Here is a 142,516-nt window from a genome sequence, read left to right as displayed (position 1 = left end):
GCTGGGAACTGTAAGTATGCCACAGAAATTCAATCTATTACTACTTGTAACCTGTTAAACGAGGCCGTAACACATAACTCACGCAACAGCTGGTTTCTAATGAAATAAGTATGCCCAGAGAGGTGCAGAGCATACAAGTGGTAATGAATTTTAACAACATAGGCAGCGTATGAAAAAGGAGTTACCAGAAGTTTGAGAGAAGTTTAATATCTGTGCAGTCCTTTGAAGATCAGCAGTGTGAAGTATGAAGCGTCTCAAGGAGTGGCAGAGACGCGGTGGGCACTTGGCACATGGGAGGTGGGAGTCTCTTAAGCAGGGGCAGCCTCCACCCAGAGTCGCAAAGCTGAGTATAAGGAGAGAAGACTGAGGGAACTGTTGGGGGGGAGGATGTGGAAGGCAAGTGTGAGGATCAAGAAATGAGTGTCGTCTCAAATGAACAGAAAGCAGGGAGAAAAATGCTGAAGTTGGCAACAAGAAGTGCTCGCCACCATGCTCACGCTTCCTTCGCTTTCCTCTTGAAAATCAGGGCAGAGCGTAACAAACAGTGACACGTGTTTGGGGGTTTCTTTAGAAGTTCAAATCGAGGACGCCCACACAGTGAACGTACCCAAAGGCCTCAGGCCCCAACACTACCAACGTCCACACCAGCCTCCACCTCCCTTGTCTCCTCCACCACCCCATGCACTTCCTCTTCCTCCAGGGGTACCAGCACCACAGTTCCCTCCTCAGTTTGCACCAGGTCAGCCTCCTGGTCAGCTTGGCTACCAACAGCAGTACCCACGGCTCATTCAAATACCGTCCCAGCAACACACGCACCTCCTTCATAGATTCAGAGAAACATAGAATCATTAGGTTGGAAAAGACCTTTAAGATAGTTGAGTCGAATCGTAAACCTAACACTGCCAAGTCCGCTACTAAACCATGTCCCTAAGCAGCACGTCTATGTGTCTTTTAAATACCTCCAGGGATGGTGACTCAACCGCTTCCCTGGCAGCCTGTTCCAGGGCTTGATCACCCTTTTGGTGAAGAAACTTTTCCTAATACCCAATCTAAATCTCCGCTGGCGCAACCTGAGGCCATTGCCTCTTGTTGTATCACTTGTTACTTAGGAGAGGAGCCCGACACCCACATCACTACAACCTCCGTTCAGGGTGTTGTAGAGAGCAATGAGGTCTCCCCTCAGCCGCCTTTTCTCCAGGCTAAACAACCCCAGGTCCCTCAGCTGCTCCTCACAGGACTTGTGCTCTAGACCCTTCAACAGCTTCGTTGCTCTTCTTTGGATGCGCTCCAGCACCTCAATGTCTTTCTTGAAGTGAGGGGCCCAACACTGAACACAGGATTCGAGGTGCGGCCTCACCAGTGCCGAGTACAGGGGGACAATCACTTCCCTAGTCCTGCTGCCCACCCTATTTCTGACACAAGCCAGGATGCTATCGGCCTTCCTTATGTAGGGAGGAGTTTTACAGAGAACAACGGAGACTTGAAGAGGAGTAAGTATTTGGCTCAATGAAGTTGCGTTGTTTTTCATTTTTGTCTTTCGATAGTGTATCAGAGTGCAGTTACACGGAAGTGCAGAAAGAAAGAATGAGAAAGAAAGAAAAGAGGAAGTCCAAACCTGATGAGTTTACACCTGATTTTGCTAAGGAAATGACGGAGTATAAAAGGATTAAACAGGAGCGCAGGCGTTCGTTTTCCAGGTAACTGCTTTACATGTCTGTAACGGAGAAGGAGATTGTCCAGAAGAATCAGGAGGAGTTCCTCCGCTCCACCTCTCTAACCAAGAGTCGTAACCTTCGTTCTAGGTCCAGGTCACCCCCAGAGAGAAGATACCATGCCCGGTCGAGGTCTCCAGTATTTAGAGAGCAGTCTCCCAGTAAACGGACTCTACCTCAAGGGGAAGGAGGAAAGGATTATTTTAATTAGATAGTATAGTTAGAACTAATTAAAGTAAATGAAAGACCAAGCAAAATCATTCCCTTCTTGCTTGCTCTGACTGTCCCTGACTGGGGCTGTGGGTAGCCATAGGGAGGGTGGAAGCCTTGCGTCTCTCTTTACAAGTCCTCTCTCTCTCTCACTGTAGAAGCACTGCAGCTTCGGGTGCTCCTAGTGTTGGAGACACAATTAGCTTTATTCTTACAGCTACCTCAGCTCTTGGTCTAAAGTGTCACTGTTTTGTTTTGGTTGGTTTGGTTTTTTAATACACATCTTTCTGTATGTATTTCAAAGCAGAACCTGGATCTTAGTGCGGTAGGAATAAAGCACTGGGAAGCTTGCCAGTTCTTGCTGAACAGTACAGCAGCAAAATTAAAATTAGTGAAGGTTTGTTTCAAAAGGATGCATGAAAGCTTTTGTTCTGCATATTTCTTTATTGTCTTGCTCTTCTGTTAGCTGTCGTTCTACACTTCCAAAGTTGTGCTGCAGTCCTCCTGTTACTACAGCCAAAGCAAGACAGGGGACCCTTTTTGCTTTAGTATTGGTGTTTCAGTAACTGCAAGGATCTCTAGTTGGTATTTGTCCTTCAAGGCTGCAGAAGTGCAGAGAGTCATGCCCATTGTTTTAGCGCCGTCAAGCACAACTGTGATCCTTCCTGGCTGAATTTTTAGTGTAGCCAAGCTGTGGGGTTTTAGGAAATCACTGTAATGTACACGTAGCACTCCGACAGTGAGATTAGCCTTTTCCTCCTCTTTTCTGTCCCCTTTCCCACTTGCTTTGTGTTGATTTCTGTTTAGTCTTCTGTTTGCAATGGGAGTTTATACATTGACGGTCGATGATGGGGTTTGGGGTTTGGTTTTTGTTTCTTTGCGGTTTTTTTCCGGTTCTTCTGCAGTATTATCTCTAGGGTTGTACACAAGTTTCATGGAGCTGTAGTTTCTACTTGACTGATTGGAGGGACTGGCAGGAAATACAAAAATACAAGAACTAATTAGCAGTTTATGTCCTGTTCTGTTTCAGTTACTGGTCAATACTGGACTGTTTAATGCTAGACACCAACAGAGAGCTTTCCCCATTTCTTGTTTGCTTCTGAAAAACCACCAAACGGTCGTGGTTGTTCCTGCCATGAGAGAACATAGGCCTGTTTTTCCACGTGTAGAAAAGAGTGGCATATGGAGCATGAAGCTTCAAAATCCTTGATGAGACTTCCTTTTTACCAGAACTAGGTACAAAATGTCCTGAAAAGAAGGAAAGGTGAATCTTCTGGTAAGACTTGCCATGGAAAGAAGCTCTCTTTGTCCAGGTCTGGGTGTTCCTCTCCAAAGGCACATTTTCAAGAACTTTTTAGTTAGTGATACAGTAATGCTCTATGTGCTTTCCTAAACACAGAGAGAAGGAATGACTAACTGGAGTGAGACATCACCTTCTGCACGTAGATATTTTTCCCCAGAGCCTGCTAACGCTGCTCCCCTGAATTCTTCCACTACGTTAGGCAATAAAGGACAAGAGCTTTTTCCAAGGAAGGGTTTGAATCTCTCTTCTGGTCAATTTAGTGACCTCTTGAGGGGAGCTGTTTGGATAGTATGGCCTGTGGTCTAATACAATACAGGAAAGGAGTTTTCTCAGCTTTTGGAGGCTCCTCTGTCACGGTAAACACCTTTATTTCAACAATGGGAACAGTTCATTTTTTTCTACACAAAGTGGTGGGTTACTTTTGTGGCTGGAGTTTTGGATTGGTGTTTTTCTTTGGGTTTTGTGGGGTATGGCGAGTTTGGCATTTTTAAGCTTATTGAGAGGAGGGGCAGAGTTCCTGTTTCAGGGCTGATATGCCTGCGCTTTGTTTTGACAGGCAACTACTGTGTTCATAAAAGCACAGCCATGTGCATTTATAAATGATGAGGCATTAACTGATTAATTTACAAATGACATGGAAAATATGTTTCCTGTAGTGATGCTTCCTTCTGAAATCAACTGAAATACTTTTTTGAATACTTTCTAGCTGAAAATTGATAGCTTCCTTAGCCCTTGGACTTTTAAGCAGTTGTGAGCATTTGACAAGGGTCCCTCTCGGAGATATTCTGCAGCACTAAGTTGATCTCAGGCGGGTCTGGCATCTTAGTTCAGGAAAGCCAACTATGCTAAAGGACAGCACTGAAAAATACGCTGAAGCCCTATGGAAACTGATGCGGCGTGATGATGGCTAAGCACTAGAATAAGGCTGGCGGGCTGTCCTGCTCTAATAGAAAAAGGCTCCAGCTGATCTCAGTGCTGTTTCCATGATCCTTTAAGTGCCTTTTATATCACCTGGAAACCCACTGCGAGATTGATTTTTGGAACACCCTTAATGCAACGGAATAATACAGTATCTCTCACTATCGCCATGGTCAAGTTACTTGCAATCTCACATCCACACCCCCTCAACTCCCAAATGTCCCCATATACAATTCCTTCCTCCATTTTCCAAATGGCCCTGAAGGAGGGGGAAAAGAAAAAAGTTAACTGAATCTCAGTAACCCAGATTATTTTCTTCTACTGCAATGTGCAAAATCATTTGGAAGGTAGTCAAAAAGCCTTCCAAATCTTTCTTCTCATGTCGCAGACTTATTTTGCTTCTAAAACACCAGAGGAAAAAGACAACACAGAGAATACCACATATTCGATACAAGACCTTCAATACATACGAGACAATAAAGACCACACCGTACACTACGTACCATACATACAATACAATACACACAATACAATATAAATACAATATAAACAATTGATAACGCATTCACTGAGAACAAATGGTGCCCTTCTTACTGTAGCGACGTAGTCAATTTTGGAATACTTTGTGAGCAGATGGTTTCAAAATTTGCTCTTTGTGATTAGATAGAAGGGGGTCTTGAGACACTATATCCTTGGGTAGAATAGATAGAAGCCAGTCCTGAGACAGGGTATGCTTGAGTAGAATAGATAAAGGAAAAGGGTGTTAGAATAAGTTGGGTTTGTATATGCAAGAACGGTGTAACCGAGCCAAAACCGACCTGAGCGTGCACGGAAACGGAGTTCAACCAGCGGACACGGTGAGGAAGGCTATCGACGACCACCAGAGGACCCTGGAAGACCACCAGAGGACAGGAATGCGCAGGCATCAGGGACATTGACATATACGAATGAGTTCTAGGAAATAGTAGGAATGTGATAATCATTTCCCAGAAACCTAAGGAAGATGTATATTTTGATTGTCTATCATTTCTGTCGTTGCGCAATTCGGCGTGCGCATTAGGTGGAGCGATCCCCTGTGCACCCGGCGCCGCAATAAAGAACGCCTGCATTCTAAAACTCCAAACTGAGTTTTAGAGGGTTCTTCTTTTGCCGACTTAGGGTATCACAATGCACATGATACATACAATACAATACATTCAATACGATCCATACAGTACCTACCAGACCATACAATAAAATACATACAAGAAATAATTTACCATACGATAAAAGACAACACATACAATCCATATAACACAATGGAATACAAAATGCAATTAAAAAATACAGTACCTACAATACAATACATACAATACCATACATACAATACCATGGATTAAAACATACAATGCAAAACATACAAAACAGGTACAAAACAAGCAACACATACAACACGTGCCATACAACACCTGCCACAGCATACACACCAGGCACACAATACACACGAAAATACAATACAAAGTGCAACACAATTCACAGTGCAACACACGCTGCACCACCAGATACACTGCACTGCCCTTTACAGCACATGCAATAGGTACCATACCATAGCATACCATACAAATACAATAAATACCAAACCATACACAACAACACAACACACGCAAAACATACAATATAGACAATGCAACCCATCCCATACCATAGATACCATACCATACAACACAAACCACAAAATGATAACTACAATACAATAAAGAGATTTCAATAAAGACAATACAATAAACAGAAACCAGGTGGATGATTTGCTCTGCATGGTGGCAGAGCTGCGGGAGGAGGTAGAAAGGTTACGGAGCATCAGGGAGGCTGAGACAGAGACAGACTGGTGGTGCCCTGCTCTGCCCCCCGAGACAGGAACAGGAGCAGCAGCAGCCACCAGTAAGAACCCACGATCAAGGGGATCCTGTATCCCCCCCACCGGGCTGAGGGCAGCAGCTCTATTACCCTCTACTGCTCTTCCATGTGGGGGGCGATGAAGCTGCAACACGAAGTCCTAGGGCAATCAAAAGAGACCTCAGGGCCTTGGGACGGCTGGTAAGAGACTCCGGAGCACAGGTTATTTTCTCCTCTCTCCTTCCAGTTGTGGGCAGTGACACTAGAAGGAACAGAGGTACCCAATCTATTCACTCATGGCTCCGTGGCTGGTGTCATCGCCTCGGATTTGGTTTTTTTGATAACGGGATGGCCTACACAGCACTGGGTTTGCTGGCGTCTGATGGGATTCATCCTTCTCAAAGGGGAAAGAGAATCTTTGCTCAGGAGCTTGCAGGGCTCATCGACAGAGCTTTAAACTAGACTCGAAGGGGGAGGGGAGTAATATCAGGCTTGGTCATGAGAAGCTGAGGGACGACGTGCCACAGTTAGAGGGAGCGGGTGCCAGCGAGGGCACTCAGCCTGTGTCTCTGAGATGTGCTGGGTACACTGGGGCACGGCTGAAGTTGAACAGAGTTGAGCTAGGGGATACGGAGGCAATAGGAGCCAAGAGGGAAACGCCAGTGAAACCCCTCAAAGCCCATAAGGGCTGTTCCTCTGTGAAGGAGACACGGACGACAGCCCAGCTGAAGTGCCTCTACACCATTGCACGCAGCATGGGCAACAAGCAGGAGGAGCTGGAAGCCATTGTACATCAGGAAAACGATGATATGGTTGCCATCACGGATGGGATGGCATGGTGGGATGACTCGCACAACTGGAGTGCGGCAACGGATGGCTATACACTCTTCAGGAGGGATAGGCGAGGCAGGAGAGGCGGTGGGGTAGCCCTATACGTTAGGGAGTGTCTGGATAGTTTAGAGCTTAATGATGGTGACTGTAGGGTGGAGTGTCTATGGGTAAGAATCAGGGGGAAGGCCAACAAGGCAGATATTGTGGTGGGAGTCTGTTACAGACCACCCAAGCAGGATGAGGAGACAGATGAACTATTCTATAAGCAGCTGGGAGAAGCCTCACGATCGCTAGCCCTTGTTCTTGTGGGGGACTTCAACCTACCGGCTGTCCGCTGGAAATACAATACAGCAGAGAGGAAACAGTCTAGGAGGTTCCTGGAGTGTGTGGCAGAGAACTTCCTGACACAGCTGGTGAGGGAGCCAACTGGGGAAGGGGCCCCGCTGGACCTCTTGTTCACGAACAGAGAAGGACTTGTGAGCCATGTGATGGCTGGAGGCCGTCTTGGGCAGATGATCACGAAATGATAGAGTTTTTGATACTTGGAGAAGCGGCAAGGGGAGGTCAGCAAAACTGCCACCTTAGACTTCCGGAGGGCAGACTTTGGCCTGTTTAGGAGACGGGTCGAGAGAGTCTCCTGGGAGGCAGCCCTAAAGGGCCAAGGGGTCCAGGAAGGCTGGACATTCCTTAAGGAGGAAGTCCTAAAGGCACAAGAGCAGGCTGTCCCCAGGTGCCGAAAGATGAGCCGGCGGGGAGAAGACCGGCCTGGCTGAATAGAGAGCTTTGGCTAGAACTCAGGAAAAAGAGGAGAGTCTACGACCTCTGGAAGAAGGGGCAGGCAACTCAGGAGGACTACAAAGGTGTAGCGAGGTTGTGCAGGGAGAAAATTAGAAGGGCCAAAGCTGAGCCAAAGCTCAATCTGGCTACTGCTGTAAAAGACAACAAAAAGTACTTCTTCAGATACATTAGCAGCAAAAGGAGAGCTAAGGAGAATCTCCAGCCCCTAGCAGACGGGGGAGGGATCACAGTGACCAAGGCTGAGGAAAAGGCTGAGGTACTTAATGCCTTCTTTGCCTCAGTCTTTAATAGCAGGGCCAATTGTTCTCCGGGTACCCAGCCCCCGGAGTCAGAAGAGAGGGACGGGGACCAGAATGGAGCCCCCATAATCCAGGGGGAAATGGTTAGTGACCTGCTGCACCACTTAGACACTCACAAGTCTATGGGGCCTGATGAGATCCATGCGAGAGTACGGAAGGAACTGGCAGATGTGCTCACCAAGCCCCTTTCCGTCATTTACCAGCAGTCCTGGCTAACTGGGGAGGTCCCAGTTGACTGGAGATTAGCAAATGTGACACCCGTCTACAAGAAGGGCCGGAAGGAGGACCCGGGGAACTACAGGCCTGTCAGCCTGACCTCGGTACCGGGGAAGCTGATGGAGCAGATCATCCTGAGTGCCATCACACGGCATGTAGAGGATAACCAAGGGATCAAGCCCAGCCAGCATGGGTTCAGGAAAGGCAGGTCCTGCTTGACCAACCTGATCTCCTTCTACAACCAGGTGACCCGCCTAGTGGATGAGGGAAAGGCTGTGGATGTTGTCTATCTAGACTTCAGTAAAGCCTTTGACACGGTTTCCCACAGCTTTCTCCTGGAGAAACTGGCTGCTCATGGCTTGGACGGGTGTCCTCTTCGCTGGGTAAAGAACTGGCTGGATGGCCGGGCCCAAAGAGTGGTGGTGAATGGAGTTTACTGCAGTTGGCGGCCGGTCACAAGCGGTGTTCCCCAGGGCTCTGTGTTGAGGCCAGTTCTGTTTACTGTCTTTATCAGTGATCTGGACGAAGGGATCGAGTGCACCCTCAGTAAGTTTGCAGATGACACCAAGTTGTGCGGGAGTGTTGATCTGCTGGAGGGGAGGAAGGCTCTGCAGAGGGACCTGGACAGGCTGGATCGATGGGCAGGAGCCAATTGTGTGAGGTTCAACAAGGCTCAGTGCCAGGTCCTGCACTTGGGCCACAGCAACCCCATGCAACGCTACAGGCGTGGGGAAGAGTGGCTGGAAAGCTGCCTGGCAGAGAAGGACCTGGGGGTGCTGGTCGACAGCCGCCTGAATATGAGCCAGCAGTGTGCCCAGGTGGCCAAGAAAGCCAATGGCATCCTGGCTTGTATCAAAAATAGTGTGGCCAGCAGGACTAGGGAAGTGATCGTGCCCCTGTACTTGGCACTGGTGAGGCCACACCTCGAATGCCGTGTTCAGTTCTGGGCCCCTCACTACAAGAGAGACATTGAGGGGCTGGCGTGTGTCCAGAGAAGGGCAACGAAGCTGGTGAAGGGTCTGGAGCACAAGTCTGATGGGGAGCGGCTGTGAGAACTGGGGTTGTTTAGCCTGGAGAAAAGGAGGCTGAGGGGAGACCTCATCGCTCTCTACAACGCCCTGAAAGGAGGTTGTAGAGAGATGGGGGTCGGGCTCTTCTCCCAGGTAACAAGTGATAGGACAAGAGGAAATGGCCTCAAGTTGCACCAGGGGAGGTTTACACTGGATATTAGGAAATTTTACTTCACTGAAAGGGTTATCAAGCATTGGAACAGGCTGCCCAGGGCAGTGGTTGAGTCGCCATCCCTGGAGATATTTAAAAGACGTTTGGATGAGGTGCTTAGGGACATGGTGTAGACCCTCTGCAGCAGACACAAAGTAAAAGGGCAAACGGAACTGCGGGCAAAGCTGAAGCTTTTCTGGGTCACCCTCATATCGGCTGGGGGCAAAGAAAGGAGAAGCGGTCAGTAAGACATCGCCGTCGGCCGAATGCCAACACCTGCAGGAGCGGTGGAGCAGATGGAGACCAGAGCCCGGCTCCGCTGTCAAGGCCTCCTCGCTGCAGGACAAGGCTGGGAGAGTCCTCCCCAAAGCTACGGGGTTTTAAACGCAACAGCACCAGCAAACCGCTGACAAGAAGACACAACAAGAAAAGAGTTCTTGCTGCTCCATCCGCGGTGCTTGACTAAATTACAGGTGGATTCTAGAATACAAATAACAAATAAATAAAAAAAGAATTGAAAGAAAATTACTCCAGGGAGTGTGCCATTTTCTACTGCTGCACCAGATTTGTTATTTTTATATTTTTTCTTACAGCACATATATACACAGGGATTACGACCATAAATGGAAGTAATCCCTGATGAGACTAATCATCACCACACATTATTGCAACCAGTCATTACTCCCAGGTAGAATACTCACTGACTTCTCCTTATGCAAATCAATCAATTATGCAAATTACATGCAAAAATCCTCCTCAACACACACCCCTCCCCAAACACCCTCAGACATCAGCAGCCCCACCCACCCCATCCAAACCAATCACAAACAGAAACGGACACAACCAAGAAAACAAATATGACAGAAACCAAACACACGCTGCCACAAACCCAACCCATCCCACAACTGAAACAGCCACCACACAGAACAGCGAATACAAACACCCTACAGCCCAAAACCCCACAAACGAAACAAAAAGACAGACAGGACACAAGGGGTTCAGACTGAAATCCACCACTTAAAAAAAAAAAAAATCACAGCCGGAGCCTCCAGCACTGTTGGAGGACTCCAGAACCACAGAGACTGACTTCCGGGTAACAGATGGCACAAGGGAACTCAGCCCTCTAGGATCCTAAAATTAGTCTCTGTGGAGGCCGGAGGTCGGCCACCATTGTTGGAGGACTTCCGGACCATAGAGACTAACTTCTGGATCATAGAGTACAGCACAAAACTCAGTGTCTCCTTTCAGCACAAACCCAAAACCCAGCCCCATCCCAGCTACTGTGAGGAAATTTATCCCAGCAAAAACCAGTACACAGGTGCAGGAGTTGCACGTTGGGAGCTGTGAGTTAGAGAACTTGTGAGTTAGAAACCCCATGGGTTAAGTGGTGAACGAGTAAATTCCCGTGTGAGACGAGTCCCTGCAAAGGGGATGGAGCCCGTGTTTGCCGTGTTTGTTTGTTTTCTTCCCTAACGAGCTCATGAACTAGAGCCGCATCTAGAGAGTCTGTTGTCCTGTAGATGCGAGAGGCCTGGCTGGGATGGGCAGAGAAGAGAGGCTCTCTCATGGGATGTGGTGCAGCAAACACGGGATGCCCCTGAGCCGTGCAGGGAGCACAAAACACTGAGCCGGCACTGAAAAGCCGGAGTTAATGAAAAAAGATAAAGCTGGAGTTCTGGGGAAGCTGCGTCTCTGGGCTCTGTCCCCAGGGTCCATCCTCTCTCCCTGTCCCCTAACAAGAGGTAGCCGTGCCATGTTGGAAAGAGGAAAGATGCCCTTGTCATCCTCATGGCAGTGGCCCAGGAGACCTGCGGACAGAGGGTGGGACTGACCGTGGATGTCCCCGGCACATCTGGCACATCCACCAGCACCGGTGCCACTGCTGCTTCTCCCACCCCCACCGAGCCCGCCGGTAAAGCCGTGGCCGTTGATGTCATGGCTGCAGCGGAGGAAGAGGCAATGGTGGGAGGCACTGAGGCCACTGACCCGGGGGGGGACCTGTGGAAGGGGGGGCAGAGGGGTGAGGGGCTGCCCAAGGGGTCCCCTCTGGTGCCGATGGGTTCCCCGGTGGGGTGCCCAGGGGGATCTCCGATGTCCCCTGGTCTCACCGCGACGTGGAGGTGGACCAAGCTGACGCTGCCACGGGGCCACCCCGGCACGTGGCTGCTGGCCCTGCAGCTGCAGCCCAGCAGGGTCCCGTCCCGCGTCGGCACCAGCGAGTGGTTGAGGCTGCACCAGATGAAGTGAGGGCAGAGCGGGCAGGGGAGCTGCGGAGTGGGGACACTGAGGACAGTGATGGGGACAGGGATTGGGACAGGGGTGAGGACAGGGCCCCCTTGGGGAGAGGGCACCTGTGGGGACAAGGCAGCTGTGGGGGAAGGGATGGGGACGGGGCACCTGTAGGGGTGACACTGGGGACAGGGATAGGGACAAGGCACCTGTGGGGACAGGGACAGGGACAGGGACAGGGACAGGACACCTTTAGAGACAGTCACAGGGACAAGGGTGGGGACAAGGCACCTGCAGGGGCAGGGACAAGGATGGGGACAGTGACGGGAACCTCACAGACTAGCTTCTGGATAATAGACTACACAAGGGAACTCAGGCCTCTAGGATCCTAAAATTAGTCTCTGTGGTCCAGAAGTCCTCCAGTAGTGTTGGAGGACTTCAGACCATAGGGACTAACTTCTGGATCACAGAGTACAAGCCAGAAGTTAGTTGGGATGACACACAGGTTGCTTGTATTAAGCCCCTGACAATAAATTACAGGGCCACAAGTCTATAGTACTATCTTTATTACTGTATACACATCATACAACGGTATCGGACACAATGAATAATAACATAGGAAGTGACCTGAGCAAGCATCATTCAATAATAAGATTTACACGCCGAGCCAGAGGTCTCCTTGCTTGGCTGCAACCCAGTGCCAATGGGCTGGAGATCCTGCTGGCTTGGCACTCGATCTGACTGTTCGACACCTTCACCTTTTACGTGGGTAGCATAATACCAGAACCTGTTCATGTACCGAGTAATGTTCCAACAGAGCAAGCATACGGGAATCTGCCTTTCTGTGTGGTTTAGCAACCTCGTGCTGTTCAGCAATCTGCCTCCATCGTGGGAGGCTTTGTGGTTTGGCGACCTATCTCTGCTTATTCTTCGTTGTGGGAGGGTTTGACGGCGATCAGAATGCCCCTTATCCACCGAGGGTTACTCTGAGCCCTGCAACAGAGGAGTTTGGGACCATCCCTTGACCCAGAGTCCTTTCCAGCGGGCAGCAGGGCTGAGTTCCGGTGCTTTAGGAGTCAAACCACAGCACAGAGTCACACCGGAGGGTGGAGGTTGCACAGGACCTCTGGAGTGCGACCGTTCGCTCAATTCCCCCTCGGATTGTGGCTAACACGCAGCTCATGCTAAGGCCTGACGTCTGCTGGCAGCACGCCATGAGCTCAGAGCGAGGGCGACGCGCAGGCGGGGCACGGTGGCCAGGAAGGGCTAAAGGTCCTTATGCAGCCACCGTCACCTGCCGCTTGCTGTCCCCTGCAGCCATCGTCCTTGCACAATGACCGTCGAGCAGGTTCTTCAGAAGCCCCTCGCTCCTGGTGGTGGGATAGATGAACTGCCACACCAGACTGGTGGGATAGATGAACTGCCACACTGGACGGCATGAATACCTCAGCTCACCCAAAAAGCTTTCCAAGTGGCTCCAACAGCAGCCGGACAGCTGAGGCCTTTGTGCGTCCCGGTGTGATACAGGGGATGCCCGCAGCGTGACGGAGGAGGAAGGATGAGCACTCTGCCCGTCGGCTGGGTAACTGTTTTGCTCACAGGTTGTCGTGGTTTAAGCCTGGCCGGCAGCTCAGCATCACACAGCCGCTCACTCACTGCCCCACAGTGGGATGGGGGGAGAATCGGAAGGGTGAAAGGGAGGGAACTCATGGGTTCAGATAAAGACAGGTCAAGAATTTAAAAAAAAAATTGTAAGGAAAAACCCCCACCAACAAAGAGAGAGGAAAATAAACCCAAGAAAAACAAGTGCTGCAAAAGAAAGCAATTGCTCACCACCAACTCACCGCTGCCCAGCCGGTCCCCAAGCAAGGGCAGCCCCTGCCAGCCTCCACCCCTAGATTTATTGCTGAGCAGGATGTCCTGTGTCGTGAGATATGCCTTTGGTCAGCTGGGATCAGCTGTCGCGGCTGTGTCCCCTCCCAGCTCCTTGTGCAGCCCCAGCCTGCTGCTGGCAGGGCAGTGTGAGGAGCAGAACAGCCCTTGACGCTGTGCAAGCGCTGCTCAGCAATAACGAACACGTCCCCGTGTTCCCTCAGGAGACCTCCTGAGTCCATATCTGTGACCAGCCCAGTCATTCTGTCCTCTCTTCCCTCTAGCCCTGCCTCTCGTCGTTCCCTGGCCCTCCGATGACATGTTTACTCGCTTCAGATCCCCTCTGGATTTAATTGTCATGTCCCCAGTCCTTTTTCTGTCTCTCTGGCTCCCTCGGGACATTTTTTCTCCCAGTCACGATGCCTCCCAAGACCTTCCTTGTGCTCCAGATCCATCTTGTAGCAATTTGAGCTGTAGAGCACTCAGTTGTTCCTCTACGCTATCTAGGATTCCTGTGTTCAGTCCCTGGCTTCCCGAGACCATCTGCTCAGATGATTCCCCGAGTTCCTCCTTCTTGTCCCACGTCTTCTTTTGTCCGTCAGCCCCCTCAACACCCCTCTCCTCACAGTCACGATGCCTCCTGAGACCTTCCTCCTTCTCCACAGCACCTTGTAGCACGTTATCTCCCTTTCTGTCTGTCTTGTTAGTCACAGCCTCCCGTCTTTGCTATGCAGTGCTCCTTTTTCTTTCTCTCTGCCATCGAGGGTGTCTCTGTTCGGTTCCTCTCTCACTCAGTCATCTCTAGTTGGCGTAGATGCCCTCCTCAGTCTCCAAGGCCCTCACTGTGTCTCCAAGCCGCCTTCTCTTACCCTGTCCCCTCTGTCTAATCCTGGCTAATGGGGAGCTTGCAACTCCTGCATCCAGATCATGGATCAGAACGTTGAACATCTCCGTCCCTATCAGTCAGATGACCATCTTCAACAAGGAGGGCTCCAATGTTTTCTTTAGATCTCCTCTTGCTATGAACGTACTTCAAAAAGCCCTTCTTGTCCTCTGACACAGCACTGGCCACTTCCAACTCTAACTGAGCTTTGGCCTTTCGCGTCTTCTCCCTGCACGTATGAACCACGGCTCTGTCATCCTCCTGCAAAGCCTGAGCTTGCTTCCAGAGATCATACAATTCCTTTTTCTTCTGGAGCTCCATGAGGAGTTCCCTGTTCAGCCAAGCCGGCCTTCTGCCCCACTTGCTTGGCTTGTGACATGGGGGAATTGCCTGCTCCGGAGCTTCTCAAAGGTGCTTCTTAAAGACTCACCAGCACTCGTCGACCCCAGAGCCCTCAACGGCAGATTCCCAGGGGACTCTGCTAAGGACCTCCCTGAAGAGCGTCACGTTTGCTCTCTCAAAATCCAGGGGAGCAACTCTGCTGTCCTTTTTTCTCATCACACTGACAATTTGAAACTCAACCATTTCAGGAGCACTGTGGCCAAGACCATCCCATCTCCCACGAGTCCTTCTCCATTCACAACGAGCAAGTCTAGGAGGGCATCCTTCCTGGGTGGCTCCCTCAGTACTTGTGACAAGAAGTTCTCTCCTGCAAACTTGAGGAATTCCCCAGACCTGCTCATCACAGCAGCATGGCATTCCCAGCTGCTGATGCCTGGGAAGTTGAAATTACGAGCCATAAGGACAAGGGCTCATGATGCAGAGATTTCTCCTAATTGCCTCTAGAATAACTCCTCAGTGCTGGCATCCCGGCTGGGCGATGGGGAGCAGACACCCACTACAGCATCTGCTTTGTTGTCCATCCCCCTCATCCTCCCCCAGAGGCTCTCAAGCACATCACCGCTGACTGGAAGGGCCGTACCATCAAACCTCTCCCTTACATCCAGTGCCACAGCTCCACCTCGCCTGCCCTGCCCACGCCTCCTGAACAGCCTGCACCCTCCGTCCCAGCACTCCAGGTGTGGCACTCCTTCCACCAAGTCCCACTAATCCCAAGCACAGCCCAGCTCTGGGAATGGACCAAGGCTTCCAGCCAAAGGCACTTGCACCCACAGCCCCCAAGAGCTGCCTCTAGGGGTCGGGGGCACCCCAGCCCCCCTTAACCCTTTCCCTCCCCAGCAGGAGCTGGGCAGGCTGCTGGGGTGGGGCGGAACACGGGCAGCCCCCACATTCCCTCCTGGGACACGCCAGAGAGTCCTTAGCAGCCAACAGCCAGAACGGACCATGGCGCTGCCACCGCTGCGGCTCCCAGCACGTGGCCCCCGGGCCCCTCCGGCACCCCGGCTCCTTCAGCCTTTTGTGCTCCCCAAAACCTTCTACCCCCCAGGTGGGGACCGACCCGACCCCTGCAGCCCGAGGATGCTCTTGGGGGCAAGAGCGGAGGTGACCGCCGGCCATCGCTCCTGTCTCTCTCTCAGGCTCAGCCAAGCTGTGCCGACTGCCCGGGCAGGAGCAGCCCTTCCCCGCAGCCTGGGCACCCTTCGTGGGGGTGGCACCCCAGGCCCCCCAGGCCCCACCAGCAGGTATGGCACCCCTGTCTGCTCTGGCACCCCAGCACTTTGGCACCTTCAGCATCCCCAGCCCCCGGCACTCCCAGCATCCTCGCCAGCCCTGTACCCCTGGCAGTTTTTGCGCAGGGGTTCAGCAAGCCCGGGTGAGCGTCCCTGACCTTGCCTGGGTGACGGGTGCCCAGTAAATCAAATTTCCAGATAATTTTGCAAATACCTGGGGCCATCTCTCCCGTTTCACCTCCTAGAAACAAGTCTCCTCCCTGATTTGCAACCCCGTCCTGCCAGCACAGCAGCTCACCCCGTGGGGAGCGCCCGGCCACAAGCTCCCAACGTGCCTGGCACAGAGCCGGGGGATGTTGGCCATCGGGCCCGGCTCAGTGGGTGCCCCTGGAGGGTGCCCCCGGCCCAGCACGGCTCCCACTCACCCACACAGGTCTGCAGAGGGCTCCATGTGGCTGCTTCTTCGACCCCGGCTCTTCCACATCGAGTGGACAAGCACCAACCTGCCTCCACTGGCCACCGCCATGCTTGGCCACAGTGCTGCTTCTCTGCCGGGTGCTGCCCTGTGGGGCCCCGGGGCTGCGGGACCCCCCTGGCCTGGGCAGTCCCAGGGACCCGCCAGGGACAACCACAACACCTCCCGCCCTACAACCATCAGGGCCGGGGGGTGGCCCCAGCCCCTCTGGTGCTGCTGACATCCCTCTCCGGCTACCAGCGCATCGAGGGGCAGCCTGCATGGGTCAACATCTCCGGCACAGCCACCCCTGCGGGGGCAGCCCCTGGCAGCAACATCCCCCTGGGCGGCGACGTCCCCCCCAGCCCCTCTGCTGACCCCCACAACCAAGCCCTTGGGGACCCGGCAGATGACCTTGCAGCGTCCGAGGAGATGCTTCTCCAAGAGGCCCTAAGGCTCTTTGAGTGCTCCCTGGATGCGGCGGGGGTCAGCCAGGATGGTCCCGGCAGCGGCCCCGTGCCTGGGGACCCTGGTGACAGCGGCAGAGACATCCCCCACTGCGACATCAGCTCGCTCTGGCTGCCCAAGGAGCTGCTCACCCCCGACTACAGCGTCCCTGAGACCACCGACGCCATCCTGAGCCTCGAAGAATTCATCATGGGGATGGAGCCCCAGGAGCCGTGGGGGGATGCGGGGAGGGACCTGCCGTCGTCCCAGCCTGCCACGTCCGAGAAGCGGGGGAAGAAGCGGAGGAAGAGCACCTTGTCAATGGCACCCAGCAAGCACAGGGCTCTCGCAGGCAGCACAGGGGTGGCAGGGAGGGATTAGCCCCACCGCAGGGATGAGATAGAGATGAGGAGTGGGGGTGGGGAGGAGGTGGGGTGTATTTTTGGGGGGAGGGGCTTATAGTAGCTTTGATGGGACCTTTTCTGTTGGTTTTTTTCCATTAAACGCTGTTTGTCCAGACCCGCTCCGTGTCTGTGTGGGAGGGGGAGGGAGCGCAGGGGGCACCGGGAAACAGCACCCAGGAGGTGCAAAAGCCCCGCCGAGCCCCACATCAGAGCCGGCGAGCCCCGAAGGGCACCCAGCCGCCCCCAGGGCCGAGTCACCGCCAGCGGGGCAGGCAATGGCAGGGGGGACTCCCCTGTCCCCTTCCGCAGGGGAAGCAGCCCTTTGGTGGGGGAGCCAGGACAGACAGGTCCCTGCAGGGCTCACGGACGCGGCCCCACGCAGAAAGCAGCACGGAGCCCCTGGGACAAGGACAGACCTCAGCCGCCAGCGGGGGGGACGGACACCCATGACAACAAAGGCTGCAAGGCCTGCAAGTCTTGAGCACCACCAGCGTCCCCTCCAGCGGGGACAGGGCTCGCTGCAAAGCCCTTCAAAGCCTCAGGACAATCACGCCCTTCCTCGGCTCCCACCGCGCTCAGCTCTGGAGCCCGGCTTTGCCTCACTGCTGCAGCAAAATAACCCAAAATAATGCAAATAATGCTGAGGGAGGGAGCTGCAGGCCAGGCAGGGACCCTCCTCGCCGTGTCTGGCTGCACCTTGGGCAGCCGCAACACCAGGAAGGGGGGAAAAATAGTAAAAAATCCCTGCAGTCACAGCTGCAGCAAATGTCGGAGCAGGCCATCTGCACAGATTCAGTATAGCTGTATTGTTCAGCCATTTTGTGACGTTATTGTTGCATGTGCACACTCCCAGTTCAAAATGCTTGGGGTAGAATTTGCCAAAGTGTCGTGGCTTGTTCAGTTCTGCTCCCACTGAAGAAAGACTCCCATTAATTTCAGTGGGAGCAGAATTTGGACAATTTGGAAAGCTTTGGGGAAAAAATTGCCTCTCATTTAAGAAAGTTCAAAGTTTCCCTTATTATACATGGGGATTTCAAACAGCTTTCACGTGACAGGGTTCTGCACGTGTTTTTAAATGACAAGAACTGGCTGAAGAGAGGACTGCACATGACAAGCACAATGGAGGGAGTCAGTGGGCACTGACCCACTCATTTTCCGCTTAGGGGTAGGAAAACACCCTGGCCGTCCTGGCTGTTTGGGTTAGGTAGCAGATCAGGCCTCTTGTAGGTACAGGTTAATGACATTTGACACAAAATCCATCTGGCAACATTCACTCCAAACTACAACACATTAAGGCATACAGCCCTAGTTATGGGGGGGGGGAAACCCCAAAACCAATAAACGTTTCTCAATTTATATTAACCTAACACCCTGGGGAAGTTTTAGTGTGCAGCACTCCAACCTATTTTCCAAATTTTAAATGCAATTTAGTAGGCAGGGATCTGTGGACTGCAAAAAATAAGTACTCACCTGAGACCTGAGAATGCCTGGGAAGTTTATGATCCTGCACGTGCTCACTCAGGAAAAGCAGGGAATGATTTTAAAGAGTGTTTACGAAACCTACCCCTAGTGATTGTTATCTGTTGTTTGCAAACATCCAGAGGCCCCCAGCACTAGTAGGCACCACTTGTGCTGGACACCTCTTGCTGGACACCTTACAGATACAACCCCAAGGACAGCAAAGCAGCAGAAACACCTCCACACAACACGGTAATGCAGAGCACAGAGGAGCAAGGTTAAGGTCTCCTACATCCCAACACAGTCACACCCAAAGACTATATGGACCCTTCATGGTTCATGCTCATCACACTGCAAGAATAACATGTTACTTTTGTTTAATTCTGATGGTGTAAAAACACATGGTAATTCACAAAACCCAGAACCATTCCAAACCAAGCTCCATCCCTTTGCACAATATGCCATTTTCATTTCCTGCAACACTCGCAGGCCCCTAGTTTGCAGACCTGTATGCTTAACACCTTTGGAGGTCAGTATTCGCTAACCGTCTTTGGACTCGTCACACTTCGCAGGCAAGCCAGCAGCATGGCGAGGCTGAATGGCCGGTCACTACACCACAAATGACATTGAGGATTCAGCTTCATGAATGCTTGGCTCAGCTGGAACAGTTTCCCTGCTAAGCCAGTAAGCTTGCTGGTGTGCCATTTGGTTCAGGTTGTTTCACTTCCACAACTTGCATCCTAATTTTAAGCATCCTAACAAAAGAAAACTAATTACAATTGACCCATTGCCGTGGAATATTTACTTTTCAGCAATCTTTCTTTTCTAGAAGAAGAATGTTTGTCGGAAAATTTTCCAGATACCTCTCGAGAGCTGAACCTCACTCTCCAGGGAGCTGGAATGAGTGGCACAAGCTGACAGCTTGCCCAGCTAATTTGAGTGAATTCCACATTTCTTGAAATCAGGAGCAGGTATCACCAGCTCCGTCTGCATTCAGTTCGGGGCTGCAGTGAGATGTTCACTACAGAAACAGCAGTGTCACTATCAGATATCCCTGCCCTGGGGCTGCTTGCTGCAACCCCACAGCTCAGCAGCCAGAAAAGTTCATGGCACTGTTTCCCATCTGCTTCAGGGCAGTCAGCTGGCTTAGTCTGAAGAGCCCTTCTTGTCAGCCAGAGGCAAATGGTCCAGGGCCTCCCCTGCAGGGCTGTGCCAGAACTGCTTACATCAGGCTTGTAACCTGCCTGCAGTTATGTTTCTGACCTTCCCTTGAGACACGGACGAAGATGATCCAAAGCTTTTTAAGTGATGCAAACAAGGACAGAAATCAAGCTCTCGCGTATGAACCTAGCCCTCAGCAGAAGGCAGTTCTGAGCTACCTGACCTGAGGTAGCATTCTAGCGTGCCATTCCCAAACAACACAGGGCCTGCAACATTTTTAGGCATACGGACACCTGAACAGGTCAATCCTGTAGCGAGAAATCCAAGGAGCTGCTATTACAACTTCAACTGCCAGTCACGGTAGAGGAGGAGATCTCGTTCCCAACGGATGTTGCTTAACTGACCATCGTATTGTCCTACTGTAAAGCAATTCATTCATGCTCATTGAAGAAGTCCTGTCAAATATAAAGCATAAAACCATGACAGGCGTTTGAAGTCGGGACTCCCTTGGTATTAGCACAAGTCTAATTTTGCAGAAGTGACTGTTCCACACCTAATTATGTAAAGACAAAAATCAATACCAAAACTGGCACGCACTGGAAAAGAACAGCTGCTCAGTCCTGTAACGTGGTTTTTCGTGAAGCATTCAAAAGGCATAGATCTAATCCCGGGTCACCTGGCTAAAACAGCCATGTTAGCTCTGAAAACCTGTCAGTCAGTGGAACTACCATAGCAGCAGCAAAGGAAACCAGCTTCACATTGAGAACTGTGCATAACGAGGATCCTGTTGAGCATCCTTTTGTCTTGTAGAATTACTGGTGTGTCATTCCCTCGTTTTGTGATGCTTCTGTATTGTATGTGTGCATCAGTATTTCTGCCACAGTCTCAGAACAGTTTTCCCCAGCATATTGTCACTTCTCTACCACCCCTGTGTCACAGGTTGTCTGTATATAGAACAGCCAAATGTGTCATGAGTTTCTGCCTCCAAGAGCCTCAGCAACGGAGCTGGGTATGGAACTGGTTTTCCTGTCCTCTAACCCTTTTTTATCATGTGTTGTGGTTCAGCCCCAGCCGGCAACTCAGCACCACACAGCCGCTCGCTCACTCCCCTCTGGTGGGATGGGGGAGAGAATCAGAAGAGTGAAAGTCAGAAAACTCGTGGGTTGAGATAAAGACAGTTTAATAGGGAAAGCAAAAGCCGCGCACGCAAGCAAAGCAAAACAAGGAATTCATTCAATACTTCCCGTGGGCAGGCAGGTGTTCAGCCATCTCCAGGAAAGCAGGGCTACATCACGCGTAGTGGTTACTTGGGAAGACAAACACCATCACTCCGAATGCTCCCCCCTTCCTCCTTCTTCCCCAGCTTTATATACTGAGCATGACGCCATATGGTATGGAATAGCCCTTTGGTCAGTTTGGATCAACTATCCTGGCTGTGTCCCCTCCCAGCTTCTTCTGCACCTGGCAGAGCATGGGCAGCTGAAAAGTCCTTGACCAGTGCAAACACCACTTAGCAACAACTAAAACATCCCTGTGTTATCAACACTGTTTTCAGCACAAATCCAAAACATAGCCCCATACTGGCTACTATAAAGAAAATTAACTCTGTCCCAGCCAAAACCAGCACATTCTGTCAGGACAATTTTGCTCCAAACTTAGGGCAGAGAGTTTAAATCTTGATGAAACAAAGCCATCCACGTGTTTCATTCAGACATATCTGGTATCTTATGCCTTAATTGATGGAGCCTAAAATTACAGTGAAATGCCAACTGGCATAAAACTACGTTTTGAAAAATGTCAAAACGTAACCTTTTGATCATCTGCCAGTATTTCCCCATTTTTCTCCTGGGAGTACTTGTCAAATTCACTTACCTCACACATATTCATGCTTTTGATAAATTTGCTTGCTATTTCATGCACAAGCTCTAACCAGTTCTACTCAGCATGAAAATCAGGAGTCAAGAGTACAGCCTGAAAACCAGCTCAGGTGAGAACCAACTCACTTCAGTGCTAGAAAAACGTTCTCTTTGACTTCACACTTGTCACATGTAACAGTCAAGTAAGAAAGTGTCCATTCCTGAGCTTCTCGTAGCATTGTTGTTGCTGAAGAATGTATTGCACATGGTCATCCACCATTTTTGGATTTTGGTTGTTCCGATGAGCCGCTTCCAACCTTTCTCTTTTTCCTTGGAACAGCTAGATTTTTCCTGTCAAAGGTAATAGGACTGTATTGAGGGAGGCTGTTGAATTTCTTTTCAAATTCTTCTTCCAACTTTGCTAAGCTAAAGGGGAAACAAACCCAATCAAATTAAATGTAACTCCGTTCCTGTAGAAAACACTCTATTGTTTAGGAGCATGTGTGTGTATGTACACACCTATCTACATAGAGAGAGGGGGAAAGAGATGAGCGCACACGCATTGTAAATATCAAACTAGTATATATTAATCCAACTTTGGGACGAAAATGTGTGCTCTAGCTTCTGCATTTTTAACTCAGTACAAATTGATTAGCTTAGTTACATATACTAAAATTAGGGGAAAAAGAAAAAAATCCATGTCACATTGGTGACATTTTGCTCTGTTTGCTGCACAGATTCGTACAGGAGATGTGTCTGTTCTGTGAGGGGAATGAAAACAAGACAATAAACCCAATAAATGAACAAACCAATAAAATAACTTCATGTAAAAGTCCTTACGCCGGAATGAAAACAACAACAATTCCTACCAGAAGAAAAATGTCAATCTCTTCATTCTTCTGGGGATATTCTAAAACCTGATGCTTTGGGGTGGGAATTAGCTTTGTACTCGTTCTGGGGGATTGTATTTCCTCCCCTCATCTTTTATTTGCTGCGAGAGGAAAAATGCAACTAGATCATGCTTTCCTGAAACCCATCCCCCCTACTTCAGCCCCGCCTGAAGGACTGTAATTAGCTTTACCTACCGCTCAGGAAATCCACAGCCATGGGATTGTTGCTCCTCATAGCCAGATGAAAAGAAACCACTGGAATCGGATGGTATAGCATGGCATTTCTGGCTGTAATGACTATGCTGTCCTGTACCAGCACTCTGTTCCAGCAAATGTTGGCAGCCAGGCAGGGGCATAGGAAGGAATTGGATTTTAAGAAAACGCAATGCGCCCAGCTAGGCAGAATATAAATAGCACAGTCAAGGACAGGGGAACAATGATGTTTTCTACTCGTCTTTAATTCTGTTTGCTATGGAAAACCTGTACTTGACAAAAGCTGGCATGACTGTTGGAGGGATGGCCCTTACACACTGTACCCTTGGAAGTATCACAGGAAACATGACGTTTCTGTCTGCTCTCTGAAGCAGCACTTCAAACAAATTCCACTCCTAAAGCTCTGCTACAAACAATGCTACTTCATTTTATCTCTGTAAACAATGTTAACATTACTTACCTACATTAACAGGAGCATTACACAGGGAATCTCTCTGGCACCTTAGTTCAGGAAAGCCAACTATGCTAAAGGACAGCACTGAAAAATACGCTGAAGCCCTATGGAAACGGATGCGGCGTGATGATGGCTAAGTGCTAGAATAAGGCTGGCGGGCTGTACTGCTCTAATAGAAAAAGGCTCGAGCTGATCTCAGTGCTGTTTCCATGATCCTTTAAGTGCCTTTTATATCACCTGGAAACCCACTGCAAGATTGATTTTCAGAATACTCTAAATGCAACAGAATAATAATGGTATCTCTCACTATTGCCATGGACAAGTTACTTGAAATCTGGCATCCACACCCCTCAACCCCCAAATGTCCCCATATACATTTCCTTCCTCCATTTTCAAATGACCCTGAAGGAGTGGTTGTTGTGGTTTAGCTCCAGTCAGCAACTAAGCACCACAAAGCTGCTTGCTCACCCTCCCTCCCTGGTGGGATGGGGGAGAGAATCGGAAGAGCAAAAGGAAGAAAACTCATGGGCTGAGACAAGAACAGTTTAATAATTGGACCACCACCAACAAAAATTAATAATAATAAATTGTTACACTGGCTACCAAAACTACACCGCTGCTTGGGCCAGGTGAGTTTGAACCCCAGTTAAAAGTTCCAGCTCCCCAGCACCATCCAGCAGCGCAGCATGCACTGGAGCAAGCCAGCGGCACAGAGAGAAGCTCCGTGAAGCAGCAGCGTTCGCTGAACAGTGGCCAGGGAAGGCCGTCATGAAACCACAGAGTCGGCTGCTCCCAGAGAAGTACCAGCAAAGGGATCTACCTCGACGTGCAGGAAAAGCAGCACCCAAATCGGTCAGAAATGTCCTTGTTCTAATGAAAGAAACACACTTCTCTCAAAGATAAGTCCTCATCTTGGATAATCTCCTTAGTCAAAAAGGTTTTTAAACTCTGGCCTGAGTGAACAAAATACATTAAAGCTGACATCTACATCTTCTTACCAGTCTTTCTACATTCCCACCCCAGACATTACCCAGTCTCTCTAAAACACTCAGGACGACATCAATACTCGTCCTCCCCCAAGAATCCACATGCTGTCCAAAACCACGGTGGTGCTAAGCAGCAGGTAAGCCGAGCCTGGGACACAACCCGAGGACACCAGTGAGACACAACTGGCCTCTTTTCCAGCAGTACACAGCCCATGACTCTCAGCAAGGCTCCTCTTAGCAAATATTCACCTTCTGGCTAGAAGCTGCATAAGACCAAACTGCTTTGCTGAACACCAGGAACATCCATGACTTTCTCAAACTCTTCTTTGCCCCAGCTGAGAGTCAAGGGACAGGATCTCCTAAAGGCTCTTTCACAGGCACAGTCCTGAAAAAATAACGCACTGCTTCTCTACTAGTGCACAAAGAGATTAGGAAGAGTTTCCTTTTCAAGTGCATGTAGACGGTTTCTGAAATTAGACAAGTAATTTCTCATGAGGAGAAGCCCTTTGCCTTGCATCTGGCAATAGACAAGGAGGTGGACCCAGCGGCACAGACCAGACACTGGAAATGAACGCAGGAATGTCCCACCTCCTCGCCGAGTTACCTCCTGTCTTTTTGGAAGCCGTTAGCTGACATATGAAGAGCAATAAGTTGCATGTCAAGCAAAACATTACTAAAAAAAGCTGTGAAAGAGTAGCTTGTTCAGTTCAGAAAGAAGACTGGACAATGCCAAGTACAAACCACCACCCTATGCACAGGGAAAGTTCCAGAAGGCAGACGTGGTACCCAATAACGACAAACAATGCCTCTTCACATCAGTTTCCTGTGTGTTCAGGTTAGTTCTTTTAGTCAGACACAGAAATCTGAAGTGATTTCTTCTTCTTTTGAAAAAGCAGACTTCTAAGTAGGTATTGCTAAAGATGGCAAAAACAACAACAAAAACTAAGGCAGGTACTTTCCTCCTCACAAGATGCATATCATTCCAGGGTTTCTCATATTAAATCCTCTTCTCAGCTCTAAAGGGTCCCCATTTTCTCTGCTCCAAAACTAGGTATGGCTTTTCAGAGAAAGGAACACGTAGTTCAGTGCTCAGAGCTATGGAGAATGGAGAACATTTTTAAAATGCCAAATAAAGGCAAATAAAACAAATAAAGGGAAATAAAACAAAGAGCAAACATCAATGGGAAATCCTGGGAGCAGAATGAGAAACACCACACCAGTCAAACTCTCCCAAGCCCTTACGCCTCCATCAAGGACCACAAGCCCTGAGGCTGACCATGGCTGTTGGATGAGTTTCCCTCCCCCAGACGGAAGCGCCTCTCGCTACGCTGTGCTCAGACCAAGGAAGGAAAAGGCAATACACCCCAACATCTAAAGGCATGCCACTCCATTCAAAGGTAATTTTTCATTTCTTTAGGTCAGCTGCCTGGCCAGTTACAACACCCGCTTATACTGACTCCATCTACCCTTACCCATGTGACAGGCTGTGACAGGCTGAGTCAGTGTGGAGAGTCAGGTGGACTTTGACACACACACACACCGCTACCACGGGACTGGATTTTTAACCTGTTTACATTTATCTGTCACTTTGAAGCTGCCCAAGGGTCAGCATGCCCTTGCTACTGGAGCTTCTTGCTCTGTGTAGGCACTAAGGACGACATTTCTGGTGAGGTATTATTTCAAATGGGTAAAGCACAGCAGAACATACTGTGGATGAGCTGCTGAGCATCATCCCCAGGCACATCAGGAACAAGGGCAAAGCTTGTATATATCCGATGCAGTTGAGTTACATGGCCTTTAAACATTCACCACTACCAGCCATTTCACTAGACTCAAGGCTGACAGCAGTGTACAAGGACACTCTTTTCTGGACACTCCTGGGTACAAATCCTAGAGACTTCCTTTAAGGACACAAATCCAAAGACCTACAATAAGCTTTTTTAATTAAGCAGAGCAAACATAAAGCAAGCAAACAAAAAAATGACAGGTAAAACCCTGAGGCACTAACGAGGCACAGAAAGTCTCCTGTTAAGTCCACTACCCCTCACAAAACAGACAAGTGGATTAAAGAGATTCCTGCAAAGAAACCGTGGATGGAAGATAACCCTGATAAGTCCAGCACAAGGGACCAACACGGAAATGGAAGCACTGACCCTTCTCATGCTCCTCCTATGAGCCCTTTGCCAGCTACATGAAGAGGCCAAACCCAGGATGAACGAATCAGATCTGAGAAGAAGTTGGCCACCCAAAATTCAAAATGATCAAGAAGTCTATTTCAAATATGGATTCACATCCACTGTCACAGATGCTGAACCTTGCTCTAAGCACACGTCATGCTTGGAGACAGGAGCTAAGGACCGTACGAAGTCACCACCACGAGATGTTTAAAACTGAAGCATTCAGAACATGCAGACAAACCTCTACCATTTTTTCAGGAATGTTTCAAGTCCCACAAGACTTGGTCCAGGACTTTCCCAAACATCACTAAGCTTAATGATAGCAGCCTCTTTGCAGGTTTCTTACTCAAAAGCAAAAACCAAAAAGCCATGTACCCTTGGGGAAACCCTGGTCCTTCTGTGTGGCTGGGGTCTTCCTATGGCTCTTCCTCAAGGCAGCAGAAATGACCATGACTTTGGGGAGTCCACACAAATTCAGAAGTACACTTAGTCCTCTGACCGTCATTATCTGTGGGCCACAAGTCCTCCCACATCCCAGAAGTGCCCGTTAGTCATCTGGCAGTCATCCTCCACGAACTGCAAGTGGTCCATACCTACCTACCTACCTACTGACCCAGTGGAAATGAGTTGGACCGCAACAGAAGTGACACTGCCTGGCCCGGTCACACATATTACACCACAAATGGTGGTTACAAGACAGAAAATGCAACACAAACCACCAGAACAGCAAAAAAAAACCAACAAGCAGAAGACACATCATACAAAACCCAAATGCACCTATCCAAACCCTAAAAAGGGAAACAAGATAAAAACTTCAAAAAACAAGACCACCCAGAAAACAAGAGAAGGCAACTAACCTCAGGAACCCAGGGCCAACCATCCCAGATACTGTCCATAACAATAACATGCTTTAATCCTACCTCACTTGAACTCTGACATCCCATAACTCTAGCACGTTGTAGCCCTAAGGTATCAAAACATTGAACACAAACTCCTTGGAGAGCTCTGCCAGGGCCTTCAGGTGGCCCCTGATCTCAGACATCACAGCTCTGAAGTGGGAATGGGACAGAGCCACCAGGACATCACCAGCAGCCACCTTCACATCATCTGTCACACCCTGAAAAAGTGCCTGCGTTAAACACTCCCAGGGAGAAGCCTGAAGCACTCAGAGCCTTGCAACCAGCCAGCCATGACCATGGGGCTTCAGCTCATCATTTCTGTGTCAGAGCCACCAGGCAGATGACCCCGTCCTCCCTGTGAGACCTCTTGGGGCAGCCAAGCCCAGCGCTGGGTGGCTGGATACGGCCTTTGCTCTATGGGGAGCTGCTTCCTGGGAGCAGGATCTCTCACGGGGGCACTGGGAAACCCTCCTCAGGCCTGGATGCCTGAGAAACACCTCTGCACTGCTCCATCTCTCTCCAAAACCAGGGGTGGAGGAAGGCTGCTCTGGTGGCCTCCAAGAGAACCAGCTCACCTGGGCTGCTCTGTGGCCACTGGGTGCCTCAGCTGTCAGTGGGTCTCAGTGCTGCTCTGCCAACGGCTGTCACCTCCCTGCAGGACGCTCTCCAGCACACGGTACGTCTCCACTGGGTCACCCTGTGGACAAAGATCGGAATGGAGGGATGGAGCTTGCTTTGCCCCCATTCCCAGGGTGCCACAAAAGAGACCTGCCACCCCCAAATCAGCTGTGTGACGTGGACACCATGTACGAGCTGCAGACACGGCTCAGGACAGCTGTGGGGAGCGGGCAAGACATTCTGCGGTGCCCCAGGCGCTGGCAGAAAGCAGAGCTGGACAGAAAAGGGGGGGAAGCCCAGGACAGCCGGCAGCGGGGCCCGGCAGGGTGCAGCGCCCACAGAAATGCCCAGCTCCTAGAGCCTCGGCCCCAGGGCTGCAGCACGGCGTCGGCACCAGCTGAGGCACCAGGCCTGACACCTCGCACGTGTACCTGGCCCCGGGATCTGACAACCTGTCCCTCTGCCCATCGCCACCACGGGATCCAGAAAGCAGTGCCACCAGCCCTGGCGTGGTCCTGAGCCATCTCTGGATGCACGAGTCTTTAACCAGCAGCCCTACAAAGATGAAAAACTCTCCAGAGTTAAGCTGTTCTTAAGGTCTGGCAGGCAGTACGGTTCTTTGAGCTGCCTGGTGGTGCCGCTCCTGGGGAGTGCTGAAGAAACAGGGCGGCTGCCTGTACCTGCAGGCAGGCGGTGGAGTGTCCGCAGTGGGAGGGAGCGGTGGTTTGTGCGGCTGTGGAATGGGTTCAAGCTTTAAATGTGTCCAGCGTGGTACGCCAGGTTCCTTTTTCCTTGCAGGTTGTATTTAGAGCTTAAACCGTATTATTTTAAAGAAAGAACATCAAGCAAACAAACAAAAAACCATCTAGGCGACTTCTGCCCCCAGCTGGGTTGTTTTTCCCCACTCCTGGCCACTCTGCAAGGCGATGCTCGTCACCAATATTAGCCTGCAGGTCTGGGCCCAGGGCAGGGCTTTTGCAGGCAGCACATTTCTGGAGGCTCCTGGTAATGCCTGTCCTGGGGACTGCTCAAGAAATGGGGCAGTTGCCCATCATTGCTAGTTCTGGTCTCTCCCCATCACTCTCTGTCTGGCTCCCTACCCCCATCTTTTAATTCCTCCCTCTCTGTCTTTAGACCATCACTATTTTTTTCATTCTCTTTCTTTCTCTGACTCCCTGTCTCTATTTTATCATTCCTCCCTGCCTGTCCTATAGCCTGCTGCTATTTTTTCTTTCTCTACATCTCTCTCTCCCGCTCCCTGTCCTTCTCTTTTTTCTATCACCATCTCCTGCTTCCTGGCATTATTTTTTCCTCTCTGCCCTGCAGCCTGTCCCCTCTTTCCTGCCTGCATCCCCTGCTCAGCTGGCTGTGCCTTCTCTCTTCTCTCTGGGCCTCCCTCCTGCTCCCCATCCCCTTTTGCTCTTCCTCCGTCCCCATCCTGGACGCCATCGCTGTTCTGTCCTTCTCCGCCTCCTTGTCCCGATCCACATCCCTCTGTTTCTCAGTCTCTCTGCATTGCTTCCCGCCCTTCTCTTGCTCTCCCACTCTCTGTCCCTGCCTCTCCCTGTCTCTCTCCCCTCCCTTTTCCCTCTCACCCTTTCCCCTCTCTCCCTCTGTCCTGCTCCCTGTCCCATTGCTCTGTCACTCCGCTCTCCCGATGCCTTTTCTGTCTCTCTGCCCCTGCCCCGCTCCCTCACCCCGCCTGTGTTGCTCCGTCCCTCTGGCCTCCTTCCTGCCCTTCTTCTCCTCCCTCTGTCCCTCTGTCCTGCTGCTTAGCACGAGTTTTCTTCCTGCCCCCCGCTGTCCCCTTCCCCTCCATCCCTTTCCCGCTCTATCCCTCTGCCCGCTCCTCACCAGTACTTTTCCTTCCTCCACTCCCTGACCAGCTCTGCCCCATTCTCCCTGTCCCTCTGTCCATCTGCCGCCCCTCTGCGGCCACCTCCCCGCCCTGTCCCACCCCTCTCTGATGCTCTGCCCCTCTCCCCTCCTCCTCCCTGCTCCTCTGGAGCTCCGGGCCGGGGCCGGGGCAGCCCCGGGGAGGCGGCCATGGGCCTGTGGGGGCGGGGCCGGGCTGGGGACGGTGTCCCCGCAGGGTCAGACAGCAGGAAGGTGTGCCCCAGGGCATGGCGGGAGCTGTAGTCCTGGGGCAGGGGGCTGCCAGGCGGCCATGTTGGTTCCCAGGGCATGGCGGGAGCTGTAGTCCTGGGGCAGGGGGCTGCCAGGCGGCCATGTTGGTGTTGCGAGGTGGAGTCTCTGCTCATGCAGCCGCCCAGCTGAGGTGAGGGCTGGGGCTTCCCATGAGGTGAGCAAGGCCCTTGGGCGAGCGTGGGAGAGGCCTCCTGCCTGCTGGCAGCCCGGGCGTGGTGGTGGTGGTGAGATCTAAGCTGGAGCCGGGCCCAGCTGGGGCAGCCCCAGGAGTGACCTAAGAGCTGGGGAGGGGAAGGAGATGGGGACAGACCCCCCGAGCACAGGCACCCGGCACCCCGACTCCCAGAGCCCCCCTGAGCCGATCCAGCCCCGCTCAGCCGCTGCAGCCCCGGCCCCAGCCCCTCCCCTGAGGTCTGTCCCGCAGCCCCAGGCCGCCCCACGGCCTGTCCTGGCAGCAGCGAGCTGGGCCTCGGGCACGCTGGATCCTGCGTTAACACGGGTGCTGTCAGCCTCATCATGGGGAAGGAGCGGTGTCTGCAGGAGCTCCTGCAGCAGGAGGGGCTCCAGCCTGGGGCCGGCTGTGGTGGTCACAGTTCTTTCCATCTCCCAGAGGCTGTGCTGAGGGCTCGCTTGTCATTTCATCCCCTGGCGATGTCGTTGGCTGCATCTGGCTGTCCTGGTTTCAGCTGGGATAGCATTCATTTTTATCCTAGTAGCTGGTATAGTGCTGTGTTTTGGATTTAGGATGAGAAGAATGCTGATACCACACTGATGTTTTAGTTGTTGCTGAGCAGTGCTTACACTAAGCCGAGGACTTTTCAGCTTTTCATACTGCCCTGTCACCGAGGAGGGTGGAGGTGCACAAGAAGCTGGGAGGGGGCACAGCCAGGACAGCTGACCCAAACTGGCCACAGGGATATTCCATACCATGCGATGTCATGCTGAACAAAACCTGGGGTGATTGGTCGGGGGGCGTAGACATGGGGCGTAGGCCAGGTTGACGTAGACACGTCCTTTACGTACAAAGCTGGACGTGTCTCAAAAGGGTTGGTGATCCGCAAGTAATTATATGCGGTTGGTCACAGGTTTCTGTGTGTGAGTGGGTCGGTGCAGCTGTGTGAGCAGTGCAAGCATGCTCTGTAAGCGCTTTCCACTGTCCCACGCCATACCCAAGGTCAGGAGCATCTCGCCAGGCTCCAGCCCTTATGGCATGGGTAATGGCGTGATGCAGTGGTTGGGGTAAGAGCCCTGCAGAGTGAGGGTGCGAGCCCCTCTTGCCTCTTCACGTGTGAAATGGCTGGGCGTGACTGGAGAGATGGTGGAGGAGGAGGAGGACTTTCCCAAGCAGGGGGGCAATGCGAGATTAATTGCTATGGGTGTGTTTGATCATTTGGTTCTATGGCAAAGCAAAGCTGAATCACAATCCAAACAAAACTTGTTAATAGGATAAATAATATGACAATAATAAGAGTTTTCATTAATATGTTTTGCAAATTTAAGGATGGTATCCCACTAAACCAGTCAGCAAGTGAAAATCCCCCAGGATATATTGCGATTTGATGCAACATTTGTAAATGTTTGGAAATGGCACAGACGTCATGTAGGATTTGTCGAGATTTGTTAACATCGGTGCAGCAGGTGGTATGAATCAGTGCACAGGCGCCTCCTTGTTGAAGGGTAAGCATATCAAGTACTAGACGATTTTGTCCTACTATCAAAGCTAAAGAAGAATTTTCCTTTTGCAAGGCTAAAGTGCATCTACTGTGCGATTGTCTGTGGCATCCATGGCAGCAGGTAGATTTTTAAGAGCTCTTTCTAGTTCATTTACCCCGAATGCAGGAATTAAGGTTCTGATGAAATGTCTCCATCCAGAATCATGGGGGGTTCCTCATATACTGGGGTGAAGAGGTGGAGGGTCAGACCTACACATGCGGCAGGGGCTGCATTAACCCCCCTGCCTCCCGCTGCACGAATGACTGCAGGCAGAGGCACTGTGAAACGAACATCAAACCTTTAATGAATTACGAAAGAACCAGAGATAAGGGTGAGGATTGGGGCTGGCATGGGCAGGTGCAGGTCGCATGTCGCAGGGATCCGTGCTCCACACCTTCTCTATCAACCTATCACCATCGGCTGTGGGGGCGTGGGGCACTTTGTCCCCTGGCATCCCTCAGGGTTCCTGCTTGCTTGGTGGGCTGTTGTTGCCATTAGATGCTCTCCACTTGCTGCTGCCAGCCTGCTGCCTGTTGCGGCCAGCCGCCGTACTGTCCCCATACGGCTTCCCCTCGTACAGGGTTTTTGAGTGTTTTACCACCTTGCACACCACCATCTTCTTCCTCTTCTTAGGTGGGATGCTGTCCCACGGGGAGAGCTCTTGCGTATTGGGCATGCCAGCCGGCGCGGGGCGCTTGGCCTTCTTGCCACCCGCCTTGCCCGATCTGGGCAACACCCGGCAGGAGACGACACCCGGCAGTAGTGGCAAGTGGGTCAAAACCACGTGGGGCTGCCTCCGCAGGGCCTCCTCCAGCAGTTGGGCCATGCAGGGTCGATGACGCTGGGGGGCATCTGCGGGGCTCAGCAGAGGACCCTTCAGGGGATTCTCTGGAGGACCCTCTGGGCGACCCTTCGAGGGACTCTCCATGGGACTCTCCACAAAGTCTGTACGGGACTGTCTGGCAGGCAAATGGGGAGGACCACTGCCACCCTGCCCTGCTTCTCCTTGGGATCCAGCAAGGGGGACGTCGCCACCTCCAAGAAGGGGTCGGCGTTCCCCAGCATGGCTGCTGCCACTCGGTCCTCGGGGCAGTTGCCCTCTGCCCTGTACTCTGAGAAGTTGAGGGGCTGGTTGAGGAAGGTGGTGCTGTTGGGGACATTGGGGATGTTGGGGACTTCGGGTACAGTGTCCTTGTCCCCCAGCATCGCTGCCATTGCTCGCTCCTTGGTGCAGACGCCCTCTGCCCAGTACTCGGAAGAGGTCAGGGAGCTTGTTGAGGAGGGGGGTCGAGCAGGGGCTGTTGGGAACTTCGGGGACATCGGGGACAGTGTCCTTTGCCATCCATGGTGTCGAGCCAGGCGAGGATGTCGGTGATGTCGATGGTGAATGACTGGTCATCCTGAAACTGCAGGTTGTCCCCTGCCAGCTCAGGAAATGCCTCGGCGAAGGCATCTGGCCCCAGCTCGGGCAGGTTCAGGGTCTTCTCTGGGGCCTCCGTGATGGACACCCCTGCTGAAAAAGCAATCAAAACCATCCCAATCGGGGGGTGATGCAAGCTTTCCTGGCACGGGATGCCAGCCCATGGGGTCTGCCAACTCCCAAAACTCACCTTTGGGTTTTGTCTTCATTCCGCTGCGTGGCGGATTCAGAGCAGGTTGGTGGGGGCTGGCATCGGGGATGCTGTCCGTGATGACCATGTCATTGTCAGGCGCCTCCAAGATCTTCTTGGTGCTGCCAGGCAGGGTGTGGAGCACAGGGAGGCCCTGCACCAAATCCTGAGCCATGGGGTACAGAGGCTCCCCGTGGACCATGGACCATGGCCCCAGCCCCATCAGCTGGTGGGGCACCAGCATCCCCGTCACCCCGTGCTGTCTCCAGCCGTAGGCAGGGGGACAGGGAGCAGCCACAGGGGTCAGCGGCAGCACATGGGGGATCTGCAGCAGCTGCCCCGGGGTCCCCAGGGGCCCTGGCACCCCCTGCCAGACGCTGGCCTGCCCCAGCTGGTAGGCGATGGGGTGGAGCTGGGCAGGAGAGGGCAGCATGCAGGCAGTGACTTGTGGAGGCATGGCCGGAACGGTGAAGCTCGCAGTGGGCACCTGCAATGCCATCAGCATACGGAGAGGGAAGCTCTCTGTTGGGGGAAGCGAAGAGGGGTGATGGGGTGAGATATTGGCAGGCACAGTGGCTGGGGGGTTACCTGGAGGGCAGGAGCTCCAGGAGGAGAGGGAGCCTGCTGCTGTACCTGCCGTGGCACTTGGTCAGTGTGGGGTTTGTTTGGGGCAAACAGCCTCGGTCCCCATGGTGATCATTCTGCCAGCACCTGGGTGCAGTATGCCATTGTGAGTGCGCCGTGACACGCTCGACGCAGGACATTTGGTTGTTGGCCAGGAAACCCCTGGGTGGAACGCTGAGGCTGGGGCTCCTGAGTCGCCATAGCGAGCAGTCAGACCTGGGAGCACTGCGTGCGAGAGAGGGAGCGGAGGCTGAGTGCTGTGGCCTTTGAGTGCCTTCGGCCCACTCCACCTCAGCCTGTGCTGATTGCCCTGGCCCCGTCGGTGGACCCTTCCCCGTGCCGCCGCGAGCCGTAATCGGGCGCGGAGGCCGCGGCGTCTTCTGCCACAGTAGACGCCGTTGTGGAGCAGGCACCGCCTGGCCCCAACCATGTCGTGCGTTCACTACAAGTTCTCCTCGAAGGTGAACTATGATACGGTCACCTTCAACGGCCTCCACATCTCCCTGTGCGACCTCAAGCGCCAGATCATGAGCCGCGAGAAGCTGAAGGCGACCCACTGCGACCTGCAGATCACCAATGCCCAGACCAAAGAAGGTGCGTGGGGGCAGCGGGTGCGGAGCCTTGGGGTCCGACTGGCTGGCGGCATCACAGACCGCACTGCAGCAGCCCTGGCCTGTGGGAGCTGCACTCTGCTCTTTGTGGCTTGTCCCCACGTAGCGTGAGTCAGTCTGGGGCCCATCCTGCCAGCAGGCGAGGGGACTGGGAGGGCAAGCGGTGCCGGGGATTAAGTGGTGTGGGAAGTGATAATGTGATTCGGCCACGATGGGTAGCTGTGACTTGTGTTGGGGGCCTCACAGAGCTGTTCTTCTGTAGTTGATGTTCTGACAGCTGCATTCAGGTTCGTGTTTTAGATGCGAGCTAGGCGTAGAAGAATACGTGGTTGATGTTCGATGTGTAGGGCTTACAAAAGTTTTGGTTTCCTGGAATTCTTCTAGGTAAAATGATAAGGAAATGTGGGAGGATATCTTATACTACCAAAGTTGTCAGATTTCTTTGAGATCTGGTGGAGAAAGCTGAAAGTGATGGAAATAGAACAGATGGCTAATTAGAAGAAAAAAATGGGTTTGGTGACTTAATTTTGTCTTCAACTTGTTTGACTCCACTGCACTGGAAAACCGGTTTAGTGGCTGTTGCAGAAACTGCTCACTAGCAACATTTTGGATGAAGAGTGTATCTGGGAGTTATAATCTATGCAGACCCTTTAAAGCCATCTTGCACATGAGTATTCTCTGTATCTAAACTACACTTTGGAATTTCTTGTTAATATAACTCCTTTTCTACACCAAAGACATTGTCATTCAGACGCTATTGAGCATCATTTCATCATTCGTTTCTAACCGTGGTGGTTTTTTTTACTGCTACTATGTGTTAACCATATCAGGGCAGTACTGCAGTTTTATGGCAGAACATTTATGGTGACTATATGTAAGAAACGTTCTTAAAGAAGTCACAAATTCTTTTAAATCGAATAAATGGTGCTTGATTCTCAGAGATGATAATGGTTTCGTATTACTTAGTATGATGTTTCAGTTTGGTAACCTGCCATCGTGATAAGTTTGAAAGTGATGAAAGACGTTGGGATGTGACTTTTCAGAAAGAAAGACTTGTAAAGTGTTTCCATTCCTTAAACATTAGATTTCTTTTTTTTTTTTTCTTTTTTTCCCCCCTGTGGTTCTGTGACACTGTAACAACAGTCTTTTCTTTCCAATGTGTACTAGTGGTTTTTTTTCTCTTCCTGTTTGATGTATTGAAACTTAAACAGAATAATATGTATGCTGTGATAACTGCAACTTCAGCCCTCGCATTTAAAGTGGTTGGACCTAAAGCTCACTGTTTCTCTGCAGATATTGAAACTATTTTCAGGAGAATGTCCGTGAAGAGGCTTAAGAGCACAATGTTAGGGGTCTTAGGGATGCCCTTGGATTGCATGACATGTGCAGGTAGAGATAGATTTCATCAGTCTTGAATTCTTCATGTAGTATTGAATACAGTTGTCAAGAGGTTTTGAAAAATGTCTAATTGGCTTTAAGGGCTTTGCTGCAGAAGGGTCTGTGAATTTTGTCTGCAGTTGCCAATGTACTTTCAGCTTCACAAATGCTAGCAGGCTGAATGGCCACCTGGCTGCCGTCACTCCTGTAACAGTTGGGTCTGTGTAAAACAGAGCCTTAAAAGCAGAATGCTGGATGGTAATAAACTGTGATGGAGCCCGATTATTATCACCCGAAGAAAAAATGTTTTGAAATAGGCCAAACACCTGAATTCTGTTATAGCAGGTGAGGAACAGAAAGCAAAGTTGTAGAGGAACAATTTATGCTCCTAAATATGTTACCCCATAAAGTGTTACTCTAATATACATACTACCAGTTTTGCACAGTGTGTGGCTTTGTTTACATACGTGATCAGAATGCAGTGAAGAAAAAGCATCTGCTTGGCTCGGTTCTGTTAAATGTGGTGTTGCCTACAGGTGAAGTCAAAGGAGGAGTATCTTTCATACCTGAAAGAGCATCACTCTTGTTTAACAGTGACAAGATCCTCCTCTAGGTAGGTTGTGTTGCACCTTGACCTTTGTAAAATGAGGATAAAATTTTAAACTTGGTATATGAGTGACACAGATGCTTATTGAAGCTTTTGTAAGGCTGTTTTCCATGTGAAAATGCAAAAATCCCCCAGTGGTTTTCAGAGCAAAGCTAGAGAATACATTTCAGTGTCAGATATATGTATGCCAAATTTTTGGTTGCTATGCATAGCCGTGAATTTCAGTTTTTATTAATCAGATGTAGATGCTTCAACTCACCTTCATAAGAGAAAGGGAAAAACTCAACCCGGATATTCTGCCTAAATGGGATGTTTGGAATTTTTACATGCGGACATAAAGTATTGGGTTTTTATAACTTTGTCTGTGCAGGAGTCCTGACTGAATGTTGCAATAATCTTGGAAAGAACAAAGTGAACCTTGAGTGAAGATGGCCTACTTGTTCAGATTTTTCTGAGGACTCTAACCTTTTGCAGTTCAGGAACTGTTACTTTTCATACTGGAAATCTAGTAGTAGCAGCAATGCTAATATAAGCAAAAAGTAAACAGGACTGTAAATATCAGTGGAAAATAAATGATATGATGGACTCCTTTGAAGATGCTGGCAAGGCAAAATGGATGGTTAGGACCTATTTTAAAGGGCAGGGGTGTGTGCATCCTCTTCCGTGCTTGCTATAGAGGCACGTTCTATAAAGGCAGAATTCCCTCCAAAGGCCTATGCTCAAGAATGATGCCTTTCAACTTGCCTCCTTTGAATTTGACCTGAATGTCTTGACCTGTCTTTTAGAAGAGATGTTCTCACAATATTGTGGAAGAACTGCGAACTCCAGAACTCAGGGTTTTGAGTACTCTTTCCTGCCCTGTAACATTCTGACACAAAACACTTGGAGAATGTGCTCTTCTGCTTCTCAGGCAAAATACAAAAAAAAAAGAAACAACCCAAAACCGCAATGGGACTCTGATCTTAATCCAGTGGTTTGTGATCTGGACCACAGAGAATAGCCTGCATGACTCTGTTCAGCAGGTAGAAACAGCTGCTTTGGGCTTCTAGAACTGCAGCTGGCATGATCTCCCAGTTGTTTGTCTGGGCCTCAGTACTGTTTGAGCTCCTCCTCCATCACCAAGTCCCAGTGCAGGCCTTTCTTGACAGGTGGCTATGTAATGGTCAGATTTTCCTTTTGAGAAGAGCTCTAGGGGTTGGTTTTAGGATACGACTTCTGTAAAAGCTTCTGTTTTCATCATTAAGAGTCCTTTCTCCGACAGTTTGAAACTGCTCTGAATTCCAGAGGAAGCTTGCTGTTCGGTTTCTTAGGGGCCAAGATCAGGAATTAGTTTCAGCGAAATGATTTCTCGGTTTTCTGAAGAAGCATTCTGTCATTTGGAAATAGAAGTAAAATGTTCATTGTGTGGTTGAAATAATGTCTTCTGGTAGGTATGTTTTGGTCTAAGAGAGGTTCCTGCCCATAGGAATAATATACTGAAAAAGGGAGCATAAATTGTGACATATTCCTATTTTGCCTGTGATCACTGAGCAAAACTGCCCTGACAGAGCTTGACTGGAGATAATACAGCACCTTTGGTTTTCAGACCATCATTCTGATTCGGTTTGCAAGTTAAGGGCTTTTAGTATGTACAGCTGTAGGCAGATTACAGGGAATGGCTGCTGATAGTGCTTTAAAATATTTAGTCACAGCCAGCTCGTGTAAGTACAACATACAAACCATTCTCATGGAGAGATCTTTGCGTTTTAAGCTGACTCAGACCAAGTGTCTCAGGGAGTTGTGTTTTTTTTTTTTGTTTGGGCCTTACAGAAAAGGTCAGAAGGCTTTCCTCCTCTTCAGTAGACTAACATGGTGTAAGCCAAGGCAAAGCATGGATAGCTTCAGGCACACGCTGTTTTCGAAAGGCTCTTCAGGGCTGTCTTCCTAAGTAATTTTGTTTGAGTCTCTCTGCTCTGCAGAAAGTGCATCAAAAGAATCCACGTCCCTTGGGCTGATTCAAACTAGATGATGAGCTTAAGAGGGGAGATACCAGCTTAGTTGGAGCCAATTTTGCCCTACTTGTGAAAGCAAGCTCAAAAAATCTCCAGAATCTCTGTGATCCAACGTCTAGCAGTGCCAGTTGTGTTTCCATGTCAATGTAAAGCACTGAGCAGCTGAGAAGTGTGGCTGTTGATGGATGTCCACTATCAAGGAAATAGAGATGGCAGGCTGTCTTCTGTGTTCTGTCAGTCTTCATGGGTGAATCGTTTTTAGTGAACAGCTATGAAAGCAACGGCGCAGCAAAAGCAACTTAAGCTAAGTCAAGAAAGAACCTCATGCAGTAGCAGACTCTCCTTTAGTGACCTTTGAGGCCATTTTGCTGTTGGCGTTCAAACTATTTTAACAACATGGAAAAGATGTTGCTGCTTGTGTTTGATTCTCAGACCTGAGGATTTCTTGAAATGTCCTGTTAGTGTGTTGAGACGATAAAGGCGTGATGTTACCTAGACCATTTTGCTTTTTAATCTGAAAGGGATTCTGTGAAGTGCTATGTAATGACATATTAATATACATTCTTACGAACTGACTCATGTTTTTTCCTGTGTTTGTGTTGTTTTCAGAATACACAGATGATAATGCCCTGATTCCTAGGAACTCATCGGTAATTGTTAGAAGAATCCCTGCAGGAAGTGTTAAAGCTACCAGCAAAACATATGTTATGTGAGTATCCATAAAGCATGGTATTCTTTGTTAGGGGTTCCAGTGTGTGAACTTTTTGGATGGGTATTAGTTTACAGAGGCATTCAGACTGTATCTTTCTCGTTAAAGCTGCTGTTAGTTTTTGTTGTCATGGGGTAGATTTTACTGTACCTGTCCCAAAGGAGAGTTACATTTTTAGGCCTGCTGGGACATGGGGTTCAAATTCCAACAATGGTAACTTTGAAGAGGAGTCTGTTGGGTTTGTTCTTGGGGCTGATTTTTCTGAGACCCAAGCTGTAGATCCTGTTCCCTCTCCGTGGAGAGATTCCTCATCATATGTGTTTGCTTTTAGTGCTTTTATAGTACAGATAGATAGGCATTGTAGCGTAAACTGAGAATTTGTTTCCATCTCAGAAGAGTCTGATTCTCAGGGCTTGACTATTTTTTGCATTTGGGGGAGGGATATAGCAGGTATTCTTACTCCCCAAATCTGGGTTTTGTGCATACTAGCTATAGAGGAAAGAGCAAAGGTTGCCAGCTGGGGAACCATGCAAACAAGAAGTTGCATTCCTAAGTGATTCCTATTAGTTTCCTAAAGACAATGCCTGTTTCCAGCAAGAGAAGAAGAACACTATCCTAAAGCGTGTTGCCTTTTGTGCGAGTACGATGAAGGAGTAGTTAATCCTTTCCAAACTTGATCCTCAGGAAGCAGTTTAGCACGTTACCAAATGTTACGAGTTCTCTTTCCAGGTCGGTTTTTACCCTAAGCTGATATGCGTGCTCCAGGATTTAATTCTGTATTCCTAAGCTGTTTGGAGGACAGAGAATCGGGTGTATTGATTAAAATTACAGCTATTCAAATGCCATCCTGACTCGAGGATTATTGCTGTCATTTCTGTATTCCTACAGTCCAGTTCTCTATCAGCTGCATTAGCATTGTTTGAATGGTCATGTTTTCCAGCCTTCTTCAAGATATGCCTCTCCACCACAATGAGTAGATATTATTAGCTTGTGGTTTTGCCATGTCTTTCTGCTGTTGCTTCTCAGTAAAGAAAGTAGACTGATGAGTTACAGTGTGCCTTGAACAAACAGTACAGCAGCGTCCTGGTACCCATGAAGCATTTGCAAGCAAAAAGCCCTGAATTTCTGTGGCTCTGCATGTAAACTTTGGGCATCTTACTGCAGTAGTCGTTGCAGTGCTTTCAGGCACTCCCTAGTAATGCTGGACGCCACAGCCTTGAGCTTATAAACATGGCCTTGTTTTGGGGGTTAATTTAGATACGTCTGCTTAGTGCTGTCCTGTCAATGCATCCTCCGTTTCCGGTTGGGTGGCCCCCTCTCCTAGTATGGTACTGCTGCCCTGAAAGGAGAGGAGAGATGCTGCTAGCATCAAAGACCAAATAAATCCCTGTCTGTGGGGATAAGGAAAGAATGGCACTGCTGTTCCAGCGTTGCAAATGAAGCAGGCAGATTAGCTTTCTATTCCTTCAGCTGGAAACATTGCAGAACCAGCTGGAGGAGTGGTGAATGTTTGGGCATGATGGATGTATGCTGTAATGGTGGAGAGGCCTTCAAAAACGCGTTTTTCGCCTTGTAGTATGTCCTTCAAGGTACATGGATGAAGAAGGCATTGTGTGGTGATCTAAGGTATTTCCTTGTACTTGCTCACCTTCAGGAGGCAGGTGGCTGTAGTTGTGAGCCTGGTGGTGTTCTCGCAGTGGCAGGAAGCATGAGCCTTTCTGTTTGCACATCAATTCCACAGCAGCCTTTGAATTGCCTCTGCTCATGGGACACTTTGGATGATGTAACTTTGTAACATCAAATGTTACAAAAGTGATGTAACCCTTTGGATGATAGTTTGTTAACACTATCAATGGTTGCATGTCTGATTGGTGATGAGTAGCATGGAGACACAGATCAATGAGTATGTGGACTCTCAGCAAGTTTTCAAATGTAATAACTATTTCCTACGATATTGTAGCATTTTCAAGATTATCTTAAAGCAGATTTGGGCAATTAAGACCTTTTTTTTCCCCCCAAATCCTAGGAACTGCTTTCAGGTCATTTCTGTGCCTATTTTTAGTCAATATAGCATATGTAACACATTTAGCACATTTTGGCACTTTCATGGCTAAATATGGTAGATATCTGAACAGAGTGCTTGGGCTTCCACAGAGAAACACTGTTATAAAGACGATGCTGCTGACATTTTTGTTATTTCTTTGTCAGATGGCTGATTTTTTGCATTTCAGTAAACTTGCACTTCAAAGTGTCTAGAGCCTCCCTATTCTTTCTTAGAAACTGAAGTACTCTGTCTGGTACCTACTTGTAATGCTAGGGATATACGGATTGGCTAAAGTTACCTTCGTACTTTCATGGTTGATTATTTAAGACCACAAAACTGTAGTAGAGACTTCATACTTTTGATACTTAGTCGCAGAGACAAAATATCTGAGGACTTCCTCTTGCACTGTTGTGTTCTGTATCTGTCAGTCTTGGAGTAATTTGTGACAAAGTAGAAATGTGATTGTGGGGTTTTTCTTTAGTTGCACTGCATGTACCAAGAGGGAACAGTTTATGTATACGTATAAATTTCCACATTCACTAGAGTATCAGAACAGAAAGTTTTGATGTTCAGGTTTTAGAATCTGTTTTCACTGCTTTATGTTGGGTACAAGTGCCTTATTTTAAGTTCTGATCACCTTTCTTTCTTCTTCTAGAAGTCGAAGTGAGCCAGTGAGTGCAACATCAAAAGCAGTACGTAAAAACACAATCTCAGCCTTTTTTTCTACACACTGTTCTTAATTCTAAACAATGTAGCCTTGTATTAATTTTCCACACATTACCTTAGTAGATATTTTCCAGTAAAAGATAGTCTATGTTGTAAGTACAGTGCATTTGATTCAGCGTAGTAAAAAGTGAGTAATGCCCTCATTTGCACAGTTCTCCTGTGAATATTGGTATTTGTGCCTAGTAATGCATTGTATTTCATACGGAATACACTAGAATATTTCCTGAATGACTTTGTGTGGTACAGATAATGTATGATGGGTTTTGGATCACGTAGGTTGAAGGTTTGCACAACTGAACATGGTGCCATGTTCTACATCTGCCTGTCCATAGCTAGTACTATGTCTGTCTGTATAGCTTGTTGTGTGCTTCTTGTTTCTTGCCATAAAAATGGTTTGGAGTGTATTTTTTGCATTTTCACATTGTATCACTTAGCTTTTGTGTTTGAATATGAATATGTGTTTAATATGAATATGTGTTTAACGTGAACGTGTGTTTAATTTATTGCGAACAGACTGATGACTCTTCTGCCCCTATTTCTCTGGCCCAGCTTATTAAAGTATATCTATATTCTCATCAAGTGCCTAAAGAAAAAAAGTGTTTGCTTTGTATTTTTAAATCTTATATTGTGATCCATAGATGGATAACTCCTGTAATGTGAACACAACATTAATGTGATTTTTAAGAATTTAAAGTATTTCTTTTCAGTTTGAAATGTCTGTATATTTTGATCCTGTCCTGTAATGAGGAGTTGCCAGTTTGGGAAGATAGAAGGGGAGCACCTTATCAGCCTCAACGTCATGTTGTGGTATTACTCATCTTCCAGACACAAAGAAGCAGCACTTCAGAAGCTCTTTACTGTTTTTCATACGTTTTGTTAATGTTGCATTGGAAACTAACACATTTTTCAGAGAACAATTTAATTGGCTGTAAGTGATGGACATTTCAGGCAGGGTTTGCAACAGCCGAATTAGAGGTGTTTCTGGAACGTGGACACTAGCATGGTCATTTCTGCATTTCTAGTTATTACAGTTATAGATCCAATCTTTGGATGCTGCACAGTTTCATAAATTGTAGTATATCTTCTCCTTCAAACAGTCTGGAGCTTAAAAATCTGGATAATGTATTTTTTACTACGCATAGCTTCAGTCCACTTGGACGAAAATGGGGTTGGTGACACAAGCCTTTATGTGAGGTACAAACAGAGCCGAAGGTTCTGAGTGCCCCAGAATGCTCTTTTTAAGGAGGTGAACAGGCACATAAACACCACGTAATGGCGTAAGGACTCCCCAGAACATCTCCAGGACAGCTGTATTTTATAGAAGCAGCTGTTTTCATGCAACCTCAGCTAGCGCTGTGCTCTTTACAGGACTGGGTGAGTGGGGTTGTCTTTGGCTGTGTGGGCTTAAACGCATTTCTAATGTGTGTGGCAAACAATTCCCTGTTAAACAGACTGCCAATCTGGCTGAAGCCAATGCTCCTGAAGAAGACAAAGTAAAAGCTGTGATGATACAGTCTTGCCACCAGTATGATCCCATCAAGTAAGTGTGGATAATGTCAAATCTGTTCTTTGAAGATTCTGGAAAAACTTGTAGAGGTGTTGGTTTTAACAAGAGAGACACATGCATGCCTTTCTCTTTTTTTCCAAAAAAAACGTTTAGTTACGTGAAGAAACCCTTGGGTCCACCTCCACCATCATATACTTGCTTCCGTTGTGGAAAACCTGGCCACTATATAAAGAACTGCCCAACACATGGGGTAAGATTGTGGGGGACTTCTGGTGTTGATTTGTTTTTAAGAGTTTCCCTTGGCAGTTAGGTAACAAATGCGTGAACACTGCTATTAAGACTCGTTTCTCTTGGGGTGAAATAGAGAGGCTAGATGGCAATGTTGCAAAGCCCTTCAAAATTCAAGGGAAACCTGGAATTAGAAATGAAACATTTTCTTTTTTCTAGGTCATTGACGTTGAATATGTCCATAGATCTTTCTCTGTCAACTTTGATGCTTATTTTTATATATTTCACTATTACTGGAAAGTTTTCTGGTTTTTGACTCTTTCTGATGACAGTTCACAGTTTTTAGTACTCCGTATAAACCCATGGTGTTTCTGTTGATGCCATCTCTTGAATATTTGCCTGTTTTAACTACACCAGTCTCTGGCTGAGCATTCATGCCATTTGACCTAAGTCACTGAATGTATATGCATGAGGTAGGAATTCAGCCTTCATATGGAGAGGGTGAATATAAGTTTCCCCAGTGACTGCTTCAGAGCACCGAATGAAGCTCTCGCTCGGAATTGCGCTTTGGAGGAGGAGCGGGTTTGTGTCTCTTGTCTGAGTGGGTGGTGAGCTAAGGGATATTTCACCCTTAGGGAACCTGAAGTGAAGCCAAAGCATGTCGAGTGAGTTCAAAACACTGCTCAAGCCTTTGGGACATCCTGGCTATATTCCTTTAGGAAAATAAGTATTTCAGTTGAGCAAGCCTGACGCTAGGTAAAAGGAGAGCCCTGAAGGCTTTTGCTGCTTAAAATAATCATTGCAATGTCATTTGAAGTGTGGGTCTTAAGATGAGCTATGTCTGCATTTCTTTTCTTAACAGGACAAAAATGTTGAGCCTGTTCCCAGAATTAAAAAGAGCACAGGAATTCCCAGGAGCTTCATGATGGAGGTGAAAGACCCCACTACAAAGGGTGCCATGCTGACAAGCACTGGGAAATATGCAATACCAACTATTAGTGCGTAAGTATGGACTTAAGTGGACTGACCAAAAAGTGAACGAGAGAAACCATGCGTGAATGTCTGAGGGGCAATGCAACAAAGTTGACCAGCCTCTGTAGTTACGGGGGAGGAAGCATTGTCATTGTCTCTTAACCATAAAATCCGTGATGCTTTCTCATATTACAATAGGGTGGTCCTACTGTTCATGGCCCTGGACCTGGGTTAAACTGGTGGTATGCTAAGAATCTGTATTTCTGCACAACATTTCAGTAGTGTTTACAGTGGAGTCGTTCTCTTTGAAAGCTCGTTTTGCTTCTGGTTTATGTTTCAAAGGCTTCTTGCAACATTTGTCAACTAGCAGTTGGACTGAGATTTCCTCCCCCTCTGACTTTTATCAAGTAGTTGCTATAACCTAAGAAAATACTCCTGTGTGCTGACGAGAGTGGCGGCTTTAAAATGCACTTGGTAGCACCTCTGTTTTTCTGTCATGGATCTCCTTTTGTAGAAGCTGTAACATCGACTTCTTCCATTTGTAAAATGTCCTTCCTCGGAGACTAACTTTATCCTGAGCCTGCAATTTACATTTACCCTCTGGCAAAGGAGAGGTGGGATCCTTCTCACCTGAGTTGTAGCTGTCAAACAATTGTTTTTCTAGTCTGAGCTAATTTCTTAGTTGATCCAATGAATGGGAGAGTTCTGCAGAAGGAAAATTGTGTTGTGGCTATAGAAAAGTAGTTTAAACTAAATGCCTACATTGTAGAAGGCTGATGTGGAGGGAGGAGAACTCCAGCTGTTCTCTTCCTCTGATAGAATCCAAAGCTTGGAGGAGTTTTCCTTTACCCACGTTGAAGTTTTTCCTTTTTCCTTCCCCACCCCCCTCCAGGGAAGCTTATGCCAGAGGAAAGAAGGAGAAGCGTCCCTTTTTACCAGAGGAGCCATCCTCCTCCTCCGCAGATGACCCTATTCCGGAAGAGTTGTTATGTCTGCTTTGTAAAGAGTTAATGAGTGATGCAGCTGTTATTCCCTGCTGTGGAAACAGTTATTGTGATGACTGTAAGTGTTACTCCCACGTTTGTTAATTCAAAACATCACAGCTGATCTTCTGAAAGCAGAAAGAGGAGATAATGGCATGACTTTGTTACCAGCTCTATTTAATACTTAAGTATACCCTGAACAGGAAAGGACTCTTCTCCTAGAAAGGGAAAAAAGAAAAAAAAAGCAGAAAGCTTAGTACCTAGTGAAAGCCTCTTTACATGCAGAAGGACGAGTACGAGAAGAGCGCATAATTGTGCAGGTGATGACAGTATTAGATATCGAATGCATTTAGTTTGTCCACACCCTTTCTCTCCTAAAAAACTGCATAGCCAACTCTGGTGACTTCCTGTGGTCTGCAGCAAACGCAGAGTTAGGCATTTAATCCACATTCTTCTCCACGGGAGAGCTGGTTCAAACCTTCAGAACTCAAACCTACTAATGGTTTTTTGAGACGTGTGTTACTCATTAACCTGGAGGTTGGTGACTTCTCACTGTACTAGATAGTGGAAAGGAGACTAGTCGAAACATCGAGACACAGCCTACTCTACATCTTCAAATGTTGCAATAGTGCAATATCACAACTGTCTCGTTATGTGCTGCATACTAAAATTTTTTACACTATTGAACACGTATAGCTTCATGCTTTCCCTTTAAGACCATATTCACCCATTACCCACATATGTGTTTTTATACTTGATTAGAACCCCCAAAATTTCCTCTGTTTGGCTAAAAACTCTTTGGATGATTCTAAACATACACAGGTATTAGAACAGCATTACTGGCATCTGAGGAACACACATGCCCAACGTGTCATCAGACTGATGTTTCTCCGGATGCTTTAATTGCTAACAAGGCCCTACGCAAGGTAAGGTGATGACTTTTACATCAACTGTTTGTAAGAAAAGTCTATTTGTAAAAAGCTGAAAGGGAAGAAAAGACTAATTTACTGCTCCTTAAGCAAAGCCAAGTTGAATAAGGCTAATTGTACCTTGCAAGTACATTACCTGTTGTTCCAGAAGCTTACAGCTCTTTAGAGACAATCTGGCACATTCAGGTCACACTTTTGTTTAACATGATTGCCTCACTTTCAGTTTCATTGTTAACACTGTGGTACTTTAAATGCAGATACTCTGAGTTACCAGTCCTTGATATCGGTGTTTAATGTGATGTGTTCATAGATCTGTATGTTGATTTATTTGAGGCTTGATAGCATTTCCAGGAGTACACAAGTCATTTTACTCTGTGGAGGCTTTTGTTCGTCTATCTACTGAAGTTTCATATTGCATTTTGTAAATGTTTTTCTGCCTGTAGGCTGTGAACAACTTCAGAAATGGAACTGGCTACACAAAAAGGCTGCGCAAGCAGATTCAGCAGCAACAGCAGCAGCTGCCACCACCGCCACCACCTCCAGCACCGGTAATGACTGTTGTCCCTCCTGCTGCTCTGGTGACTGCCGCTGAACACTTGAAGTCTTCCCCTGGGTCACTCAGCGGTGTGTTGGAAGAGAAGGTAAGTTTTATTTCAACATCCGCAGTGATTCGTGTATCTTAGTAGAGCTGATTTTCCAACTCCTTGCATTTATTCACATGGGCTGTCAGGTTCCTCTGCTAAGGCATCCGGCATTTGCAAGTCTTCTGGGCCCCCAAGGACAATCAATACCCACAACTGGTAAGTAACTATAACTGTAGAATTTCTTTTAAAAAAATGATCTTCAGATAAACTGAATGGGATTTTTTTCTTTTTCCTCTCCCCACTCCAAAAGGGCATCCAAGGGGAGGCAGAACAATTCGCTCAGCCGGTGCCAGACCAGGCTGGGAACTGTAAGTATGGCACAGAAATTCAATCTATTACTACTTGTAACCTGTTAAACGAGGCCGTAACACATAAATCACGCAACAGCTGGTTTCTAATGCAATAAGTATGCCCAGAGAGTTGTGGAGAATACAGTGGTAATGAATTTTAACATAGGCAGCCTATGTGGAAGGAGTTACCAGAAGTTCGAGAGAAGTGTAATTAATATCTGTGCAGTCCTTTGAAGATCAGCAGTGTGAAGTATGAAGCGTCTCAAGGAGTGGCAGAGACGCGGTGGGCACTTGGCACATGGGAGGTGGGAGTCTCTTAAGCAGGGGCAGCCTCCACCCAGAGTCGCAGAGCTGAGTATAAGGAGAGAAGACTGAGGGAACTGTTGGGGGGAGGATGTGGAAGGCAAGTCTGAGGATCAAGAAATGAGTGTCATCTCAAATGAACAGAAAGCAGGGAGAAAAATGCTGAAGTTGGGAACAAGAAGTGCTCGCCACCATGCTCCCGCTTCCTTTGCTTTCCTCTTGAAAATCAGGGCAGAGCGTAACAAACAGTGACACATGTTTTGGGGTTTCTTTAGAAGTTCAAATCGAGGACGCCCATGCAGTGAACGTACCCAAAGGCCTCAGGCCCCAACACTGCCAACGTCCACACCAGCCTTTGTGCCTGTGCCTCCACCTCCCTTGTCTCCTCCACCACCCCATGCACTTCCTCTTCCTCCGGGGGTACCAGCACCACAGTTCCCTCCTCAGTTTGCACCTGGTCAGCCTCCATCTGCTGGGTACACTGTCCCCCCTCCAGGATATCCCCCAGCTCCTGCACACACGTCATCAGCTTGGGTACCAACAGCAGTACCCACGGCTCATTCAAATACCATCCCAACAACACACGCACCTCCTTCATAGATTCACAGAATCATAGAATCATTTAGCTTGGAAAAGACCTTTAAGATCGTTGAGTCCAATTGTAAACCTAAGACTGCCAAGTCCGCTACTAAACCATGTCCCTAAGCACCACGTCTACGTGTCTTTTAAATACCTCCAGGGATGGTGACTCATGCGCTTCCCTGGCAGCCTGCTCCAGGGCTTCATCAACCTTTTGGTGAAGAAATTTTTCCTAATACCCAATCTAAACCTCTGCTGGCGCAACTTGAGGCCATTGCCTCTTGTCCTATCACTTGTTACTTGGGAGAAGAGCCCGACACCCACCTCACTACAACCTCCGTTCAGGGCGTTGTAGAGAGCGATGAGGTCTCCCCTCAGCCTCCTTTTCTCCAGGCTAAACAACCCCAGTTCCCTCAGCTGCTCCTCACAGGACTTGTGCTCTAGACCCTTCAACAGCTTTGTCGCTCTTCTTTGGATGCGCTCCGGACCCTCAATGTCTTCCTTGTAGTGAGGGGCCCAACACTGAACACAGGATTCGAGGTGCGGCCTCACCAGTGCCGAGTACAGGGGGACAATCACTTCCCTAGTCCTGCTGCCCACCCTATTTCTGACACAAGCCAGGATGCTCTTGGCCTCCCTTATGTAGGGAGGAGTTTTACGGAGAACAACGGAGACTTGAAGAGGAGTAAGTATTTGGCTCAATGAAGTTGCGTTGTTTTTCATTTTTGTCTTTCGATAGCGTATCGGACTGCAGTTACACGGAAGTGCAGAAAGAAAGAAAGAGAAAGAAAGAAAAGAGAAAGTCCAAACCTGATGAGTTTACGCCTGATTTTGCTAAGGAAATGACGGGGTATAAAAGGATTAAACAGGAGCGTAGGCGATCGTTTTCCAGGTAACTGCTTTACATGTCTGTAATGGAGAAGCAGATTGTCCAGAAGAATCAGGAGGAGTTCCTCCGCTCCACCTCTCTAACCAAGAGTCGTAACCTTCGTTCTAGGTCCAGGTCACCCCCAGAGAGAAGATACCATGCCCGGTCAAGGTCTCCAGTATTTAGAGAGCAGTCTCCCACTAAACGGACTCTACCTCAAGGGGAAGGAGGAAAGGAGTATTTTAATTAGGTGGTTTAGTTAGGACTAATTAAAGTAAATGAAAGACAAAGCAAAACCATTCCCTTCTTGCTTGCTCTGACTGTCCCTGACTGGGGCTGTGGGTAGCCATAGGGAGGGTGGAAGCCTTGCGTCTCTCTTTACAAGTCCTCTCTCTCTCTCACTGTAAAAGCACTGCAGCTTCGGGTGCTCCTAGTGTTGGAGACACAATTAGCTTTATTCTTACAGCTACCTCAGGTCTTGGTCTAAAGTGTCGGCCTTTTGTTTTGGTTGGTTTGGTTTTTTAATACACATATTTCTGTATGTATTTCAAAGCAGAACCTGGATCTTAGTGCGGTAGGAATAAAGCACTGGGAAGCTTGCCAGTTCTTGTTGAACAGTACAGCAGCAAAATTAAAATTAGTGAAGGCTTGTTTCAAAAGGATGCATGAAAGCTTTTGTTCTGCATATTTCTTTATTGTCTTGCTCTTATGTTAGCTGTCGTTCTACACTTCCAAAGTTGTGCTGCTGTCCTCCTGTTACTACAGCCAAAGCAAGACAGTGGACCCTTTTTGCTTTAGTATTGGTGTTTCAGTAACTGCAAGGATCTCTAGTTGGTATTTGTCCTTGGAGGCTGCAGAAGTGCAGAGAGTCATGCCCATTGTTTTAGCGCCGTCAAGCACAACTGTGATCCTTCCTGGCTGAATTTTTAGTGTAGCCAAGCTGTGGGGTTTTAGGAAACCACTGTAATGTACACGTAGCACTCCCCCAGTGAGATTAGCCTTTTCCTCCTCTTTTCTGTCCCCTTTCCCACTTGCTTTGTGCTGGTTTCTGTTTAGTCTTCTGTTTGCAATGGGAGTTTATACATTGACGGTCGATAATGGGGTTTGGGGTTTGGTTTCTGTTTGTTTGGGGTTTTTTTCCAGTTCTTCTGCAGTATTATCTCTAGGGTTGTACACAAATTTCATGGAGCTGTAGTTTCTACTTGACTGATTGGAGGGACTGGCAGGAAATACAAAAATACAAGAACTAATTAGCAATTTATGACCTTTTCTCTTTCAGTTACTGGTCAATACTGAACTGTTTAATGCTAGACACCAACAGAGAGCTTTCCCCATTTCTTGTTTGCTTCTGAAAAACCACCACACGGTTGTGGTTGTGCCTGCCATGAGAGAACACAGGCCTGTTTTTCCACGTGTAGAAAAGAGTGGCATATGGAGCATGAAGCTTCAAAATACTTGATGAGAGTTCCTTTTTACCAGAACTAGGTACAAAATGTCCTGAAAAGAAGGAAAGGTGAATCTTCTGGTAAGACCTGCCATGGAAAGAAGGTCTCTTTGTCCAGGTCTGGGTGTTCCTCTCCAAAGGCACATTTTCAAGAACTTTTTAGTTAGTGATACAGTAATGCTGTATGTGCTTTCCTAAACGCAGAGAGAAGGAATGACTAACTGGAGTGAGGCATCACCTTCTGCATGTAGATATTTTTCCCCAGAGCCTGCTAACACTGCTCCCCTGAATTCTTCCACTACGTTAGGCAATAAAGGACAAGAGCTTTTTCCAAGGAAGGGTTTGAATCTCTCTTCTGGTCAATTTAGTGACCTCTTGAGGAGAGCTGTTTGGATAGTATGGCCTGTGGTCTAATACAATACAGGAAAGGAGTTTTCTCAGCTTTTGGAGGCTCCTCTGTCACGGTAAACACCTTTATTTCAACAATGGGAACAGTTCATTTTTTTCTACACAAAGTGGTGGGTTACTTTTGTGGCTGGAGTTTTGGATTGGTGTTTTTCTTTGGGTTTTGTGGGGTATGGTGAGTTTGGCATTTTTAAGCTTATTGAGAGGAGGGGCAGAGTTCCTGTTTCAGGGCTGATATGCCTGCGCTTTGTTTTGACAGGCAACTACTGTGTTCATAAAAGCACAGCCATGTGCATTTGTAAATGATGAGGCATTAACTGATTAATTTACAAACGACATGGAAAATATGTTTCCTGTAGTGATGCTTCCTTCTGAAATCAACTGAAATACTGTTTTCAATCCTTTCTAGCTGAAAATGGACAGCTTCCTTAGCCCTTGGACTTTTAAGCAGTTGTGAGCATTTGACAAGGGTCCCTCTCGGAGATATTCTGCAGCAATAAGTTGATCTCAGGCGGGTCTGGCACCTTAGTTCAGGAAAGCCAACTATGCTAAAGGACAGCACTGAAAAATACGCCGAAGCCCTATGGAAACTGATGCGGCGTGATGATGGCTAAGTGCTAGAATAAGGCTGGCGGGCTGTACTGCTCTAATAGAAAAAGGCTCCAGCTGATCTCAGTGCTGTTTCCATGATCCTTTAAGTGCCTTTTATGTCACCTAGAAACCCACTGTGAGATTGATTTTTGGAACACCCTAAATGCAACGGAACAATAACAGTATCTCTCACTATCGCCATGGACAAGTTACTTGCAATCTCACATCCAGACCCCCTCAACTCCCAAATGTCCCCATATACAATTCCTTCCTCCATTTTCCAAATGGCCCTGAAGGAGGGGGGAAAGAAAAAAGTTAACTGAATCTCAGTAACCCAGATTATTTTCTTCTCCTGGAATGTGCAAAATCATTTGGAAGGTAGTAAAAAAGCCTTCCAAATCTTTCTTCTCATGTCGCAGACTTATTTTGCTTCTAAAACACCAGAGGAAAAAGACAACACAGACAATACCACATATTCGATACAAGTCATACAATCCATATGAGACAATAAAGACCACACCGTACACTATGTATCATACATACAATACTATACACACTATACAATAGGAAATACAATATAAACAATTTATACCGCGTTCACAGAGAACAAATGGTGCCCTTCTTACTGTAGCGACATAATCAAGTTTGGAATACTTTGTGAGCAGATGGTTTCAAAATTTGCTCTTTGTGATTAGATAGAAGGGAGTCTTGAGACACTATATCCTTGGGTAGAATAGATAGAAGCCAGTCCTGAGACACTGTATGCTTGAGTAGAATAAAGGAAAAGGGTGGTAGAATAAGTTCGGTTTGTATATGCAAGTACGGTGTAACCAAGCCAAAAACGACCTGAGCGTGCACGGAAACGGAGTTCAACCAGCGGACACGGTGAGGAAGACTATCGACGACCACCAGAGGACCCTGGAAGACCACCAGAGGACAGGAATGCGCAGGCATCAGGGACATTGACATATATGAATGAGTTCTAGGAAATAGTAGGAATATGACAATCATTTCCCAGAAATCTAAGGAAGATGTATATTTTGATTGTCTATCATTTCTGTCGTTGCGCAATTCAGCGTGCCCATTAGGTGGAGCGATCCCCTGTGCGCCCGGCGCCGCAATAAAGAACGCCTGCATTCTAAAACTCCAAACTGAGTTTTAGAGGGTTCTTCTTTTGCCGACTTAGGGTATCACAATGCACGTGATACATACAATACAATACATTCAATACGATCCATACAATACGAACCAGACCATATAATAAAATACATACAAGAAATATTTTACCATATGATAAAAGACTACACATACAATCCATATAACACAATGGAATACAAAATGCAATTTAAAAATACAGTACATACAATACAATACATACAATACCATACATACAATACCATGGATTAAAACATACAATGCAAAACACACAAAACAGGTACAAAACATACAACACATACAACACGTGCCATACAACACCTGCCACAGAATACACACCAGGCACACAATACACACGGAAATACCATACAAAGTGCAACACAATTCACAGTGCAACACACACTGCACCACCAGATACATTGCACTGCCCTTTACAGCACATGCAATAGGTACCATACCATAGCATACCATACAAATACAATAAATACCAAACCATACACAACAACACAACACACGCAAAACATACAATATAGACAATGCAACCCATCCCATACCATAGATACCATACCATACCATACAAACCACAAAACAATAACTACAATACAATAAAGATATTTCAATAAAGACAATACAATAAACAGAAACCAGGTGGATGATTTGCTCTGCATGGTGGCAGAGCTACGGGAGGAGGTAGAAAGGTTACGGAGCATCAGGGAGGCTGAGACAGAGACAGACTGGTGGTGCCCTGCTCTGCCCCCCGAGACAGGAACAGGAGCAGCAGCAGCCACCAGTAAGAACCCACGATCAAGGGGATCCTGTATCCCCCCCACCGGGCTGAGGGCAGCAGCTCTATTACCCTCTACTGCTCTTCCATGTGGGGGGCGATGAAGCTGCAACACGAAGTCCTAGGGCAATCAAAAGAGACCTCAGGGCCTTGGGACGGCTGGTAAGAGACTCCGGAGCACAGGTTATTTTCTCCTCTCTCCTTCCAGTTGTGGGCAGTGACACTAGAAGGAACAGAGGTACCCAATCTATTCACTCATGGCTCCACGGCTGGTGTCATCACCTCGGATTTGGTTTTTTTGATAACGGGATGGCCTACACAGCACTGGGTTTGCTGGCGTCTGATGGGATTCATCCTTCTCAAAGGGGAAAGAGAATCTTTGCTCAGGAGCTTGCAGGGCTCATCGACAGAGCTTTAAACTAGACTCGAAGGGGGAGGGGAGTAATATCAGGCTTGGTCATGAGAAGCTGAGGGACGACGTGCCACAGTTAGAGGGAGCGGGTGCCAGCGAGGGCACTCAGCCTGTGTCTCTGAGATGTGCTGGGTACACTGGGGCACGGCTGAAGTTGAACAGAGTTGAGCTAGGGGATACGGAGGCAATAGGAGCCAAGAGGGAAACGCCAGTGAAACCCCTCAAAGCCCATAAGGGCTGTTCCTCTGTGAAGGAGACACGGACGACAGCCCAGCTGAAGTGCCTCTACACCATTGCACGCAGCATGGGCAACAAGCAGGAGGAGCTGGAAGCCATTGTACATCAGGAAAACGATGATATGGTTGCCATCACGGATGGGATGGCATGGTGGGATGACTCGCACAACTGGAGTGCGGCAACGGATGGCTATACACTCTTCAGGAGGGATAGGCGAGGCAGGAGAGGCGGTGGGGTAGCCCTATACGTTAGGGAGTGTCTGGATAGTTTAGAGCTTAATGATGGTGACTGTAGGGTGGAGTGTCTATGGGTAAGAATCAGGGGGAAGGCCAACAAGGCAGATATTGTGGTGGGAGTCTGTTACAGACCACCCAACCAGGATGAGGAGACAGATGAACTATTCTATAAGCAGCTGGGAGAAGCCTCACGATCGCTAGCCCTTGTTCTTGTGGGGGACTTCAACCTACCGGCTGTCTGCTGGAAATACAATACAGCAGAGAGGAAACAGTCTAGGAGGTTCCTGGAGCGTGTGGCAGAGAACTTCCTGACACAGCTGGTGAGGGAGCCAACTGGGGAAGGGGCCCCGCTGGACCTCTTGTTCACGAACAGAGAAGGACTTGTGAGCCATGTGATGGCTGGAGGCCGTCTTGGGCAGATGATCACGAAATGATAGACTTCTTGATACTTGGAGAAGCGGCAAGGGGAGGTCAGCAAAACTGCCACCTTAGACTTCTGGAGGGCAGACTTTGGCCTGTTTAGGAGACGGGTCGAGAGAGTCTCCTGGGAGGCAGCCCTAAAGGGCCAAGGGGTCCAGGAAGGCTGGACATTCCTTAAGGAGGAAGTCCTAAAGGCACAAGAGCAGGCTGTCCCCAGGTGCCGAAAGATGAGCCGGCGGGGAGAAGACCGGCCTGGCTGAATAGAGGGCTTTGGCTAGAACTCAGGAAAAAGAGGAGAGTCTACGACCTCTGGAAGAAGGGGCAGGCAACTCAGGAGGACTACAAAGGTGTAGCGAGGTTGTGCAGGGAGAAAATTAGAAGGGCCAAAGCTGAGCTAGAGCTCAATCTGGCTACTGCCGTAAAAGACAACAAAAAGTACTTCTTCAGATACATTAGCAGCAAAAGGAGAGCTAAGGAGAATCTCCAGCCCCTAACAGATGGGGGAGGGATCACAGTGACCAAGGCTGAGGAAAAGGCTGAGGTACTTAACGCCTTCTTTGCCTCAGTCTTTAATAGCAGGGCCAATTGTTCTCTGGGTACCCAGCCCCCGGAGTCGGAAGAGAGGGACGGGGACCAGAATGGAGCCCCCATAATCCAGGGGGAAATGGTTAGTGACCTGCTGCACCACTTAGACACTCACAAGTCTGTGGGGCCTGATGAGATCCACGCGAGAGTACGGAAGGAACTGGCAGATGTGCTCACCAAGCCCCTTTCCGTCATTTACCAGCAGTCCTGGCTAACTGGGGAGGTCCCAGTTGACTGGAGATTAGCAAATGTGACATCCGTCTACAAGAAGGGCCGGAAGGAGGACCCGGGGAACTACAGGCCTGTCAGCCTGACCTTGGTGCCGGGGAAGCTGATGGAGCAGATCATCCTGAGTGCCATCACACGGCATGTAGAGGATAACCAAGGGATCAAGCCCAGCCAGCATGGGTTCAGGAAAGGTAGGTCCTGCTTGACCAACCTGATCTCCTTCTACGACAAGGTGACCCGCCTAGTGGATGAGGGAAAGGCTGTGGATGTTGTCTATCTAGACTTCAGTAAAGCCTTTGACACGGTTTCCCACAGCTTTCTCCTGGAGAAACTGGCTGCTCATGGCTTGGACGGGTGTCCTCTTCGCTGGGTAAAGAACTGGCTGGATGGCCGGGCCCAAAGAGTGGTGGTGAATGGAGTTTACTGCAGTTGGCGGCCGGTCACAAGCGGTGTTCCCCAGGGCTCTGTGTTGAGGCCAGTTCTGTTTACTGTCTTTATCAATGATCTGGACGAAGGGATCGAGTGCACCCTCAGTAAGTTTGCAGATGACACCAAGTTGTGCGGGAGTGTTGATCTGCTGGAGGGGAGGAAGGCTCTGCAGAGGGACCTGGACAGGCTGGATCGATGGGCTGGGGCCAATTGTGTGAGGTTCAACAAGGCTCAGTGCCAGGTCCTGCACTTGGGCCACAGCAACCCCATGCAACGCTACAGGCTTGGGGAAGAGGGGCTGGAAAGCTGCCTGGCAGAGAAGGACCTGGGGGAGCTGGTTGACAGCCGCCTGAATATGAGCCAGCAGTGTGCCCAGGTGGCCAAGAAAGCCAATGGCATCCTGGCTTGTATCAAAAATAGCGTGGCCAGCAGGAGTAGGGCAGTGATCGTGCCCCTGTACTTGGCACTGGTGAGGCCACACCTCGAATGCTGTGTTCAGTTCTGGGCCCCTCACTACAAGAGAGACATTGAGGGGCTGGCGCGTGTCCAGAGAAGGGCAACGAAGCCGGTGAAGGGTCCAAACTCTACGATTCTGTGATTCTGTGGTACCAGCATCACCACCCTGGTACCAGCATCACTGTCAGTGAGCTGGATCCAGCCCCGGGAAGGAGCCGCAGCTGCCCCACGGGGCCAGGCAGGGACTGGCTGAACGCGAAACCTCAGCCTGCGCCTGGCCAGCGAGCGGGCATCGCTGGCTGGGGTTTGCACGCTGAGATCCCAGAGCTGGCGCTGCACCAGCTGCCCAGCTCGCTCGTCCCCCTCTATGGCCTCGTCCAGCACTGCCTGGACCTCATCCAGCAAAACCCCCTGCCCACAGGTGAGCCCCGAGTCGGTGTCACGAAAAGTTTGCAACCGGCCCGTGCCAGCCGAGGGGAGAGGCCAGGATGCAAAGTATAGAATTTACAGGGGCAAAGATTTTTTCATGCGCATGCCGTGTCACAGCCCAACTGGGGCACCCCGAATGTGCTTTTACACAGGGTTCTTATACCCTTCAATCGTTCAGGTACAAAACTACTTGACTAATCACAAGCACCCCGCACTAACGGTTAGTAATCATAGTCACATAGACGTCAGGCCTTAGCATGAGCTGTGTGTTAGCCACAACCCGAGAGGGAATTGAGCGAACGGTCGTACTCCAGAGGTCCTGTCCAACTTCCACCCTCTGCTGTGGTTTGACTCCTAAAGCAGTTTGACTCCTAAAGGTTTGACTCCGGTGCTGTGGTTTGACTCCTAAAGCACCGGAACTCAGCCCTGCTGCCCGCTGGAAAGGACTCTGGGTCAAGGCATGGTCCCAAACTCCTCCCCTAGGATTCATCACAAAATCCCATCTACCTCCTCCAGACTATCCTATGGCAGACACAGTCAGAAGACAGAAAAGGTCATTTTATTCTGGTCATCAAGTGTGGGGGCCCAGAATTCACAGCAGTTCAGCCAGAGAAAGTGAATTGGCACCTGCAACGAAAGAGTCAGAAAGCACTGGTCAAACCATAAAGGCAGGAAGAGGCATGGTTTTGTTCCCCTTTCTTTGGGAAACAGAGTTTACAAGGAATGGTTGAAAACCCTAAGAGATAACTATTGCTGGCTTTGACTACAGGATGGCTGGACTGGCTGAGAGCAGTGTTCAGAGCTGTGGAAGACAGACAGCAGAGCCTGGTACACACCTGGGCTTCTTGACCTTCTGGACCTTCCTGGACGTTTTCGGTTGTCAGTCCCCAAAACGTTTTCTCTCTTCCTCCTTTTCCTTTCTGTTTGGCTTTCGCTCTCCTCTCCCCAGGCCTGTTTTCTCTTTCTGGTTCTTTGGTCCTTGTTGTCCTGGGGAGAGCCTGCAAACCTTTCCATCCCACAGTGTTCTTAGATAGGTAAAGCCATGACCCACTTGAGTCAGTTCTTACTTTAACCAAAGCAAGCTCCTTTTACCTTCTTTCCTCCAAAAGGCTCGCCAGTTCTTCCAGGCATACCAGGGACCCTGCGGCGCTCTTGGGGGCGGTTGGAGGCAAAGCTTGAGGTGCCTACAACAGAGATGTTGGAGTTAACAGGTGGCAAGAGGCAGCCTGGAGTAGTAAGCAACTGTTTGCCAAATTGCCACCTGAGCTCTGCAGAGAAGATCCCTTTGGCGTCATTCACATTTCGCACAGTCCACTCCCACCGCTCCCACCCCAAATACACTTCAGGAAGCTCTGATGAAGTAGGAACCCAGCCAAACTCCTCTGAAGTTGGCAGCTACTCCCCTCTGTCTTTTTCTAGGTGTTCTGTAGGTGGTTTCTTTGATTAAGCACCTGCCTAATGCATCTGAGAAACAACCCTTCCAGTTTTACTTACCATGTATCGTGCTGGGGGAGGGCTAACCAAAACACACAACAGCTCTACTGCCAGGACGAGGCACAGCAGTTATTCGGCCTCATCAGAAACTACCCTCCTACACCAGACACGCTGTCACAGGGTTGTGGACCCGACATACCTCTCCCGTTTCTGACATCACCACCTTATCTCCCCCAGCTTCTTTGAGGACGCCGAGCAGACCAGGGGGTGCATCCAGGACGGCTTTTGCATGGTGCTCGGTGTCTGCTTTGACTGCAGGGCCACTTTGCTCTTCTGCAGACAGATCTAGAAAACAAACACACGTGCAGAAAAGTGACGTCTTGGAAGTAAAAACAGCGAAAGCAAACCCCACCCGAAGGCCTACACCAGTTGTCTTCTCAGCCTCTGCTGCCCTGTCTTCTGCCACATCTGCTGCGTCAAATGGAAAGGATTAGCAAAAGGACACCTCCGTCAGCAGGTTGCCAAAGTCAGAGCCCAGGCCCTCAGACTACAGCTCGTCTTGCAGAGCAAACCCTTCATGCCCTGAGAGGCAGTGGCCAAACAGAGGCCACGGGACAAGCGGGGCTGAGACGACAACACCTGATGCCCAGCCCCGCCAGAAACCACCCTGAGGTAGGAGCAGCGCTTGCAAAGCACCTGCCTGATGTGCAAGTGCAGGGCAGATGCCGAACATCGGCAGCAGCATTTGCTGTGTTAACCCAGCCGCTCTGACCACGTGGGCAGCCTTCCGATAGGAAAGCCCCACTCTCAGGTCTCGAGCACTCAGCAGCTCACTCCATTTTCTTAGGTGCCTGCCAGGAAGACGGTAAGGAATAAGACCAGAAGCCTGAGCTTGTGACGACCCTCAGTCCCTTCTCATACCTGTGGATTTGCCCATGGACGCTGGTGACTCCTCAGCTGAGGGACTGCAAAGGCCAGCCATCTCCTCCCCAAAGAGTTCACAGCAGTTCTCAATCAGGAACTCCACCAGCACATTCACCTGCACACAAGAAAGCCTTGCGTTCAGCGCAGGTGCCTGGAAACGTGTCCAGCAGTCTTTCCCACTCCTGGCCCTTGCCTCTGCACAGAAGGCTGTGGCTGTGGGGCTGCTCTTCCAGGCAGCCACCCCACCAGCATTTGCTCAAGGGAGGAGGCAGCCAGGGATCTCTGAACAGCCAAGCTCTGATGGGCCCAGAAGGCTGCAGCTGGCCAGTAAAGACAGCGTACCTTCTCAGTCACCTCCAGCATGGCCTCCAGTGGGAGCAGGTCCTCGTTGGCTGGGCTCAGCAGGTTTGGCCCAACGCAGACGGCCAGATTGCTGCAGCTCATCCTGCTGGTGGACGCGTTGTGGCCGATATGCTGGAGGAGGGACAGCAGCCGCTTGAGGAGGAGGAGATTTGCTGCAGGCAACTTGTCGGCCACCCTGAGGGAACAGGAACACAACGCCAGTAAAGCAGACGTTGCCCACAGCCAGCCCCCAGGCTTGCACAAGGCGGGTGGGAGCCAGTGGCTGTGTTGCGCAGCTTTCCAGGTGCTCTCAGCCAGCGGTCAGTGCTCCTGCTGAACAGGCAGGCTGCTGGCCACACTTACGCTTTCAGCTCTTCCACCTGCTCCTGCTTGCTTGTCCTTCCCATTGCTGCCATCCAGTCCTCGTAGAGGTCGGTCACGAGGAGCTTGGCGGGGATGCTTCGGAGGAAGTCCTGCAATGCCGAGGGCTCCAGGTGAGCCTTTGGTCACTCCAGGCCAGGCAGGAGCTCTTCCGCTGCAGGCCAGAAGCGCTCACCTTCAAGATGACGGCCAGCAGGAGCGCAGGCTGGCTTCCCAGGTCAATGTCTGCGCCGTGGTCCAGGGCCTCCCTCAGCTCCCGAAGCGATGTCCCACTGGCAGCTCTCCGGAATATCCCCTCCGTTGATGGCCCTTCCTGGTGAAGGACAGCCAGCAGCTCCTGCAGGAGAGGCAGGAGGACAGGCACTTGGCTGAGGAGCTGCCTTGCAACAGTGGTGGCCAGAGCACTGCCCCCCCGGGGGGCTGGCACCAGCAGTGTGTGCTGGGGGTGAAGAGCCAAAGCCCCTGTCCCCGGAGCTGCGTGGTTCCTCTCCTGGGGACACGGCCTCTCCAAGAAGGCGCAGGGCTGGGGACCCCTCTCCAGGCTGGCTTACCTGGATGGGCTGGGGCAGCGTGCCGTCCTCCCCGCAGAGGGCTGCCAGGGGCTGGCCAAAGAGCGCCCGGCTGCAGCCGGACCCCGCCTGCCCTGGTGCCTCGGCAGCGGCCCGGGTCTGCCAGAGAGCCAAGGGCCAGGGCAGCCCCCTCCTCCTCCTCCTCCTGCTCCCTCCTGCTGCAAAGGAAAACAGGGCAAGAGCCCGTCAATGGAGACTGCCAGGCCAGCGCTCTTGGAGCCTGCCCTGCCCTGCCCTGCCCTGCCTGCAGCGTGGTGCTGAGCGGTGCGGCAGCACGGGCAGGGAGAGAGCAGCTGGAACCACGGCTCTGGCTCAGCGGCTCCGGCTCAGCGGCTCCCGAGAGCGGGCGTGCCACCACGACAGCCTGGCCCGGCCCTCGCCCTGCCCTCCTCCAAGCTGTGGGGCAGCGGCAGAGGCTCCGTGTCCCTGCAGAGCCACGTTCAGCAGCCGCTGCCCAGCGTGTGTCCTTGCTCCTCCGGGTCAGGTCCTCCCTCGGGGTGCCAAACCTGCATGGCAACACTCAAGGGAAACATGAGCACAGCTCCTCCCGGCTCTGCCCAAGGAGCCGGGACCCATCCGCCCAGCTCTGAGGACGGAGCTGCGGCAGGCGGCACCTCGAGCGCTCCCGAGGGCTCGGCTCCCTCCTGCTGCAGAGCGATGGGGACCGACTTGCCTGGGGCAATGGGCAGCAGCAGCAGCAGCATCCCCAGCTCAGCAGACGTGCCGCTTGCAGGAGGAGGCCTTTCTTTCCAAAACTCACCTGCCGAGTGGCAAAGTCCCCCTGCCTGGCCAGATGGGACTGGCGGAGGTCCTTGCTTGGCATCATCCTGCAAGAACCAGGCTGCGCTTAGAGAGCAGCCCCTCAGAGGAAAGGGCCACTGGCGAGCTGCCACCTGGCACCAGCAGCCTGAGCGCGGCAGAGCCGGGACCGTCTGCCCTCCCAGGCTCTCTGCCTCGCGCAGCAGGTTTCCTCCCAGCGCCGCCAGCAAGGACGGGCCGGCGTTCCTGGTGGCTCCCCAACCTTGTCAGCTCCCCAGGTGGCACCGCAGGACCCTCCCTCCCTCCCTGCCACAGCAGCTCACCCCCCTCGCCGCAGATCCCTGGCACTCTGGCACAGCGAGAGGCAGGTGAAAGGCAGCCATTCTCACCTGTGCCTGTCCCTCGAGCAGGGTCTCCAGGCTCCTGGCGCTTAACGTCCTCCACTGGGCAAGAGAGAAGGAGTGGAAGAAGGTGAGGAGTGATGCTTCTGAGGCTTGGCTGGAGGACCAGTGCTCGGGGGACAGAGCCGAGATGAGAGAGACACTCACGGCATGGTGGCGGCTCAGCTCCTTCTCTAGGAATTGGATCGATGGCAGCTGGGTCACACGAGCCCTCCTCGCTCCTTCTGGTTGCCTGTGCACAGGGAAGGGATGGGGGCAGACCTCAGTGAGACAGACCCAAGCCACCTCTTCTCTCTCCAAAGGGACCCCGACCCCCCCGGGTACCGCCCCGGAGCCAAGCAGAGAGCAGAGCTGCCTGCAGAGCTCCTGCCTGCCAGGCACTCGGCCCCACTTCCCCGTCTGCCTCTCCCTTCTGCAAGCAGAGGAAGAAGAGGCTTTCCATCCCTGCTCATCCCCCACCTGCCCGAGAGCCGCCCGCAGCCGTGGGGCACCTCTCCCCATCCGGGGAGCTGTGTTCCCCGCACGGCTGCACCTGAGCACCCCCGGCTTACCCCAGCAGCGTGCCCACCCACAGCTCCTTCACTGCGCGAGAGCTGCAGAAAGAGAGGAGAAACAGCGTCAGGCCCCGCTGCGCCCCAGCCCCTGGGCAGAGGCGGGCGCCTGCACGGCCCTGCCCCGTGGGGAAGGACACAGGGGCAGGACGGAGTCCCGTGGGGCAGGACAGAGGGGCTGCCAAAGTCCCGGCTCCCTCTGTCCTGCCAGAGGAGCTGCTTTCGGCCTTCCCTTCTGCTGACCAAAAGGTGACCAAGGGAAAGATGCCCCCATCCCTCTCGTTCCGGCGGCCTGCATGCCCACCCCTCAGCCCCTAGCCGGCAAACCCAGCCTCCCTCCCTCCCTCCCTGCCGGCGTGCTGCCCACTCCCTGCCCAGGCTCTGCACGGGGGCAGAGGCCCCTCACAGGATGGCGTGGCCATGGCTGGGAACATCTCCTGCCCCTTGCCAGCCCTGCCCGCAGCTGCCAGACCCGAGAGGACGGGGGCCAGCACCGCACCGCACCACCCAGCCCTGCTGTGGGACGTGGCACCACGACTCACCCGAAAGTGGCAAGGCAGGAGCCGGTGGGCCAGGCGAGGATGAGGGAGGTCCTGTCCTTGCCGCCGCCTTCCTCCTCCTCCTCCTCTTCTTCCTCCCCCGCCGCCTCCTTCCCGCCGCTCAGCACCCACAGCTGGTCCAGGGCCAGGCGGAGCTGTGGGCGCAGGGCGGTGCCGCGTCTGCAGAGAGGAGAGGCAGGCAGGGAGCGGGAGGTGGCCTCCTTGGGGTGCCCCGGGGCAGAGCCCTGTCCCCCCCCTGCCGCTGGGACGGACACTGGTGCGTCCAGCGCCAAGGCCCCGGGCCCTGGGGCTGGTGCCAGGGCCCCCCTGCCCTGCTCCCGGGGCCAGGGATGGGGAAAGGCAGCTGGGGTCTCAGGGCCTTACTGCAACTTGGCCATCACCAGTTCCTCCGGGAGGAGGAGAAGACGCCGCTCGCTCCTCTTGCGGCCCCGGGTCAGCCGCACGTCCGCGCTCAGCACCGGCTCGGCATCGGCGAGAGCCTCCCTGCGGAGCAGAGAGCGGCGGGCATGAGCGATGCTGCCGCTGCGGGGCTGGGCTGCGCACGCGTGTCCCCGAGGCACGGGAGGAGCCCACCTGGAGCCGCAGCAGCAGTTGGCCTGGCCCATCCCGCCCGGGACAGGAGGACCCTCGCCGTGCACCAAGGACACGGCCCAGCCGGCGGCAGCAAGGATGGGAAGCGGGGTGCTGGTGGTGGTGCCGGGGCAGCGCTGCTCGGCCAGACCCTGCCTCCTCCCCGTGCCGCTCCGTGCCAGCACAGCTCCGTCCTGCCGGCACTGGTGGCTGTTGGCTCCAACGGACCAACGTTCCGACCCCAACGGAAACTGGGGGTGGGGTGGGGGGGGGCTGTTCTCTCCAGTGTGTAAGAATCCAGACCAGCATGAAGTACTGGCATAGCCTAGTGAGGCCAGGAGGGTTTTAAGAGGGAGCAAAATCAGTCCCAAAATGTGACCATATGGTGAGTTCTTGTGGCTGTGGGGAACCGGGCATGGCAACTCGTCGCGTTGCCTTGTCCTGTGCTCGGTCCTGCCTTCCGGTGCTCAACAGCAATGGTCCTCGCTCCTCTGCCAGCAGTTTAGTGGGAAGCAGCGGCCAGGGTTTCCAGTCAGCAACGATGCGGTGTTGCCATCTGCTTAGCAAGGAGGTCCCTAAGCCACCGAGCCTCGGTCAGGAGTGTGTGCGGCTTTCCCCGGATTCCCCAGGCCCCTGCCGGGGACATCCACGGTCAGTCCCACCCTCTGTCCGCAGGTCTCCTGGGCCACTGCCATGAGGATGACAAGGGCATCTTTCCTCTTTCCAACATGGCACGGCTACCTCTTGTTAGGGGACAGGGAGAGAGGATGGACCCTGGGGACAGAGCCCAGAGACGCAGCTTCCCCAGAACTCCAGCTTTATCTTTTGTCCTTAACTCCGGCTTTTCAGTGCCGGCTCAGTGTTTTGTGCTCCCTGCACGGCTCAGGGGCATCCCGTGTTTGCTGCACCACATCCCATGAGAGAGCCTCTCTTCTCTGCCCATCCCAGCCAGGCCTCTCGCATCTACAGGACAACAGACTCTCTAGATGCGGCTCTAGTTTATGAGCTCGTTAGGGAATAAATCAAACAAACACGGCAAACACGGGCTCCATCCCCTTTGCAGGGACTCATCTCACACGTGAATTCACTCGTTCACCACTTAACCCATGGGGTTTCTAACTCACAAGTTCTCTAACTCACAGCTCCCAACGTGCAACTCCTGCACCTGTGTACTGGTTTTTGCTGGGATAAATTTCCTCACAGTAGCTTGGATGGGGCTGGGTTTTGGGTTTGTGCTGAAAGGAGACACTGAGTTTTGTGCTGTACTCTATGATCCGGAAGTTAGTCTCTATGGTCCGGAAGTCCTCCAACAATGGTGGCCGACTTCTGGACCACAGAGACTAATTTTAGGATCCTAGAGGGCTGAGTTCCCTTGTGCCGTCTGTTACCCGGAAGTCAGTCTCTGTGGTTCTGGAGTCCTCCAACAGTGCTGGAGGCTCCTGCTGTGATATATCTTTTTTTAAGTGGTGGATTTCCGTCTGAACCCCTTGTGTCCTGTATGTCTTTTTGTTTCGTTTGTGGGGTTTTGGGCTGTAGGGTGTTTTTATTCGCTGTTCTGTGTGGTGGCTGTTTCAGTTGTGGGATGGGTTGGGTTTGTGGCAGCGTGTGTTTGGTTTCTGTCATATTTGTTTTCTTGGTTGTGTCCGTTTCTGTTTGTGATTGGTTTGGATGGGGTGGGTGGGGCTGCTGATGTCTGAGGGTGTTTGGGGAGGGGTGTGTGTTGAGGAGAATTTTTGCATGTAATTTGCATAATTGATTGATTTGCATAAGGAGAAGTCAGTGAGTATTCTACCTGGGAGTAATGACTGGTTGCAATAATGTGTGGTGATGATTAGTCTCGTCAGAGATTACTTCCATTTATGGTCGTAATCCCTGTGTATATATGTGCTGTAAGAAAAAATATAAAAATAACAAATCTGGTGCAGCAGTACAAAATGGTACACTCCCTCGAGTAATTTTCTTTTAATTTGTTATTTGTAATTTTAATTTGTAATTTTCTTTTAATTTGTTATTTGTATTCTAGAATCCACCTGTAATTTAGTCAAGCACCGCGGATGGAGCAGCAAGAACTCTTTTCTTGTTGTGTCTTCTTGTCAGCGGTTTGCTGGTGCTGTTGCGTTTAAAACCCCGTAGCTTTGGGGAGGACTCTCCCAGCCTTGTCCTGCAGCGAGGAGGCCTTGACAGCGGAGCCGGGCTCTGGTCTCCATCTGCTCCACCGCTCCTGCAGGTGTTGGCATTCGGCCGACGGCGATGTCTTACTGACCGCTTCTCCTTTCTTTGCCCCCAGCCGATGTGAGGGTGACCCAGAAAAGCTTCAGCTTTGCCCGCAGTTCCGTTTGCCCTTTTACTTTGTGTCTGCTGCAGAGGGTCTACACCATGTCCCTAAGCACCTCATCCAAACGTCTTTTAAATACCTCCAGGGATGGCGACTCAACCACTGCCCTGGGCAGCCTGTTCCAATGCTTGATAACCCTTTCAGTGAAGTAAAATTTCCTAATATCCAGTGTAAACCTCCCCTGGTGCAACTTGAGGCCATTTCCTCTTGTCCTATCACTTGTTACCTGGGAGAAGAGCCCGACCCCCATCTCTCTACAACCTCCTTTCAGGGCGTTGTAGAGAGCGATGAGGTCTCCCCTCAGCCTCCTTTTCTCCAGGCTAAACAACCCCAGTTCCCTCAGCCGCTCCCCATCAGCCTTGTGCTCCAGACCCTTCACCAGCTTCGTTGCCCTTCTCTGGACACACGCCAGCCCCTCAATGTCTCTCTTGGAGTGGGGGGCGCAAAACTGAACACAGTATTCGAGGTGTGGCCTCACCAGTGCCGAGTACAGGGGGACAATCACTTCCCTAGTCCTGCTGGCCACACTATTTTTGATACAAGCCAGGATGCCATTGGCTTTCTTGACCACCTGGGCACACTGCTGGCTCATATTCAGGCGGCTGTCGACCAACACCCCCAGGTCCTTCTCTGCCAGGCAGCTTTCCAGCCATTCTTCCCCAAGCCTGTAGCGTTGCATGGGGTTGCTGTGGCCCAAGTGCAGGACCTGGCACTGAGCCTTGTTGAACCTCACACAATTGGCTCCTGCCCATCGATCCAGCCTGTCCAGGTCCCTCTGCAGAGCCTTCCTCCCCTCAAGCAGATCAACACTCCCGCACAACTTGGTGTCATCTGCAAACTTACTGAAGGTGCACTCGATCCCTTCGTCCAGATCACTGATAAAGACAGTAAACAGAACTGGCCTCAACACAGAGCCCTGGGGAACACCGCTTGTGACCGGCCGCCAACTGCAGTAAACTCCATTCACCACCACTCTTTGGGCCCGGCCATCCAGCCAGTTCTTTACCCAGCGAAGAGGACACCCGTCCAAGCCATGAGCAGCCAGTTTCTCCAGGAGAAAGCTGTGGGAAACCGTGTCAAAGGCTTTACTGAAGTCTAGATAGACAACATCCACAGCCTTTCCCTCATCCACTAGGCGGGTCACCTGGTTGTAGAAGGAGATCAGGTTGGTCAAGCAGGACCTGCCTTTCCTGAACCCATGCTGGCTGGGCTTGATCCCTTGGTTATCCTCTACATGCCGTGTGATGGCACTCAGGATGATCTGCTCCATCAGCTTCCCCGGTACCGAGGTCAGGCTGACAGGCCTGTAGTTCCCCGGGTCCTCCTTCCGGCCCTTCTTGTAGACGGATGTCACATTTGCTAATCTCCAGTCAGCTGGGACCTCCCCAGTTAGCCAGGACTGCTGGTAAATGACGGAAAGGGGCTTGGTGAGCACATCTGCCAGTTCCTTCCGTACTCTCGCATGGATCTCATCAGGCCCCATAGACTTGTGAGTGTCTAAGTGGTGCAGCAGGTCACTAACCATTAGTTACTGGATTATGGGGGCTCCATTCTGGTCCCCGTCCCTCTCTTCCGACTCCGGGGGCTGGGTACCCGGAGAACAATTGGCCCTGCTATTAAAGACTGAGGCAAAGAAGGCATTAAGTACCTCAGCCTTTTCCTCAGCCTTGGTCACTGTGATCCCTCCCCCGTCTGCTAGGGGCTGGAGATTCTCCTTAGCTCTCCTTTTGCTGCTAATGTATCTGAAGAAGTACTTTTTGTTTTCTTTTACGGCAGTAGCCAGATTGAGCTCTAGCTCAGCTTTGGCCCTTCTAATTTTCTCCCTGCACAACCTCGCTACACCTTTGTAGTCCTCCTGAGTTGCCTGCCCCTTCTTCCAGAGGTCGTAGACTCTCCTCTTTTTCCTGAGTTCTAGCCAAAGCTCTCTATTCAGCCAGGCTGCTATTTTCCCCGCCGGCTCATCTTTCGGCACCTGGGGACAGCCTGCTCTTGTGCCTTTAGGACTTCCTCCTTAAGGAATGTCCAGCCTTCCTGGACCCCTTGGCCCTTTAGGGCTGCCTCCCAGGGGACTCTCTCGACCCGTCTCCTAAACAGGCCAAAGTCTGCCCTCCGGAAGTCTAAGGTGGCAGTTTTGCTGACCTCCCCTTGCCGCTTCTCCAAGTATCAAAAACTCTATCATTTCGTGATCATCTGCCCAAGACGGCCTCCAGCCATCACATGGCTCACAAGTCCTTCTCTGTTCGTGAACAAGAGGTCCAGCGGGGCCCCTTCCCCAGTTGGCTCCCTCACCAGCTGTGTCAGGAAGTTCTCTGCCACACGCTCCAGGAACCTCCTAGACTGTTTCCTCTCTGCTGTATTGTATTTCCAGCAGACAGCCGGTAGGTTGAAGTCCCCCACAAGAACAAGGGCTAGCGATCGTGAGGCTTCTCCCAGCTGCTTATAGAATAGTTCATCTGTCTCCTCATCCTGCTTGGGTGGTCTGTAACAGACTCCCACCACAATATCTGCCTTGTTGACCCATAGACACTCCACCCTACAGTCACCATCATTAAGCTCTAAACTATCCAGACACTCCCTAACGTATAGGGCTACCCCACCGCCTCTCCTGCCTCGCCTATCCCTCCTGAAGAGTGTATAGCCATCCGTTGCCGCACTCCAGTTGTGCGAGTCATCCCACCATGCCATCCCATCCGTGATGGCAACCATATAATCGTTTTCCTGATGTACAATGGCTTCCAGCTCCTCCTGCTTGTTGCCCATGCTGCGTGCAATGGTGTAGAGGCACTTCAGCTGGGCTGTCGTCCGTGTCTCCTTCACAGAGGAACACCCCTTATGGGCTTTGAGGGGTTTCACTGGCGTTTCCCTCTTGGCTCCTATTGCCTCCGTATCCCCTAGCTCAACTCTGTTCAACTTCAGCCGTGCCCCAGTGTACCCAGCACATCTCAGAGACACAGGCTGAGTGCCCTCGCTGGCACCCGCTCCCTCTAACTGTGGCACGTCGTCCCTCAGCTTCTCATGACCAAGCCTGATATTACTCCCCTCCCCCTTCGAGTCTAGTTTAAAGCTCTGTCGATGAGCCCTGCAAGCTCCTGAGCAAAGATTCTCTTTCCCCTTTGAGAAGGATGAATCCCATCAGACGCCAGCAAACCCAGTGCTGTGTAGGCCATCCCGTTATCAAAAAAAACCAAAACCATGGTGATGACACCAGCCACGGAGCCATGAGTGAATAGATTGGGTACCTCTGTTCCTTCTAGTGTCACTGCCCACAACTGGAAGGAGAGAGGAGAAAATAACCTGTGCTCCGGAGTCTCTTACCAGCCGTCCCAAGGCCCTGAGGTCTCTTTTGATTGCCCTAGGACTTCGTGTTGCAGCTTCATCGCCCCCCACATGGAAGAGCAGTAGAGGGTAATAGAGCTGCTGCCCTCAGCCCGGTGGGGGGGATACAGGATCCCCTTGATCGTGGGTTCTTACTGGTGGCTGCTGCTGCTCCTGTTCCTGTCTCGGGGGGCAGAGCAGGGCACCACCAGTCTGTCTCTGTCTCAGCCTCCCTGATGCTCCGTAACCTTTCTACCTCCTCCCGTAGCTCTGCCACCATGCAGAGCAAATCATCCACCTGGTTTCTGTTTATTGTATTGTCTTTATTGAAATCTCTTTATTGTATTGTAGTTATCGTTTGTGGTTTGTATGGTATGGTATGGTATCTATGGTATGGGATGGGTTGCATTGCCTATATTGTATGTTTTGTGTGTGTTTTGTTGTTGTGTATGGTTTGGTATTTATTGTATTTGTATGGTATGCTATGGTATGGTACCTATTGCATGTGCTGTAAAGGGCAGTGCAATGTATCTGGTGGTGCAGTGTGTGTTGCACTGTGAATTGTGTTGCACTTTGTATGGTATTTCCGTGTGTATTGTGTGCCTGGTGTGTATTCTGTGGCAGGTGTTGTATGGCACGTGTTGTATGTGTTGTATGTTTTGTACCTGTTTTGTATGTTTTGCATTGTATGTTTTAATCCATGGTATTGTATGTATGGTATTGTATGTATTGTATTGTATGTACTGTATTTTTTAATTGCATTTTGTATTCCATTGTGTTATATGGATTGTATGTGTTGTCTTTTATCGTAGGGTAAAGTATTTCTTGTATGTATTTTATGGTATGGTCTGGTTTGTATTGTATGGATCGTATTGAATGTATTGTATTGTATGTATCACGTGCATTGTGATACCCTAAGTCGGCAAAAGAAGAACCCTCTAAAACTCAGTTTGGAGTTTTAGAATGCAGGCGTTCTTTATTGCGGCGCCGGGCCCACAGGGGATCGCTCCACCTAATGCGCACGCCGAATTGTGCAACGACAGAAATGATAGACAATCAAAATATACATCTTCCTTAGATTTCTGGGAAATGATGGTCATATTCCTACTATTTCCTAGAACTCATTCATATATGTCAATGTCCTTGATGCCTGCGCATTCCTGTCTTCTGGTGGTCTTCCAGGGCCCTCTGGCAGTCATCGATAGCCTTCCTCACCGTGTCCGCTGGTTGAACTCCGTTTCCGTGCACGCTCAGGTCATTTTTGGCTTGGTTACACCATGCCTGCATGTACAAACCCAACTTATTCTAACACCCTTTTCCTTTATCTATTCTACTCAAGCATACAGTGTCTCAGGACTGGCTTCTATCTATTCTACCCAAGGATATAGTGTCTCAAGACCCCCTTCTATCTAATCACAAAGAGCAAATTTTGAAACCATCTGCTCACAAAGTATTCCAAACTTGATTATGTCGCTACAGTAAGAAGGGCACCATTTGTTCTCTGTTAACTCGGTATCAATTGTTTATATTGTATTTCCTATTGTATTGTGTGTATTGTATTGTATGTATGGTACGTAGTGTACGGTGTGGTCTTTATTGTCTCTTATGGATTGAAGGTCTTGTATCGAATATGTGGTATTGTCTGTGTTGTCTTTTTCCTCTGGTGTTTTAGAAGCAAAATAACTCTGTGACATGAGAAGAAAGATTTGGAAGGCTTTTTTACTCCCTTCCAAATGATTTTGCACATTCCAGGAGAAGAAAATAATCTGGGTTACTGAGATTCAGTTAACTTTTTTCTTTCCCCCTCCTTCAGGGCCATTTGGAAAATGGAGGAAGGAATTGTATATGGGGACATTTGGGAGTTGAGGGGGTCTGGATGTGAGATTGCAAGTAACTTGTCCAAGGCGATAGTGAGAGATACTGTTATTGTTCCGTTGCATTTAGGGTGTTCCAAAAATCAATCTTGCAGTGGGTTTCCAGGTGACATAAAAGGCACTTAAAGGACCATGGAAACAGCACTGAGATCAGCTGGAGCCTTTTTCTATTAGAGCAGTACAGCCCGCCAGCCTTATTCTAGCACTTAGCCATCATCACGCCGCATCAGTTTCCAAAGGGCTTCAGCGTATTTTTCAGTGCTGTCCTTTAGCATAGTTGGCTTTCCTGAACTAAGGTGCCAGACCCGCCTGAGATCAACTTACTGCTGCAGAATATCTCCGAGAGGGACCCTTGTCAAATGCTCACAACTGCTTAAAAGTCCAAGGGCTAAGGAAGCTGTCCATTTTCAGCTAGAAAGGATTGAAAACAGTATTTCAGTTGATTTCAGAAGGCAGCATCACTACAGGAAACATATTTTCCATGTCGTTTGTAAATTAATCAGTTAATGCCTCATCATTTACAAATGCACATGGCTGTGCTTTTATGAACACAGTAGTTGCCTGTCAAAACAAAGCGCAGGCATATCAGCCCTGAAACAGGAACTCTGCCCCTCCTCTCAATAAGCTTAAAAATGCCCATTGTTGAAATAAAGGTGTTTACCGTGACAGAGGAGCCTCCAAAAGCTGAGAAAACTCCTTTCCTGTATTGTATTAGACCACAGGCCATACTATCCAAACAGCTCTCCTCAAGAGGTCACTAAATTGACCAGAAGAGAGATTCAAACCCTTCCTTGGAAAAAGCTCTTGTCCTTTATTGCCTAACGTAGTGGAAGAATTCAGGGGAGCAGCGTTAGCAGGCTCTGGGGAAAAATATCTACATGCAGAAGGTGATGCCTCACTCCAGTTAGTCATTCCTTCTCTCTGCGTTTAGGAAAGCACATACAGCATTACTGTATCACTAACTAAAAAGTTCTTGAAAATGTGCCTTTGGAGAGGAACACCCAGACCTGGATAAAGAGAGCTTCTTTCCATGGCAGGTCTTACCAGAAGATTCACCTTTCCTTCTTTTGAGAACATTTTGTACCTAGTTCTGGTAAAAAGCAACTCTCATCAAGGATTTTGAAGCTTCATGCTCCATATGCCACTCTTTTCTACACGAGGAAAAACAGGCCTGTGTTCTCTCATGACAGGCACAACCACAACTGTTTGGTGGTTTTTCAGAAGCAAAAAAGAAATGGGGAAAGCTCTCTGTTGGAGTCTAGCATTAAACAGTCCAGTATTGACCAGTAACTGAAACAGAACAGGTCATAAACTGCTAATTAGTTCTTGTATTTTTGTATTTCCTGCCAGTCCCTCCAATTGGTCAAGTAGAAACTACAGCTCCATGAAACTTGTGTACAACCCTAGAGATAATACTGCAGAAGAACTGGAAAAAAACCCCAAACAAACAGAAACCAAACCCCAAACCCCATCATCGACCGTCAATGTATTAACTCCCATTTCAAACAGAAGACTAAACAGAAACCGACACAAAGCAAGTGGGAAAGGGGACAGAAAAGAGGAGGAAAAGGCTAATCTCACTGGGGGAGTGCTACGTGTACATTACAGTGGTTTCCTAAAACCCCACAGCTTGGCTACACTAAAAATTCAGCCAGGAAGGATCACAGTTGTGCTTGACGGCGCTAAAACAATGGGCATGACTCTCTGCACTTCTGCAGCCTCCAAGGACAAATACCAACTAGAGATCCTTGCAGTTACTGAAACACCAATACTAAAGCAAAAAGGGTCCACTGTCTTGCTTTGGCTGTAGTAACAGGAGGACAGCAGCACAACTTTGGAAGTGTAGAACGACAGCTAACATAAGAGCAAGACAATAAAGAAATATGCAGAACAAAAGCTTTCATGCATCCTTTTGAAACAAACCTTCACTAATTTTAATTTTGCTGCTGTACTGTTCAACAAGAACTGGCAAGCTTCCCAGTGCTTTATTCCTACCGCACTAAGATCCAGGTTCTGCTTTGAAATACATACAGAAATATGTGTATTAAAAACACAAACCAACCAAAACAAAAGGCCGACACTTTAGACCAAGACCTGAGGTAGCTGTAAGAATAAAGCTAATTGTGTCTCCAACACTAGGAGCACCCGAAGCTGCAGTGCTTTTACAGTGAGAGAGAGAGGACTTGTAAAGAGAGACGCAAGGCTTCCACCCTCCCTATGGCTACCCACAGCCCCAGCCAGGGACAGTCAGAGCAAGCAAGAAGGGAATGGTTTTGCTTTGTCTTTCATTTACTTTATTTAGTCCTAACTAAACCACCTAATTCAAATACTGCTTTCCTCCTTCCCCTTGAGGTAGAGTCCGTTTACTGGGAGACTGCTCTCTAAATACTGGAGACCTTGACCGGGCATGGTATCTTCTCTCTGGGGGTGACCTGGACCTAGAACGAAGGTTACGACTCTTGGTTAGAGAGGTGGAGCGGAGGAACTCCTCCTGATTCTTCTGGACAATCTGCTTCTCCATTACAGACATGTAAAGCAGTTACCTGGAAAACGATCGCCTACGCTCCTGTTTAATCCTTTTATACTCCGTCATTTCCTTAGCAAAATCAGCGGTAAACTCATCAGGTTTGGACTTTCTCTTTTCTTTCTTTCTCTTTCTTTCTTTCTGCACTTCCGTGTAACTGCAGTCCGATACGCTATCGAAAGACAAAAATGAAAAACAACGCAACTTCATTGAGCCAAATACTTACTCCTCTTCAAGTCTCCGTTCTTCTCTGTAAAACTCCTCCCTACATAAGGGAGGCCAATGGCATCCTGGCTTGTGTCAGAAATAGGGTGGGCAGCAGGACTAGGGAAGTGATTGTCCCCCTGTACTCGGCACTGGTGAGGCTGCAACACGAATCCTGTGTTCAGTGTTGGGCCCCTCACTACAAGAGAGACATTGAGGGGCTGGAGCGCGTCCAAAGAAGAGCAACGAAGCTGGTGAAGGGTCTAGAGCACAAGTCCTGTGAGGAGCAGCTGAGGGAACTGGGGTTGTTTAGCCTGGAGAAAAGGAGGCTGAGGGGAGACCTCATTGCTCTCTACAACGCCCTGAACGGAGGTTGTAGTGAGATGGGTGTCGGGCTCTTCTCCCAAGTAACAAGTGATAGGACAAGAGGCAATGGCCTCAAGTTGCGCCAGCGGAGGTTTAGATTGGGTATTAGGAAAAATTTCTTCACCAAAAGGGTGATCAAGCCCTGGAACAGGCTGCCAGGGAAGCGCATGAGTCACCATCCCTGGAGGTATTTAAAAGACACGTAGACGTGGTGCTTAGGGACATGGTTTAGTAGCGGACTTGGCAGTCTTAGGTTTACAATTGGACTCAACGATCTTAAGGGTCTTTTCCAAGCTAAATTATTCTATGATTCTGTGAATCTATGAAGGAGGTGCGTGTGTTGTTGGGACGGTATTTGAATGAGCCGTGGGTACTGCTATTGGTACCCAAGCTGATGATGTGTGTGCAGGAGCTGGGGGATATCCTGGAGGGGGGACAGTGTACCCAGCAGATGGAGGCTGACCAGGTGCAAACTGAGGAGGGAACTGTGGTGCTGGTACCCCCGGAGGAAGAGGAAGTGCATGGGGTGGTGGAGGAGACAAGGGAGGTGGAGGCACAGGCACAAAGGCTGGTGTGGACGTTGGTAGTGTTGGGGCCTGAGGCCTTTGGGTACATTCACTGCGTTGGCGTCCTCGATTTGAACTTCTAAAGAAACCCCAAAACACGTGTCACTGTTTGTTACGCTCTGCCCTGATTTTCAAGAGGAAAGCGAAGGAAGCGGGAGCATGGTGGCGAGCACTTCTTGTTCCCAACTTCAGCATTTTTCTCCCTGCTTTCTGTTCACTGGAGACGACACTCATTTCTTGATCCTCAGACTTGCCTTCCACATCCTCCCCCCCAACAGTTCCCTCACTCTTCTCTCCTTATACTCAGCTCTGCGACTCTGGGTGGAGGCTGCCCCTGCTTAAGAGACTCCCACCTCCCATGTGCCAAGTGCCCACCGCGTCTCTGCCGCTCCTTGAGACGCTTCATACTTCACACTGCTGATCTTCAAAGGACTGCACAGATATTAATTAAACTTCTCTTGAACTTCTGGTAACTCCTTCCACATACGCTGCCTATGTTAAAATTCATTACCACTTGTATTCTCCACAACTCTCTGGGCATACTTATTTCATTAGAAACCAGCTGTTGTGTGATTTATGTGTTACGGCCTCGTTTAACAGGTTACAAGTAGTAATATATTGAATTTCTGTGCCATACTTACAGTTCCCAGCCTGGTCTGCCATCCGCTGAGCGAATTTTACTGCCTCCCCTTTGAGGCCCTTTTGGAGTGGGGAGAGGAAAAAGAAAAAAATCCCATTCAGTTTATCTGAAGATCATTTTTTTAAAAGAAATTCTACAGTTATAGTTACTTACCAGTTGTGGGTATTGATTGTCCTTGGGGGCCCAGAAGACGTGCAAATGCCGGATGTCTTAGTAGAGGAACCTGACAGCCCATGTGAATAAATGCAAGGAGTTGGAAAATCAGCTCTACTAAGATACACGAATCACTGCGGATGTTGAAATAAAACTTACCTTCTCTTCCAACACACCGCTGAGTGACCCAGGGGAAGACTTGGAGTGTTCAGCGGCAGTCACCAGAGCAGCAGGAGGGACAACAGTCATTACCGGTGCTGGAGGTGGTGGCGGTGGTGGCAGCTGCTGCTGTTGCTGCTGAAGCTGCTTGCGCAGCCTTTTGGTGTAGCCAGTTCCGTTTCTGAAGTTGTTCACAGCCTACAGGCAGAAAAACATTTACAAAAAGGCAATATGAAACTTCAGTAGATAGACGAACAAAAGCCTCCACAGAGTAAAATGACTTGTGTACTCCGGGAAATGCTATCAAGCCTCAAATAAATCAACATACAGATCTATGAACACATCACATTAAACACCGATATCAAGGACTGGTAACTCAGAGTATCTGCATTTAAAGTACCTCAGTGTTAACACCAAAATTGAAAGTGAGGCAATCATGTTAAACAAAAGTGTGACCTGAATGTGCCAGATTGTCTCTAAAGAGCTGTAAGATTCTGGAACAACAGGTAATGTACTTGCAAGGTACAATTAGTCTTATTCAACTTCGCCTTGCTCAAGGAGGTGTAAATTAGTCTTTTCTTCCCTTTCAGCTTTTTACAAATAGACTTTTCTTACAAACAGTTGATGTAAAATCATCACCTTACCTTGCGTAGGGCCTTGTTAGCAATTAAAGCATCCGGAGAAACATCTGTCTGATGACACGTTGGGCATGTGTGTTCCTCAGATTCCAGTAATGCTGTTCTAATACCTGTGTATGTTTAGAATCATCCAAAGAGTTTTTAGCCAAACAGAGGAAATTTTGGGGGTTCTAATCAAGTATAAAAACACAAATATGGGTAATGGGTGAATATGGTCTTGAAGGGAAAGCATGAAGCTATACGTGTTCAATAGGGAAAAAATTTCTAGTATGCAGCAAATAACGAGACAGTTTTGTCATTGCACTATTGCAACATTTGAAGATGTAGAGTAGGCTGTGTCTCGATGTTTCGACTAGTCTTCTTTCCACTATCTAGTATAGTGAGAAGTCACCAACCTCCAGGTTAATGAATAAAACACCTCTCAAAAAAACATTAGTAGGTTTGAGTTCTGAAGGTTTGAACCAGCTCTCCCATGGAGAAGAATGTGGATTAAATGCCTAACTCTGCGTTTGCTGCAGACCACAGGAAGTCACCAGAGTTGGCTATGCAGTTTTTTAGGAGAGAAAGGGTGTGGACAAACTAAATGCATTCGATATCTAATACTGTCATCACCTGCACAATTATGCACTCTTCTCCTACTCATCCTTCTACATGTAAAGAGGCTTTCACTACGTACTAAGCTTTCTGCTTTTTTTTTCCCTTTTTTCCCTTTCTAGGAGAAGAGTCCTTTCCTGTTCAGGGTATACTTAAGTATTAAATAGAGCTGGTAACAAAGTCATGCCATTATCTCCTCTTTCTGCTTTCAGAAGATCAGCTGTGATGTTTTGAATTAACAAATGTGGGAGTAACACTTACAGTCATCACAATAACTGTTTCCACAGCAGGGAATAACAGCTGCATCACTCATTAACTCTTTACAAAGCAGACATAACAACTCTTCTGGAAAAGGGTCATCTGTGGAGGAGGAGGACGGCTCCTCTGGTAAAAAGGGACGCTTCTCCTTCTTTCCTCTGGCATAAGCTTCCCTGGAGGGGGGTGGGGAAGGAAAAAGGAAAAACTTCAACGTGGGTAAAGGAAAACTCTTCCAAGCTTTGCATTCTATCAAAGGAAGAGAACATCTGCAGTTCTCCTCCCTCCACATCAGCCTTCTACAACGTAGGCATTTAGTTTAAAGTACTTTTCTATACCACAACACAATTTTCCTTCTGCAGAACTCTCCCATTCATTGGATCAACTAAGAAATTAGCTCAAACTAGAAAAACAATTGTTTGACAGCTACAACTCAGGTGAGAAGGATCCCACCTCTCCTTTGCCAGAGGGTAAATGTAAATTGCAGGCTCAGGATAAAGTTAGTCTCCGAGTAAGGACATTTTACAAATGGAAGAAGTCTATGTTACAGCTTCTACAAAAGGAGATCCATGACAGAAAAACAGAGGTGCTACCAAGCGCATTTTAAAGCCGCCACTCTCGTCAGCACACAGGAGTATTTTCTTAGGTTATAGCAACTACTTGATAAAAGTCTGAGGGGGAGGAAGTCTTAGTCCAACTGCTAGTTGACAAATGTTGCAAGAAGCCTTTGAAACATAAACCAGAATCAAAACGAGCTTTCAAAGAGAACGACTCCACTGTAAACACTACTGAAATATTGTGCTGAAATACAGATTCTTAGCATACCACCAGTTTAACCCAGGTCCAGGGCCATGAACAGTAGGACCACCCTATTGTAATATTAGAAAGCATCACGGATTTTATGGTTAAGAGACAATGACAATGCTTCCTCCCCCGTAACTACAGAGGCTGGCCAACTTGCTTGCATTGCCCCTCAGACATTTACGCATGGTTTCTCTCGTTCACTTTTTGTCAGTCCTCTTAATTCCATACTTACGCACTAATAGTTGGTATTGCATATTTCCCAGTGCTTGTCAGCATGGCACCCTTTGTAGTGGGGTCTTTCACCTCCATCATGAAGCTCCTGGGAATTCCTGTGCTCTTTTTAATTCTGGGAACAGGCTCAACATTTTTGTCCTGTTAAGAAAAGAAATGCAGACATAGCTCATCTTAAGACCCACACTTCAAATGACATTGCAATGATTATTTTAAGCAGCAAAAGCCTTCAGGGCTCTCCTTTTACCTAGCGTCAGCCTTGCTCAACTGAAATACTTATTTTCCTAAAGGAATATAGCCAGGATGTCCCAAAGGCTTGAGCAGTGTTTTGAACTCACTCGACATGCTTTGGCTTCACTTCAGGTTCCCTAAGGGTGAAATATCCCTTAGCTCACCACCCACTCAGACAAGAGACACAAACCCGCTCCTCCTCCAAAGCGCAATTCCGAGCGAGAGCTTCATTCGGTGCTCTGAAGCAGTCACTGGGGAAACTTATATTCACCCTCTCCATACGAAGGTTGAATTCGTACCTCATGCATATGCATTCAGTGACTTAGGTCAAATGGCATGAATGCTCAGCCAGAGACTGGTGTAGTTAAAACAGGCAAATATTCAAGAGATGGCGTCAACAGAAAAACCATGGGTTTATACGGAGTACTAAAAACTGTGAACTGTCATCAGAAAGAGTCAAAAACCAGAAAACTGTCCAGTAATAGTGAAATATATAAAAATAAGCATCAAAGCTGACAGAGAACGATCTATGGACACATTTAACGTCAATGACCTAGAAAAAAGAAAATGTTACATTTCTATTTCCAGGTTTCCCTTGAATTTTGAAGGGCTTTGCAACATTGCCATCTAGCCTCTCTATTTCACCCCAAGAGAAATGAGTCTTAATAGGAGTCTTCATGCATTTGTTACCTAACTGCCAAGGGAAACACATTAAAAACAAACTACCACCAGAAGTCCCCCACAATCTTACCCCATGTGTTGGGCAGTTCTTTATATAGTGGCCAGGTTTTCCACAACGGAAGCAAGTGTATGATGGTCGAGGTGGACCCATGGGTTTCCTCACGTAACTAAAAGGTTTTTTGGGAAAAGAAGAGAAAGGCATGCATGTGTCTCTCTTGTTAAAACCAACACCTCTACAAGTTTTTCCAGAATCTTCAAAGAACAGATTTGACATTATCCACACTTACTTGATGGGATCATACTGGTGGCAAGACTGTATCATCACAGCTTTTACTTTGTCTTCTTCAGGAGCATTGGCTTCAGCCAGATTGGCAGTCTGTTTAACAGGGCATTGTTTGACACACACATTAGAAATGCGTTTAAGCCCACACAGCCAAAGACAACCCCACTCACCCAGTCCTGTAAAGAGCACAGCGCTAGCTGAGGTTGCATGAAAACAGCTGCTTCTATAAAATACAGCTGTCCTGGAGATGTTCTGGGGAGTCCTTACGCCATTACGTGGTGTTTATGTGCCTGTTCACCTCCTTGAGAAGAGCATTCTGGGGCACTCAGAACCTTCGGCTCTGTTTGTACCTCACATAAAGGCTTGTGTCACCAATACCATTTTCTTCCAAGTGGACTGAAGATATGTGTAGAAAAAAATATATTATCCAGATTTTTAAACTGATCTTTAAGCTCCAGACTATTTGAAGGAGAAGATATACTACAATTTATGAAATTGTGCAGCATCCAAAGAATGGATCTATAACTGTAATAAATAGAAATGCAGAAATGGCCACGCAAGCGTCCATGCCCCAGAAATGCCTCTAATTTGGCTGTTGCAAACCCCCCTGAAATGTCCATCACTTACAGCCAATTAAATTCTTCTCTGAAAATTGTGTTAGTTTCCAATGCAACATTAACGAAACGTATGAAAAACAGTAAAGAGCTTCTGAAGTGCTGCTTCTTTGTGTCTGGAAGATGAGTAATACCACAACATGACGTTGAGGCTGATAAGGTGCTCCCCTTCTATCTTCCCAAACTGGCAACTACTCATTATAGGACAGTATCAAAATATACAGACATTTCAAACTGAAAAGAAATACTTTAAATTCTTAAAAATCAAATTAAAGTTTTGTTCACATTACAAGAGTTATCCAGCTATGGATCACAGTATAAGATTTAAAAATATAAACCAAACACTTTTTTTCTTTAAGCTCTTGATGAGAATATAGATATACCTTAATAAGCTGGGCCAGAGAAATAGGGGCAGAAGAGTCATCAGTCTGTTTGCAAAAAAATAAACACACATTCATGTTCAACAGATATTCATATTAAACACATATTCATATTCAGACACAAAAGCTAAGTGATACACTGTGAAAATGTAAAAAAATACTCCAAACCATTTTTATGGCAAGAAACAAGAAGCACACAACAAGCTATACAGACAGACATAGTACTAGCTATGGACAGGCAGATGTAGAACATGGCACCATGTTCAGTTGTGCAAACCTTCAACCTACGTGATCCAAAACCCATCATACATTATCTGTACAACACAAAGTCATTCAGGAAATATTCTAGAGTATTCCATACGAAATACAATGCATTACTAGGCACAAATACCAATATTCACAGGAGAACTGTGCAAATGAGGGCATTACTCAGTTTTTACTATGCTGAATCAAATGCATTGTATTTACAACATTTCTTTTACTGGAAAATATCTATTAAGCTAATGTGTGGAAAATTAATACAAGGCTACATTGTTTAGAATTAAGAACAGTGTGTAGAAAAAAAGGCTGAGATTGTGTTTTTACGTACTGCTTTTGATGTTGCACTCACTGGCTCACTTCGACTTCTAGAAGAAGAAAGAAAGGTGATCAGAACTTAAAATAAGGCACTTGTACCCAACATAAAGCAGTGAAAACAGATTCTAAAACCTGAACATCAAAACATTCTGTTCTGATACTGAATGTGGACATTTATACGTATACAGACACCGTCCTCTCTTGGTACATGCAGTGCAACTAAAGAAAAACCCCACAATCACATTTCTACTTTGTCACAAATTACTCCAAGACTGACAGATACAGAACACAACAGTGCAAGCAAAGTCCTCAGATATTTTGTCTCTGTGAGTAAGTATCAAAATATGAAGTCTCTACTAGAGTTTTGTGTTCTTAAATAATCAACCATGAAAGTACAAAGGTAACTTTAGCCAATCCGTATATCCCTAGCATTACAAGTAGGTACCAGACAGAGTACTTCAGTTTCTAAGAAAGAATAGGGAGGCTCTAGACACTTTGAAGTGCAAGTTTACTGAAATTAAAAAAATACGACATCTGACAAAGAAATAATAAAAATGTCAGCAGCATCGTCTTTACAACAGTGTTTCTTTGTGGAAGCCCAAGCTCTCTGTTCAGATATCTACCATATTTAGCCATGAAAGTGCCAAAATGTGCTAAATGTGTTGCATATGCTATACTGAATAAAAATAGGCGCAGAAATCTCACCTGAAAGCAGTTCCTGCGATTTTTGAGAAAAAAAAAGGTCTTAATTGCCTGAATCTGCTTTAAGATAATCTTGAAAATGCTACAATATTGTAGGAAATAGTTATTACATTTGAAAACTTGCTGAGATTCCACGTACTCATTGATCTGTGTCTGCATGCTACTCATCACCAATCAGACATGCAACCATTGATAGTGTTAACAAACTATCATCCAAAGGGTTACATCACTTTTGTAACATTTGATGTTACAAAGTTACATCCTCCCAAGTGTCCCATGAGCAGAGGCAATTCAAAGGCTGCTGTGGAATTGATGTGCAAACAGAAAGGCTCATGCTTCCTGCCACTGCGAGAACACCACCAGGCTCGCAACTACAGCCACCTGCCTCCTGAAGGTGAGCAAGTACAAGGAAATACCTTAGATCACCACACAATGGCTTCTTCATCCATGTACCTTGAAGGACATACTACAAAGCGAGAAATGCGTTTTTGAAGGCCTCTCCACCATTACAGCATACATCCATCATGCCCAAACATTCACCACTCCTCCAGCTGGTTCTGCAGTGTTTCCAGCTGAAGGAACAGAAAGCTAATCTGCCTGCTTCATTTGCAGTGCTGGAACAGCAGTGCCATTCTTTCCTTATCCCCACAGACAGGGATTTATTTGGTCTTTGATGCTAGCAGCATCTCTCCTCTCCTTTCAGGGCAGCAGTACCATACTAGGAGAGGGGGCCACCCAACCGGAAACGGAGGATGCATTGACAGGACAGCACTAAGCAGACGTACCTAAATTAACCCCCAAAACAAGGCCATGTTTATAAGCTCAAGGCTGTGGCGTCCAGCATTACTAGGGAGTGCCTGAAAGCACTGCAACGACTGTTGCAGAAAGCACTGCCCAAAGTTTACATGCAGAGCCACATAAATTCAGGGCTTTTTGCTTGCAAATGCTTCATGGGTACCAGGACGCTGCTGTACTGTTTGTTCAAGGCACACTGTAACTCATCAGTCTACTTTCTTTACTGAGAAGCAACATCAGAAAGGCATGGCAAAACCACAAGCTAATCATATCTACTCATTGTGGTGGAGAGGCATATCTTGAAGAAGGCTGGAAAACATGACCATTCAAACAATGCTAATGCAGCTGATACAGAGCTGGACTGTAGGAATACAGAAATGACAGCAATAATCCTCGAGTCAGGATGGCATTTGAATAGCTGTAATTTTAATCAATACACCCGATTCTCTGTCCTCCAAACAGCTTAGGAATACAGAATTAAATCCTGGAGCACGCATATCAGCTTAGGGTAAAAAACCGACCTGGAAAGAGAACTCGTAACATTTGGTAACGTGCTAAACTGCTTACCGAGGTTCAAGGTTGGAAAGGATTAATTACTCCTTCATCGTACTCGCACAAAAGGCAACACGCTTTAGGATAGTGTTCTTCTTCTCTTGCCAGAAACAGGCATTGTCTTTAGGAAACTAAAAGGAATCACTTAGGAATACAACTTCTTGTTTGCCTGGTTCCCCAGCTGGCAACCCTTGGTCTTTCCTCAATAGCTAGTATGCACAAAACCCAGATTTGGGGCGTAAGAATACCTGCCATATCCCGCCCCGCCTACCGCAAATGCAACACCGAGAATCAGACTCTTCTGAGATGGGAACAATTCTCAGTTTACACTACAATGCCTATCTGTCTGTACTATAAAAGCACTAAAAGCAAACACATATAATGAGGAATCTCTCCACAGAGAGGAAACAGGATCTACAGCCTGGGTCTCAGAAAAATCAACCCCAAGAACAAACCCAACAGACTCCTCTTCAAAGTTACCATTGTTGGAGTTTGAACCCCATGCCCCAGCAGGCCTAAAAATGTAACTCTCCTTTGGGACAGGTACAGTAAAATCTACCCCATGACAACAAAAACTAACAGCAGCCTTAACGAGAAAGATACAGTCTGAATGCCTCTGTAAACTAATACCCATCCAAAAAGTTCCACACACTGGAACCCCTAACAAAGAATACCATGCTTTATGGATACTCACATAACATATGTTTTGCTGGTAGCTTTAACTCCTCCTACAGGGATTCTTCTAACAATTACCGATGAGTTCCTAGGAATCAGGGCATTATCATCTGTGTATTCTGAAAACAACACAAACACAGGAAAAAACATGAGTCAGTTCGTAAGAATGTATATTAATATGTCATTACATAGCACTTCACAGAATCCCTTTCAGATTAGAAAGCAAAATGGTCTAAGTAACATCACGCCTTTATCGTCTCAACACACTAACAGGACATTTCAAGAAATCCTCAGGTCTGAGAATCAAACACAAGCAGCAACATCTTTTCCATGTTTTTAAAATAGTTTGAACGCCAACAGCAAAATGGCCTCAAAGGTCACTAAAGGAGAGTCTGCTACTGCATGAGGTTCTTTCTTGACCTAGCTTAAGTTGCTTTTGCTGCGCCGTTGCTTTCATAGCTGTTCACTAAAAACGATTCACCCATGAAGACTGACAGAACACAGAAGACAGCCTGCCATCTCTGTCTATTTCCTGGAGCTTAATCCATCAACAGCCACACTTCTCAGCTGCTCAGTGCTTTACATTGACATGGAAACACAACTGGCACTGTTAGACGTTGGATCACAGAGATTCTGGAGATTTTTTGAGCTTGCTTTCACAAGTAGGGCAGAATTGGCTCCAACTAAGCTGGTATCTCCCCTCTTAAGCTCATCATCTAGTTTGAATCAGCCCAAGGGACGTGGATTCTTTTGATGCACTTTCTGCAGAGCAGAGAGACTCAAACAAAATTACTTAGGAAGACAGCCCTGAAGAGCCTTTCGAAAACAGCGTGTGCCTGAAGCTATCCATGCTTTGCCTTGGCTTACACCATGTTAGTCTTCTGAAGAGGAGGAAAGCCTTCTGACCTTTTCTGTAAGGCCCAAACAAAAAAAAACCACAACTCCCTGAGACACTTGGACTGAGTCAGCTTAAAACGCAAAGATCTCTCCATGAGAATGGTTTGTATATTGTACTTACACGAGCTGGCTGTGACTAAATATTTTAAAGCACTATCAGCAGCCATTCCCTGTAATCTGCCTACAGCTGTACATACTAAAAGCCCTTAACTTGCAAACTGAATCAGAATGATGGTCTGAAAACCAAAGCTGCTGTATTATCTCCAGTCAAGCTCTGTCAGGGCAGTTTTGCTTAGTGATCACAGGCAAAATAGGAATATGTCACAATTTATGCTCCCTTTTTCAGTATATTATTCGTATGGGCAGGAACCTCTCTTAGACCAAAACATACCTACCAGAAGACATTATTTCAACCACACAATGAACATATTACTTCTACTTCCAAATGACAGAATGCTTCTTCAGAAATCTGAGAAATCATTTCGCTGAAACTAATTCCTGATCTTGGCCCCTAAGAAACCGAACAGCAAGCTTCCTCTGGAATTCAGAGCAGTTTCAAACTGTCGGAGAAAGGACTCTTAATGATGAAAACAGAAGCTTTTACAGAAGTCGTATCCTAAAACCAACCCCTAGAGCTCTTCTCAAAAGGAAAATCTAACCATCACACAGCCACCTGTCAAGAAAGGCCTGCACTGGGACTTGGTGATGGAGGAGGAGCTCAAACAGTACTGAGGCCCAGACAAACAACTGGGAGATCATGCCAGCTGCAGTCCTAGAAGCCCAAAGCAGCTGTTTCTACCTGCTGAACAGAGTCATGCAGGCTATTCTCTGTGGCCCCGATCACAAACCACTGGATTAAGACCAGAGTCCCATTGTGGTTTGGGTTGTTTTCTTTTTTTCTGTATTTTGCCTGAGAAGCAGAAGAGCACATTCTCCAAGTGTTTTGTGTCAGAATGTTACAGGGCAGGAAAGAGTACTCAAAACCCTGAGTTCTGGAGTTTGCAGTTCTTCCACAGTATTGTGAGAACATCTCTTCTAAAAGACAGGTCAAGAAATTCAGGTCAAATTCAAAGGAGGCAAGTTGAAAGGCATCATTCTTGACTATAAGACTTTGGAGGGAATTCTGCCTTTATAAAATATGCCTCTTATAGCAAGCACGGAAGAGGACGCACACACCCCCCTGCCCTTTAAAATAGGTCCTAACCATCCATTTTGCCTTCCCAGCATCTTCAAAGGAGTCCATCATATCATTTTTTTCCACTGATATTTACAGTCCTGTTTACTTTTTGCTTATATTAGCATTGCTGCTACTACTAGATTTCCAGTAGGAAAAGTAACAGTTCCTGACTGCAAAATGTTAGATTATTCAAAAAATCTGAACAAGTAGGCCATCTTCACTCAAGGTTCACTTTGTTCTTTCCAAGATCATTTCAACATTCAGTCAGGACTCCTGCACAGACAAAGTTATAAAAAACCAATACTTTATGTCCGCATGTAAGAATTCCAAAGATCCCATTTAGGCAGAATATCCGGGTTGAGTTTTTCCCTTTCTCTTCTGAAGGTGAGTTGAAGCATCTACATCTGATTAATAAAAACTGAAATTCACGGCTATGCATAGCAACCAAAAATTTGGCATACATATATCTGACACTGAAATGTATTCTCTAGCTTTGCTCTGAAAACCACTGGGGGATTTTTGCATTTTCACATGGAAAACAGCATTACAAAAGCTTCAATAAGCATCTGTGTCACTCATATACCAAGTTTAAAATTTTATACTCAAAACTTTTACAAAGGTCAAGGTGCAACACAACCTACCTAGAGGAGGATCTTGTCACTGTTAAACAAGAGTGATGCTCTTTAAGGTATGAAAGATACTCCTCCTTTGACTTCACCTGTAGGCAACACCACATTTTACAGAACCGAGCCAAGCAGATGCTTTTTCTTCTCTGGATTAATATCACGTATCAAAACAAAGCCACACACTTTGCAAAACTGGTAGTATGTATAGTAGAGTAACACTTTATGGGGTAACATATTTAGGAGCATAAATTGTTCCTCTACAACTTTGCTTTCTGTTCCTCACCTGCTATAACAGAATTCAGGTGTTTCACCTATTTCAAAACATTTTTTATTCAGGTGATAATAATCGGGCTCCATCACAGTTTATTACCATCCAGCATTCTGCTTTTAAGGCTCTGTTTTACACAGACCCAACTGTTACAGGAGTGAGGGCGGCCAGGTGGCCATTCAGCCTGCTAGCACTTGTGAAGCTGAAAGTACATTGGCAACTGCAGACAAAATTCACAGACCGTTCTGCAGCAAAGCCCTTGAAGCCAATTAGACATTTTTCAAAAGCTCTTGACAATTGTATTCAATACTACATGAAGAATTCAAGACTGCTGAAATGTATCTCTACCTGCGAATGTCATGCAATCCAAGGGCATCCCTAAGACCCCTAACATTGTGCTCTTAAGCCTCTTCACGGACATTCTCCTGAAAACACTTTCAATATCTGCAGATAAACAGCGAGCTTTAGGTCCAACTACTTTAAATGCGAGGGCTGAAGTTACAGTTACCGCAGCGTACATATTGTTCTGTTTAAGTTTCAATACATGAAACAGGAAGAGAACAAAAACCACTAGTACACATTGGAAAGAAAAGACTGTTGTTACAGTGTCACAGAACCACAGGAGGGAAAAAAAGAAAAAAAAAAGAAATCTAATGTTTAAGGAATGGAAACACTTTACAAGTCTTTCTTTCTGAAAAGTCACATCCCAACGTTTTTCATCACTTTCAAACTTATCACGATGGCAGGTTACCAAACTGAAACATCATACTAAGTAATACGAAACCATTATCATCTCTGAGAATCAAGCACCATTTATTCAATTTAAAGAATTTGTGACATCTTTAAGAACGTTTCTTATGTATATCCACCATAAATGTTCCGCCATAAAACTGCAGTACTGCCCTGATATGGTTAACACGTAGTAGCAGAATAAAACACCACGGTTAGAAATGAATGATGAAATGATGCTCAATAGCGTCTGAATGACAATGTCTTTGGTGTAGAAAAGGAGTTATATTAACAAGACATTCCAAAGTGTAGTTTAGATACAGAGAATACTCATGTGCAAGATGGCTTTAAAGGGTCTGCATAGATTATAACTCCCAGATACACTCTTCATCCAAAATGTTGCTAGTGAGCAGTTTCTGCAACAGCCACAAAACCGGTTTTCCAGTGCAGTGGAGTCAAACAAGTTGAAGACAAAATTAAGTCACCAAACCCATTTTTTTCTTCTAATTAGCCATCTGTTCTATTTCCATCACTTTCAGCTTTCTCCGCCAGATCTCAAAGAAATCTGGCAACTTTGGTATTATAAGATATCCTCCCACACTTCCTTATCATTTTACCTAGAAGAATTCCAGGAAACCAAAACTTTTGTAAGCACTACACATCGTACATTAAGCACGTATTCTTCTACGCCTAGCTCGCGTCTAAAACACAGACCTGAAGGCAGCTGTCAGAACATCAACTACAGAAGAACAGCTCTGTGAGGCCCCCAACACAAGTCACAGCTACCGATCGTGGCCGAATCACATTATCGCTTCGCACACCACTTAATCCCCGGCACCGCTTGCCCTCCCAGTCCCCTGCCTGCTGGCAGGATGGGCCCCAGACTGACTCACGCTACGTGGGGACAAGCCACAAAGAGCAGAGTGCAGCTCCCACAGGTCAGGGCTGCTGCAGTGCGGTCTGTGATGCCGCCAGTCAGTCGGACCCCGAGGCCCCGCACCCACTGTCCCTACGCACCTTCTTTGGTCTGGGCATTGGTGATCTGCAGGTCGCAGTGGGTCGCCTTCAGCTTCTCGCGGCTCATGATCTGGCGCTTGAGGTCGCACAGGGAGATGTGGAGGCCGTTGAAGGTGACCGTATCATAGTTCAGCTTCGAGGAGAACTTGTAGTGGACGCACGACATGGTTGGGGCTAGGCGGTGCCTGCTCCACAACGGCGTCTACCGTGGCAGAAAGCGCCGCGGCCTCTGCACCAGGTTACGGCTCGCGGCGGCACGGGGAAGGGCCCACCGACGGGGCCAGGGCAAGCAGCACAGGCTGAGGTGGAGTGGGCCGAAGGCAATCAAAGGCAATGGCGCTCAGCCTCCGCTCCCTCTCTCGCACGCAGCGCTCCCAGGTCTGACTGCTCGCTATGGCGACTCAGGAGACTCTGCCTCAGCGTTCCGCCCAGGGGCTTCCCGGTCGACAACCGCATGGGCCACCACGAGCGCGTCACTGCGCGCTCACAATGGCATACTGCACCCAGGTGCTGGCGGAATGATCGCCATGGGGACGGAGGCTGTTTGCCCCAAACAAACCCCACACTGACCAAGCGCCACGGCAAGTACAGCACCAGGCTCCTGCTCCTCCTGGTGCTCCTGCCCTCCAGGAAACCCCGCAGCCACTCTGCCCACCAATATCTCATCCCATCCCCCCTCTTCGCTTCCCCCAACAGAGAGCTTCCCTCTCCGGATGCCGATGGCAATGGAGGTGCCCAGCGTGAGATTCACCGATGCGGAAATGCCGTCCCTGGTCACTGCCTGTGTGCTGCCCTCTGTTCCAGGGCTGACGGTGTCCTCTGAGCCTGCCCAGCTCCACCCCATCACCTACCAGCTGGGGCAGGCCAGCGTCTGGCAGGGGGTGCCAGGGCCCCTGGGGGCCCCGGGGCAGCTGCTACAGCTCCCCCATGTGCTGGCGCTGACCCCTGTGGCTGCTCCCTGTCCCCCTGCCTACGGCTGGAGACAGCAGGTGGTGACAGGGATGCTGGTGCCCCACCAGCCAATGGGTCTGGGGCCATGGGCCATGGGCCACGAGCAGCCCCTCTACCCCATGGCTCAGCATTGGCTGCAGGGCCTCCCTGTGGCCCACACCCTGCCTGGCAGCACCAAGAGTATCTTAGAGGCCCCTGACAACGATGTGGTCATCGAGGACAGCGTCCCCAATACCAGCCCCCACCAGCCTGCCCTGAATCCGCCACGCAGCAGAATGAAGACAAAGCCCAAAGGTGAGGTTTGGGGGTTGGCAGACCCCGCGGGCTGGCATCCTGTGCCAGTAAAGCTTGCAGCACCCCGCGGTTGGGCTGCTTTTGATTGCTTTTTCAGCAGGGGTGTCCATCACGGAGGCCCCAGAGAAGACCCTGAACCTGCCTGACCTGGGGCCAGATGCCTTCGCCGAGGCATTTCCTGAGCTGGCAGGGGACAACCTGCAGTTTCAGGATGAGCAGTCATTCACCATCAACGTCACCGACATCCTCGCCTGGCTCGACACCATGGACGGCAAGGACACTGTCCCCGATGTCCCCGAAGTTCCCAACAGCCCCTGCTCGATCGCCCTCCTCAACAAGCTCCCTGACCTCTTCCAAGTACTGGGCAGAGGGCGTCTGCACCAAGGAGCGAGCAATGGCGGGGAAGCTGGGGGACAGCAAGGACACCGTCCCCAAAGTCCCCGACATCCCCAACGTCCCCGACAGCACCACCTTCCTCAACCAGCCCCCCGAATTCTCACAGTACAGGGCGGAGGGCGACTGCCCCGAGGACCGAGTGGCAGCAGCCATGCTGGGGAATGCCAACCCCTTCTTGGAGGTGGCGACGTCCCCCTTGCTGGATCCCAAGGAGAAGCAGGGCAGGGTGGCAGTGGTCCTCCCCACTTGCCTGCCAGACAGTCCCATACAGACTTTGTGGGGAGTCCCATGGAGAGTCCCTCGAAGGGTCGCCCAGAGGGTCCTCCGGAGAATCCCCTGAAGGGTCCTCTGCTGAGCCCCGCAGATGCCCCCCAGCGTCATCCACCCCACATGGCCCAACTGCTGGAGGAGGCCCTATGGAGGCAGCCCCGCGTGGTTTTGACCCACTTGCCACTACTGCCGGGTGTCGTCTCCTGCCGGGTGTTGCCCAGATCGGGCAAGGCGGGTGGCAAGAAGGCCAAGCGCCCCGCGCCGGCTGGCATGCCCAATGTGCAAGAGCCCTCCCCGTGGGACAGCATCCCACCTAAGAAGAGGAAGAAGATGGTGGTGTGCCAGGTGGTAAAACACTTGAAAACCCTGTACAAGGGGAAGCCAGATGGGGACAGTACGGCGGCTGGCAGCAGCAGGCAGCAAGCGCGCAGCAGCAAGCGGAGGGCATCTAATGGCAACAACGGCCCACCAAGCAAGCAGGAACCCTGAGGGATGCCAGGGGACAAAGTGCCCCACGCCCCCAACCAACGGTGATAGGTTGATAGAGAAGGTGTGGAGCACGGATCCCCGCGACATGCGACCTGCACCTGCCCACGCCAGCCCCAATCCTCTCCCTTATCTCTGTTTCTTTCGTAATTCATTAAAGGTTTGATGTTCATTTCACAGCGCCTCTGCCTGCGGTCATTCCTGCAGCGGGAGGCAGGGGGGTTAACGCAGCCCCTGCCGCATGTATAGATCTGACCCTCCACCTCTTCACCCCAGTATATGAGGAACCCCCCATGATTCTGGATGGAGACGTTTCATCAGAACCTTAATTCCTGCATTTGGGGTAAATGAACTAGAAAGAGCTCTTAAAAATCTACCTGCTGCCATGGATGCCACAGACAATCGCACAGTAGATGCACTTTAGCCTTGCAAAAGGAAAATTCTTCTTTAGCTTTGATAGTAGGACAAAATCATCTAGTACTTGATATGCTTACCCTGCAACAAGGAGGCACCTGTGCACTGATTCATACCACCTGCTGCACCGATGTTAACAGATCTCGATAAATCCAACATGAAGTCCGTTCCATTTCGAAATATTTTAAAATGTGACATCAAATCGCAATATATCCTGGGGGATTTTCACTTGCTGACTGGTTTAGTGGGATACCATCCTTAAATTTGCAAAAAATATTAACGAAAACGCTTATTATTGTCATAATATTTATCCTATTAGCAAGTTTTGTTTGGATTGTGATTCAGCTTTGCTTTGCCATAGAACCAAATGATCAAACACACCCATAGCAATTAATCTCGCATTGCCCCCCTGCTTGGGAAAGTCCTCCTCCTCCTCCACCATCTCTCCAGTCACGCCCAGCCATTTCACACGTGAAGAGGCAAGAGGGGCTCGCACCCTCACTCTGCAGGGCTCTTACCCCAACCACTGGAGCACGCCATTACTCATGCCATAAGGGCTGGAGCCTGGCGAGACACTCCTGACCTTGGGTATGGCGTGGGAAGGTGGAAAGCGCTTACAGAGCGTGCTTGCACTGCTCACACAGCTGCACGGACCCACTCACACACAGAAACCTCTGACCAACCGCATATAACTACGTGCGGATCACCAACCCTTTTGAGACACGTCCAGCTTTGTACGTAAAGGATGTCTCTACGTCAACTGTTCAGTCATACGACTGAACAGAGAAGGTGCAATCCCATAAATAAGGTGCCCCAACGCTAACTCGGTGTAGCTCTCGTTGGCTGGACCAGGGGTGCTGCCCGGCGAAGGAGATGTTCTTACATTGTGATGGAGAACACGACAGGTTGACAATTTCCCTCACTGTTGCTCATCAGCAGGTGAGATTCATCGTTAACAGTGTTGTACCTTGCCTACACAGAAAGTGAGCTTTCCCCTTTTCTCTTGCACTCATGCTTAGATTGCTTGCGCTCCACTCAGGTTTAATTATATTGATTATATCAACTTATATGATTGTAATAAGGTTGATGAGATGGGGCCCAGAGACCGCTGCTGTTTTATCGTCTGATACCCAAAGAACCCTTGTCGTGTGACAGGCATCCACCTCTGATGGAAGTTTGAAGCAATAGCCCATGTTTGGCAAAGAAAGCTGGCAAGAGAAGCACCAGGATGTACGCAAAGAGAAAGCCCAACAGAAGTTTCCTCTGCCAATCTAAGAATTGAAGAGAAAAAAGGACTCAAAAACCAGAGCGGCCTCTTCCATCACCCCAATTTAAAGCAGAGCAAGCAGCTTTTATTTTAACACCGTTGAAGAAATCCCTAATAAGGCCTCCTTCAGAACATTGCTTCGGCGTTCACGAGACTCAGGTAGACCACGTTCAATGTTCAGAGCTACCAACACAGAACAGGGAAATGAAGAGGCTTTTATATAAAGTAATAGTTGTAGAAGGAAAAAAAAAATCAGCTTTTTGAGGATTATAACAACTATGATGTTTCCTTCAGAAGAAGATGGGAATGATGGAAAAGTAACCTGCCGAGGTTGAAGGTAGAGCATGACCAGTTCATGAATGACCAGGGATTCCTCAGAGAGGGCAGGAAACGCATCCCAGGATTAAGGTGAATTTTACTTCTGATGAAACACCATCAGCACCCTGGCAGCAGGAAGGCTACAGAAGACTACTGAGAAGACTGCAGTCCCAGGCTTGTTGTGGGAGCATTATCCTGCAAGGGGCTTTGCCTTGGCAAAGCAACGGCAAACCAAACATTGCCACTTGAGCACTCCAACTACAACGTCACGATCCCAAGGGGCTCAAGTCTGTAACAGTCAGATAGACTTAGCTGAGAAAAGAAGGAGTCCAACTGAAATGTACCTCCAGGGGATACAACTGTCGGCAGGAGATGGCTCATCCTGGCACTCGGGACCACTCAGGCACGCGACCTGCAGTCCAGCAGTACTCCTGAAAAGATCTCGATGGCCTGCGTTAACACACCAGCACGCACTTGGGATGTAAACACTGCCAAGTCACCTCTTAGTTGCATCACATGCAGAGGACCCAATTTAGCAAACTGAGACTCGCTTCTGCTGAAACTTTCCTTACAGACAGCTCATTTTCTGTGTTCATAAACTGTAGTAAAGACTTGTTCTTGCGCAAAGGCTTGAACCCTGCCTAAGGCAAAGAAGCCATTTAGACAAGCCCCAGTTTTATTTCCTCACTGCTGTCTTGCTGCCCAGAAACCAAGCCATCGCAAAAGCTCCGTATGAAGACTGCATAAAAAAGGCAATTGCAAGTGCCTTGACTTGTTACTATTTTTGTCAGGCATCGTTCTAGGAAGAAACTAGCTTTTCCTGCTTGCTTTGCTACAGCTTCATTACCTTTAGCGACAACACTTCTTCCCTCTGCTACTCCAATACAGCCTCAAAGCCCAGCAAAACCATACTGCAGGTTGGAAAACTTCACCATACAAAGACGGGCACGCTACAGGAATGCGTTACTCTCAAAGAACAGGGTCTTGCAGCCACTCTTCCTCTTGCTTACCAAAGTTCAGACAGTGTTAGAAAACAACAAAAAAAGCAGAGTTCTCTCTCACGTTTTACGGAGCCCATTATAGCAGCCATCCAACATTCAGTCCAGCTCCAGTCTGAACCACAGAATAAGAAATACCATCTTAAAAATTTCCAGAAAAAAGAAGGGCTTTGAAGTGGCAAGACCAGAGAACGTTCATGAAAGCCCCAGCATCCAAGTACACAGCCCTGATCACAGACCAACTGCACCGCTACCTGAGTAAGTGATGCCCTCTGCTGACTGGCAGCCACTGACATCTGGGTCTCTCCTTTGTGAGCACAAAGCACGTAGGCTGGAACTGGAGCTGGGGAAGAAAACCATATGCAGTCAGTGCGGTTTCATTCAAGACCATTAAGGTAAGTCCAGTTCACATTGACGAGGAATCACAGCGGGTCCCACCTGCCTCTGCAGACCCCAACACCACTCCTCTGCAGCCTCCCTAGGAGCAGTAAGTGCAGAACCAGAAATCTTCCTTCAAAATGAGGCCCACAGCCTGCTCTTTCCACTCGATGCACACAGCACCTGCTGAGAATAACCTCTGCTTTAACTATGCTTACCTCCGCCGTCTACATAAGGAGATCGTCTCCCAGATGATCCCTGCCCTAAAGACACAGATCTTCCCTAGAGCAATGCTAGCTTGTCCTGGTTTCAGCTAGGACAGCGTTAATCTTTATCCTAGTAGCTGGTATAGTGCTGTGCTTTGGATTTAGGATGAGAAGAATGCTGATAACACACTGATGTTTTAGTTGCTGCTGAGCAGTGCTTACACTAAGCCAAGGACTTTTCAGCTTCTCATACTGCCCTGTCAGCGAGGAGGATGGAGGTGCACAAGAAGGTGGGAGGGGGCACAGCCAGGACAGCTGACCCAAACTGGCCACAGGGATATTCCGTACCATGTGACATCATGCTGAACAGAAAACTGGGGAGATTGGCCAGGGGGGCACAGCTGCTGCTCAGGAACTGGCTGGGCATCGGTCAGCGGGTGGTCAGCAATTGCATTGTGCATCACTTGGTTTCTATTTTCTTTTATCATTATTTTTATTTTCCCTTCCTTTTCTCTCCTATTAAACTGTTTTTATCCCAACCCACGAGTTTTACCTTTTTTCGGTTCTCTCCCCCATCCCACTGTGGGAGAGTGATCGAACGGCTGTGTGGTGTTTATCTGCCTGCCAGGTTAAACCATGACACAGGTAAATACCAGAGCACAGGGACACCTGCTCATTCAGGTTAAGCTGATGGGGAGAAGGACCAGAAAGAGAAAAACAAGATAAGGGAAAAGCCTGAGGAGCTGAGAGACAAAGGTGCAGGGAAAAGGCCAGAGGCATGGAGAAATCCAGAAAAACAGGGAGAAGGAGTCTTGCAGAGAGACAGAGGAAGAAAGAGTAGGGTTGGGGAGCAGCACAGAGGGATAGAGAAGAGGGGGGAGGAGAGGAAGAAGGAAGGAGGGATAGAGAAAGACAGGGACAGGGACTGGGACATAGAGGCAGAGAGACAAAAAGCAGGACAGTGAAGAGACCAGAGAGATTGTGAAAAACAAGGATTGATGCAGACCAGGACAAAGAGGCAGAGAATGGAAAAAAAGCAACGGGCTGCAGGACAGAGACAGAGGAGGAAAAAAAGAGGGGCAGGGAGCAGGACAGAGGGAGAGCAAGGAAAAAAAATACACAAAGGGGTGGGTAGAACGATAGAGAAAGAGAGGGTCTTGGAAACTAGAAAGGGAGGAACAGGGAGCAGGACGCAAGACAGAAGACGAGAGGTACAGGGAAGCAAAATCGTGACACCCGTGAGGGAAAAGCAGGGGGGCACAGGCACAGGGAGGGACCTGAACGCAGAATAGGGGCGACAGAGCCCCAAGGGCCCAGCACTCACTGCAGTTCCTGCTCTCGGTGCTGCCAGGACAATTTGACAGTCCAGACACTTCTGCCTCTGCCTCTCTCAGCTCTTACAATATGAGGCTTCCTAGATACACAGCCTCACACACGCACACAGACACACACACTACATGGCCGTACCGTACTTTTGGTTATGCATACAGACCCTGCGGTGCATGTTGGTGATCTGGTCTGCTGAGGACCACTCAGAGGGACTCCTCCTCACCCAGAGAGGCTGTCTGTCTCTTGTCTGCAGCTGGGGGCAGCTTCCAGCTGGATCCCCTTCATGTCCTTTTCCAGCCACTTCATCTTTTTCTGATCTCTTCAACTTCAGCCTGAACCAGTGTCGTGGTTTAACCCAGCAGGCAGCTAAACACCACACAGCCATTCGCTCACTCCCTTCCCCCTCAGTGGGATGGGGGAGAGAATCGGGGGAAAAAAAGTAAGATTTGTAAGTTGAGATAAAGACAGTTTCATAGGACAGAAAAGTAAGGGGCGAGGGGGAGGATAAAGGACTATACAAAATAAGCGATGCACAATGCAATTACTCACCACCCGCCAACCAACGCCCAGCCAGTTACTGTGCAGTGGCCCCCCAGACAGCTTTCCCCCAGTTTATGTACTGAGCATGACGTCATATGGTATGGAATATCCCTGTGGCCAGTTTGGGTCAGCTGTCCTGGCTGTGCCCCCTCCCACCTTCTTGTGCTCCTCCAGCCTCCTCGCTGACAGGGCAGTATGAGAAGCTGAAAAGTCCTCGGCTTAGTGTAAGCACTGCTCAGCAACAACTAAAACATCAGTGTGTTATCAGCATTCTTGTCATCCTAAATCCAAAGCACAGCACTATACCAGCTACTAGGATAAAAATGAATGCTATCCCAGCTGACACCAGGACAGCCAGATGCAGCCAACGACATCCCCAGGGGATGAAGGGACAAGCGAGCCATTACACAGCCTCTGGGAGATGGAAAGAACTGTGACCACCACAGCCAGCCCCAGGCTGGAGCCCCTCCTGCTGCAGGAGCTCCTGCAGACACCGCTCCTTCCCCATGCTGACGCTGACAGCACCCGTGTTAACGCACGATCCAGCGTGCCCGAGGCCCAGCTCGCTGCTGCCAGGACAGGCCGTGGGGCGGCCTGGGGCTGCGGGACAGACCTCAGGGGAGGGGCTGGGGCCGGGGCTGCAGGGGCTGAGCAGGGCCGGAGCGGCTCAGGGGGGCTCTGGGTATCGGGGTGCCTGGTGCCTGTGCCCAGGGGGGGTCTGTCCCCATCTCCTTCCCCTCCCCAGCTCTTAGGTCACTCCTGGGGCTGCCCCAGCTGGGCCCGGCTCCAGCTTAGGTCTCACCATCACCACCACGCCCGGGCAGCCAGCAGGCAGGAGGCCTCTCCCATGCTCGCCCAAGGGCCTTGCTCACCTCATGGGAAGCCCCAGCCCTCACCTCAGATGGGCTGCTGCTGCAGCTGAGACTCCAACTCCCCACACCAACATGGCCGTCTGGCAGCCCCCTGCCCAAGGACTACATCTCCCGCCATGCCCTGGGAACCAACATGGCCGCCTGGCAGCCCCCTGCCCCAGGACTACAGCTCCCGCCATGCCCTGGGGCACACCTTCCTGCTGTCTGACCCTGCGGGGACACCGGCCCCAGCCCGGCCCCGCCCCCACAGACCCATGGCCGCCTCCCCGGGGCTGCCCCGGCCCGGCCCGGAGCTCCAGAGGAGCAGGGAGGAGGAGGGGAGAGGGGCAGAGCATCAGAGAGGGGTGGGACAGGGCGGGGAGGTGGCCGCAGAGGGACGGCAGATGGACAGAGGGACAGGGAGAATGGGGCAGAGCTGGTCAGGGAGTGGAGGAAGGAAAAGTACTGGTGAGGAGCGGGCACAGGGATAGAGCGGGAAAGGGATGGAGGGGAAGGGGACAGCGGGGGGCAGGAAGAAAACTCGTGCTAAGCAGCAGGACAGAGGGACAGAGAGAGGAGAAGAAGGGCAGGAAGGAGGCCAGAGGGACGGAGCAACACAGGCGGGGTGAGGGAGCGGGGCAGGGGGCAGAGAGACAGAAAAGGCATCGGGAGAGCGGAGTGACAGAGCAATGGGACAGGGAGCAGGACAGAGGGAGAGAGGGAAAGGGTGAGAGGGAAAAGGGAGGGGAGAGAGACAGGGAGAGGCAGGGGCAGAGAGTGGGAGAGCAAGAGAAGGGCGGGAAGCAATGCAGAGAGACTGAGAAACAGAGGGATGTGGATGGGGACAAGGAGGCGGAGAAGGACAGAACAGCGATGGCCTCCAGGATGGAGACGGAGGAAGAGCAAAAGGGGATGGGGAGCAGGAGGGAGGCCCAGAGAGAAGAGAGAAGGCACAGCCAGCTGAGCAGGGGATGCAGGCAGGAAAGAGGGGACAGGCTGCAGGGCAGAGAGGAAAAACAAAGCCAGGAAGCAGGAGACAGTGATAGAAAAAAGAGAAGGACAGGGAGTGGGAGAGAGATGTAGAGAAAGAAAAACTAGGAGCAGGCTATAGGACAGGCAGGGAGGAATTACAAAATAGAGACAGGGAGTCAGAGAAAGAAAGAGAAAGGAAAAAATAGTGATGGGCTAAAGACAGGGAGGGAGGAATGAAAAAATGGGGGCAGGGAGCCGGACAGAGAGTGATGGGGAGAGACCAGAACTAGCAATGATGGGCAACTGCCCCATTTCTTGAGCAGTCCCCAGGACAGGCATTACCAGGAGCCTCCAGAAATGTGCTGCCTGCAAAAGCCCTGCCCTGGGCCCAGACCTGCAGCCTAATATTGGTGACGAGCATCGCCTTGCAGAGTGGCCAGGAGTGGGGAAAAACAACCCAGCTGGGGGTAGAAGTCGCCTAGATGGTTTTTTGTTTGTTTGCTTGATGTTCTTTCTTTAAAATAATACCGTTTAAGCTCTAAATACAACCTGCAAGGAAAAAGGAACCTGGCATACCACGCTGGACACATTTAAAGCTTGAACCCATTCCACAGCCGCACAAACCACCGCTCCCTCCCACTGCGGACACTCCACCGCCTGCCTGCAGGTACAGGCAGCCGCCCTGTTTCTTCAGCACTCCCCAGGAGCGGCACCACCAGGCAGCTCAAAGAACCGTACTGCCTGCCAGACCTTAAGAACAGCTTAACTCTGGAGAGTTTTTTATCTTTGTAGGGCTGCTGGTTAAAGACTCGTGCATCCAGAGATGGCTCAGGACCACGCCAGGGCTGGTGGCACTGCTTTCTGGATCCCGTGGTGGCGATGGGCAGAGGGACAGGTTGTCAGATCCCGGGGCCAGGTACACGTGCGAGGTTTCAGGCCTGGCTTTTCCCAGCGAAGCCTCAGCCGGTGCCGACCCCGTGCTACAGCCCTGGGCCGAGGCTCTAGGAGCTGGGCATTTCTGTGGGCGCTGCACCCTGCCGGGCCCCGCTGCCGGCTGCCCTGGGCTTCCCCCCCTGTTCTGTCCAGCTCTGCTTTCTGCCAGCGCCTGGGGCACCGCAGAATGTCTTGCCCGCTCCCCACAGCTGTCCTGAGCCGTGTCTGCAGCTCGTACATGGTGTCCACGTCACACAGCTGATTTGGGGGTGGCAGGTCTCTTTTGTGGCACCCTGGGAATGGGGGCAAAGCAAGCTCCATCCCTCCATTCCGATCTTTGTCCACAGGGTGACCCAGTGGAGACGTACCGTGTGCTGGAGAGCGTCCTGCAGGGAGGTGACAGCCGTTGGCAGAGCAGCACTGAGACCCACTGACAGCTGAGGCACCCAGTGCCCACAGAGCAGCCCAGGTGAGCTGGTTCTCTTGGAGGCCACCAGAGCAGCCGTCCTCCACCCCTGGTTTTGGAGAGAGATGGAGCAGCGCAGAGGTGTTTCTCAGGCATCCAGGCCTGAGGAGGGTTTCCCAGTGCCCCCGTGAGAGATCCTGCTCACAGGAAGCGGCTCCCCATAGAGCAAAGGCCGTATCCAGCCACCCAGTGCTGGGCTTGGCTGCCCCAAGAGGTCTCACAGGGAGGACGGGGTCATCTGCCTGGTGGCTCTGACACAGAAATGATGAGCTGAAGCCCCGTGGTCATGGCTGGCTGGTTGCAAGGCTCTGAGTGCTTCAGGCTTCTCCGTGGGAGTGTTTAACGCAGGCACTTTTTCAGGGTGTGACAGATGATGTGAAGGTGGCTGCTGGTGATGTCCTGGTGGCTCTGTCCCATTCCCACTTCAGAGCTGTGATGTCTGAGATCAGGGGCCACCTGAAGGCCCTGGCAGAGCTCTCCAAGGAGTTTGTGTTCAATGTTTTGATACCTTAGGGCTACAACGTGCTAGAGTTATGGGATGTCAGAGTTCAAGTGAGGTAGGATTAAAGCGTGTTATTGTTATGGACAGGATGTGGGTTTGTTGGCCCTGGGTTCCTGAGGTTAGTTGCCTTATCTTGTTTTCTGGGTGGTCTTGTTTTTTGGAGAGTCCTGTTTTAGCTTTAGTTTCCTTTTAGGGTTTGGATAGGGACATTTGGTTTTTGTAGGATGTGTCTTCTGCTTGGGTTTTTTTGCTGTTCTGGTGGTTTGTGTTGCATTTTCTGTCTTGTAACCACCATTTGTGGTGTAATATGTGTAATTTGTGTGCCAGGCAGTGTCACTTCTGTTGCGGTCCAACTCATTTCCACTGGGTCAGTAGGTAGGTAGGTAGGTATGGAGCACTTGCAGTTCGTGGAGAATGACTGCCAGATGACTAACGGGCACTTCTGGGATGTGGGAGGACTTGTGGCCCACAGATAATGACGGTCAGAGGACTAAGTGTACTTCTGAATTTGTGTGGACTCCCCCAAGTCATGGTCATTTCTCCTGCCTTGAGGAAGAGCCATAGGAAGACCCCAGCCACACAGAAGGACCAGGGTTTCCCAAGGGTACATGGCTTTTTGGTTTTTGCTTTTGAGTAAGAAATCTGCAAAGAGGCTGCTATCATTAAGTTTAGTGATGTTTTGGAAAGTCCTGGACCAAGTCTTGTGGGACTTGAAACATTGCTGAAAAAATGGTAGAGGTTTGTCTGTGTGTTCTGAATGCTTCAGTTTTGAACATCTCATGGTGGTGACTTCGTACGGTCCTTAGCTCCTGTCTCAAAGCATGACGTGTGCTTAGGGCAAGGTTCAGCATCCGTGACAGTGGATGTGAATCCGTATTTGAAATAGACTTCTTGATCATTTTGAATTTTGGGGGGCCAACTTCTTCTCAGATCTGATTCGTTCATCCTGGGTTTGGCCTCTTCATGGAGCTGGCAAAGGGCTCATAGGAGGAGCATGAGAAGGGTCAGTGCTTCCATTTCCATGTTGGTCCCTTGTGCTGGACTTATCAGGGTTATCTTCCATCCACGGTTTCTTTGGAGGAATCTCTTTAATCCACTTGTCTGTTTTGTGAGGGGTAGTGGACTTAACAGGAGACTTTTTGTGCCTCATTAGTGCCTCAGGGTTTTACCTGTCATTTTTTGTTTGCTTGCTTTTTGTTTACTCTGCTTAATTAGAAAAGCTTATTGTAGCTCTTTGGATTTGTGTCCTTAAAGGAAGTCTCTAGGATTTCTACCCCGGAGTGTCCAGAAAATAGTGTCCTTGTACACTGCTGTCAGCCTTGAGTCTAGTGAAATGGCTGGTAGTGGTGAATGTTTAAAGGTCCTGTAACTCAACTGCATCTGAAATATACAAGCTTTGCCCTTGTTCCTGACGTGCCTGGGGGATGATGCTCAGCAGCTCATCCACAGTATGTTCTGCTGTGCTTTACCCATTTGAAATAATACCTCACCAGAAATGTCGTCCTTAGTGCCTACACAGAGCAAGAAGCTCCAGTAGCAAGGGCATGCTGACCCTCGGGCAGCTTCCAAGTGACGGATAAATGTAAAGAGGTTAAAAAACCAGTCCCGTGGTAGCAGTGTGTGTGTGTGTCAAAGTCCACCTGACTCTCCACACTGACTCAGCCTGTCACAGCCTGTCACATGGGTAAGGGTAGATGGAGTCAGTATAAGCAGGTGTTGTAACTGGCCAGGCAGCTGACCTAAAGAAATGAAAAATTACCTTTGAATGGAGTGGCATGCCTTTAGATGTTGGGGTGTATTGCCTTTTCCTTCCTTGGTCTGAGCACAGCGTAGCGAGAGGCGCTTCCGTCTGGGGGAGGGAAACTCATCCAACAGCCATGGTCAGCCTCAGGGCTTGTGGTCCTTGGTGGAGGCGTAAGGGCTTGGGAGAGTTGTACTTGTGTGGTGTTTCTCATTCTGCTCCCAGGATTTCCCATTAATGTTTGCTCTTTGTTTTATTTGCCTTTGTTTGTTTTATTTGCCTTTATTTGCCTTTTTTAAAATGTTCTCCATTCTCCATAGCTCTGAGCACTGAACTACATGTTCCTTTCTCTGAAAAGCCATACCTAGTTTTGGAGCAGAGAAAATGGGGACCCTTTAGAGCTGAGAAGAGAATTTAATATGAGAAACCCTGGAATGAGATGCATCTTGTGAGGAGGAAAGTACCTGCCTCAATTTTTGTTGTTGTTTTTGCAATCTTTAGCAATACCTACTTAGAAGGCTACTTCAGCAAAAGAAGAAGAAATCACTTCAGAGGGGACATAGCCAGGATAGTTGATCCAAACTGACCAAAGGGCTATTCCATACCATATGACGTCATGCTCAGTATATAAAGCTGGGGAAGAAGAAGGAAGGGGGGGACATTTGGAGTGATGGCATTTGCCTTCCCAAGTAACCACTACACATGATGGAGCCCTGCTTTCCTGGAGATGGCTGAACACCTGCCTGCCCACGGGAAGGAGTGAATGAATTCCTTGCTTTGCTTTGCTTGCGTGCGCGGCTTTTGCTTTACCTATTAAAGTGTTTTTATCTCAACGCACACTTTTTCGCACTTTGACTCTTCTGATTCTCTCCCCCATCCCACCCGGGGGGAGTGAACGAGCGGCTGTGTGGTGCTCAGTTGCCGGCTGGGGCTGAACCACAACACATGATAAAAAAGGGTTAGAAGACAGGAAAACCAGTTCCATACCCAGCTCCGTTGCTGAGGCCCTTGGAGGCAGAAACTCATGACACATTTGGCTGTTCTATATACAAACAACCTGTGACACAGGTGTGGTAGAGAAGTGACAATATGCTGGGGAAAACTGTTCTGAGACTGTGGCAGAAATACTGATGCACACATACAATACAGAAGCATCACAAATCGAGGGAATGACACACCAGTAATTCTACAAGACAAAAGGATGCTCAACAGGATCCTCGTTATGCACAGTTCTCAATGTGAAGCTGGTTTCCTTTGCTGCTGCTATGGTAGTTCCACTGACTGACAGGTTTTCAGAGCTAATATGGCTGTTTTAGCCAGGTGACCCGGGATTAGATCTATGCCTTTTGAATGCTTCACGAATAACCACGTTACAGGACTGAGCAGCTGTTCTTTTCCAGTGCATGCCAGTTTTGGTATTGATTTTTGTATTTACATAATTAGGTGTGGAACAGTCACTTCTGCAAAATTAGACTTGTGCTAATACCAAGGAGTCCTGACTTCAAATGCCTGTCATGGTTTTATGCTTTATATTTGACAGGACTTCTTCAATGAGCATGAATGAATTGCTTTACAGTATGACAATACGATGGTCAGTTAAGCAACATCTGTTGGGAACGAGATCTCCTCCTCTACCGTGACTGGCAGTTGAAGTTGTAATAGCAGCTCCTTGGATTTCTCGCTACAGGATTGACCTGTTCAGGTGTCCGTATGCCTAAAAATGTTGCAGGCCCTGTGTTGTTTGGGAATGGCACGCTAGAATGCTACCTCAGGTCAGGTAGCTCAGAACTGCCTTCTGCTGAGGGCTAGGTTCATACGCGAGAGCTTGATTTCTGTCCTTGTTTGCATCACTTAAAAAGCTTTGGATCATCTTCGTCCGTGTCTCAAGGGAAGGTCAGAAACATAACTGCAGGCAGGTTACAAGCCTGATGTAAGCAGTTCTGGCACAGCCCTGCAGAGGAGGCCCTGGACCATTTGCCTCTGGCTGACAAGAAGGGCTCTTCAGACTAAGCCAGCTGACTGCCCTGAAGCAGATGGGAAACAGTGCCATGAACTTTTCTGGCTGCTGAGCTGTGGGGTTGCAGCAAGCAGCCCCAGGGCAGGGATATCTGATAGTGACACTGCTGTTTCTGTAGTGAACATCTCACTGCAGCCCGAACTGAATGCGGACGGAGCTGGTGATACCTGCTCCTGATTTCAAGAAATGTGGAATTCACTCAAGTTAGCTGGGCAAGCTGTCAGCTTGTGCCACTCATTCCAGCTCCCTGGAGAGTGAGGTTCAGCTCTCGAGAGGTAGCTGGAAAATTTTCCGACAAACATTCTTCTTCTAGAAAAGCAAGATTGCTAAAAAGTAAATATTGCATGGCAATGGGTCGATTTTAATTTGTTTTCTTTTGTTAGGATGCTTAAAATTAGGATGCAAGTTGTGGAATTGAAACAACCTGAACCAAATGGCACACCAGCAAGCTTACTGGCTTAGCAGGGAAACTGTTCCAGCTGAGCCAAGCATTCATGAAGCTGAATCCTCAATGTCATTTGTGGTGGAGTGACCGGCCATTCAGCCTCGCCATGCTGTTGGCTTGCCTGCGAAGTGTGACGAGTCCAAAGACGGTTAGCGAATACTGACCTCCAAAGGTGTTAAGCATACAGGTCTGCAAACTAGGGGCCTGCGAGTGTTGCAGGAAATGAAAATGGCATATTGTGCAAAGGGATGGAGCTTGGTTTGGAATGGTTCTGGCTTTTTTGAATTACCATGTTTTTTTACACCATCAGAATGAAACAAAAGTAACATCTTATTCTTGCAGTGTGATGAGCGTGAACCATGAAGGGTCAATATAGTATTTGGGTGTGACTGTGATGGGATGTAGGAGACCTTAACCTTGCTCCTCTGTGCTCTGCAGTACCGTGTTGTGTGGAGGTGTTTCTGCTGCTTTGCTGTCCTTGGGGTTGTCTCTGTAAGGTGTCCAGCAAGAGGTGTCCAGCACAAGTGGTGCCTACTAGTGCTGGGGGCCTCTGGATGTTTGCAAACAACAGATAACAATCACTAGGGGTAGGTTTCGTAAAAACTCTTTAAAATCATTCCCTGCTTTTCCTGAGTGAGCACATGCAGGATCATAAACTTCCCAGGCATTCTCAGCTCTCAGGTGAGTACTTAATTTTAGCAGTCCACAGATCCCTGCCTACTAAATTGCATTTAAAATTTGGAAAATAGGTTGCAGTGCTGCACACTAAAACTTCCCCAGGGTGTTGGGTGAATAAAAATGGAGAAATGTCTGTTGGCTTTGGGGTGTTCCCCCCCCCATAACTAGGGGTGTTGAAATCTTTGCTACTTAAAGATGGGGTACACATGGCAGGGGAATTCGTCTCCAGCCTCGCTCTGCCTGCTGATCTGTCAGATGGACGTTTGGACACATGCAAGGGCCTGTCAAAAATACAAGAACTAATTAACAGTTTATGAACTCTTCTGTTTCAGTTACTGGTCAATACTGGACTGTTTAATGCTAGACTCCAACAGAGAGTTTTCCCAATTCCTTACTTCCTTCTGGAAAAACACCAAACGGTTGTGGTTGTGCCTGCCATGAGAGAACACAGGCCTGTTTTTCCACGTGTAGAAAAGAGTGGCATATGGAGCATGAAGCTTCAAAATCCTTGATGAGAGTTCCTTTTTACCAGAACTAGGTACAAAATGTTCTGAAAAGAAGGAAAGGTGAATCTTCTGGTAAGACCTGCCATGGAAAGAAGGTCTCTTTGTCCAGGTCTGGGTGTTCCTCTCCAAAGGCACATTTTCAAGAACTTTTTAGTTAGTGATACAGTAATGCTGTATGTGCTTTCCTAAACACAGAGAGAAGGAATGACTAACTGGAGTGAGGCATCACCTTCTGCATGTAGATATTTTTCCCCAGAGCCTGCTAACGCTGCTCCCCTGAGTTCTTCCACTACGTTAGGCAATAAAGGACAAGAGCTTTTTCCAAGGAAGGGTTTGAATCTCTCTTCTGATCAATTTAGTGACCTCTTGAGGAGAGCTGTTTGGATAGTATGGCCTGTGGTCTAATACAATACAGGAAAGGAGTTTTCTCAGCTTTTGGAGGCTCCTCTGTCACGGTAAACACCTTTATTTCAACAATGGGAGCAGTTCATTTTTAAACTACAATCCTAAAATATAATGACTAAATAGCAAAAGAAAATACAATAGAAAATACAATACAATGCATACAATACAATACGAAACACAATACATACAATACGATTCAAAACAGAATACCAGACATCCAGTTCTTAAAATACACTACATGAACTGCAGTTCAAACCAGTACGTACCATGCCAAATACAATACAATGCGATGTGCAATATAATCCATAGAACGCATACAATCCAAGGCATACCACACGTACCATTCCAGGGAGAGCAGACACCGTACCTCAGCAAAGATCTGCCGTTGGTAACGGGTCTCTGTGCCTTGAGGAGCAGCTGTGAGAGGTGTCCCAGCTCCAGGGGAGAGCACCGCCGTGCAGCCACGCTGCCTGGCCGGGAGAGCTCACAGGCGGCTCCCGTAGGCTGTCGCGTTTACAGATAAAGTGGTTGGCTCGTAGCCAAATTACAGGCGGTAGGAAAGGTATGCTTGGGGCTCCTTGTACCCACAACTTTCCGTGTTCCTTGGTGAATGAGCCTTGGGAAAGCCACCCGCTATTCACGTGTCAGTCGCACGAGGGGTGTTCCAGGCTCACGCGCATCGATGCTCCCTGTGCCGTCAGCTCCTTTGTGGGTTCTCAGGGAACGCATCGGGACCAGAGGAGTTCTTGGCCCGGCCACGGCTCAGGCCTTTACCTCCTTTGGAGCCTGTACCAAACTACTGCTCGTTGGGTCAAGAGGGCGAGTGCAGCCGTCATTTTGTACTGTATTCTATGGTATGTATATCCTGTGGTATGTACTGTACGGGGTTTCTTGCACTGTTTGTGTTGCATTGTTTGTATTGCACTGTTTGTACAGTATGTATTGTATGGTACGTGTTGTATGGTGCGTGTTGCAGTTTGTTTTGTACTTTGTTTTGTTCTGTAGCGCATGTAGCGTATGTAGTGCATGGTATGGTAGTTATTGTATGGTAGGTATTGTAGGTATTGTAGGTATGGTATGGTACGATATTTTCTGGGATTCTGGTGTATTGTCTGTGTTGCGTTGTATGGTATGCTGTGGTACCTATGGCATTGTATGGAACGTATGGTATGTATTGTACATATTGTACTGTAGTTTTGCACTGTGTATTGTATTGTGTATTGCATACATTGTATGGTATGGTATTTATAGTATGTGTTGTATGCATCATATCATATGTATCGTATCCTATCCTATGTATCGTATTGGATTGTATTTTCTATTGTATTGTAGGCATTGTGTTTCACGTATTGCATGTGTTGTGTTGTAGGTATTGTATGGGTTTTACTATATTGTATGCATGGCGTTGTGTGTGTTGCTTTGTACTGTATGTCTTGTATTGTACTGTAGTTTGTTTTGTATCGTATATTGCAGCTTGTATAGTTTTGTGTATTGTCTGTGTTTTATGGTATGGTATGTCTGGTGCTGTATGTATGGTATTGTATCTCACATATTTTCACAGAATCATAGAACAGAATCATAGAGTGCTTTGGATTGGAAGGGACCTTTACAGGTCATCTAGTCCAAGCCCCTGCAAGAGCAGGGACGTCTGTAACTAGATCAGGTTGCTCAGAGCCCCGGCCAACCTGACCTTGAATGTTTCCAGGGATGGGGCCTCCACTGCCTCCCTGGGCACCCTGTGCCAGTGCCTCACCACCCTCATTGTAAACAAGTTTTTTCTAAACTCCAGTCTAAATCTGCCCTCCCTTAGTTTGAAACCATTGCTCCTTGTCCTGTCACAACAGGCCTTGCTCAAAAGTCTGTCCCCATCTTTCCTATAGGCCCCCTTGAAGTACTGGAAGGCTGCTAGAAGGTCTCCCCGCAGCCTTCTCTTCTCCAGGCTGAACAACCCCAACTCTCTCCGCCTGTCCTCGTAGGAGAGGTGCTCCAGCCCTCGCATCATTTTCGTGTCCTCCTCTGGAGCCGCTCCAACAGCTCCATGTCCTTCTTGTGCTGAGGGCTCCAGAGCTGGATGCAGTACCCCAGGTGGGCTCTCACCAGAACAGAGCAGAGTGGCAGAATCCCCTCCCTCGACCTGCTGGCCACGCTGCTTTGGATGCAGCCCAGGATACGGTTGGCCTTCTGGGCTGCGAGCGCACACTGTTGGCTCAGGTCCAGCTTTTCGTCCATCAGTACCCCCAAGTCCTTTTCCGCAGGACTGCTCTCGATCACATCATCCCCAGCCTGTATTGAAACCGAGGATTGTCCCGACCCAGGTGTAGGACCCTGCACTTGGCCTTGTTGAACCTCTTGAGGTTCACACAGGCCCACTTCTCCAGCTCGTCCAGGTCCCTCTGGATGACATCCCGTCCTTCCGGCGTGTCAGCTGCACCACTCAGCTTGGTGTCATCTGCAAACTTGCTGAGGGTGCACTCGACCTCGCTGTCAATGTCATTGATGAAAATATTGAACAGCCCTGGTCCCAGTACGGACCCCTGAGGGACACCACTTGTCACTGATCTCCATCTGGACATTGAGCCGTTGACCGCTACCCTCTGGATGCGACCATCCAGACAATTCCTTATCCACTGAACAGCCCACCCATCAAATCCGTATCTCTCCAATTTAGAGAGAAGGACGTTGTGGGGGACCGTGTCAAAGGCCTTACAGAAGGCCAGAGAGACGACATCCATTGCTTTTCCCTTGCCCACTGATGTGGTAACTCCCTCGTAGAAAGCCACGAGGTTGGTCAGGCAGGACTTGCCCTTGGCAAAGCCATGTTGGCTGTTTCGAATCACCTCCCCGTCCTCCATGTGCTCTAGCATAGCTTCTAGGAGGATCTGTTCCATGGTCTTCCCCAGCACAGAGGCGAGGCTGACAGGTCGGTAGTTCCCAGGGTCATCCTTCCTACCCTTTTTAAAAATGGGCACAATGCTTCCCTTCTTCCAGTCACCAGGGGCTTCACCTGACTGCCATGACTTTTCACATATCGTGGAGAGCGGCTTGGCAGTGTCATCAGCCAATTCCCTCAGGACTCTGGGATGCATCTCATCGGGTCCCATAGACTTACGTATGTTCAGGTTCCTCAGGTGGTCACGAACCGGATCTTCCCGTACAGCGGGAGGGGCTTTACCCCCGGTCCCCAGCATGTTGTCCATTGACTTGGGAGGGGTGAGGAGAGCGGTTGCCAGAGAAGACTGAGACAAAGAAGTTGTTGAGTACCTCAGCCTACTCCTCGTCTGTTGATACTAGATTCTCCTCGTCTGTTGATACTTCTCCTCATCTGTTGATGTTATTGTATTCTGTATTGTATTGCATGCACTGTGTTGTATTTTCTAGTGTAGTTTATTGCATGTACTTTATTTTGTCTTGCACTGTATGTGTTTCATTGTATGCGTTGTATTTTCTGTTTGGTATTTTTTGTACCGTATGTATCGCAATGTCTTGTATCGTACGTCTGGCAATGTGGCATTGCATGTACTGTAATGTATTTTGCCTTGTAACGGACTGTGCGGTATGTTTTGTACTGTATGCATTCTACCGTATGTAGTGTATTTTATGTCACGTATGTTGTGAATGGTACGGTATTGTCTTCATTGTACTGCACGTACGGTATGTGGTATACGCATTGTGTTGTATTGTATTGCATTGTGTGTTGTGTATTTTGTATGGCAGTGTGTGTACTGTAGGTAGTGTATGCTATGCTATTTATTGTATGGTATGTATTGTAGTCTATGGCATATTATGTATTTAGAGTATGCATTGCATTGTATGACTTTTATTATATTTTACATGTAGTCTAGTATGTGTTTTATTATGTGTTTTATGTTGTTTACTGTTGTGTTTATTGTACGCGCGTTGTGCTGTATGGTATGCATTGTACTTTGTATTGTTTTGTGCATTGTATGTATGGTACGCTATATATTGCATGTATCGTATGCATTGTATTGCACGGTATGCATTGTATTGTATTCTACTGTACGGTATGTATTGTAAGGTATGCATTTTACATTATGTATTGTATGATATGGTATGTATTCTATGGTACGGTATGGTCTAGTATTTATGGTCTTGTATCGTAGGTATTGTATGTATTGCATGGTATGGCATTTGTTGTATTTATTGTATTATATCTATTGTATTAATTCAATGTATATTATGGTATGTAGTTTATGTTGTGTATGGTATTTATTTTATTGTATGTATGGTGTGTATTGTATGGTATGTGTTGTATTGCTGGTATTGTATTGCATTGCTTGTATTGTATTGTTATGTATTTAATTAGATTGCATGTATTGTATTTTTTAGTGTATGGTATGGCATGGCATATGATGGTATGGCATGGCATGGCATGGTCTGGTCTGGTCTGGTCTGCATTGTATCTTATGTACTGTGTTGTATTTTGCAATGTATTTTATGTCTGTGTTTTGTATTGTGTTGTAGGTCTCGTACCATGTTATATTGAATGTGTCTACGATACAATTCACTCGTTCACCACTTAACCCATGGGGTTTCTAACTCACAAGTTCTCTAACTCACAGCTCCCAACGTGCAACTCCTGCACCTGTGTACTGGTTTTTGCTGGGATAAATTTCCTCACAGTAGCTGGGATGGGGCTGGGTTTTGGGTTTGTGCTGAAAGGAGACACTGAGTTTTGTGCTGCACTCTATGATCCAGAAGTTAGTCTCTATGGTCCGGAAGTCCTCCAACAATGGTGGCCGACCTCCGGACCACTGAGACTAATTTTAGGATCCTAGAGGGCTGACTTCCCTTGTGCCGTCTGTTACCCGGAAGTCAGTCTCTGTGGTTCTGGAGTCCTCCAACAGTGCTGGAGGCTCCTGCTGTGATATATTTTTTTTTAAGTGGTGGATTTCCGTCTGAACCCCTTGTGTCCTGTCTGTCTTTTTGTTTTGTTTGTGGGGTTTTGGGCTGTAGGGTGTTTTTATTCGCTGTTCTGTGTGGTGGCTGTTTCAGTTGTGGGATGGGTTGGGTTTGTGGCAGCGTGTGTTTGGTTTCTGTCATATTTGTTTTCTTGGTTGTGTCCGTTTCTGTTTGTGATTGGTTTGGATGGGGTGGGTGGGGCTGCTGATGTCTGAGGGTGTTTGGGGAGGGGTGTGTGTTGAGGAGAATTCTTGCATGTAATTTGCATAATTGGTTGATTTGCATAATGAGAAGTCAGTGAGTATTCTACCTGGGAGTAATGACTGGTTGCAATAACGTGTGGTGATGATTAGTCTCGTCAGAGATTACTTCCAGTTATGGTCGTAATCCCTGTGTATATATGTGCTGTAAGAAAAAAATTAAAAATAACAAATCTGGTGCAGCAGTAGAAAATGGCACACTCCCTGGAGTAATTTTCTTTCAATTCTTTTTTTATTTATTTGTTATTTGTATTCTAGAATCCACCTGTAATTTAGTCAAGCACCGCGGATGGAGCAGCAAGAACTCTTTTCTTGTTGTGTCTTCTTGTCAGCGGTTTGCTGGTGCTGTTGCGTTTAAAACCCCGTAGCTTTGGGGAGGACTCTCCCAGCCTTGTCCTGCAGCGAGGAGGCCTTGACAGCGGAGCCGGGCTCTGGTCTCCATCTGCTCCACCGCTCCTGCAGGTGTTGGCATTCGGCCGACGGCGATGTCTTACTGACCGCTTCTCCTTTCTTTGCCCCCAGCTGATGTGAGGGTGACCCAGAAAAGCTTCAGCTTTGCCCGCAGTTCTGTTTGCCCTTTTACTTTGTGTCTGCTGCAGAGGGCAGCGAGGCAGTGAAGGTAAAACACAGCTGTTTGGCTCAGCATCCGTGAGACCCTGTACAGCCCAGGGACACAGAGACTGCGGTAGGCAGGGAGGGCAGGCAGGGGGCTGGTGCATCTGTGTGGTACTTGTCAGGCCCTGGTAGCTATAGGCGGTTGCAGAGGTTGGGGTTGTTTTTCTCTTGGGGTGTGGGAACCGTTTCCGTCTGTGACAGAAACCCAGCGCCCCTCACTTGCAGTGACAAGCATTCTCCTTCTCATCAGCTCTGCAGTGGTGCTCTCAAACCGGCAGCTGCTTACAGACAGAATTCAGGAGATTCCATGGACGAGGTCATGCGAGAACTGCAGGTAATAAAGACTCTATTATTATTATTATTATTATTATTATTATTATTATTATTATTATTATTATTATATTTCCTTCCATTATTTCATTTCATTTTCATTTCATTCTTTCACTTCATATTTCATTTCATTCTTTCTTTTCATTTGATTTAATTCTTTTGTTTCACTTATTTTTTACTTTAATTTCCTTCATTCTTTTAATTTCATTTTGTTCTCTCATGTAATTTCACTTCATTTGAGTCTCTCACATCATTCTATCATTTTCTTTCATGCTTTCATTTCCTTTCATTTTACTTCATTCTTTCATTTAATTTCACTTCATTTCATTTCAATTCATTTCATTCATTCAGTTAATTTCCTTGTTTCATTACATTTCATTCTTTCATTTCATTTAAATTAATTCCTAATTTCATTTCATTGCATTCTTTTATTCCGTTTCATTTCATTCTTTCATTTCATTTTATTTCATTTAATTTCATTTTGTCATGTAACTCCATTCTTTCATTTCATTTCATGTCAATAATTAATTTAATTTAATTTAATTTCAAATCTTCATTCATTTCATTCTTTCATTAGATACATTCTATTTAATCTTTATTTTCATTTCATTTATTTCATTCAATTTCATTCTTTCACTTCATTCTTTCATTTCTATCGTTCAGTTAAAATCATTCCTTCATTTCATTTCATTCTTTATTTCACTTCATTTCATTCAATTATGTCAATTCATTTAATTTCATTTTACTCTTACATTTCATTTAGTTCGTTTAATTTCACTTCATTTCCTTCTTCAATTTCTTTTAAATAGTTTCATTTTATTCTTTCATTTCATTGCATTCATTACTTTTATTTTATGAATTTATTTCAGTCCATTTCATGTATTATTTAATTTCATTTCATTCTTTTATATTATTGCATTCTTTAATTTCATTTCAGTCTTTCATTTCATTCTTTCATTAGATTTCATTTCATTTTTTCAGTTCATTTAATTTCAGTCTTTTGTTTCATTGCCTTTCATCATTTCCTTTCATTTTATTTCATTCCATTTCTTCATTACATTTTATTTCAATATTTCATCTCAGTGCATTTCATTTTTTTGTTTCATTTTTTATTTCTTTTTTTTATTTCATTTTTTCTTTTAATTTTTTATTTAATTTTTGCATTTCATTTCTACATTTCATTTCACTTCAGTCCATTCTTACTTATAATTTGATTTGATTTCATTTATAATTTCCCCTTCCCTTCCCTTCCCTTCCCTTCCCTTCCCTTCCCTTCCCTTCCCTTCCCTTCCCTTCCCTTCCCTTCCCTTCCCTTCCCTTCCCTTCCCTTCCCTTCCCTTCCCTTCCCTTCCCTTCCCTTCCCTTCCCTTCCCTTCCCTTCCCTTCCCTTCCCTTCCCTTCCCTTCCCTTCCCTTTCCTTTCCTTTCCTTTCCTTTCCTTTCCTTTCCTTTCCTTTCCTTTCCTTTCCTTTCCTTTCCTTTCCTTTCCTTTCCTTTCCTTTCCTTTCCTTTCCTTTCCTTTCCTTTCCTTTCCTTTCCTTTCCTTTCCTTTCCTTTCCTTTCATTATTTCATTTCACTTAATTTTTTCCTTTCATTTCCTTCTTTCATTGAATTGCATTTCATTTCATTCTTTCATTGAATTGCATTTCATTACATTTCATATCAGTCTTTTGATTCATATAATTTACTTTTATACTTTCTTTCATTATTCTATTTATTTTAATTTAATTGCATTCTTTGATTAAATTTCATTAATTTTGTTTCTTCGTTCCTTTTCCTTCCCCTTCCCCTTTCCCTTTCTCTTTGCTTTTCCCTTTCCTGCCCTTTCTCTTGCCTTCCACCATGTAATTTCATTTCAATCTATCTTTTCATTTCATTTAATTACATTTCAATTCATTCTTCCCTGTAATTTCATTCATGTCATGTTCATTTCATTACGTGAAATAATTACATAATTAAACAATGAAAGGAAATAATGCAATAATGAAAGACTGAAATTCAGCTATGAAATGAAATGAAATACTTCTATGAAATAATGAAATAAAATTCAATGAAAGTTTGAGATGTACTGAAATGAACTTAACTGAAAGAGTGAAATTGAATGAATGAAATGATATGAAAGAATGCAATGAAATGAAATAATTATTTTCTTATTCGTTCATTGTTTCATTCTTTTATTTCATTTTATTATTTCATTACATTATTTCATTTTTCATGTCATTCCTTCATTTAATTTAATTACATTTCATGTCATTTCATTGCTTCATTTTATTTTACTTCATTTCATTCTTTCATTGCATTCTTTCACATCATTCTTTCATTTCATTTCAGGGGTTCCCTGTGTTCTGCCCCGCCCCCAACAGCCTCCCCAGATCCCAATGGGGAGGGAAAGGGTTAACAACAGAGGAACGGCCAGTGGCCCAATGCCCAACTGGAAGTCAGCAAGGAGTGGTGTCCCTCAAGGGTCCATACTGGGACCAATGCAGTTTAGTACCTTCATCGATGGCATGGATAGTGGCATCGAGTGCACCCCCAGCAAGGCTGCAACCACACCAAGCTGAGTGCTGCAGTCGATACGCTTGAGGGGAGGGATGCAATCCAGAGGGGCCTCCTTGCTTTTCTCCCAAACACAGGCATTTCACATCCCAGAGAGGGGAAAAAACACAAAAAAGCAAAACACCCCACTTGTGTTTATAAGAATGATCCAAAAAGGAGCAGGAGGTACAGTGCCTAACAGACCTTTCAGGAGGAGGAGTTTTAGGGAGAGTTTTCTGCCCACAAAGCATTCGAGGCCCTGGGAAGAAAAGTGATCACGACTACAGCCTCTGAAGACCCTTTTTGCCCTCCTCTGTTCGTACTCAGGGTTTACACCCAAGCCTTGAACGTGCAGGTTCTGCAGCAGCTGTACACCCTTGCACAGATCCAATACAGCCTCAACGGCATTACTCCCTCCCAGGTCGTTAACTGCCTGCAAGCAATTTAGGGAGCGTGGAGGGAAACTCTCAGACTCAGGCAGCAACCTGGATACACAGGATCATTTCACCAGACCTGAAAAACTGGAGGGTCCCTGTAGTTTCACACCAGATACCAAGCCTGGGAAATTCCTCTAGCACAACAATAACAAACAAGCACAAATCTCCTTGCTTGTGAGAGGCACAGCACGATCCTCAGGCCAAGCTGCCCTTCTACATTGGCATTACAGCTTCTGGTGTCCCCAGCATCTGTACAAACACGTGCAGCATCTACCTACAGAGATGACCATTTCCATGTAAGAGACAACCCCACCCATCTGCCTGCTCCTGCCTCTCCTCCCGTCCTGCTGGCAAACACATTTCTGCAGCGGCACTGCGAGCTGTGTCACCTGGGGTGACACACAGGTTAGGGGTAACGCTGGCTACCAAAACTACACCGCTGCTTGGGCCAGGTGAGTTTGAACCCCAGTTAAAAGTTCCAGCTCCCCAGCCCCATCCAGCAGCGCAGCACGCCCTGGAGCAAGCCAGCGGCACAGAGACAAGCTCCGTGAAGCAGCAGCATTCGCTGAACAGTGGCCAGGGAAGGCCGTCATGAAACCACAGAGTCGGCTGCTCCCAGAGAAGTACCAGCAAAGGGATCTACCTCGACATGCAGGAAAAGCAGCACCCAAATCGGTCAGAAATGTCCTTGTTCTAATGAAAGAAACACATTTCTCTCAAAGATAAGTCCTCATATCCATCTTGGATAATCTCCTTACTCAAAAAGGTTTTTAAACTCTGGCCTCAGTGAACAAAATACATTAAAGCTGACATCTACATCTTCTTACCAGCCTTTCTACATTCCCACCCCAGACATTACCCAGTCTCTCTAAAACACTCAGGACGACATCAATACTTGTCCTCCCCCAGGAATCCACACGCTGTCCAAAACCATGGTGGTGCTAAGCAGCAGGTAAGCCGAGCCTGGGACACAACCCGAGGACACCAGTGAGACACAACTGGCCTCTTTTCCAGCAGTGCACAGCCCACGACTCTCAGCAAGGCTCCTCTTAGCAAATATTCACCTTCTGGCTAGAAGCTGCATAAGACCAAACTGCTTTGCTGAACACCAGGAACATCCATGACTTTCTCAAACTCTTCTTTGCCCCAGCTGAGAGGCAAGGGACAGGATCTCCTAAAGGCTCTTTCACAGGCACAGTCCTGAAAACATAACGCACTGCTTCTCTACTAGTGCACAAAGAGATTAGGAAGAGTTTCCTTTTCAAGTGCATGTAGACGGTTTCTGAAATTAGACAAGTAATTTCTCATGAGGAGAAGCCCTTTGCCTTGCATCTGGCAATCGACAAGGAGGTGGACCCAGCAGCACAGACCAGACACTGGGAATGAACGCAGGAACGTCCCACCTCCTCACTGAGTTACCTCCTGTCTTTTTGGAAGCTGTTAGCTGACATGTGAAGACAAGAAGTTGCATGTCAAGCAAAACATTACTAAAAAAAGCTGTGAAAGAGTAGCTTGTTCAGTTCAGAAAGAAGACTCGACAATGCCAAGTACAAACCACCAGCCTATGCACAGGGAAAGTTCCAGAAGGCAGACGTGGTACCCAATAACGACAAACAATGCCTCTTCACATCAGTTTCCTGTGGTTCAGGTTAGTTCTTTTAGTCAGACACAGAAATCTGAAGTGATTTCTTCTTTTGCTGAAGGAGACTTCTAAGTAGGTATTGCTAAAGATTGCAAAAACAACAACAAAAACTAAGGCAGGTACTTTCCTCCTCACAAGATGTACTTTCCTGCTCTCTGTCCCTGCCTCTCCCTTTCCTTCTTCCTCTCATCCTTTTCCCTCTGCCCTGCTCCCTTGCCCTGCCTGTGTCAGTCCGTCCCTCTGTCCTTGCTCCTGCCCTCCTCTGCTCTCTCTGTCCTTCTGTCCCGCTGCTCATCGCCATGTTCCTGGCCGCCCCTGCCCCCTTCCCTCCACCCTGCTTCTCCCTGTCCCTGTGCCCGTTCCTCACCAGGGGTTTCCTTTCTCCACTCCCTGCCCAGCTCCCCCCTTGTTCCCACCTTCCCTCTGTCCTGCTCCCGTGCCTCTCCTGCCACCCCACTGCCCTGCCCCACCCCTCTCTCTGCCGCTCTGTCCCTATCTCCTCCTCCTCCTCCCTGCACCACCAAGGTTCCAGGACCTGGGTAGGCTCGGGGAGGTGGCCATGGAGCCTGGGGGGGGGCAGGTCCGGACATGGGCAGGGGGCCCTCGCAAGGTCAGACAGAAGGGCGGGAGCGCCCCGTGGCATGCCGGGAGCTGTAGTCCTGGGGCATGGGGCTGCTGGTCGGCCATGTCGGTCTGGGGAACGGCAGGGATCAAGGGAGATGAAAGGCTGTGGGATGGCTCTGCCAGGGACGCTGAAATGCCCTGAGTGCTGCAGGGGGATTTCTGCTTTGCAGCAGCAAATCTCCTCACTGCAGGAGACCGATCCTCCCCGGATGGCATCTTTGCTGGCTCTCTGTCACCCTGTCAGTGGCTTTTTGGGGCCCTGGCTGGGGGGACCCACAGGGCATGTTCTGAAACTTCCCTTCCCTAAGTATTAGATCAACCAGTCTTTATAGCATTCAAGTGTCTTTACTTTGTTTGTATAGATAGATATATGATGAGTTATAGAGATCTCTATATGAGATGTAGATATATATGATGAGTTCACATGATACACTGTGATGTGGTAGTGGAGTTTTCCTGGAGACTTCGGTATTGTTCATGCTGAAGGAAAACAAATGAAAGGACAGCCTGGCCCTGGAAAGAAGGACTTTGCTTCTGGGAAGCTTAGAGCTGTCCATGAAGGATAAAGGATACCCTGGGTCAACCAAGATAACGCCAGCATCCTAGCCCCTCTGACATGTCTTTGAAGCCCTCCCAGCATCGTCTGGCGTCATAGATCAGTAACTCCAGGGACAGCTGGGTCAATAAACAAGCAGCAAGAAAGCTGCAAAACTAGAGTTGCTTTGCACAGTTTGACTATGGTTAGTAAGCGGTAGTGCGGGGTGCTAGTGATTAGTCAAGTAGTTTTGTACCTGAATGATTGGAGGGTATAGGAACCCTGTGTAAAAGCACATTTGGGGTGCCCCAGTTGGGCTGTGACACAGCATGCAGATGAAAAAAATCTTTGCCCTTGCAATTCTATACTTTGCGTCCTGGCCTCTCCCCTCGGCTGGCACGGGCCGGTTGCGAATTTTTCATGACACCAGCTCGGGGCTCACCTGTGGGCAGGGGTGTTTACTGGATGAGGTCCAGGCAGTGCTGGATGAGGCGGTAGAGGGGGACGAGCGAGCTGGGCAGCTGGTGCAGCGCCAGCTCTGGGATCTCAGCGTGCAAACCCCAGCCAGCGATGCCCGCTCGCTGGCCAGGCGCAGGCTGAGGTTTTGTGCCCAGCCAGTCCCTGCCTGGCCCCGCGGGGCAGCTGCGGCTCCTTCCCGGGGCTGGATCCAGCTCACCGGCAGTGATGCTGGTGCTGGGGCAGTGATGGTGATGCCGATACCAGGGTGGTGATGTCGGTACTGAGGCAGTGATGGAGGCCTCCGTCCTCCCGACGTTGATGCTGATCAACGTGGTTTCTCCCATGGGCACCTGCCACCCGCAGCGATGCCCCGTCCGCCCATCCTCTCGGTGGCCATCCCCAGCCCAGCTCAGCCACCCGCAAGGTGGGCAGGGTCTGCATTAACCCCCCCACCCCACCTCCCAGTGTGCAGATGACCGCAGGCAGAGGGAGGTGCTGCAAAGCAAACACCCAACTCTTTTAATGAATTAAGCAAGAAACGGGGATCTGGGAGAGGGCTGGGGCTGGAGCGGGTGGGTGCAGGTCTCTGCCTCCGGATCTCCTCTGCATGTGAGCGCTACGCAGGACGGTGCTGGAGCAGTGGGTTATGGGTGGCCGTACTCGTTGGCTATCTCCATGTCGGTCTCCCTCTGCACAAAAATGGGCAGATGGCCCAGTGACATCTGCAGGGCCACCCGCTCCTGCTCCTCCTGGGCCAGCTCCTTCATGTGCTCCTGCTCGGGCCACTGCTCAGGTGTGATGGGCACCGGCTCCTCCAGCGGGGTGGGTGCAGCCGTGAGGCCCCCCCATGGCCCGAAGGACAGCAGGGAGTCGGCGGGAGGGCGTGGCAGCTGCGGTGGCATGCACAGCTGCTGCGGCAGCCCCTCCGGTGGAGTTTGGCCCCCCGTGGGCAACAGGCGCAGCCAGCTTGGCTGCTTGGGTTGGGCAGCCACCCCGGTGGACGCCTTGATGCTGCTGCTGGTGCCGTCTCCCTCTTGCCATAAGCCAGGGGCTTGGAGGCAGCCGGCCCCGTGCTGGGTCTCGGGGGCCGCTGGCAGGGCACTGGGGACCCTGGGGGGCACGCTGGGCTCACTTGGGGCTCTGTGTTGTGGGGTGTTGATGGACTGGCTGCGTTAAACCTGTCCCCTCTGCTGCACGAAAGAGCTGTGCCCCCTGGTGTCCCCCTGGCTTCTAGGTCATTTGGCGGGCACGTTGTTTTTGTCAGATGCTCTCCGCTTGCTGCTTCCTGCCTGCTGCCTGCTGCCACCCGCTGCCGCGCTGTCCCCACCCAGCTTCCCCTCCCACAGGGCTTTTCAGTGTTTGGCCTGCTGGCGCACCACCATCTTCTTCTTTTTCTTTGGTGGCATGTTGTCCCGTGGGGAGGCCTCTTGTACCTTGGGGGTGCTGGCTGGTGCGGGGCGCTTGGCCTTCTTGCTGCCCATCTCTCCTGGTCTGGGCACCACCCAGCAGGAGACAATGCCTGGCGGCAGCGGCAAGCAGCTGAAAACCTCCTGGGGCTGTCTCCGCAAGGCCTCCTCCACCAGTTGGGCCGCATGAGGTGGATGACACTGGGGGGCAGGCAGAGGGCTGGCCAGGGGACTCAGCAGCGGGATCCGCAGGGGGCTCAGCAGGGGACTCTCTGGAGGAGTCTTCAAAGGATCCTTCCGGGGACTCTCCACAGGACTGTCCTCTGGAGACTCCTCTGAACTCTCCGGAGAACTCTCCGGAGAGCTCTCCTCAGATGTCTCCGAGGGGCTCAGTGGCAGCCAGGTGGGGAGGTCTGCCGCCAGCCTGCCCTGCTTCCCCTTGGGGTCCTGCAAGGGGGAGGCCACCACCCCCCAGAAGGGGTCGGCGTCCCCCAGCATCGCCCCTGCCAGGCGGTCCTCAGAGCAGTCGCCCTCCTCCCTGTACTCCAAGAAGTCGGGGTCTTCGTTGAAGGAGGTGGTGCTGGCAAGGCTGTCGGGGAAATCAGGAAAGGTGTTTTCTCCGTCCACCAGCATCACCGCTACCACTTGCTCCTTGTTGCAGCTGCCCTCTGCCCTGTATCCAAGAGGTGGGGGAGCTTGTTGAGGGAGGTGGTCAAGTTGGGGCCATCAGGGCCATCAGGGACACTGTCCTTGCCATGCCCTAGCCCCACCGCCACCGCTCAATCCTTCGGGCAGCCACCCTCCACCACGTACTTGGAGAGGTCAGGGAGGTCATCGAGGACCTTGGCGATCAAGCTGGGGATATTGGCGGTCAAGACAGTGTCCTCGCTGTCCCCTAGCCGTGCCACCACCCCTTGGCCCTGGCAGCAGTCACCGTCTGCCACATACTCAGAGAAGTTGTGGATCTCATTGAAGAATGTGGTGCTGGCGAGGCTGTTGGGGAAATGAAGGACATCAGGGATGGTGTCCTCGCTGTCCCCCAGCCCCGCAGCCACCACTCACTCCTTGGGGCAGCTGCCCTTCACCACGTACTCGGAGAGGTCGGGGAGCTCGTTGAGGAAGGCAGTCATGTCGGGGACATCAGGGATGGTGTCGTCGCTGTTCCCCAGCCCCGCAACCACTGCTCGCTCCTTGGTGCCGCTGCCCTCCGCCACATACTCGGAGAGATCAGGGAGCTCATGGAGGAAGGCGGTCAAGCTGGGACTGTCAGGGACATCGGGGAAGGTGTCCTCGATGTCCGCGTTGTTGAGCCAGGCGAGCATAGGGTTGACCATGGTGTCCTCTGCCTGCTCAGCAAAGGCCTCGGCAAAGGCGGCTGGTCCCTGGTCGGACAGGTCTGTGGGCTTCCCTGGGGCTGCCAGGTTGGTCACCGCTGCTGAAAAAACAAAGCCAGCCAACCCAACCCCAGGGTTATACAAGCTTTCCTCAGCATGGCCGTCCACCTGCGGGCTCTGGTACCCCTCAAGACTCACCTTTGGGCTTTGTTGCGGTTCTGCCGGTGGGCGGAGCCAGGGCGGACTGGTGGGGGCTGGCAGCAGGGATTCTGTCCTCGATGGCCACCCCGTCCTTGGTGGAGGCCTCTGACTGGTTCTGGGCGCTGCCGGGCAGTGTGTGGAGCACAGGGGGGCCCTGCACCCAGTGCTGAGCCGGGGGGCGGCAGGGTGGTGGGGGGCCAGGGTGGGCAGGGACGTGCAGCGGGCGGGAGCCTATTGGGTACAGGGGCTCCCCCTGGACCATGGCCCATTGCCCCAGCCCCATTGGCTGGTGGGGCACCAGAGTCCCCGTCACCACCTGCTGTCCCCAGCCATAGGCAGGGGGACAGGGAGCAGCCACAGGGGTCAGCGGCAGCACATGGGGGAGCTGCAGCAGCTGCCCCGGGGCCCCCAGGGGCCCTGGCACCCCCTGCCAGACGCTGGCCTGCCCCAGCTGGTAGGTGATGGGGTGGAGCTGGGCAGGCTCAGAGGACACCGTCAGCCCTGGAACAGAGGGCAGCATGCAGGCAGTGACTTGCGGAGGCATGGCCGGAACAGTGAAGCTCACACCGGGCACTTCCATTGCCATCGGCATCCGGAGAGGGAAGCTCTCTGTTGGGGGAAGCGAAGAGGGGTGATGGGGTGAGATATTGGCAGGCAGAGTGGCTGGGGGTTACTTGGAGGGCAGGAGCTCCAGGACGAGCGGGAGCCTGCTGCTGTACCTGCCGTGGCGCTTGGTCAGTGTGGGGTTTGTTTGGGGCAAACAGCCTCCGTCCCCATGGCGATCATTCCGCCAGCACCTGGGTGCAGTATGCCATTGTGAGCGCGCAGTGACGCGCTCGTTGTGGCCCATGCGGTTGTCGACCGGGAAGCCCCTGGGCGGAACGCTGAGGCAGAGTCTCCTGAGTCGCCATAGCGAGCAGTCAGACCTGGGAGCGCTGCGTGCGAGAGAGGGAGCGGAGGCCGAGCGCCGTTGCCTTTGACTGCCTTCGGCCCACTCCACCTCAGCCTGTGCTGCTTGCCCTGGCCCCGTCGGTGGGCCCTTCCCCGTGCCGCCGCGAGCCGTAACCTGGTGCAGAGGCCGCGGCGCTTTCTGCCACGGTAGACGCCGTTGTGGAGCAGGCACCGCCTGGCCCCAACCATGTCGTGCGTTCACTACAAGTTCTCCTCGAAGGTGAACTATGATACAGTCACCTTCAACGATCTCCACATCTCCCTCTGCGACCTCAAGCGCCAGATCATGAGCCGCGAGAAGCTGAAGGCGACCCACTGCGACCTGCAGATCACCAATGCCCAGACCAAAGAAGGTGCGTAGGGACAGTGGGTGCAGGGCTTCGGGGTCCGACTGACTGGCGGCATCACAGACCGCACTGCAGCAGCCCTGGCCTGTGGGAGCTGCACTCTGCTCTTTGTGGCTTGTCCCCACGTAGCGTGAGTCAGTCTGGGGCCCATCCTGCCAGCAGGCAGGGGACTGGGAGGGCAAGCGGTGCCAGGGATTAAGCGGTGTGCGAAGCGATAATGTGATTCGGCCACGATGGGTAGGTTTGACTTGTGTTGGGGGCCTCACAGAGCTGTTCTTCTGTAGTTGATGTTCTGACAGCTGCCTTCAGGTCTGTGTTTTAGACGCGAGCTAGGCGTAGAAGAATACGTGGTTGATGTGCGACGTCTAGTGCTTACAAAAGTTTTGGTTTCCTGGAATTCTTCTAGGTAAAATGATAAGGAAATGTGGGAGGATATCTTATAATACCAAACTCACCAGATTTCTTTGAGATCTGGCGGAGAAAGCTGAAAGTGATGGAAATAGAACAGATGGCTAATTAGAAGAAAAAAATGGGTTTGGTGACTTAATTTTGTCTTCAACTTGTTTGACTCCACTGCACTGGAAAACCGGTTTAGTGGCTGTTGCAGAAACTGCTCACTAGCAACATTTTGGATGAAGAGTGTATCTGGGAGTTATAATCTATGCAGACCCTTTAAAGCCATCTTGCACATGAGTATTCTCTGTATCTAAACTACACTTTGGAATTTCTTGTTAATATAACTCCTTTTCTACACCAAAGACATTGTCATTCAGACGCTATTGAGCATCATTTCATCATTCGTTTCTAACCGTGGTGGTTTTTTTTCCTGCTACTACGTGTTAACCATATCAGGGCAGTACTGAAGTTTTCTGGCAGAACATTTATGGTGACTATATGTAAGAAAAGTTCTTAAAGAAGTCACAAATTCTTTTAAATCGAATAAATGGTGCTTGATTCTCAGAGATGATAATGGTTTCGTATTACTTAGTATGATGTTTCAGTTTGGTAACCTGCCATCGTGATAAGTTTGAAAGTGATGAAAGACGTTGGGATGTGACTTTTCAGAAAGAAAGACTTGTAAAGTGTTTCCATTCCTTAAACATTAGATTTTTTTTTTTTTTCTTTTTTCCCCCCCCTGTGGTTCTGTGACACTGTAACAACAGTCTTTTCTTTCCAATGTGTACTAGTGGTTTTTGTTCTCTTCCTGTTTGATCTATTGAAACTGAAACAGAATAATATGTATGCTGCGGTAACTGTAACTTCAGCCCTCCCCTTTAAAGTGGTTGGACCTAAAGCTCGCTGTTTATCTGCAGATATTGAAACTATTTTCAGGAGAATGTCCGTGAAGAGACTTAAGAGCACAATGTTAGGGGTCTTAGGGATGCCATTGGATTGCATGACATGCGCAGTAGAGATAAATTTCATCAGTCTTGAATTCTTCATGTAGTATTGAATACAGTTGTCAAGAGCTTTTGAAAAATGTCTAATTGGCTTTAAGGGCTTTGCTGCAGAAGGGTCTGTGAATTTTGTCTGCAGTTGGCAATGTACTTTCAGCTTCACAAGTGCTAGCAGGCTGAATGGCCACCTGGCCGCCGTCACTCCTGTAACAGTTGGGTCTGTGTAAAACAGAGCCTTAAAAGCAGAATGCTGGATGGTAATAAACTGTGATGGAGCCCGATTATTATCACCCGAAGAAAAAATGTTTTGAAATAGGCCAAACACGTGAATTCTGTTATAGCAGGTGAGGAACAGAAAGCAAAGTTGTAGAGGAACAATTTATGCTCCTAAATATGTTACCCCATAAAGTGTTACTCTAATATACATGCTACCAGTTTTGCAAAGTGTGTGGCTTTGTTTTCACGCGGAATCAGAATGCAGTGAAGAAAAAGCATCTGCTTGGCTCGGTTCTGTTAAATGTGGTGTTGCCTACAGGTGAAGTCAAAGGAGGAGTATCTTTCATACCTTAAAGAGCATCACTCTTGTTTAACAGTGACAAGATCCTCCTCTAGGTAGGTTGTGTTGCACCTTGACCTTTGTAAAATGAGTATAAAATTTTAAACTTGGTATATGAGTGACACAGATGCTTATTGAAGCTTTTGTAAGGCTGTTTTCCATGTGAAAATGCAAAAATCCCTCAGTGGTTTTCAGAGCAAAGCTAGAGAATACATGTCAGTGTCAGATATATCTATGCCAAATTTTTGGTTGCTATGCATAGCCGTGAATTTCAGTTTTTATTAATCAGTTGTAGATGCTTCAACTCACCTTCAGAAGAGAAAGGGAAAAACTCAACCTGGATATTCTGCCTAAATGGGATGTTTGGAATTCTTACATGCGGACATAAAATATTGGTTTTTTATAACTTTGTCTGTGCAGGAGTCCTGACTGAATGTTGAAATGATCTTGGAAAGAACAAAGTGAACCTTGAGTGAAGATGGCCTACTTGTTCAGATTTTTCCGAATACTCTAACCTTTTGCAGTTCAGGAACTGTTACTTTTCATACTGGAAATCTAGTAGTAGCAGCAATGCTAATATAAGCAAAAAGTAAACAGGACTGTAAATATCAGTGGAAAATAAATGATATTATGGACTTTTTTGAAGATGCTGGGAAGGCAAAATGGATGGTTAGGACCTATTTTAAAGGGTGGGGGGGGTGTGCGTCCTCTTCCGTGCTTGCTATAGAGGCACGTTCTCTAAAGGCAGAATTCCCTTCCAAAGGCCTATGCTCAAGAATGATGCCTTTCAACTTGCCTCCTTTGAATTTGACCTGAATTTCTTGACCTGTCTTTTAGAAGAGATGTTCTCACAATATTGTGGATGAGCTGCAAACTCCAGAACTCAAGGTTTTGAGTACTCTTTCCTGCCCTGTAACGTTCTGACACAAAACACTTGGAGAATATGCTCTTCTGCTTCTCAGGCAAAATACAAAAAAAAAAGAAACAACCCAAAACCGCATTGGGACTCTGGTCTTAATCCAGTGGTTTGTGATCGGGGCCACAGAGAATAGGCTCTATGGCTCTGTTCAGCAGGTAGAAACAGCTGCTTTGGGCTTCTAGGACTGCAGCTGGCATGATCTCCCAGTTGTTTGTCTGGGCCTCAGTACTGTTTGAGCTCCTCCTCCATCACCAAGTCCCAGTGCAGGCCTTTCTTGACAGGTGGCTATGTAATGGTTAGATTTTCCTTTTGAGAAGAGCTCTAGGGGTTGGTTTTAGGATACGACTTCTGTAAAAGCTTCTGTTTTCATCATTAAGAGTCCTTTCTCTGACAGTTTGAAACTGCTCTGAAGTCCAGAGGAAGCTTGCTGTTCGGTTTCTTAGGGGCCAAGATCAGGAATTAGTTTCAGCGAAATGATTTCTCAGTTTTCTGAAGAAGCATTCTGTCATTTGGAAGTAGAAGTAAAATGTTCATTGTGTGGTTGAAATAATGTCTTCTGGTAGGTATGTTTTGGTCTAAGAGAGGTTCCTGCCCATACGAATAATATACTGAAAAAGGGAGCATAAATTGTGACATTTTCCTATTTTGCCTGTGATCACTGAGCAAAACTGCCCTGACAGAGCTTGACTGGAGATAAAGCAGCTTTGGTTTTCAGACCATCATTCTGATTCAGTTTGCAAGTTAAGGGCTTTTAGTATGTACAGCTGTAGGCAGATTACAGGGAATGGCTGCTGATAGTGCTTTAAAATATTTATTCACAGCCAGCTCGTGTAAGTACAATATACAAACCATTCTCATGGAGAGATCTTTGCGTTTTAAGCTGACTCAGTCCAAGTGTCTCAGGGAGTTGTGTTTTTTTTTTGTTTGGGCCTTACAGAAAAGGTCAGAAGGCTTTCCTCCTCTTCAGAAGACTAACATGGTGTAAGCCAAGGCAAAGCATGGATAGCTTCAGGCACACGCTGTTTTCGAAAGGCTCTTCAGGGCTGTCTTCCTAAGTAATTTTGTTTGAGTCTCTCTGCTCTGCAGAAAGTGCATCAAAAGAATCCACGTCCCTTGGGCTGATTCAAACTAGATGATGAGCTTAAGAGGGGAGATACCAGCTTAGTTGGAGCCAATGCTGCCCTACTTGTGAAAGCAAGCTCAAAAAATCTCCAGAATCTCTGTGATCCAACGTCTAACAGTGCCAGTTGTGTTTCCATGTCAATGTAAAGCACTGAGCAGCTGAGAAGTGTGGCTGTTGATGGATTAAGCTCCAGGAAATAGACAGAGATGGCAGGCTGTCTTCTGTGTTCTGTCAGTCTTCATGGGTGAATCGTTTTTAGTGAACAGCTATGAAAGCAACGGCACAGCAAAAGCAACTTAAGCTAGGTCAAGAAAGAACCTCATGCAGTAGCAGGCTCTCCTTTAGTGACCTGTGAGGCCATTTTGCTGTTGGCGTTCAAACTGTTTTAACAACATGGAAAAGATGTTGCTGCTTGTGTTTGATTCTCAGACCTGAGGATTTCTTGAAATGTCCTGTTAGTGTGTTGAGACGATAAAGGCGTGATGTTACCTAGACCATTTTGCTTTTTAATCTGAAAGGGATTCTGTGAAGTGCTATGTAATGACATATTAATATACATTCTTACGAACTGACTCATGTGTTTTTCTGTGTTTGTGTTGTTTTCAGAATACACAGATGATAATGCCCTGATTCCTAGGAACTCATCGGTAATTGTTAGAAGAATCCCTGCAGGAGGAGTTAAAGCTACCAGCAAAACATATGTTATGTGAGTATCCATAAAGCATGGTATTCTTTGTTAGGGGTTCCAGTGTGTGAACTTTTTGGATGGGTATTAGTTTACAGAGGCATTCAGACTGTATCTTTCTCGTTAAAGCTGCTGTTAGTTTTTGTTGTCATGGGGTAGATTTTACTGTACCTGTCCCAAAGGAGAGTTAAATTTTTAGGCCTGCTGGGGCATGGGGTTCAAACTCCAACAATGGTAACTTGTAAGAGGAGTCTGTTGGGTTTGTTCTTGGGGCTGATTTTTCTGAGACCCAAGCTGTAGATCCTGTTTCCTCTCCGTGGAGAGATTCCTCATCATATGTGTTTGCTTTTAGTGCTTTTATAGTACAGACAGATAGGCATTGTAGTGTAAACTGAGAATTGTTCCCATCTCAGAAGAGTCTGATTCTCGGTGTTGCATTTGCGGTAGGCGGGGCGGGATATGGCAGGTATTCTTACGCCCCAAATCTGGGTTTTGTGCATACTAGCTATAGAAGAAAGACCAAGGGTTGCCAGCTGGGGAACCATGCAAACAAGAAGTTGTATTCCTAAGTGATTCCTACTAGTTTCCTAAACACAATGCCTGTTACCAGCAAGAGAAGAAGAACGCTATCCTAAAGCATGTTGCCTTTTGTGCGAGTACGATGAAGGAGTAGTTAATCCTTTCCAAACTTGAACCTCAGGAAGCAGTTTAGCACGTTACCAAATGTTAGGAGTTCTCTTTCCAGGTCGTTTTTTTACCCTAAGCTGATATGCCTGCTCCAGGATTTAATTCTATATTCCTAAGCTGTTTGGAGGACAGAGAATCGGGTGTATTGATTAAAATTACAGCTATTCAAATGCCATCCTGACTCAGGGATTATTGCTGTCATTTCTGTATTCCTACAGTCCAGTTCTCTATCAGCTGCATTAGCATTGTTTGAATGGTCATGTTTTCCAGGCTTCTTCAAGATATGCCTCTCCACCACAATGAGTAGATATTATTAGCTTGTGGTTTTGCCATGCCTTTCTGATGTTGCTTCTCAGTAAAGAAAGTAGACTGATGAGTTACAGTGTGCCTTGAACAAACAGTACAGCAGCATCCTGGTACCCATGAAGCATTTGCAAGCAAAAAGCCCTGAATTTATGTGGCTGTATGTGTAAACTTTGGGCATCTTACTGCAGTAGTCGTTGCAGTGCTTTCAGGCACTCCCTAGTAATGCTGGACGCCACAGCCTTGAGCTTATAAACATGGCTTTGTTTTGGGGGTTAATTTAGATACGTCTGCTTAGTGCTGTCCTGTCAATGCGTCCTCTATTTCTGGTTGGGTGGCCCCCTCTCCTAGTATGGTACTGCTGCCCTGAAAGGAGAGGAGAGATGCGGCTAGCATCAAAGACCAAATAAATCCCTGTCTGTGGGGATAAGGAAAGAATGGCACTGCTGTTCCAGCACTGCAAATGAAGCAGGCAGATTGGCTTTCTGTTCCTTCAGCTGGAAACACTGCAGAACCAGCTGGAGGAGTGGTGAATGTTTGGGCATGATGGATGTATGCTGTAATGGTGGAGAGGCCTTCAAAAACACATTTCTCGCTTTGTAGTATGTCCTTCAAGGTACATGGATGAAGAAGCCATTGTGTGGTGATCTAAGGTATTTCCTTGTACTTGCTCACCTTCAGGAGGCAGGTGGCTGTAGTTGCGAGCCTGGTGGTGTTCTCGCAGTGGCAGGAAGCATGAGCCTTTCTGTTTGCACATCAATTCCACAGCAGCCTTTGAATTGCCTCTGCTCATGGGACACTTTGGATGATGTAACTTTGTAACATCAAATGTTACAAAAGTGATGTAACCCTTTGGATGATAGTTTGTTAACACTATCAATGGTTGCATGTCTGATTGGTGATGAGTAGCATGCAGACACAGATCAATGAGTACGTGGAATCTCAGCAAGTTTTCAAATGTAATAACTATTTCCTACAATATTGTAGCGTTTTCAAGATTTTCTTAAAGCAGATTCAGGCAATTAAGACCTTTTTTTTTCTCAAAAATCCTAGGAACTGCTTTCAGGTGAGATTTCTGTGCCTATTTTTAGTCAGTATAGCATATGTAACACATGTAGCATATTTTGGCACTTTCATGGCTAAATATGGTATATATCTGAACAAAGTGCTTGGGCTTCCACACAGAAACACTGTTGTAAAGACAATGATGCTGACATTTTTATTATTTCTTTGTCAGATGTCGTATTTTTTTCATTTCAGTAAACTTGCACTTCAAAGTGTCTAGAGCCTCCCTATTCTTTCTTAGAAACTGAAGTACTCTGTCTGGTACCTACTTGTAATGCTAGGGATATATGGATTGGCTAAAGTTACCTTTGTACTTTCATGGTTGATTATTTAAGAACACAAAACTCTAGGAGAGACTTCATACTTTTGATACTTACTCGCAGAGACAAAATATCTGAGGACTTTGCTTGCACTGTTGTGTTCTGTATCTGTCAGTCTTGGAGTAATTTGTGACAAAGTAGAAATGTGATTGTGGGGTTTTTCTTTAGTTGCACTGCATGTATCAAGAGGGAACGGTTTCTGTATACGTATAAATGTCCACATTCAGTATCAGAACAGAAAGTTTTGATGTTCAGGTTTTAGAATCTGTTTTCACTGCTTTATGTTGGGTACAAGTGCCTTATTTTAAGTTCTGATCACCTTTCTTTCTTCTTCTAGAAGTCGAAGTGAGCCAGTGAGAGCAACATCAAAAGCAGTACGTAAAAACACAATCTCAGCCTTTTTTCCTACACGCTGCCCTTAATTCTAAACAATGGAGCCTTGTATTAATTTTCCACACATTACCTTAGTAGATATTTTCCAGTAAAAGATAGTCTATGTTGTAAATACAATGCATTTGATTCAGCATAGTAAAAACTGAGTAATGCCCTCATTTGCACAGTTCTCCTGTGAATATTGGTATTTTTGCCTAGTAATGCATTGTATTTCATATGGAATACGCTAGAATATTTCCTGAATGACTTTGTGTTGTACAGATAATGTATGATGGTTTTTGGATCATGCAGGTTGAAGGTTTGCACAACTGAACATGGTGCCATGTTCTACATCTGCCTGTCCATAGCTAGTGCTATGTCTGTCTGTATAGCTTGTTGTGCACTTTTTCTTTCTTGCCATAAAAATGGTTTGGAGTATTTTTTTACATTTTCACAGTGTATCACTTAGCTTTTGTGTTTGAATATGAATATGTGTTTAATATGAATATCTGTTGAACATGAATGTGTGTTTATTTTTTTGGAAACAGACTGATGACTCTTCTGCCCCTATTTCTCTGGCCCAGCTTATTAAGGTATATCTATATTCTCGTCAAGTGCTTAAAGAAAAAAAGTGTTTGGTTTGTATTTTTAAATCTTATACTGTGATCCATAGCTGGATAATTCTTGTAATGTGAACAAAACTTTAATTTGATTTTTAAGAATTTAAAGTATTTCTTTTCAGTTTGAAATGTCTGTATATTTTGATACCGTCCTGTAAAGAGTAGTTGCCAGTTTGGGAAGATAGAAGGGGAGCACCTTATCAGCCTCAACGTCATGTTGTGGTATTACTCATCTTCCAGACACAAAGAAGCAGCACTTCACAAGGACTTTACTGTTTTGCATACGTTTCGTTAATGTTGCATTGGAAACTAACACAATTTTCAGAGAAGAATTTAATTGGCTGTAAGTGATGGACATTTCAGGGGGCTTTGCAACAGCCGAATTAGAGGTGTTTCTGGGGCATGGACGCTTGTGTGGCCATTTCTGCATTTCTATTTATTACATTTATAGATCCATTCTTTGGATGCTGCACAATTTCATAAATTGTAGTATATCTTCTCCTTCCAACAGTCTGGAGCTTAAAGATCAGTTTAAAAATCTGGATAATATATTTTTTTCTACACATATCTTCAGTCCACTTGGAAGAAAATGGTATTGGTGACACAAGCCTTTATGTGAGGTACAAACAGAGCCGAAGGTTCTGAGTGCCCCAGAATGCTCTTCTCAAGGAGGTGAACAGGCACATAAACACCATGTAATGGCGTAAGGACTCCCCAGAACATCTCCAGGACAGCTGTATTTTATAGAAGCAGCTGTTTTCATGCAACCTCAGCTAGCGCTGTGCTCTTTACAGGACTGGGTGAGTGGGGTTGTCTTTGGCTGTGTGGGCTTAAACGCATTTCTAATGCGTGTGTCAAACAATGCCTTGTTCAACAGACTGCCAATCTGGCTGAAGCCAATGCTCCCGAAGAAGACAAAGTAAAAGCTGTGATGATACAGTCTTGCCACCAGTATGATCCCATCAAGTAAGTGTGGATAATGTCAAATCTGTCTTTGAAGATTCTGGAAAAAATCCTGGAGGTGTTTGTTTTAACAAGAGAGACACATGCATGCCTTTCTCTTCTTTTCCCAAAAAAACTTTTAGTTACGTGAAGAAACCCTTGGGTCCACCTCCACCATCATATACTTGCTTCCGTTGTGGAAAACCTGGCCACTATATAAAGAACTGCCCAACACATGGGGTAAGATTGTGGGGGACTTCTGGTGGTAGTTTGTTTTTAATGTGTTTCCCTTGGCAGTTAGGTAACAAATGCATGAACACTGCTATTAAGACTGGTTTCTCTTGGGGTGAAATAGAGAGGCTAGATGGCAATGTTGCAAAGCCCTTCAAAATTCAAGGGAAACCTGGAAATAGAAATGAAACATTTTCTTTTTTCTAGGTCATTGACGTTAAATATGTCCATAGATCGTTCTCTGTCAGCTTTGATGCTTAGTTTTATATATTTCACTATTACTGGAAAGTTTTCTGGTTTTGACTCTTTCTGATGACAGTTCACAGTTTTTAGTACTCCGTATAAACCCATGGTTTTTCTGTTGACGCCATCTATTGAATATTTGCCTCTTTTAACTACACCAGTCTCTGGCTGAGCATTCATGCCATTTGACCTAAGTCACTGAATGCATATGCATGAGGTACGAATTCAACCTTCGTATGGAGAGGGTGAATATAAGTTTCCCCAGTGACTGCTTCAGAGCACCGAATGAAGCTCTCGCTCGGAATTGCGCTTTGGAGGAGGAGCGGGTTTGTGTCTCTTGTCTGAGTGGGTGGTGAGCTAAGGGATATTTCACCCTTAGGGAACCTGAAGTGAAGCCAAAGCATGTCGAGTGAGTTCAAAACACTGCTCAAGCCTTTGGGACATCCTGGCTATATTCCTTTAGGAAAATAAGTATTTCAGTTGAGCAAGCCTGACGCTAGGTGAAAGGAGAGCCCTGAAGCCTTTTGCTGCTTAAAATAATCATTGCAATGTCATCTGAAGTGTGGGTCTTAAGATGAGCTATGTCTGCATTTCTTTTCTTAACAGGGCAAAAATGTTGAGCCTGTTCCCAGAATTAAAAAGAGCACAGGAATTCCCAGGAGCTTCATGATGGAGGTGAAAGACCCCACTACAAAGGGTGCCATGCTGACAAGCACTGGGAAATATGCAATACCAACTATTAGTGCGTAAGTATGGACTTAAGTGGACTGACCAAAAAGTGAACGAGAGAAACCACGCGTGAATGTCTGAGGGGCAATGCAACCAAGTTGGCCAGCATCTGTAGTTACGGGGGAGGAAGCATTGTCATTGTCTCTTAACCATAAAATCCGTGATGCTTTCTCATATTACAATAGGGTGGTCCTACTGTTCATGGCCCTGGACCTGGGTTAAACTGGTGGTATGCTAAGAATCTGTATTTCTGCACAACATTTCAGTAGTGTTTACAGTGGAGTCGTTCTCTTTGAAAGCTCGTTTTGCTTCTGGTTTATGTTTCAAAGGCTTCTTGCAACATTTGTCAACTAGCAGTTGGACTGAGATTTTCTCCCCCTCTGACTTTTATCAAGTAGTTGCTATAACCTAAGAAAATACTCCTGTGTGCTGACGAGAGTGGCGGCTTTAAAATGCACTTGGTAGCACCTCTGTTTTTCTGTCATGGATCTCCTTTTGTAGAAGCTGTAACATCGACTTCTTCCATTTGTAAAATGTCCTTCCTCGGAGACTAACTTTATCCTGAGCCTGCAATTTACATTTACCCTCTGGCAAAGGAGAGGTGGGATCCTTCTCACCTGAGTTGTAGCTGTCAAACAATTGTTTTTCTAGTCTGAGCTAATTTCTTAGTTGATCCAATGAATGGGAGAGTTCTGCAGAAGGAAAATTCTGTTGTGGCTATAGTAAAGTAGTTTAAACTAAATGCCTACATTGTAGAAGGCTGATGTGGAGGGAGGAGAACTGCAGCTGTTCTCTTCCTTTGATAGAATGCAAAGCTTGGAAGAGTTTTCCTTTACCCACGTTGAAGTTTTTCCTTTTTCCTTCCCCACCCCCCTCCAGGGAAGCTTATGCCAGAGGAAAGAAGGAGAAGTGTCCCTTTTTACCAGAGGAGCCGTCCTCCTCCTCCGCAGATGACCCTATTCCCGAAGAGTTGTTATGTCTGCTTTGTAAAGAGTTAATGAGTGATGCAGCTGTTATTCCCTGCTGTGGAAACAGTTATTGTGATGACTGTAAGTGTTACTCCCACGTTTGTTAATTCAAAACATCACAGCTGATCTTCTGAAAGCAGAAAGAGGAGATAATGGCATGACTTTGTTACCAGCTCTATTTAATACTTAAGTATACCCTGAACAGGAAAGGACTCTTCTCCTAGAAAGGGAAAAAAGAAAAAAAAAAAGCAGAAAGCTTAGTACCTAGTGAAAGCCTCTTTACATGCAGAAGGACGAGTATAAGAAGAGCGCATAATTGTGCAGGTGATGACAGTATTAGATATCGAATGCATTTAGTTTGTCCACAGCCTTTCTCTCCTAAAAAACTGCATAGCCAACTCTGGTGACTTCCTGTGGTCTGCAACAAACGCAGAGTTAGGCATTTAATCCACATTCTTCTCCACGGGAGAGCTGGTTCAAACCTTCAGAACTCAAACCTACTCATGGTTTTTTGAGACGTGTTTTATTCATTAACCTGGAGGTTGGTGACTTCTCACTGTACTAGATAGTGGAAAGAAGACTAGTCGAAACATCGAGACACAGCCTACTCTACATCTTCAAATGTTGCAATAGTGCAATGTCAAGACTGTCTCGTTATTTGCTGCATACTAAAATTTTTACACTATTGAACACGTATAGCTTCATGCTTTCCCTTCAAGACCATATTCACCCATTACCCATATTCGTGTTTTTATACTTGATTAGGACTCCCAGAATTTCCTCTGTTTGGCTAAAAACTGTTTGGATGATTCTAAACATACACAGGTATTAGAACAGCATTACTGGAATCTGAGGAACACACATGCCCAACGTGTCATCAGACAGATGTTTCTCCAGATGCTTTAATTGCCAACAAGGCCCTACGCAAGGTAAGGTGATGACTTTTACATCAACTGTTTGTAAGAAAAGTCTATTTGTAAAAAGCTGAAAGGGAAGAAAAGACTAATTTACACCTCCTTAAGCAAAGCCAAGTTGAATAAGGCTAAATGTACCTTTCAAGTACATTACCTGTTGTTCCAGAAGCTTACAGCTCTTTAGAGACAATCTGGCACATGCAGGTCACACTTTTGTTTAACATGCTTGCCTCACTTTCAATTTCGGTGTTAACACTGTGGTACTTTAAATGCAGATACTCTGAGTTACCAGTCATTGATATCGGTGTTTAATGTGATGTGTTCATAGATCTGTATGTTGATTTATTTGAGGCTTGATAGCATTTCCAGGAGTACACAAGTCATTTTATTCTGTGGAGGCTTTTGTTCGTCTATCTACTGAAGTTTCATATTGCCTTTTTGTAAATGTTTTTCTGCCTGTAGGCTGTGAACAACTTCAGAAATGGAACTGGCTACACCAAAAGGCTGCGCAAGCAGCTTCAGCAGCAACAGCAGCAGCTGCCACCACCACCACCTCCACCACCAGTCATGACTTTTGTCCCTCCTGCTGCTCTGGTGACTGCTGCTGAACACTTGAAGTCTTCCCATGGGTCACTCAGCGGTGTGTTGGAAGAGAAGGTAAGTTTTATTTCAACATCCGCAGTGATTCGTGTATCTTAGTAGAGCTGATTTTCCAACTCCTTGCATTTATTCACATGGGCTGTCAGGTTCCTCTACTAAGACATCCGGCATTTGCACGTCTTCTGGGCCCCCAAGGACAATCAATACCCACAACTGGTAAGTAACTATAACTGTAGAATTTCTTTTAAAAAAAATGACCTTCAGATTAACTGAATGGGATTTTTTTCTTTTTCCTCTCCCCACTCCAAAAGGGCATCCAAGGGGAGGCAGTACAATTTGCTCAGCCGGTGGCAGACCAGGCTGGGAACTGTAAGTATGCCACAGAAGTTCAATATATTACTACTTGTAACCTGTTAAACGAGGCCATAACACATAACTCACGCAACAGCTGGTTTCTAATGAAATAAGTACGCCCATAGAGTTGCAGAGCATACAAGTGGTAATTAATTTTAAAAACATAGGCAGCGTACGTGGAAGAAGTTACCAGAAATTTGAGAGAAGTGTAATTAATATCTGTGCAGTCCTTTGAAGATCAGCAGTGTGAAGTATGAAGCGTCTCCAGGAGTGGCAGAGACGCGGTGGGCACTTGGCACATGGGAGGTGGGAGTCTCTTAAGCAGGGGCAGCCTCCATCCAGATTCGAAGAGCTGAGTATAAGGAGAGAAGACTGAGGGAACTGTTGGGGGGGAGGATGTGGAAGGCAAGTCTGAGGATCAAGAAATGAGTGTCGTCTCAAATGAACAGAAAGCAGGGAGAAAAATGCTGAAGTTGGGAACAAGAAGTGCTCGCCACCATGCTCCCGCTTCCTTCGCTTTCCTCTGGAAAAACAGGGCAGAGCGTAACAAACAGTGACACGTGTTTTGGGGTTTCTTTAGAAGTTCAAATCGAGGACGCCCACGCAGTGAACGTACCCAAAGGCCTCAGGCCCCAACACTACCAATGTCCACACCAGCCTTTGTGCCTGTGCCTCCACCTCCCTTGTCTCCTCCACCACCCCATGCACTTCCTCTTCCTCCGGGGGTACCAGCACCACAGTTCCCTCCTCAGTTTGCACCTGGTCAGCCTCCATCTGCTGGGTACACTGTCCCCCCTCTAGGATATCCCCCAGCTCCTGCACACACATCATCAGCTTGGGTACCAACAGCAGTACCCACGGCTCATTCAAATACCGTCCCAACAACACACGCACCTCCTTCGTAGATTCAGAGAAACATAGAATCATTTAGCTTGGAAAAGACCTTTAAGATCGTTGAGTCCAATCGTAAACCTAAGACTGCCAAGTCCGCTACTAAACCATGTCCCTAAGCACCACGTCTACGTGTCTTTGAAATACCTCCAGGGATGGTGACTCATGCGCTTCCCTGGCAGCCTGTTCCAGGGCTTGATCACCCTTTTGGTGAAGAATTTTTTCCTAATGCCCAATCTAAACCTCTGCTGGCGCAACTTGAGGCCATTGCCTCTTCTCCTATCACTTGTTACTTGGGAGAAGAGCCCGACACCCACCTCACTACAGCCTCCGTTCAGGGCATTGTAGAGAGCGATGAGGTCTCCCCTCAGCCTCCTTTTCTCCAGGCTAAACAACCCCAGTTCCCTCAGCTGCTCCTCACAGGACTTGTGCTCTAGACCCTTCACCAGCTTCGTTGTTCTTCTTTGGATGCGCTCTGGACCCTCAATGTCTTCCTTGTAGTGAGGGGCCCAACACTGAACACAGCATTCGAGGTGTGGCCTCACCGGTGCCGAGTACAGGGAGACAATCACTTCCCTAGTCCTGCTGCCCACCCTATTTCTGACACAAGCCAGGATGCTCTTGGCCTCCCTTATGTAGGGAGGAGTTTTACGGAGAACAACGGAGACTTGAAGAGGAGTAAGTATTTGGCTCAAAGAAGTTGCGTTGTTTTTCATTTTTGTCTTTCGATAGCGTATCGGACTGCAGTTACACAGAAGTGCAAAAAGAAAGAAAGAGAAAGAAAGAAAAGAGAAGGTCCAAACCTGATGAGTTTACAACTGATTTTGCTGAGGAAGTGATGGGGTATAAAAGGATTAAACAGGAGCGCAGGCGATCATTTTCCAGGTAACTGCTTTACATGTCTGTAATGGAGAAGCAGATTGTCCAGAAGAATCAGGAGGAGTTCCTCCGCTCCACCTCTCTAACCAAGAGTCGTAACCTTCGTTCTAGGTCGAGCTCACCCCCAGAGAGAAGATACCATGCCCGGTCAAGGTCTCCAGTATTTAGAGAGCAGTCTCCCACTAAACGGACTCTACCTCAAGGGGACGGAGGAAGCGAGTATTTTAATTAGGTGGTTTACTTAGGACTAATTAAAGTAAATGAAAGACAAAGCAAAACCATTCCCTCCTTGCTTGCTCTGACTGTCCCTGACTGGGGCTGTGGGTAGCCATAGGGAGGGTGGAAGCCTTGCGTCTCTCTTTACAAGTCCTCTCTCTCTCTCACTGTAGAAGCACTGCAGCTTCGGGTGCTCCTAGTGTTGGAGACACAATTAGCTTTATTCTTACAGCTAACTCAGGTCTTGGTCTAAAGTGTCGGCCTTTTGTTTTGGTTGGTTTGTGTTTTTAATACACATATTTCTGTATGTATTTCAAAGCAGAACCTGGATCTTAGTGCGGTAGGAATAAAGCACTGGGAAGCTTGCCAGTTCTTGTTGAACAGTACAGCAGCAAAATAAAATTAGTGAAGGTTTGTTTCAAAAGGATGCACGAAAGCTTTTGTTCTGCATATTTCTTTATTGTCTTGCTCTTATGTTAGCTGTCGTTCTACACTTCCAAAGTTGTGCTGCTGTCCTCCTGTTACTACAGCCAAAGCAAGACAGGGGACCCTTTTGCTTTAGTATTGGTGTTTCAGTAACTGCAAGGATCTCTAGTTGGTATTTGTCCTTGGAGGCTGCAGAAGTGCAGAGAGTCATGCCCATTGTTTTAGCGCCGTCAAGCACAACTGTGATCCTTCCTGGCTGAATTTTTAGTGTAGCCAAGCTGTGGGGTTTTAGGAAACCACTGTAATGTACACGTAGCACTCCCCCAGTGAGATTAGCCTTTTCCTCCTCTTTTCTGTCCCCTTTCCCACTTGCTTTGTGTTGGTTTCTGTTTAGTCTTCTGTTTGAAATGGGAGTTAATACATTGACGGTCGATGACGGGGTTTGGTGTTTGTTTTTTGTTTGTTTGGGGTTTTTTTCCGGTTCTTCTGCAGTATTATCTCTAGGGTTGTAGACATGGAGTTTCATGGAGCTGTAGTTTCTACTTGACCAATTGGAGGGACTGGCAGGAAATACAAAAATACAAGAACTAATTAACAGTTTATGACCTGTTGTGTTTCAGTTACTGGTCAATACTGGACTGTTTAATGCTAGACACCAACAGAGAGCTTTCCCCATTTCTTGTTTGCTTCTGAAAAACCACCAAACGGTCGCGGTTGTGCCTGTCATGAGAGAACATAGGCCTGTTTTTCGTCGTGTAGAAAAGAGTGGCATATGGAGCATGAAGCTTCAAAATCCTTCATGAGACTTCCTTTTTACCAGAACTAGGTACAAAATGTCCTGAAAAGAAGGAAAGGTGAATCTTCTGGTAAGACCTGCCAGGGAAAGAATGTCTCTTTGTCCAGGTCTGGGTGTTCCTCTCCAAAGGCACATTTTCAAGAACTTTTTAGTTAGTGATACAGTAATGCTGTATGTGCTTTCCTAAACACAGAGAGAAGGAATGAGTAACTGGAGTGAGACATCACCTTCTGCACGTAGATATTTTTCCCCAGAGCCTGCTAATGCTGCTCCCCTGAATTCTTCCACTACGTTAGGCAATAAAGGACAAGAGCTTTTTCCAAGGAAGGGTTTGAATCTCTCTTCTGGTCAATGTAGTGACCTCTTGAGGGGAGCTGTTTGGATAGTATGGCCTGTGGTCTAATACAATACAGGAAAGGAGTTTTCTCAGCTTTTGGAGGCTCCTCTGTCACGGTAAACACCTTTATTTCAACAATGGGAACAGTTCATTTTTTTGTACACAAAGTGGTGGGTTGCTTTTGTGGCTGGAGTTTTGGATTGGTGTTTTTCTTTGGGTTTTGTGGGGTATGGTGAGTTTGGCATTTTTAAGCTTATTGAGAGGAGGGGCAGAGTTCCTGTTTCAGGGCTGATATTCCTGCGCTTTGTTTTGACAGGCAACTACTGTGTTCATAAAAGCACAGCCATGTGCATTTGTAAATGATGAGGCATTAACTGATTAATTTACAAACAACATGGAAAATATGTTTCCTGTAGTGATGCTGCCTTCTGAAATCAACTGAAATACTGTTTTCAATCCTTTCTAGCTGAAAATTGACAGCTTCCTTAGCCCTTGGACTTTTAAGCAGTTGTGAGCATTTGACAAGGGTCCCTCTCGGAGATATTCTGCAGCAATAAGTTGATCTCAGGCGGGTCTGGCACCTTAGTTCAGGAAAGCCAACTATGCTAAAGGACAGCACTGAAAAATACGCTGAAGCCCCATGGAAACTGATGCGGCGTGATGATGGCTAAGTGCTAGAATAAGGCTGGCGGGCTGTACTGCTCTAATAGAAAAAGGCTCCAGCTGATCTCAGTGCTGTTTCCATGATCCTTTAAGTGCCTTTTATGTCACCTGGAAACCCACTGTGAGATTGATTTTTGGAACACCCTAAATGCACGGAACAATAACAGTATCTCTCACTATCGCCATGGACAAGTTACTTGCAATCTCACATCCAGACCCCCTCAACTCCCAGATGTCCCCATATACAATAATACACACCTGGGCTTCTTGACCTTCTGGACCTTCCTGGACGTTTTCGGTTGTCAGTCCGCAAAACGTTTTCTCTCCTCCTCCTTTTCCTTTCTGTTTGGCTTTCGCTCTCCTCTCCCCAGGCCTGTTTTCTCTTTCTGGTTCTTTGGTCCTTGTTGTCCTGGGGAGAGCCTGCAAACCTTTCCGTCCCACGGTGTTCTTAGATAGGTAAAGCCATGACCCGCTTGAGTCAGTTCTTACTTTAACCAAAGCAAGCTCCTTTTACCTTCTTTCCTCCAAAAGGCTCGCCAGTTCTTCCAGGCATACCAGGGACCCTGCGGCGCTCTTGGGGGCGGTTGGAGGCAAAGCTTGAGGTGCCTACAACAGAGATGTTGGAGTTAACAGGTGGCAAGAGGCAGCCTGGAGTAGTAAGCAACTGTTTGCCAAATTGCCACCTGAGCTCTGCAGAGAAGATCCCTTTGGCGTCATTCACATTTCGCACAGTCCACTCCCACCACCCCCACCCCAAATACACTTCAGGAAGCTCTGATGAAGTAGGAACCCAGCCAAACTCCTCTGAAGTTGACAGCTACTCCCCTCTGTCTTTTTCTAGGTGTTCTGTAGGTGGTTTCTTTGATTAAGCACCTGCCTAATGCATCTGAGAAACAACCCTTGCAGTTTTACTTACCATGTATCGTGCTGGGGGAGGGCTAACCAAAACACACAACAGCTCTACTGCCAGGACGAGGCACAGCAGTTATTGGCCTCATCAGAAACTACCCTCCTACACCAGACACGCTGTCACAGGGTTTGTGGACCCGACATACCTCTCCCGTTTCTGACATCACCACCTTATCTCCCCCAGCTTCTTTGAGGACGCCGAGCAGACCAGGGGGTGCATCCAGGACGGCTTTTGCATGGTGCTCGGTGTCTGCTTTGACTGCAGGGCCACTTTGCTCTTCTGCAGACAGATCTAGAAAACAAACACACGTGCAGAAAAGTGACGTCTTGGAAGTAAAAACAGCGAAAGCAAAACCCACCCGAAGGCCTACACCAGTTGTCTTCTCGGCCCCTGATGCCCTGTCTTCTGCCACGTCTGCTGCGTCAAATGGAAAGGGTTAGCAAAAGGACACCTCCGTCAGCAGGTTGCCAAAGTCAGAGCCCAGGACTACAGCTCGTCTTGCAGAGCAAACCCTTCGTGCCCCGAGATGCAGTGGCCAAACAGAGGACAGGGGACAAGCGGGGCTGAGACGACAACACCTGATGCCCAGGCGCACCAGAAACCACCCTGAGGTAGGAGCAGCGCTTGCAAAGCACCTGCCTGATGTGCAAGTGCAGGGCAGATGCCGAACATCGGCAGCAGCATTTGCTGTGTTAACCCAGCCGCTCTGACCACGTGGGCAGCCTTCCGATAGGAAAGCCCCACTCTCAGGTCTCGAGCACTCAGCAGCTCACTCCATTTTCTTAGGTGCCTGCCAGGAAGACGGTAAGGAATAAGACCAGAAGCCTGAGCTTGTGACGACCCTCAGTCCCTTCTCATACCTGTGGATCTCCCCATGGACGCTGGTGACTCCTCAGCTGAGGGACTGCAAAGGCCAGCCATCTCCTCCCCAAAGAGTTCACAGCAGTTCTCAATCAGGAACTCCACCAGCACATTCACCTGCACACAAGAAAGCCTTGCGTTCAGCGCAGGTGCCTGGAAACGTGTCCAGCAGTCTTTCCCACTCCTGGCCCTTGCCTCTGCACAGAAGGCTGTGGCTGTGGGGCTGCTCTTCCAGGCAGCCACCCCACCAGCATTTGCTCAAGGGAGGAGGCAGCCAGGGATCTCTGAACAGCCAAGCTCTGATGGGCCCAGAAGGCTGCAGCTGGCCAGTAAAGACAGCGTACCTTCTCAGTCACCTCCAGCATGGCCTCCAGTGGGAGCAGGTCCTCGTTGGCTGGGCTCAGCAGGTTTGGCCCAACGCAGACGGCCAGATTGCTGCAGCTCATCCTGCTGGTGGACGCGTTGTGGCCGATGTGCTGGAGGAGGGACAGCAGCCGCTTGAGGAGGAGGAGATTTGCTGCAGGCAACTTGTCGGCCACCCTGAGGGAACAGGAACACAACGCCAGTAAAGCAGACATTGCCCACAGCCAGCCCCCAGGCTTGCACAAGGCGGGTGGGAGCCAGTGGCTGTGTTGCGCAGCTTTCCAGGTGCTCTCAGCCAGCGGTCAGTGCTCCTGCTGAACAGGCAGGCTGCTGGCCACACTTACGCTTTCAGTACTTCCACCTTCTCCTGCTTGCTTGTCCTTCCCATTGCTGCCATCCAGTCCTCGTAGAGGTCGGTCACGAGGAGCTTGGCAGGGATGCTTCGGAGGAAGTCCTGCAATGCCGAGGGCTCCAGGTGAGCCTTTGGTCACTCCAGGCCAGGCAGGAGCTCTTCCGCTGCAGGCCAGAAGCGCTCACCTTCAAGATGAC

General features: G+C 48.5%; 5 protein-coding genes across 5 annotated transcripts in view; 4 read left to right on the top strand and 1 right to left on the bottom strand.

Moving 5' to 3' along the window:
* Positions 1-1,701, top strand: part of LOC140645732 (E3 ubiquitin-protein ligase RBBP6-like) — a 14,623-nt gene extending 12,922 nt beyond the window's left edge. The window contains exon 6 of the mRNA XM_072849198.1: positions 1,545-1,701. Coding sequence (XP_072705299.1) covers positions 1,545-1,701 — 157 coding nt within the window. The remainder of the gene's footprint in view (positions 1-1,544) is intronic.
* Positions 1,702-34,535: 32,834 nt separating this feature from the next.
* Positions 34,536-43,716, top strand: LOC140645731 (E3 ubiquitin-protein ligase RBBP6-like). Its single transcript, XM_072849196.1, has 5 exons — positions 34,536-34,701; positions 39,303-39,402; positions 42,102-42,138; positions 42,686-42,751; positions 43,624-43,716. The coding sequence occupies exons 1-5, from the start codon at positions 34,536-34,538 to the stop codon at positions 43,714-43,716; spliced, it is 462 nt and encodes a 153-aa protein (XP_072705297.1).
* A 4,567-nt stretch (positions 43,717-48,283) lies between these two features.
* Positions 48,284-49,503, top strand: LOC140645730 (E3 ubiquitin-protein ligase RBBP6-like). The gene is made up of 3 exons (XM_072849195.1): positions 48,284-48,615; positions 49,239-49,292; positions 49,392-49,503. Exons 1-3 carry the CDS (start codon positions 48,284-48,286, stop codon positions 49,501-49,503), a joined length of 498 nt encoding a protein of 165 aa, XP_072705296.1.
* A 13,140-nt stretch (positions 49,504-62,643) lies between these two features.
* Positions 62,644-88,804, bottom strand: LOC140645729 (E3 ubiquitin-protein ligase RBBP6-like). Its single transcript, XM_072849194.1, is given in 18 exon segments — positions 62,644-62,689; positions 63,571-63,690; positions 73,845-73,952; positions 74,052-74,105; positions 74,729-75,037; positions 75,603-75,660; positions 75,755-75,834; positions 75,915-76,111; positions 76,558-76,661; positions 77,407-77,576; positions 78,437-78,576; positions 79,418-79,514; positions 79,635-79,723; positions 80,628-80,672; positions 81,214-81,250; positions 81,906-81,918; positions 83,915-84,043; positions 88,639-88,804. Coding segments are annotated over 18 exon segments (1,962 nt in total).
* A 33,633-nt stretch (positions 88,805-122,437) lies between these two features.
* LOC140645728 (E3 ubiquitin-protein ligase RBBP6-like) lies at positions 122,438-138,584 on the top strand. The gene is given in 15 exon segments (XM_072849193.1): positions 122,438-122,603; positions 127,199-127,318; positions 129,962-130,026; positions 130,573-130,617; positions 131,522-131,610; positions 131,730-131,826; positions 132,667-132,806; positions 133,669-133,838; positions 134,583-134,686; positions 135,134-135,328; positions 135,583-135,644; positions 136,206-136,517; positions 137,141-137,194; positions 137,294-137,401; positions 138,530-138,584. Coding segments are annotated over 15 exon segments (1,782 nt in total).
* Positions 138,585-142,516: the final 3,932 nt, after the last annotated feature.

This window comes from Ciconia boyciana, unplaced genomic scaffold (assembly GCF_034638445.1).
Source record: "Ciconia boyciana unplaced genomic scaffold, ASM3463844v1 HiC_scaffold_37, whole genome shotgun sequence".
NCBI classification, from domain to species: domain Eukaryota; kingdom Metazoa; phylum Chordata; class Aves; order Ciconiiformes; family Ciconiidae; genus Ciconia; species Ciconia boyciana.
This window is presented reverse-complemented; position numbering and strand designations above follow the sequence as displayed.

Bases quoted from the DNA above. Each gene is read 5' to 3' on its own strand.
- LOC140645731 (XM_072849196.1), top strand. From the start codon at position 34,536: ATGTCGTGCGTTCACTACAAGTTCTCCTCGAAGGTGAACTATGATACG. The intron at 39,403-42,101 runs GTGAGTATCCAT...TTCTTCTTCTAG, and splicing joins ACCAGCAAAACATATGTTAT to AAGTCGAAGTGAGCCAGTGA. The intron at 42,752-43,623 runs GTGCCTAAAGAA...CCTGTTAAACAG, and splicing joins TATATCTATATTCTCATCAA to ACTGCCAATCTGGCTGAAGC.
- LOC140645730 (XM_072849195.1), top strand. From the start codon at position 48,284: ATGTTTTGGGGTTTCTTTAGAAGTTCAAATCGAGGACGCCCATGCAGT. The intron at 48,616-49,238 runs ACCTCCTTCATA...AGGATGCTCTTG, and splicing joins ACCATCCCAACAACACACGC to GCCTCCCTTATGTAGGGAGG. The intron at 49,293-49,391 runs GTAAGTATTTGG...AGAAAGAAAGAG, and splicing joins CAACGGAGACTTGAAGAGGA to AAAGAAAGAAAAGAGAAAGT.